Source organism: Neolamprologus brichardi, chromosome 18 (assembly GCF_056152115.1).
Source record: "Neolamprologus brichardi isolate AB-2024 chromosome 18, ASM5615211v1, whole genome shotgun sequence".
NCBI lineage: Eukaryota > Metazoa > Chordata > Actinopteri > Cichliformes > Cichlidae > Neolamprologus > Neolamprologus brichardi.
The window spans coordinates 29,094,128-29,238,306 of record NC_142121.1 but is presented as its reverse complement, the minus strand read 5'-3'; the positions used below and the strand labels follow the sequence as shown (position 1 = coordinate 29,238,306).

At 40.2% G+C, this 144,179-nt stretch overlaps 1 protein-coding gene across 1 annotated transcript; it reads right to left on the bottom strand.

Annotated features, from left to right (window-relative positions):
• Positions 1 to 67,527: 67,527 nt before the first annotated feature.
• Positions 67,528 to 130,071, bottom strand: tmtopsa (teleost multiple tissue opsin a). The gene is made up of 4 exons (XM_006786943.3): positions 129,699 to 130,071; positions 118,013 to 118,341; positions 84,659 to 84,892; positions 67,528 to 68,283 (listed from the first exon to the last, which is right to left on the bottom strand). Exons 1-4 carry the CDS (start codon positions 130,069 to 130,071, stop codon positions 68,002 to 68,004), a joined length of 1,218 nt encoding a protein of 405 aa, XP_006787006.1. The 3' UTR covers positions 67,528 to 68,001.
• Between the last annotated feature and the right edge of the window lie 14,108 nt (positions 130,072 to 144,179).

Below are 144,179 nucleotides of genomic sequence, written 5' to 3'. Positions count from 1 at the left end.
CTTCTAATTGGTTTATGAAAAGGTTTATTCCATCCCTCAGAAAGTGACTGAAATTTTGATTTATCTGGGCGTTTTCATTATGATTGGGCTTTTAAACCGATTATAGTTAAAATAGAAGGCTCCATGTAATTGTGGTGGAAGACTAGATCCCCCTGGCATGTAATCTAATAATTGTATGGCATTAAAATACGAACCAAGTGTAGGAAACGCATTTCCGTGTGTTTATGTGAGACACAACAGTGTGTGCCCACAGAGTTGGGCATTTAATTGAGGACTAGGGCTGGTTTCTATGTGGTCAAAGAGAGGTTAGAGGACTTGAGTGCGATGTGGACGGTGCAATTAATGATGGGCGAGATCTGGCATTTTCCTAACCTTTCAAGTGGCTGTTACAATAAGGTCGTTCGTATTTTGTTTTCAATACTTTCACTCTACTGTGTCGTCACTAAAAGTTCTGGAATTAGAGTGTGAGAGGTTAGGCGTGTTTCGAAGAACTACTTCTATCCCAAGTAGGGGACAATAAAGTCATGCCTGGTAAAGTAATTTCAATGAGCCCGGAGCAGACAATATTCAGCAGAATTATGTTCATGGAAATGAAATTGGCATCTTAGCCTACAGCTGGACTTTAAATGTTAATGCTCAATAAAAATAAACAGTTGGGAAATCCTCAGTCAGTGTGGTGCACCATTAGATCAGATCAATTATCCTCCTGAGCATAATGGCCAGTCAGGCTTGCTTGCATGGGAAATGTGGTTTCAAATAGTACCTGCTCTTGTGTGCAGCTTAACGAGGCTCCGAGGCTTTGCTTTCACATAGGTTTGAATAAGTGCAAGCTCACGTTTAAAGGGACGAGCAGGGACCACAAACCCAGTGTGACATCAGAACAAGTAACTAAGAGCCAGAAAGTCAGAAAACACTTACAGCAGGACTTAACCAACATGGGTGCTTTTCATTGCTTTTGACTTCAGCGCCTTTTGTATGAGGAAGATTGTAGTTGATGGATTTGTCTTTGTGTAAATTTCTTTTGCAGGTTTCGGTAAAAATCATCGTCATGGCATAAATAAATGTCAGTGAGGTGTGTGATGCACAGTCCAATCAGCAGATTTCCTACATCCGTATGTCCTTTTGATTTCCAGCATTAACCTGGATTGATTGAAACTTAAGTTTGCCATTTAGTGATTTAAGGGATTTTAGAGAAGCGGTGTCATCTTTAAACAAAATGTCTAATCAATACATGGCTTGTTTTAAGGGTCGATCAAAAGTTTTATTATAATTGTGACCTTACTTCACAGCTTCCGTTCAGCTGTGCTCTGCCTTTCACGTTCTCCTTCCAAGTTCTTTTTGATCTCCAGTTTTCACTACAGAAGCGATGGTGATTGCCCATATGGAAAAGATATATATAAATCTTATAAAGTTTGTATCTGTCTTGTGTGAAACTTGTATGAAAAGCATACAAGGGTGAAAACAGATATAAGATCCCTTGAAAAATTATATAATGAAACTTGTATGTTTTGGATACTTACTAAAACAATATATGAAAGTAATGAGAAAGTGGCCACTTTCATGAGTAAATCATATAAGTTTTTACTATTTCTTTTCCATATAGGTGGGCACATGTGACTACTCCATTGCCCCCTCTCTTTACCCTTTCTTGCCCTCTTTGGTTGTAAAAATGAAACATATTTAATGGGAAAAAAACAAGGCAGCTAGTGAGCATTAGCGAGCCAGCGGATTGTGTATTCTGCACTGATGATACACCGCAAATGATACTGTATACGATACACTTAGATTTAAATTTGTTTGAGATTTGAAAGAAAGAAACAAGGCAGAACAGAAATAAAGGGGTTCAATAAATATCTCTTAAGCTAGTTTTTTTTTTCAAATAGTACTTTCTGATCATTTGACAAAACAAAACAAAATCCTAATGCTTTTAAAATTGTTCTATCAGCAATTTTATTTGTATTAGCATCCAGTCCTGATGCCAAATTACAGGCTTGCCTCACAATCGTCTGATGAAGCCATTCTGATTCTGAGGGACACTTAGAGCAACAAAACACTTATCACAGCGTGGAGCTACTTCTGCAGAAGCGCCTGACATTCGACCTGCTAACTGGATATCAAGCATCGCTGAATGGAAATAAAACGTTGAGGCAACTTTAAATTGAAGGAATACTTGCCAGGTCTATTGTTGGAATGTATTTAAAGGAGAAAGGAGAATTGCACCTCTTCAGGTGCCATTGCTTGACTCTGTATGGACATATTATCAATACACTACAAGTAGTCTGCTGGTTTAAAAGATTTTTTGCACTGCAGAGTAAACAAACGTACTCAGTAAAGTAGCAGAGCCAGCATAAAACTTTATCAGACAGGGCTTGATTTTGGAGGCATTAAAGTAGTCACTTGCTAGAACTCTGCATCAATTTTTTGCCTTGACGGAGGAAAGTAGACATGAAGAGATACTTCAGTTTTTATTTTGTTTTTTATATGCTAAATTGTGAGTGAGTATGTCTACCATTTAAAGCTCTAATATTTTCCATCAAACAATCTATTTTCTTCTGCTTTTTCAGAGCTGGGTTGCAGGGGCAACAGCCTAAGCAGTGATGTCCAGACCTCTCAGATCTCTAGCCACCTCCTCCAGTTTATCTGGGGGATCTGGAGGGCATGCCCTGGCCAGCCGAGAGATCTCTCCAGCGTGTTCTGTGTCTGCTCCGGGACCTCCTCCAAGCTGGACATGCCCAGAACACCTCACACAGGAAGTACCAAGGAGGCATTCTAGTCAGATCACCAAATGACCTCCACTGGTTCCTTTTGATGGGGAGTAGCAGCAACTAATGACTAAACTCCTGACCCTATCTCTAAGGTCGAGGCCAGCTACCCTCTAGAGAAAGCAAATTTCTGCCATTTGTATCCGCAACCTCGTTCTTTTGGTCACTACCCATCACTAATCGTCGAGTGTTCATAGTTCACGGCAGGGAAGTAGCTCAATTGGTAAATCGACAGCTCTGTTCTCCCTGAGGTTTTGTAGATTTGGAGGTGCTGATTCTCATTACTCCTGCTTCACACTCGACTCCAAACCACTTGAGTGTGAGCTGGAAGCCACCCCCTGATGAAGCCAACAGAACCACATCATCTGCAAAAAGCAGAGATGAGACTGTGAGGCTACCAATGTAGAAGCCTTCCACCTCCTGGCTATGCCTGGAAATACTGTCCAAAAAAAGATTATAAACAGAATCAGTGACAAAGGCCGGTCTTTGTCACTCACCAGGCACACAGTCCAACTTATTGGTTTTCATTTTGGTGGATGAAGGGAGGTTGCCCAACCAGCCTACATGTGTTTTGTGGACTGGAGAAGGCATTTGACTGTGTCCCTCAGGGTGTCCTGTGGAGGGTGTTTCAGGTGGATGGAGTCTCTGACCCATTCTGTCCATGTACAACCATTGCAAGAGTTTTGTCTGCATTGCCGGGAATAAGTAGGACTCGATTGTAAAAATGCACTAAAAAAGGCTCCAGTGTGTACTACTACCTCTTCAAATGGCTTCCTAAATTTAAAAAACCTTCTAGAATAAATTTCATTAAACCAATAACTCTCGAGTTAACAATTTGCAATACTCCCTTTACCACCTGTTTTATCCCAGATCAGCCTTAGACAAGTGTGAAGCAAAAGGTACGCCCAAATGAGCAACTGCTTCACAGGTCGCCAGTTTTATTTCCCCATTAGAGCTACTAAAAGTGTCATTAATGCTAAGATGACTCAGCTAGTGGGGATAGGTTAATTGGATAATCCAAATTGCCACTGGGTGTGAATGTGCGAGTGAATGTGAGTGCGAATGGTTGTCTGTCCCTGTGTGTTGGCCCTGTGACAGACTGGCGACCTGTCCAGGGTGTACCCCGCCTCTCGCCCTATGACAGCTGGGATAGGCTCCAGCGCCTGAAAAAGGATAAGCGGAAGTGAATGGATGGATGGATGACTCAGCTACGAGCAAAGCAAATGTCTTGCACTCCTGAGGAACATCTGGGGAACTTTTATTTATGATTTTTCTACCCATATTCATTCTAATAAACAAGGCTACTGCAGTCCAGTAACAGTCCAACCTTAATCTGCTCTTTAATTACAGTTCCCTGTTCCTTTTTATACATTTTTTTTTCATTAGAACAATTAATTAAAGAAGTGATACTTAGACATGTACAGTAAACAGAATCCATTTTGCAAATAGTTTACTATAACTCAATTTATTTGAATACTTGCACAATCCAATTTAATTAATTAATCCAACTCTCAGTATGAGGTCCAAATAGATGTCTTGATGCATGTCAATTATCCAGGTAAGTAAATCCCCAAAAGTTGATTCTGTTCATCTGTGCTGGTGCAAGTAGTGCAAGCCATCACTTGGAGTGCCTTAATCATTAGTATGGTACAGTCATTAAAAGAATAATGCACCAGCTTAATAACACAAAAGGCCTAAAAAGTTTGAAAAGGGATAAATGAATTGTGAGGATTATTATCTTAGTTACTTAGTCAGTACTGCTTATTGATAATGCGACTGTTGATAGAAGCAGCAGGATGAATTCTGTAGTATACAGGGCTGTACTCTCTGCTGAGATTTAGCCAAATGCTGATCTGAGAGTGCTTCACAGTGCAAATGGATAATGACCCAAAGCATACAACAAAAGCAGCCCAAGATTTTCTTTGCTTTGAGTTTCTCAAAGCAAAGAAGCTCATTCAAAGGATTTTTAAAACAATCCTCATGTCCAAAGTCATCTTTGATTGTCCATTTGCTTTTAAGCCTTTCAAAATTGGGCACTATGTCTAAAAATGTCTGAAATTCCTGAAAAGTTAATGCAATAATTCTGTCAAACCACCTGAATTAAATCTGAAAGTTTGCGGCTTCAATTATATCTTTGATGTGATTGAAGTGCAGATTTTGTTTGATTTAAAATCCACTGAGCTGGTGCGCAGAGGCAAAACGACTAATGTGTGCGTTAAAATACTTCAGTTGCTCAGTAAAGCAAAACACAATAAGACAAAGGTATAAGCTAATCTATAATAAATACAATAAAGTAAAAATGAACATATATTTAAATAAACATCAACAAAGCAAAACAGAATTTAAAACTGTTAGGTGACAACATTAAGTGGTTTATTATATGTGTAAAGTAAAATGGACAGAGCAGTGAAATAAAGTGACTTACAGTCTGTTGTTGTGAGAGTATAAAGTTGAAATAAAATTGCAAACAGCTAAACCTCTGCTAGACAGGTGTGTTGTAATTCAAAGAGTTATTGCCTGAGGTATGAAAGATGTCCTGTCCTTGTAGCAGTGGAGATCAATAAGTCTGTTGGAGAAAGTTCCTCCCCGCATCACCAGTGTTTTTATATATTAATAAAGGTGTTCTTTATCAGGGACAAACTTCTGCAATCATGCACCAGAGTTGTCTTCTGTGATTTAAAAAAAAAAACAGAAATATGAACCTTATATTGTGAGGCCCCAATCATAAAATCCAAATGCAGAGATTCAAAACTTAAATAAGGAAGAATCGGTGCACAACTAACCACAGAACTAGTTATCAGTCAGCTGTCCAGTTACTTTTGCTGCAGTATTTTTTCGCAAAGCTCTTTCAATTACTTCTTGATTGCTTCATTTGAAATCTATTGCATTGTTGTTCAGTCTGGTAGCTGCTGGGATGAACTATTTTTGTCATTCTACACAGACTCCCATCTTAAAATGTCCAGCTTTATAGGAAATCTTTATAATTTCCATTTGAATTGTACAAAGATTTGCACCCTTAATTATGCGGGTGCGGTTGAGTCTACTCAAAGTACTTGTTTGGTCTACAGTGATGTGAAATGGAAATAAATACATATATTTTTAAGTGAGCTTTAGTATTTGAGACGACTGATCCACCACTGATAATTTAAATAAATTTTTTATACATAGATATCATAATAAAGTAATATATATAATTTAGAACTTATATTTGTAATTATATAATAATTATATGTGAAAAGTCAAAGTTCAGTGAGACTAGTATCACACACTAACATTAACAAGCTTTTTAGCTTGCTAAAGTTCAAATGACTCTTGGCTAAAGGGACTGAGCTCATGGCCTTGAGCCTCAGATGCATCAAACACAATTTTCTCAGCAAAAGTAAAATAAAAAGTAAGAAATAAAGTTTTGTCCTCTACTTCTGTCAAACAATGCTATTCACCATTTCTGTAGCTGCTACTGTCATGATTACTCTGTGACAGGAGCAGCGCGTTTGTCATGGCACAGTGGCCCGTGGAAATGGGATGGACTCAAGTGCAGTTTCAAACCCGGAGGCCAGAGGTGCGGTGTAACGAAAAGAGTCTTTATTTACAATGCTCAGAGGCTAACAGAAATTTCAGACTAGAATTAAGGAACATAAACTAGACGTCTGAGGTGAGAGAAAATACTATGACTATGACTAGATGGCAGGGATAACTGGGTGCAGGGACTGGGCAGGGGAAACTGTGGCTGGCCAGGGCACTGAAACAGAGGAGAGAGCAGTCAGGGGAATCCCACAGAGAGCTGTGAGTGAATCTGAGAATAATACACCGAGCTGTCTTACAAGCTTGCAGGTGGGGGTTGCGTGGAGGAGGGAGGCAGGAGAGGTCCAGGTGGGTGCTGCGTGCAATGCAGGGAGGCAGGCAGGAGAGACTGGCAGTTCAAAAAAAGGGAGAGATTACCGGCGGCTGCAAACTTGTATCCAGGAGAGCTTGGTAGGTGGGTTTCAGATGCTGACGAGAAAAACAGAGGAAATAAGGTTAATATACACGATGAGTCACCAAGGAACAGACGTGAGGCCGAGAACTGACTAAAGTTGGCAGATAATCTGGCGAAGACCGGTACCGGTCCGTGAGTTGTTTGGTACCGGGGCGCGAGAGTTGAGGCTCAGGTGTGAAATGTATGGTTTTCAGGGTTTTTATCGGTTTTCAGCATTATTTTGTTATCGTTTTTATCGTTAACACGGTTTTCCTGGGTCTTTTCACGTGTGTTATGAATAAATCATCTTTTTTTTGGTACCGGTTCTAGTTTTATTTTGTTGTATTTATCCACGACACCTTAAAGGCCGGTCAATGAAAATATTGTCTGACATAAACCGGTCCGTGGCACAAAAAAGGTTGGGGACCGCTGGCCTAGACTGTCTAGTTTAACAGCCGCTCACTTAAAGCCTTCTTGGTCTTCGCAGGCTTCAACTGACGCAGCCTACGTAGGCAGTGTCCTTTGAAGGAAGAATCCCCTGACTTTAGACACACCAACTATAATAAAATTTTTAATGATTTTTTTTTTGTTGTTGTTGTTTTTAAGTGAGCTTCCTCTTTGATGTTACAGTACATTACCAATGGGTCTTGCCAACCAAACTAACCACACAGCACTCTGGAAACTCTGCTGCTGTACCCTCTCATCTAAATCTGGTGAAAACAAAAACCAACCAAAGAAAAATGACAAAACATGAGGCTTCATAGTGGTAATCCACAAACCACTAAGTGGTTGACATCACAGTGGACATCTGCCTTTTATGTAGAGTCCGTGGGATGCACAGAAGCAAAGAATACAACCATGATTGGCACATGACTATAAAAAATTCAGCATATTAAAAAATGAAAGAAAGAAAAAGAAGGAGTTCTCTGCAGGTGTACTTTAACCTGAAGGAGCTGAAGTGGTGTAATGATAATGGATTATCAAGTGATGTTTGTACTCTCACCGATGTTTGAATGAACTAAATTAAGTATTGATTTCCCCGGAGCCTGGAGCCCAACAAATGTACACGTGTGAACAAGAAGACGTTGATAGCAGTAGCTTCTTTTAAGGTTAGCTTTCCTTTCCATTTCCCCTCATTTAGCTGATACTTTACTGCTGAACTGAGTTGAAACTGTGGAGGCCAGCTATTTGAAAGCCAACAAAAACATTTGTGTTGGTATGTCCCTATAATCACTTTACTGACTTGAAAAAAGAAATCATCAATCTCCTTTTGATTGCTGGAGAGTAAAAATAATCTGGCCCAACAACCAAGTCTGGTTTAATTTGGCGTTGATCTCATGTGACGAACACGTGAAATCTGATCAGGAGCTCAAGGCAAACCCCGACTAGTATGGTTTTAAATCTACAGTATGGCATCAAAGGGTACAGAGCACACAATCGGTGGGTCAATTGCAGCACTTACTCAAGATCCAATCATCTTCTGCCTCAGATGCCGGATCCTGCAGCTTCATGTGTGCATTTGATAGAAGCCCCAATAACAACAAATGGGAATTGGGAACATAAATAGATGCTTTCAATATGTGGACAGCAGGGTCCACCCTTACAATTTTTGTGTAATATAGGACCGGCCGCACTGACATACAAACTGAGTACAACCTCATAAAATCTATGGTTAAGTCCCACGACTGTACGACGCTGAAATAACGAGCACGTTAAACAGCGCTTTCATATCCGCTCCCGGGGAGACTTAGAGCTCATCTCCTCAGCCTCCGGTGCTGAATAACTAAAAAGGGCATCACAGTGAAGAAGGAATGTCTCTGTCTAACTCTCCAACATTTATTATATAGGTGTTTTTAAAAAAATCCTGTCCTTGAGTGCTCATGACAATCCCTGTTGTGCTCCTATAATTAGGGACAAATGCAATTGCATGGCAGGATGCTATAAACGAACCAAACTTCAGTGAGGAGAACAACTGAGATAATACATCCACAGTACGAGGTTAGTCATTAATTTGCTGCTGCATGTGCTGGGCTGAAGTTACATCATAAGGTTTTAAAAACTGAGCTTCAAAATGTGCTGCCGATGAATAGTGGTAATAAAAACTGAGAGCCGGACAGCAATTACAGAATTTTTTTAGGGGCTTGTTCAGATTAAATAGAACAAGATACAAAGCATTAAAACATGTTAAAAACATAAGAGCCTTAATAAAGGCAGAGTAGTTTGGAAGCATTCATGACTTAAAGACCGGATAGACTGAAGTCTGTTGATTTTGACCAACTTATGCTCACAGAAAGAAAATTTAAAGCGCAAACTCTATGCAACACATCCAATGTGCAATGCTTTTTGTGTGGTAATATATATTTAATACTATATAATAATATAATTACTAACTGCTGAATGCTTGTTTGGCATGTTAATAGGGTTAGCCATGAAATCTACAAATCTTATTGAGTCCTTTAAAGAATCCCTCAGTTTGTCAACATTAAAAATATTAAAATATAAAAAGTAAATATTAAGTGTCTGTTGTACATATTTGGGAAATTTTATTTTTTTTACTTTATTAAGAATTTAAAATTTAAAATTGGCATACTTCGACAAGAGCCTTGAGGTCTGTGGACCAAATGCTTCTAGTTGTCCCTAGGTCTAGATTAAAACACAGAGGAGATCTGGCTTTTGCTGGGACTGCTCCGAAACTGTCGAATAAACTGCCTTTACATATCAGGACCTCTTCAACACTGGATACTTTTAAAACTCATCTAAAAACCCATTTTAATTCTGTATGACTCTGTCATTATTTTATTCTTATTATTTTCTTATCTTTGATTTTACTTTCCTTTTAAATTTGATCTGATTATTCTATTGTACAGTACTTTGGTCAACAGTTGTTGTTTTTAAAAGTGTTATCTAAATAAAATTGATTTGATTTGATAAAGTAGACTAATGGGAAGGCACACAGGACATCGCCCGGGGTAGCATCAAACCCAGGCCCCTGCAGCCTTTCAGCATATGGGTTTCCCGCTCTACCAGTTGAGACATTTTGAGACTTGCTTATAGAAAACCTGACTAAGTGGTTCTGTAAAGACTAATCTATTTAAAATGTACCACAGACTAAGATAGTCCAGGGGACTAAGATGGTTTCACAACCTCAAAAAATAGGATGAGCTCTAGCTTTCCAATAAGAACAGATAAGTTAACAGACCTATAAAAATTACATGAGGTGATTCAGAGGCAAAGATGTATTTTGGACCAGGCAGCGAGGGGCTGCAGAGGTGGATGTTTTTGACTAATAGTACAGATTGATGACTGAGATTGGTAGTGATGATCTTTATCTTGACAGAATGGTGGCCGAATGTAGTTTGTAATTTTCTTAGTAAAAACATTCTGGAGCAATCCCAAGGACCGAGGTTTTATCTGGTTTGAGATTATTAAACTTTTGAAACATCAACTTAATGCGAGAAGCTAAACAGCCATAAAAGATGCTAAAAAAGATGCTAAAGGCATTGAGGCTTGCTCTTGACGAAGGCGGTCGCACTTTTCTCCTCCTCCTCCTCTCCCTTAGCTTCCCTGCTTAGCCTCTTATGTCCTTGTCTAGTCTCGTGTTTTTTTGTATTACTTTTTCCCTGGAACAGTCTCTCACAGTCTGTTCTCTAAAACCTAAAAGAGGAATTATGGATTTGATCAACTGGTCCCTAAATGCAATTGACACCCTTTTCTCAACGAGAAGTTTGGGCTTGGGTGAGCCTGAGTGCTGAAGATATCTACCTATTCGGAACCATAGTAACAGGGTTCTGGCTGATTGGAGCTGGCTTGGCCCTGACTTATCGAAGAATTAAGAAAGTGGAACTGGCTGTTCAAACCCCCACAAGGCTGCCCGCTGGGATTGAAATGATGGGAAGAGGCGTGAGTTTCTCAAAATGGGCTCATTGAGTGCAGCACGGATAAGATCTTGGAAAGGCTACGGCTGCTGTGAATACTCAGAATAAGACCTCTGAGTGCAGACTGGATTACATCTCGGAAGGGCTCGCTCGGAATAACATCTCTGAGCGCCAATTGGATGACATCTCGGGGAGGCACACTGCCGTGAGTTCTCAGAATTGGCTCTTTGAACACAAGAATGACAACATCACAGAGCGCAAGTATGGCGAAGCTCGCGGCTCTCCAACGGGAGATTGAGAGACCAGTGTTGGACTGTTAGATCAGCTTTGAAATTCATATGAGCTGTTTGCACTAAAGTAAAAAGCACTATCACTTCATGTGGATACCCTTTCGGCGCCAGCTGCGGTCGCAAGGCTGGAGCCGAACAAAAACACCCTGATAACGACTGTGTTTAGTCTGTTCCTTCCCATTCCATGCAAGGCCATCTGGGTTGGCTGGAAGACTGTTTACTTAGCCTAGCAGGGCGAAGGACACTGTCTCAGCTGAACTCTGGACACGCACACACATACATATACACTGATATGCACACACTCATCCCCCCTCCCTTTCCAAACGCCTTCGATGCTTGTTCCCTCCTGGGAACACGGCGGGTCTGAGCCTGTGCTGGAATGGTAGCGCTGGGCAGGATGGCTGCTCTGTTTGCTTCGGATTACTCCTCGCTCCCCACCCGACCCTGTGGCTTGTCACGTGTTCCATAACGTTGTGCTGTGGACATTTATGTGCTTTCTGTGCAGGGGAGGTTTTTTTGTTTCCTGTTCTCATGCTGTCCTCCCAGGAGCCCAGCATGATTAGATGTCTCTTTTTTTCCTCTTGTACTTTTCCATTGTAGTGTATATTTCAGTGTTTTTTTTTCTGCACGTGGCAAATAAAGCCTTGATTGATTGATTGATTAATGGTAATCAGAGGGGGACATAGTACAAGTTCCCCTTCTGCCAACGCACACGTCATTTATCAAAGTAAGATAGATGGAAATCTGTCCAAAATCTAATTGATCATTAATCATTAATTTGTAATAATTTCCAGTTTTCTTACTACTGTCTATATAGCTTCAACAAACATATATAGTAAATCAAACACAGTGACGATTATGTTAGATATACAGTGAAAAAACAGAAAGCTTACTAACCCTGCCAGACTAGCCTTGTCAGGTCTTTTGATACACTTTGGGCATTTTGGCAGATGTCTTCTGGAAAATCTTCAATCCTTTCCTACCAAAATAATAAATCCCATCTGCTACGCTGTAAGGTGGATTTTTTCCCCTTTATTTCAGGTGCAGCTCTGCTCTTCAACCAGAAAAAAGTCAGTCATTGGCTCAAAATGTGTCTGCGTCTGAATACAAGTTGCCACATCACATTTCTATTCTAGACTGTTTTTAGATGTAACAACACAAACATGTTTTTATTCACTGACACAACAGATGGTAAAAACCATCAACACTCTATACGATCATTGGCTGTATATACTAGCATGTACAGTATGTAAAGCTCTGAGTCAGAAAAATGAAGCCAACATGAAAGCGATTTAAAGCCACACCCTTTTAATGGCAGAGTCTCCCCTGCTGGTTTCAAAGTCAGGCTACATAGAATTTAATAAAAAATGGCATTATTTCTCACTTGATTTTGACCTCATTAAACGCCTTCCTGACAAGTTCATTAATATAGCTCTCTAGTCTCACTTCTTATTAACTAACTAGATGCTCATCAAGTAAGTTATGGTTCCCATTAGAGTAAAAAAACAGTCTAAATTATGCTTGAGAGTTGGTTTAACTTGTGTCTTGGAAGTTATTTTTGCACTGCATGAGTAGGAGCTCACTGAGAAACCAAAAGGAGGAACGGATTGACTCACTTTGCCTCCCTTACACCCCTCACTTGTCAGGTTGAGTTTCAACATCAAGACGGTGATGCTCGAGGCTTCACAGTGGGGCTTCAGTGCCGAATGGTTGTGGCTCATGATGGTGGCTACATCTGTTTTTAACATACAGTCTGTGTTGCACTCACAGCCTTTAAACAAGTCTAAATGATGCATAACATGCTGCACGCATCTGCAAAGATGCACACATACTCATGCCAAGCCACATACTTATTTTCAATTTAACGACACAATTTATAGGATTTATATCTGTAGGTTCCAGTGAGATTCATTTTTCTTCATGCTTAATCAAGTTAACTGCACTGCTGCGAAAACACTCTGAGCTCTGATTTAAATTTCCATTGTAGATATGTGTGTGTGTATGTTTGTGCGTGCTGCGTGCATATAAATGTGAGCAAGACGGTGTCAGCATATCAGTTTTTAGTTTTTGTCAGTTTGCTTATTAGTTGGGTTCTTTTTAGTCAGCACTGTTACAGCTGAAACACCTTGAGATTACAGCTGCAGACAGACAAGAATATCTCAAACCACTGTGTCGGTCTCAAGCATGATAATCTACCTGATTTGCTGAAGTTAATTAATGGAAACTGAATGGATATAAAGTTTTAAAAAAAAAGGCACCATGCAGTTTTTTTTCCCACTCCCTTTTTCTGGGTGATGCAGGGATCACTGCTCACACTGCTGAGAAGAAAAAGAAGTGCATCTTCCACCTCATTTAACGATTGGTGTAATTACACAGTGTCACCTTTGACCCATCTTTATTCCCTTTTTTAATGTATTGCCTCGAATCACAACAGCTAATAAAAGCAATACATCTTCATTCTTTATAAGCTACCTTTTCCCTCTAACAGCAAAATAAATAGGGAAGCTTTGCTGAATGAGCTTACAGGCCAAAATCTGTGTTGTTGCAAACAGACAAATAAAGGGAAGGGTTGATTTATTGACCCTGACAAATTTAACCCAGTTAGTTATGTTGGAGATTTAATTACACGTGCACACATGGCTGGCTCAACAATCAGTTGTTTCTCCTGGTAAATGTAGTCAAACAATCTGTGAAACGGAGCTGCAAACTGTGCTTTTTGACCACAATGAAGCACAAACCACGGCAATGATACCCCTGCAACTTTACACAATCGTCCGCTAAAATAGTCTTATGCTTGCGTTCTTTTCAGGGTGAATATTGGTGTGGACGAATGGTTTCTAACTAATGCCTTGTGGCTTACAACCTGGCAGTGATAAATGGTGCTGGAGGCACCAGCAGTTCCAGGATTATCATAGTACAGTTAGAAAATCGCAGGGATAAAGTGAACTGAGCTGTATTCAAGCACGTGCTCGGCTATTAAACCCCATGCAGTCCTTGAGGCTTGTCCTAAGTCCTGTGTGATGTTACGGGCAAACATGGCAGGAAGCCAGGTTATCTTCACATGACTGATTGGTAGTAGGATTCCTGCTCTGAACGCCAAAGGCAGTTTTATTATCATCAGAGATCAGTGTTATGTGTGTTATGATGCCAGAACAAAGTTTTAAGTGTCTTTTAGTGGATAAGACAAAAAGAGCACTTTACAGTTAAGATTTAGTTTAACACAGAGTAAGTCAAAGGTGACTGTGTATCCCTGGCAAGATCCCTCTTAATGTGTGTGCCAAAGAGTCCGGATGCAAATAACCTTGCACTGTCTCTTCTTTTTATTTTGGCTCATTATCCCCACCTGTCCACTTGTCTTAGGATTTGCAACCATAAGTAGTCCAATTAGAGAATGATCCTTTTTGTTGCAATTACCATAAACTTCTATATTTGATAGCTGTTCGCCGGAGAAATAGAAAAGGATATCAGCAAAGAAGCAAATGAAATGCAAGGGATATCTTTAGAGCAGTGGTTCTTAACCTGGGTTCGATCGAACCCTAGGGGTTCGGTGAGTCGGTCTCAGGGGTTCGGCAGAGCCTCCACTGTGACATGCACGGCTCATTTTGTGCACCAATAAAAAACATATCTATGTCTTGAATTTGAAAAAAATCATATTTTATTTTTCACTAAAGAGGGGTTCAGTGAATGCGCATATGAAACTGGTGGGGTTCGGTACCTCCAACAAGGTTAAGAACCACTGCTTTACAGGAATCAGTGGTGTAGTACGTGAAGACTTGAGACTTTCCCAGGAACATTTCCAGGACTGACTCTTGCACCTCCTCACAAACGGAGATAGTGGATATTTACCCACATTTTGAGCCTGTTAACTCCCTTTTCTTGGACTGTAACTCCTATCCCTCCAAGCCTCTTCACTTTGCTAGTATTACCACTTTGTATCTCTGTCATTGGACAGAAGTGAGCTTCACTGAATTGACGATTTGAGCCCTTTTTGTTTTAGACAAGGTTGTGCACCTTGAATTGATCTGCTGTTAATCTGAGGAATTTTAAAAGAGCAAGTAGAGCAAAACTAGTGAGAACAGGACTTCCAAGAAATAACCTAACCATAGCAAGAATTCATAGCGAATCCTACAGAGCTAAATCTTGTATGCTTTTTATGTGTGTAGTTGCTCAACTGCGAATAAATAATGGCGAGGGGATGAAAGTATCTTTACCTGCCTGGCTACTTTCACAGTATTTAACAAACTGTGTAGTGCATATATGATAATGATCTAATCATAAATTGTTATTTAAATGCGGGACTGAATAGTTCATCTACCACTGTATCCAGCATACAGCATGCCCACAAGATAAGCCGCACTGCATATATTCATTCATCTGACCTTATCTCGTGACAGCCAAAGGTTTCTGTACTGCTACATACAGTGTTTGCAGTGTCACTTTGCTGGTAAAACATGCGCATACTTTATAATGATCCCTGAGACTGAGCACAAAGGGCAAGAAAATTTCTTTTCTTTTTTTTTTCTAAAGGAAATAAGGGAGAGAGAATCTTACAAATTGGCATAAATTACAAAACATCAAAGTAGCCACAGATGGCACTACTGTGGTCATCAGAGAAAATGGACTCTCCAGAAACAATGATGAAATTTACAATAAAGGCGAAACAATGTGAGTCTCTGAAAACAATGGAGTCATTCTCACTGGATTTGGTTCCAAATGCTGTGACACAGGAGGCTGCTTTGTTGATTATCACCATTTCTTTGGGTTAATTATACTCTGAACACTACAGACATATGTGCAGTTTTATATTTTAAACCCCTGTATTTTCTGAACACAACATATTCAAATTTCCTTCATGTCTGCATTAAAATACTTCATTTTGTAGGTGCTTTTAATTCAGAGCCAGATGTAATTTGTTCCCAAGAACTGTTGACAGTCCTCTGAAGATTAAGCTATTTTTTATTTAGTCTGAAAATAGCTGCTGACTGCAGCAACAGCAGAAAATGTGCTACACTTTACTCGCACAAACATTTCATTTAATCAGGAATTCAAATTCATCTCAGTCCCCGATGGTGCATATGGTATGTGCTGATCTTGTACATTCAAATTAGCAGAATCATTTATTAGTGGTGTCTTGGAGTCTTTAGCAATCTCTAATATTTGCATGCAAATAGACAAATACCAGTCACTTTTATGTATATATATTTTATCGATGTCCGGTGAGTACTCTTGCGACAGCATGAACCACGTGGTTGCTTTATCCACTGCAATGGATGATTTATAACCAGGTAAAAGGTGAGATTAAGCTGTGGATCAGGTTTCATTCATATTACATTTATAAGGATGCCGATGTACATTAGCAACGAGGGCAAAACTGTATAAGCACTGCCTTATCTATAGCAAATGGACTGACAAGAACTGATGTGGTCATAACAAACCTAACAAACTCTGACTTTAGATATGTCAGAGGAAACCCGTAGAAAGAAGGATGGTGCAGATTCCAGAAGCTTAGATATCAAGCCTGATATGAAGACTTTCTCCTTCTCCTCTGCCATCGCTCTGAAACGTGCTACATTGCCTAAAGTGTTTAAAAAAAAGCCAACAAAAATCACATTTAGGACTTTTTGGTCACTGTTTCCACTTTTGTGCTCTGGCATCTCTGATGTGGTGATCCGGTTCAGTGTCCTAAATTAAAGTGAGCCAGACAGTGTGCTGAGAACCCTGGGATTCCTCTGACATGTTGTGTAAGTAGCCAACCCCTTTGATGGATGACTCTTATTTTCTTGTCAGGCTCACACCACTTTTATGTTTATCTTGATATCTTGTTGATGGGCTTTCATTCATAAAGTACAGACTGGACAGGACAGAACAGGACAGGACAGGAAGGGAAGGGAGAGCAGGGAAAAAGAGAGAGTCACTCAACGAGAGAAATTGTGCTGGTGGACACAGGAGAATCTGAAATACCTACAGTATACACTTAAAGTGCGATCTTTTGCAGCACCAGTGTGGATTACTTGGCAGAGACACATGAGTAAGGTGCCATTGTCTTCAAAAGACTCAACAACTATACCTCAGAATTTACCCAATTTGCCTACTAACCTTCATTTGACTCACACAGTTCACATTTGGCCAGTGTACGCAGTTGGAGGAGCTCTCATTTTCTTCAAATAATTCTGGGGTATTGCTTCAGCCCAGTCTGGTGGTTAGTTACTCGATGAGCAGCACTCCACCACATCACCCAGGGGAAATTTAACCACATCACACCGATTTTCAAGGCCTAACATCAGCTTACCCTAGAGATATCTTGAGCATCCTCACAATCACTTTTAAACACTTGGTGTGCACATATGAAATCGCTGGCTTACAGCACGTGTTGCACTTTAAGTCTAAAGGGGAAGAGTTTTTCTGAAATTTCAATGAAAATGAGCCTTGAATGGACCATTTAACATAATGATTGTACATCAATTTAACAACCTAACACTTAGAGGTTTTCTTCTCAACTTCGCTTTGTTTAGTAAAGTTGCAATGGCGTTAAAACTTGATGCTAAACCAAATAAATGTGAGGTACACTGAGTCCTTGGAGATGGAGATGACTGTCAGACCTTGACAGTTGAAATTGTTATGTTGTCTGTCATTCATTTGGGATCCTCATTCGGTTGTTTCGTTGTCACTCCAACATCACAGGGTCCTGCACAAATCTCATTACTGCTATCAGAACATCGAAACTGCCAAATTAGGAGGGAGTTTTTTAATCTAAAAAAACATTACTTTTTGCACCACAGTGCTCATAATCACACAGTCTACAAAAGTTTGAACATGTTAAAAATTCACTCCTGCTAGCCTGTATAGCTGGGAGACTCACATGGGGCACATTGAAAGGAAAAAATTAAAATCCAATTAAAATTCCAGAGTTTTTTTATTCTTAGTTCAAGAATATGCACGAGCCTATTATTTCTGTAACAACTCTAGAACTTGCCTCCTGAAGGAGCTCATATTTTAAAACAGAACACTGATGTCTTTGCAGTGTTTAAGGTCTGATTTGCTCTGTTGTAATAAGGCTTTAGTATTCTTTCATTACAGCACTATTCTACTACCCTATGCAGTCCTGTGAAAAGGCATCCACACCTAATGGTAACTTGTAAAACATTTTATGTTTCATTCAGAGAGAAGAGGCTTTATTCTGGTAACCCTTCCAAACAAGCCTTTTTCTTATTGTACTGCCATGATGTTTAACATTTAACATGCTCACTGAGCCCTGTAGAGTCTGACATGCAGCTCTTGGGTTTTCTGCAACTGCTCAGAGCGTTGCACAGCCCGAGCTTGTCTCTGTTTCTCTGTTACTTTATGACAAATGAAGCAGACGTAATATCTAAGTTGATTCAAAGTGTTGAATTTGTATTTTAGAATTTTTAACAGTAGGCCACAAGTATAGTGTGTGATAGAAATACATCAGTGTGAAAAGTGTTTGCTGTTTCTAAGCGAAGGTATTTATTACTAAGGGAAAAAAGGGAGTGCCCCCTAAACCTAATAACTGGTTGGGCCACCCTTAGCAGCAACAACTGCAATCAAGCATTTGTGATAACTGGCAATGAGTCTTTTCTATTTAAAGAGGAAATTTGTTTGAGAACATTAAAAAAAAAAAAAAAAACAGTAATAAAGAGCCAGATCGGACCCTCAAGATTTTACAAAATATGTTAATGAGCTAATAAGAGACTACCACTTGTCCCTTAAAACAGTTACCCTGAGCATACATCCTTGCTAAACTAATTCAATGTGATGCATTTATGTGTATGTGTAGCCCAAGTAAAGAACTGTACAGCAAAGTTGTTTTTCACATCTGCTTCAGAGGCTTGGAAAAGCGAACATCCTTCCTTTGCTCTTCATAAAGTCGTGTTGAAAAACTACATGACCGAGTAGGGTATCGTAGTTCCTGACAAAAGGCAGCTTTGCTGTGATGTACAAGGTTGCTACACACAAGAGACTGTTACGAGCTGTATTGTGAATAAAGGTGACTTTATGACTGATGCTTCTGTCAAAACAAAATGTCAAATGATGAAATCATCAACGTTTCAAACACAAAGACTTGCTCTGAAATCACTACATCACCAAAAGTCACACTTTACAGGATTAGTGGTTCTATACTGAGCTCACAGACTGCTGCTCAAATCTGGCATCACGTCAGTTTCAGTCTCACAAGATTTTTTCTTTTCTTTTCCAAAATAGTGATAAATTGTGATCTAATATGTATCTAATCTATACATATCTAATATAAGTGCACTTAAATTTATCACAGTGCGAGGTGAATATTGTATAAACGGAAGTATAGCGCAATTGATGTGTGTTATCTACTGAATTAATTTGATGTGATTATATACACATGCTGAACATTGTGTTATCGAAGCACATTGAGGCCGTTGTTGTTGATGCTATACTTAAATAATCTAATAAGCTGAATTAAATAATTTTGGTAAATTAGTTGAATGTGTCAGTTGAAGATACACTAAATGGGCAAACACTGAGCCTTCTTCACAAGCTCCTGGTGCACAGCTTTTGTGCTGATGTTAATCCCAGAAGATGTTTGGCAGTTATTGAGTTTGGTGAATGTTAGTGATGTTTACACACTATATGCCTCCACACTCAGTAACTTTATGTGGTCTGCCACTTTGCATCTGAGTTGTTGTGGTTCCTAAAACGGACTAATTGCAAATGCAGCATCTCATTGCAGTACTACGCTTGAATTCAGTGAACTCTTTAGAAGGAGCCATTCCTGCACAAATGTTGGTATATGCAGATTCCAAGGCTAGGTGCTTGATTTTACTACACCTATAACAATTGGACTCAAAACACCTGAATTTAAAGATTGAGAGGCATGGCCCAATATTTTTGTCCAGATAGTGTAAGATAAACTGAATTTTCAAAGACTTTTATCTCATTTATTCACATTCTGTCTGTACTGCCACCACTTTCACCAGCTTCAAGTTCTAAACACTAGTTGTGCATTACCTGCATTGTGTATTATCTATGACATTGGCAAGAGACCATATAAAAGAGACAATGGCACTCAAAAAAATCCTCAATCTGCAACTCCATCCATCCATCCATCGATCCGTCCTGTTTAAAGTTGCAAAGGAGTTGGAGCCTATTCCAGCAGGCAAAAGGCACCCAGTCTATTGCAGGACTAACACAGAGAGACAGACAACCATTCACACTCACATTAACACCTAGAATTGTCATTTAATCTAACTCTTGCTTGTCTTTGAGTTGTGGGAGGCAGTTGGAGCACCCACAGAAAACCAACACAGGCACAGGGAGAACATGCAAACTGCACACAGAAATCCAACTGGATTTGAATCTACGACCTTCTTGCTGTGACAGTGCGAGCCTCCGCACCACCTCACGGCCCCCAGCTGGTTTTGTACTGGACCAGCTGAGTTGGGCCAGAGTTGCAGATCAAGTTAGCATGCTGGGGTTTTACACTATGATGGTAGAAGTATACGTTTGGGGGGATTTTATTTTTTTCAGATTTGAGACTTTATTTACACTGATGCACACTATTGTTATGCCCTGGTGACCACTGAAATAAATGAAGTCTTTCCTCACTCATTTAGACTTTGTTCTACAATGACTGACTTCTGGTAAATTCTCTGAATTATGTGATCATGTTATCATCATTTGTGTAGTTATAATTTGAAATATAATGTGAAAAGCTGTGTTTGATATACCTCATTTGTTGTCAGAGGTCATTTGCGTAGAGAAACTAACCTGAATTTTTAGGCGTTAGACAAAGATAAGCAATTTTTGTTGTGTTAGTTATCAGAGATTGTTTTACTATCTACAGAGATAGAGAAGAATGTTTGTTCATTATCAGATGAAATGTCAGTGGTTATTTGTTGATGAGGTAAAGATGAAATCGCAGAAAATTAATTTACACTTTAGTATAACCTTTTAATAGATTTAGGTGGCTTCACAGCTCATTCTATCAACCACAAAGTGATTGTAAAAACAGCCCAATCAGCAGAGAGGGACAAGAAAGTTTAAGAAGTGTGTTTGGCATGTCATTGAAATACTGACGTGGTAAAACATGTCACAAAAGCGCATTTTACTGCGGCTGTGTAAGGCAGCACATGAAAAGTCTCCAATAGATAGGAGGTGTATGCATGTGAGAGAATTCGTGGCCTATCAATCTCTGTTTGTGGCAGTCAGCAGAAAGACGTGTAATTCATGTCTTGAACCTGTGAGAACAAACAGGTGTGACATCAGAAACAACAGCGCCAACCTCACCCAGGCTCAGCTTGCCCTCATCTGCCAGGCAGCCGGCATATAAATCCCATGAAACTGCCTTCTCCTGACATCTATGTGCTGATCAGCTGCAGGATCTATGAGCTTCACACATCAAGATGGGCCTTCACTAACAGCCAATTCCACCTGGCGAGGGATGCATTTCAAGGGCAGTGGGGCTCTGATGGGAGCTGGCTGTTGAATCAGACTGTCACTCAGGTTCTTCTGTAGTTTTGTAATGGCCTTAATAGCTAACTTGGCAGAGGCATCTTTTGTTTTGCTCACTTCAATATATGTTCCTTTAGCTCTTCAGTTGTTGTTCAGCCAATATTTAGTTTCTTGGTCTCCACGACCTCCTTCCTACCTATCCAAGGGGTTTCTTTTTCACAGATCTTTTTTTTTTTATCAGATAAGAAATACTAGTCAAGTGAGAGTGGAGCAGAGCTACAGCTCCTACACTATTTCCTCTTTTCTTGTAGCACTTAGTAAGTCAGCCCTCGATCGCTTGGAGTGTTTCAGAATGCTGCTGCCAGACTGCACACAAGGTCAAACAAACAGTCTCATATCACCCTCTGTTTATGTCTTTCTCTTTGGCTCCCTGTCGTGTTCAGGACTGCATGGTCAGACTTCTGAGGCTGATCTTCTTTACCATCACTTTTCAGCTCACCCACTGGGGTCAAATACATTATATTAACCATATATTCCACGTACCTACCTAAGGACCTGGGGGTATTGAGCGTTTGAGGCTGTAAGACTTTGCCGGCATTCCTAAGTTTCGGCAGGTCTATGTATTCTTTCAAAAACTCTCTGAAGATGTGTGTTTATCACATTACACAAGTGGAAATATTCACGAACTAGTTCTACTTATGTACTGCATTATGCATATTTAAGCTTTAACTTCTGTGTAGAGGTCATTTTAATCAATAGAGCACAAGGTTGTTGGTTAAAAGACAAATGTGCTCTATCTATATACTGTTCAAAAAAAGACACTGAGAAAGTCAAAGGGAAAAGATGATGCGGCAGGCTAGTCCATTTAACTAAAATGTCATTGCAGTGTCTCCTAATGGTACTCAGTAGTTTGCATGGCCTCTGCATGCTTGTAAGCATGCCTGACAGCATCAAGTCATTCTCCTAATGAGATCATGGATGGTGTCATGAGGTATCTACTCCCATATATGGACCAGGGCATCACTGAGCCCCTGGTCAATCTGAGCGTGGGATGGACGAAAACATAACGTCCCAAAGCTGTTCCGTTGGATTTAGGTCAGGCGACCTGGGGCTCAATGGTATCAATTCCTTGATCCTCCAAGATCTGCCTGCATAATCCTAACACATACTGCCGGGCATTGTCGTGCACCTGGAGGAACCCACTGCACCAGCATAGAGTCTGACAATGGGTCCAAGGATTTGGATACCTAATCTAGTCACATGTAGTCAGGGAGTCTGTAGAGGTCTGTGTGTCTATCCATGGTTATGTGAAAGACTATGCTGGGAGACACAGTAAACCTTCTGGTACTTATTGATGAGCCGTCCTGGAGGAGTTGGACTACCTGTGCAACCTCTGAAGGGTCCAGATATCATCTCATGCTACCAGTAGTGACATTGACCCTAGCCAAATGCAAAAGTAGTAAAAAAAAAAACCAGTTAGCAAATATGAGAGGGGAAAAAATGTAAGTGGGCTCCATCTGTAAAACCATTCCTGTTTGCTGGCTGTCTCACTGTGCACCTGTTATTAAATTCATTAACTGAATAACATCCCAATTTGCTACTTAACTGACCAGATTAAGTCAGCCTCTTTACTCATTCCATATTATTCACACTTTTTCTGATTTAAAAGTTATTTTAAATTTATTTTTTTAGCAGTGTATTTTCTTAAGGAGACAGCATAGTGCGGTCTTATTAGCTATTTAACAAAATGTGGCAAAAACCTGTGAGTGTCAAAATCAGAAGAAATAACCTTTGACAGAAGCATTCATTCTCTTATTTATCGTCAGTATAATAGTGTAGCCTAACAAAGAGTACAATGAGCTGGAAAGATGGATTAACTCCCTGGACAGGCAGCATGTCCATCATATTACTAACAAAGGTAGAAAGACTTTTGGGTAATTTCAAGGCTGTCTTTTTCATCATGTGAGAAAAACAAATCAGAGTTTGCAAAGGGTTTTGAAGAGGGTAACATGCAGACTTCATATAGGAATGCATAGGAGCTGCTAAGAATAGACCCCCACACTGTCAGGTGTTAATTATCGTATTTTCTGTTAGACTCTTGGCCATGCCCTGAAATCTGTTGCAGTGTATATGTACTGTAAATCTCCAGATTTTAAAGTCCATTTAGAATCCCTTTTTGTGCTTTTAATTCCAAACTGTATTGGATCTTCGACATATGAAAACACCCTGTGACCTTGAGTCTCTTGCCAATTGCGGCCTTCAGTGACGTTTTTGAGAGTAAAAGAACTCCATTAATCTCATGTGTCACCTGCCAGACTCACAGAGGGGAGTTTGTGAAGCAGTCTAGATGACTAACACACTCTCCTATTCTCTAAAGATGCACATTGACAGTGTAGCTCCAGCTCGTCCTTTCTGTCACAGAACATCAGCTTTCATATTTCGGCTCAATACTGGCAGTTATGTTCATGCTAAGCTGCTGGGTCCAACATTTACCTCTGTTGATTTTCTAATTACTCCAAATCCACCTGAACAAAGAGAAGTTTGAGACGTGTAATGTAAAAAATGTACTGATGACTAAAGCTGTGGCTGGTGTTCCCGAATCAGAGGACAGAGAAATAAAATAAAACATTCTTGACTGCTTTGTGAAAACATTCAATGACCATTTAAAATGATGATCCAGCTGAATATTTTGGGTATTCTTACACAAAGTCTTTACCTCTCTTTGAACAGAAACAACATTACCTGACAGATAAACTGGGAAACATTTTCTTCAGATTCCCAGGGCAATTTGGTCACTTCTGCTTTTGTGTACTTTAGTTCAAAGTTGTTCAGGAATTTGCACGACTAAAACAAAAGAAATGAACTGACATTTTCTGGGCCATTAGTTGAAGGGTTTCTACCTGTTGTTGAAACAGAATTTATACTATGAAACTTAGTCTTAATATTGTATTGATTTTTATTTAAATGTTCTTAATATTTGTGTATAACTGGAATAAAAGCTTTGTCCCCATTTCTGTCCAAAACATAGGTATATTCTGAATTGATTATAGTTAGCTGTGTCACCATTTTTTGTACAGTATTGGTCATTTTGTTTTGTCTATATGATGCTAGCATTTGTAAACTAGTGAATACTTTCCTTTGGGATAGGTTGGAGTAAAATCACAAGTCTACTACGGTTTTGTTTGGAGTGTTGGGAAGAAAATATTGCATTAAAGAAGAAGCTTTGCCTGTTTCATTCTATATTTCATTGCCTATCAACCTTTGAAAACTTGAAAATGAACTTGAAATGATCAGTATTCTTGGAAAATGGCTAAGTTATTAGAGTGCACATACTGGTAGTTATTTCTTTCTGAAAGGAAAGTTATTTCTGACTGAAAGGAGCCCTGGGTGAAAATTCTAATCCTTTGCATCAAATGGAGTCGTGGAGCTAAGGTGATTTGGAATATTTCCATGTTGGAAATGCTCATCCAATAACTTGTAAGCCACAAGATTGACCCCCAAAAGAATGAGGAATTACACATCACAGCAGTCCTGGAACCCCCTTGAGATGCAGCCCTGGCTGCTTGAGCGTACCTGGGGAAAAGGATATGTTTACGACCATGCCACCAACATGGATTATGGTCTCAAAATACTGTATCTTCTCATTAACACAGACTAGTAAACACACAGCAAACCTGTAGGCAGGTAGAAGTCTAGGAGGATTGGTTAGTTTCGTAACCTTAAGGCAAATTATAATTACAACACCATGTGTAGTATAACTGTATTTGATTGGTGGTAAAGACTGCATAGATAACCAATTGAGAGTAGGTAAAATTGTGGGTCATCAGGGGAAAACAACCTTTTACAATCCACTACTGGGTTAATGCACAACACCCAAACATCCTCTCTTTCTTTTACTTGCTGACATTATGTTCACAGCATCAGCTCAAGTCCCCAAATTTGCTCTCAAGGCAAAAAAGAAGCATAGACTGACAGCATTGTCCTTTAACAAAATCCACCAAAATATTGTGCAGTCTCGCCAAATAATCATCTCCCCGTACAGGTGTGATTGCGGTCTTCTGAGCTTTTGCTGCTCTAAGCTGCTGCCAATATTCTGTCTATCAAAACCAGCGCATGGGATTCTCTGCAGTTATTGCAACACACGCCCCTGTGGCTTTGAGTCAAATCTGTGATGCGCCGAAGTGACTGATACATCATTTAGAGTGGAGTGCAGAGAGATTACTTCAGAGTTTCACCTTGCGCCTCTAATTTATTTATATATATATATTTTTTGCTTTTACTTTTTACAACCATTCTCAGTTGCCTGAATCTGGCAGTGTGAACAAGCAACTGGTCACAGAGCTGTAAGAAAGTGGTAAGAAAGCTGTAAGAAAGAAGGTGGCCTGCACATACTAATAATTACCTAGATAAGGTTACACCATAATTCCAAATGTATTCACTCATCTGCCTTCACAAATATATGAATTTAAATGTCATCCCATTCTTAATAAATCCATTCTAAATACATAGGGTTTAATATATGCTATGTAGTGTAACTGAAAGTCTTCTTTACACTGTGCAAATACAAATAATACAAAAAATCAACCAAACAAAACCAAAACCAGAGAGATACCTGCAACGTGAGTAATGTCCAAAAGAACTTTTTCTTACATTCTGGTAAAACAAAGCAAAACAAACATCACACTGGTGAACTTGGCAACATAACATCATCTAGAGTTGTGGATGATCGCAGGATTGTTTCCATGGAAAGAAAACTTCCACCATGTAAAGTTACATTGTGTTTCCAGTGGCACTGGGTTGCTAGTTACAGAGAAACAACTGTATGAATTCTGACTAAATATAGTTTCATATTCAGCTCATTTGACCCACTTAGCCTACAGATCAAAACAACACACAAAGGATACTGTATACTGAAGGTAAAGAAACTCAGTTGCACAACCTAAACCTGATCCTTTACGTCACATGCAGAAGACTAAACTAAAGGCAGAAACTAAGTATTTTATTACTACGTTAAATTGTTTGTTTATACTGGAGGTTCTGAAAACTGGGAACTGTGCATAAAAATGCCATTGTTTCTGTTCTTTTCAGTCTTATTCAGGAGGAAGTCTCATTCATATTATAAATAGACATTCTACGCTGTAACTGAAATGTGTTTCGATACACACCTAAATGTGTTTTCTATCAGTTCAATAAGAAGATTAGCTCTTTTATATTGACAATAGGCCTTCATCGTAGTGATGGAATTTCTGGCTCTTTTTAGAGAACCGGCTCTTTCGGCTCAGCTCACTAAAAAGAGCCGGCTCTTTCGGCTCCGAACCGGCTCTTTAGGTTGTTGCTTTAATTAATTTATTATTAACAATAATATAAAATTATGCACAAAAAGAATTACTAATGTAAAAAAAAAAGTGGTTTTATTTATATATGTTTATATATAAATATATGAGATGAGATGAGATAGCCTTTATTTGTCAGTTGCAGGTCTTTTGCCCACAACCAAGATGACAGACCTTGCCGACCGTACATACAATACACAAACATCACATTGGGGAGACAGGTCAGGCTAGGTAGCGAGGAAAGAAACATCGAAATGTGTAACACAAAAGGATAATACAGGAATGCACAGATATCAACACACCATAGCACAATAAACACAGACAGCAACATGGGAAAGAGTTCCAGTGTGTACATCTGATCTGGGACCGCTGCAATCTTTCCACTGCGCCTCCAACTGACCCGATGTCCACATCAGAGGGGAGGTGAGCGTTGGAGGTGGCGTTGGATCCGGGGTAGGGAGGGTGATGCGTCGGTGAGTGCTTATCAGTATCAGTATATGTATGTGTGTGCGTGTCCATAGTTCATCTGAGACAGTGTCCTTCGCCCTGCCAGGCTAAGTAAACAGTCTTCCAGCCAACCCAGGTGGCCTTGCATGGAATGGGAAGGAACAGACTAAACACAGTCGTTATCAGGGTGTTTTGTTCAGCTCCGGCCTTGTAGCTGGCGCTGAGAAGGTATCCGCATGAAGTGATGTTATTTTTTTACTTTAGCGGTAGCCCCTAGAGACAAAGCATGTACAAACTCCAAAACACATTTCTAGCTTTAACTGAACGTCCAAAACAAAGACACCTAGATCACTTAAATTACACAATTGAAAGAATATGTGTATTGTTTGTATATTTATACACAATCACTCATATTGTCAGGGGTTGCTGAGTGGAGGCGAGGAAGTGATCCAAACGCAGGACTCGTGGATAGTTAGGTGAAGGTTGGTGTTTTATTATCGATGGAGTTAACAAACAGAACAGAGGAAGGAAATGGCTGGCTGGCTGGATGACTGACTGAAGGACTGACTGAAGGACTGACTGAAAGACTGAATGGCTGGCTGACTGAACGAAGGCGGAAACGAGGAGTCCAAAACAAAAACAGGTCAGGTGGGCGGCCACGTGGCCGGCGGCCGAGACGAGACAGTTCAGGTGGGCGGCCACGTGGCCGGCGGCCGAGACGCGACAGTTCAGGTGGGCGGCCACGTGGCCAGCGGCCGAGACGAGACAGTTCAGGTGGGCGGCCACGTGGCCGGCGGCCGAGGCGCGACAGTTCAGGTGGGCGGCCACGTGGCGATGACGTCCAGAACGTGGCTGGGGCAACGGCGCGGCAGCCGCAGGACCAGGCGAAGCAGAGGCTGACGCCGAGGCTGAGGCTGGCCCAGGCGAAGCGGAAGCTGAGTCTGGACCAGGCGAAGCAGAAGCTGAGTCTGAGTCTGAGGCTGGCCCAGGCGAAGCAGAAGCTGAGGCTGAGTCTGAGTCTGGACCAGGCGAAGCAGAAGCTGAGGCTGAGTCTGAGTCTGGACCAGGTGACGGCACGGGAGCCGGGGGTGACGGAGCCACAGCTTTAGGGCCAGCGGGCGCGGAAGCCCCTGGCTGGAGACAGGCAGGGCCAGCGGGCGCGGAAGCCCCTGGCTGGAGGGCGGCCGGGCCAGCGGGCGCGGAAACCCCTGGCTGAAGAGCGGGAGAGCTCACAGCTGGCTCTGGGTGCTGTGGCTGCAGGTCCGGGAACTGAACAGGGTGGTGGATGAGTGACTGAACTGACTGGACTACAGACTGGACAGACTGGACAGACTGGAGGACGGGCGACCGGGAGGCAGGAGGAGACTGGACTACAGGGGACTGGAGGGCAGGAGGAGACTGGACTACAGGGGACTGGAGGGCAGGAGGAGACTGGACTACAGGGGACTGGAGGGCAGGAGGAGACTGGACTACAGGAGACTGGACAGGAACAGACTGGAGAGCAGGAGAGTGAACTGACGGGGCTGGAAGCTGAACAGCAGGCGAGGAAACTGACTGCAGTGGGGAAGCTCAGGGATGAACAGAGGTGGGCGAGGCTAATGGCTGAGCTAATGACTGGGTTACTGAAGGGGACAAAACTGCAGCCTGGGCTAATAAAGCTGGTGCCTGAGCAGGGGACACCTCAGCTAGCCTAACCAGTGATAGTGCAAGGGCGTGAAAAGCTGGATCAGGAGATGGATGAAGAGGTGAAGTAGTAGGTGGACCGGTTAGCTCTTCCAAGCCTCCAGGGAGGTCAGGCTGGGTTGAGGCTGCCCTCAGCCTGGGCGCTGGGACAGGCACGGGAGGTGGCTGGACACCAGTCACCCCCACCCGGGAAACAAGAGCGGATGTGGAGGTAGACTGCGTTGCAGCTGCCTTCCTCCTGGGAGCTGGCACTGGTGTGGGTGTAGGCCGGGCCCTAGTCATCTGAGGAGGTGAAATGGCTGAAGAGGAAGGCCGAATCTGGGCCGCCGTGCTGGTGGGAAATGGCTGAGTAATGGGTGTGAAAATAGTGACTGGGTGTGTGATACTTGCAGGTTTATTGGGGATTGGTCTGGTCTTTCTGCCACCACTATTTACAGTCTTTGGGGGAGCAGAGCAGAAAAAATCTTCCCAGTCTACATCATCTAGGAGGGAAACTCCCCATGAATCGGAAGTGAGTCTGTTATTTGTTTTAAGTGAGGAGTCAGATGAAGGATGTGGAAAACAGTCACTGGAACCCACCACCGGGAGTTGCTGAAAATAGTCCGATTCATGATGGCGTGTGCGCCGCTTTCTCCGGGAAGAGGAAGCGGGCGGGGTAAACAACTGAGCCTCTGGCGCGGGAACCTCCGTTGAGCTGAGGTTGGAGGCATAGCCGCTGTGCCGTGGCGAAGTGGAAGAGCTGGTGAGTAAAACGGCTGGCGGGCGAGTGAGGAGCGGAGCGGCGGGCGAGCGAGGAGCTGAGCGGCGGGAGAGCGAGCGGCCGACGCTTGGCCTGTGATGCCCACTCTCCGCGGCGAATGCTCCGATGCAGGTGAGGCAGCAGGTGGAGGACCGCGGCGTCTCCGAGGCCTGCCCAGAGCCAGACGAGTCCCCTCAAAGACGTGCTCCCTCTCACAGAAGAGCCGCTGTTTCCACCTGAGCTTCTCCGCCCAAATGGAAAGCGCTGCGTCCTGCCGCTCGAGAAGGTCGGAGTCCGCTGGGTCATGCTCGTGTCTTCGTGGCACGGGTCGTGTCATTCTGTCAGGGGTTGCTGAGTGGAGACGAGGAAGTGACCCAAACGCAGGACTCGTGGATAGTTAGGTGAAGGTTGGTGTTTTATTATCGATGGAGTTAACAAACAGAACAGAGGAAGGAAATGGCTGGCTGGACGACTGACTGAAGGACTGACTGAAGGACTGACTGAAAGACTGACTGAAAGACTGAATGGCTGGCTGACTGAACGAAGGCGGAAACGACAACATAACATCAATGACACGACAAAGAACTGGTGAAACCGAGGAACTTAAATACACAGGTTGAATGATGACAATGATTGGAAACAGGTGAGTACAGGGCTGAACATAATCTGACTAATGACACAAGCTGACACGGGGAACAAACAGGAAGTGAAACAGGCAGTAGATAAATGGTGAACGTGAACTGAAAATACTGGGTCAACGACCCAGAAACCCTGACACATATATATTCAAATAATTTAGAAAAAAATGTTCATTTACCTGTTACTACCTCACACCAAATCAGGTCGTTGGTACTTGCTGGCTTGTGTAGCCACTAGGTAACAAAAGCTCAACACTGCGCTTAGCATCCTGGAGCACTTCTGTTGTGTTTTGTACCTGTTTTGAGTTTTTATGATTTTTGGAGTTTGTACTTGTTTTGCATTTCGTACGTGCTTTGTCTCAAGGGGCCACCATAAATATACTTTTATTTATTCACTCCACATAAAATGTAATAAATAAATCATATAATACAAAAACCAGCTATTCACATTTCAACTAAATTTTCAGCTTTTTCCTTTTAAACCAATTTAAAGTGAAACAACACAAAACCCTGCAAACCACAACACAATTAAATATAAATTAAAATATGAAAACTAAAAGAAGATGCATATTCTCTGTCATATGGATCTGCATGAATAAACTTTCTAAATCCTTTATCATCTGCAACTGAAAATAGTTGTGGATGATTACTATACCTTTCTAATGTGACGTTGTTGTCCCTGGCTCTCTTTCTCTCTCCCTCCTGCTCTGTTCCTGTGCTACTGCGAGCGTAACTACCGCCCCTCCCCCTCTTTCCAGCGCAAAGCACAAGGCTCGCATGCGGAGTGAAGCGGAAAAAAAGTGTGTGAGAGAGAGGGTGAGAGAAAGAAAAAAAAAAAAACCTCACGGCTCGCGATAAGGAGCCGGCTCGCGTCGTTCACTTCCGGCTCTAAGAGCCATTTCGTTCGCGACCGTCACATCACTACTTCATCGCCAAATTGCAAACACAAATTTGATAGCTCCACAAAAATTGTGAAGGTCAATTAACTTACAAAAACATATCCTCCATAGCTCAAATATCTTATGAAAGATTTCACCTGAGGAGAGTTGATGATGTAACTATAGTTAAGTAGTGTTTAAAGGGTTTTTTTTCCCAGTCTGAGCAATTACAATTAATTTTGCTAAAGAATGCATTCTGAATGACCGCTTTGAGATATTTAAGTGGTTTAAGTGTCTCCCGATCACTGCAACCTAACCTTATACACTAAAGTTGCCACTATTGATGAATCATTTAAACGTAGCAGAGGTGCAAGGGGTGAGCCCAGGATGGATATTTTTTCTTCGAGTCCCTGGGTAGATGTATGATCTATTATACTTTGAAGAGAGGTAGAAGCACACAAATTAAAAGTGAATGAGATCGGGGCTGCACAGAGTTGTAGGCTATTGAACTGAATTACTTCTCCCTTGTCACACATAGTTGTAGCCTAAAATTGGTGAAATGGCTTGAGGGAGCGACTGAAACGCTGAAGACAAGAAAGCCTTCAGGTGTTTCAGTTCATTCTCTTTAAAGTTAAAGTGAGAGAGAAATCAGAGTCAGAATAAAATGTCTCTTGCTAGACGTTGTTGAGATGGCTGGCAAACATATAAAGTGGAAAAACCAACATAGTTTAACTTCCTGAGGGGGATAAAACCCTCCTCTGCAACCGCACTGGTACTGAGTTTTCTGACAAGGGGATTAGAGTGCCAAATACTAGGAGAAATATTTGTTCATGGTTTTTGAAAATCAGTTGAAGAGTGCCAAAGGCATTATGGGAAACACATGGTGATGTAAGGGTGGGTCAAGCTTATCTTCCAGAATGTTTGTCTTTAAGGAAGTTTTCTAGCAGAACAAACCTCTGCCAAACTTCTAACATCTTTTGCCATTTGGTAATTCTGGTGACATCTCAGCCAAACTTTTCGAGCCAACTCATAGAGAAGAATTTACATTTTCTTTACAAACCCAAATAGTGGGTTGGGAAGCGTATCTGTAACCGGAAGGTCGCCGGTTCGATTCCCGGGCTCTCTGTCCTGGTCGTTGTGTCCTTGGGCAAGACACTTTACCTACCGCCTACTGGTGTTGGCCAGAGGGGCCGATGGCGCGATATGGCAGCCTCGCTTCTGTCAGTCTGCCCCAGGGCAGCTGTGGCTACAACCGTAGCTTGCCTCCACCAGTGTCTGAATGCGAGAGTGAATAAATAGTGGCATTGTAAAGCGCTTTGGGTGCCTTGAAAAGCGCTATATAAATCCAATCCATTATTATTATTATTATTATTAAATAGAAGACGCTGTGTAGCTCGATCTGATTCGCTACCACTGAAACATCAAACAAAAACAGAGTAGAGATTCGTCTTTTGCCATCGCTCCCAGGGAAGCTCAAATCAGCTGATGGGAATTATTAAGGGATTCAGAGGAGTCTGAATTGAGCATGTACGCATGTGTTTTGTGCATTTGGGTAAGAGAGGGCCTTTCTCTGGAGGATGTGTAGGAAAGCTGTCAGTGAAATGATGGATGAATTGTATGTTGATCTAGCAGAAATGGCCAGGATGTATTCATTTCAACTGACTGGTCAGTATTCTGAAGGAGAAACTGAGGTCCAGGAGTTGGGGAAGGAGGAACAGGTAGAGAAAGAGATTGTCAAAAAAAATGACAATACACACAGTTTTATTTTTTTTTAATTTCCACCCACTCAGCAAAAAAATCTATATCCCCACATGAAAACCCTGAAAGGGATGGAGACTGGCCTAATGATCAAGTGTGTTAAATACTGAGAAGGTGAGTAATGGAAATCCCTTCATAATGTGGGCCCATCTAATTAGATGAGGCCAGGGGGTAAAATGAAGACAAGCAAAAGCTAGTCTAATTGTGACCTCTATCTAAAACTGGAAGGATTCCCTTGAATCCATCATTTCTTTAAACTGACCCCTGGCAAACACCACCACCTACACCGTCAGAGTCGATGCTTTTTACTGATTTCTTTGACAAACCCAAAGGTCAATTCTGCTGAAGAGCAGAGTCACATCTTTGAGACAAATGTGGATTGAATTTTGAGGGGAGAAGCATCTTCAAAGCACAGCCAACACTCTGAGCTCTTGAAAGGTGACATTTTCAAAAATCGGTATCATTTCCTGTCAGTTATACATACATACATAACTTTCCATCAGTTGCCATGACCTTTTCCCGTCTTTTTGCTTTCCCCCCTCACATGACTGCAAGTACTGAGATTAGAATCACACTGAGAAAAAAAAATCTGATTTTGTTGTTATTTATTTAATTATTTACTTATTTATATTTCTCAGTGTAGCTGTAAATAACAGCTTCAATAAAACGGTTGCTTATATATTCAGTGATGCGAAAGAAAAGCGATGTTCGCAATCAGGAGAAGAGCATCTTTGCTGTGAGCACATTTTCACGCTGCACTGCTACAGGCAGGAGGAGGGCCCCGAGGAGAGCAAATTTAATGGTTTAAATCAAATTTACTGAATTAAATTCAAATAGGTCAGTTTAGCCTAAGAGGTAGGTAAAATGATTAAAGTGCTAATAGTAAGATTGTGTGATTGGGGTATCATAACATCTCCTGGGTGATGCAGGAGGGATATAAATCCTGGACTTAAACTTATTTTTTAAGAACTTGGTTCCGTTATGTGGTCCTCCTCGAAAATGTGATGGTATAATGATCACATCTTTAATATAACAATGCTCAGACTGAGTTTAGAAAGTGCAGCTCAGTTTAAGAACCTTCTGCCAGTTTCTTGACCTTTTTGTCTCCAAACTCGTGCCCTTCTTATACAGCTTTACTGACTCCCAGTGGTGTTTTGTTTTAAAAGCACAGGAGAGGTTAGTGTTTACAGCCTGTTGAGTGTGTGTGTGTCTCATGATAGCCACATGTGGTCCTTGAAAAACCTAAAAGAAACTACACCAAACATTTTGATTACTTTGGTAGGCTTTTACAACCACTGTATAAAAATTAACCCAAAAAGCAAGGCTTTGCAATATATTCACTTCTTCTTCCTCTTCTTCCTCTTCTTCTTCTTCTTCTTCTTATTATTATTATTATTATTATTGTTGTTTTTGAGAAAAATATACAAGGACAACACAGGAAATACAGATCTATTAGTATACACAGCATGGGTAACATCATATGTGCTGAACGATATAGGCAAGCTATGGGGCAACATGTGCCACCATATGTCATATATCAAATTTCTTTTGCAGATATAACACAGAGCAGAATCTTCCTTTGAGTTAGATGATGAAAGCTAGATGTATTGCTTCATCCATATGTCCAAACAGCAGAGACCAAAGATCATCAAGTCAGGTCAGTGAATTTGACCTAAGGGTCGAACTTTCAATGCTAAGTTGTATGTGACAGTCATGAGGCATCTCAGGTGCAAACGACCTAATCTGGCATGATGGCAAGTGTTTTCTCCATCATGACATCACTGTGACAGTAATAAAAGGACTTTCCACACACTTGGTGCTCCCTTGCAGCTCCCTCCTCCTTCTGTGTGCCGGAGCAGACCTATTTTTAGTAGTTCATTACTGCCGTACCAGCTGGTGGCATCCTCACATGCTTTTTCAATAACCTGGGTTCTTATACTCAGGCACCACCCAATAATGTCAATCCTGATGCATAGAGAAATTTCGGATTTTGCATATTCGGCAAGTGTTCTCAGCTAACGAATGTAATAAATGAGATGCTGCCTTTTTGTGCTTTTGCTGAGCTGACATCCCACTGCCTTAAGGGGAGCACTCATCGTGAACGTCTCCTCCACACTATTCTGTACATCTCCATTTATCCCTTTATCTTGGGTCCACCCCTCCACATGGTGCATGAAGAATGGGAAAGAGTGCGCTGGCTACAGAGGAGGCGAAGAGCATCCTCCCTCACTCTGTCACTAATGCTTCATTAAATACTTGGCGGGGCCATTCATCGCTGTTATCGCATGGCCACAACGTGCCCCTGTGCCTTCTACTCCTTTCGTGCACACACACACACACACACACACACACACACACACACACACACACACACACACACACACACGTGCATGCATTGTTACACACACACATACCGCCACACATGCACATATGGGCACACAATCACAAATTCACGTCTTTATTGCCTGTTCAGCACTGCTGACACCCCCTCTGCTCAATAAATCTTGCTTCCTTTAATTCCTGTCTCAACATTTCAACATCCTGTGCAATTCAAAAAGAGTGATTATTCAACCTAAAAACAGTCTCAGGCCAGTAGGTGCAGAAACATACAGATCTTTATCAAAGAAGTAGGCAGTTTCCACACATACACAAACATGCACACACACACATGCATGCTAATGCTATCATTGATTCATTGGGCCTCAGCGTTGATTAATCCCTGTGCTGGTTGCACTGGATAGGACTGTTCCATTACCTGATTTCAGTTGCTCAATACATTGATTAAAGCATTACCCTGATGAGTAGATGAATTAGACACACTTAAGGTTCTCCTCTCATCATCCATTTAAATCCCTTTCGTGCTGCCGTGGCTCAGTGCATGCTAAAACTGCAAACAGGCTTCATTATGTGTGTAAATCATGCTTTGATGTTCTCATTAAGATAACATGGAGATTTCTATCAAGTTAATTATTGTAATGGCCGCTGGTTCTGCATTACCTGTAGTTTTTGCCTTTACACAAGCAGAACCTATACAAAGCATCCTCTGTGTGGACCGCTATTAGCCAAATGAATAAGGATTTTGTATACGATTGATCTACATTCTTCAATATTCATGGTAGTTAATATTTAGTATAACAGTTTGCTGAGGTTGGGGCATCTTTTGGGCAAATTTAGTGTTTGAAATTGTCAGGATTATTATTTTTTTCTGAATCCAATGTGAATGCAAATCATTTATCTGAAGGCAGCTGATGCACAGAACATAAAACTGAATTAAATTTGGACACACCAGCTTGCGTGACGACGACAAAAAAACTTTCGAAACTCAAGCATGCCACCTTTATCATTTTATATAAGTAATTTGAATATGATTTATTATTATGCTTTAAAGGCTATGTACATACAATGTTTTCAGTGCTGAATGTAATTCATATACATTACAAATAACCAATATCTATGTTACGGTTACGAGTTTTCATGCAGTCTTGATAATTCTGGATTTATCATCAGTGATGTCTGGAATCAATGGGTGGTTTAGGTCTTAACATCAGACACCTTAAAGGAAAGGTTGATCACCACCCATGATTCGTTGATCAGGTAGGGCTACTTCCTTAGTAACTCAGTGTATTAGTTTATGTGATCAACACAATATCTGGCATAATTAGCATCCATGGCCTTTTCTTTGTAAGATTTTTCTTACTGCAAAATCTTCCTAGTACAGGTCACCTGAAATTCTGCAGTCATTAAAAAGTATGAGCACGTCAATAAAGGCAGATGTTGTGTCGGTTTACTGGTTTGGAGCATTCAAGTGTGTATTAACATAATGTCATTGTCATGGATGTTCCAGTTGACCTGAAGGTCAAACTGTGCAATGCTCAAAGAAACTGCAAAAACCCCAAGAGCTCCAACTCAGACCCAACAGACCTTAGTTAAGATGTTAACTGTTAAAGTTTGTGACAGTAATCTACTTTTAGCTGCATCCTTGTCACAAGGGATCGCCACAGCAGGCAGCACCACATGTTTCATTTAGTAGTTTTACACCAGGTGCTCTTCCTGACAAAGCCTCAAGGGTTAGTTGAGTTCCCATCTGGAATTGAACCAGTGACCTCTCACTTGCCAAGTAAAGGGTTAAACATTACACTTACAGTAGAGGCACATTAAATACCAGTACAATACCAGTACACTGGTACCAGTGCACTGTTATTTTGACGCCACAGGGCTTTGGCACCTTGCTGTCACTGAGTCAACCATGAACTTCTCTGTATAGTATTCTAGATTCAAATGTGAGGCCATCTGTCTGACAGTCTGACAACAGGATGATGCTCCCAAGCACTGCAGCAAATCTACAACAAATTATATGACTTCAAGTCTTTGGAGACAATATATGAAAACAAAGATTTATTCCGTGCTTTTTCTTATTCTTTTTCACATGTGATTTGAAGAGGAAAGGTAAAGTGAACAACTCGGCAGATGCTCTTTTGTTATCATTACCTTGCATGATTACCATGCACTGCATATCTCTTTGTTTTTACCCCATATGTTTGAATCTTTCTTAGAATTGCGAGAGACTCAAATAGAGATGGAAAGACTTGAGTTCTGTGTAATGAACATCATTTCCTAGTTTTTTTTCTGTGCATGTAATGAATGCTCAGTAGTCTTACTTCACTAGCTATGCATGATCTGAAGACATTATGATGATAAAAAGACAAAATTGTTTTGATGCACTTGTAGATTTTTGCTAGAACACTAAGAAGTTTTGTGAATTTATTTTAAAAATTCTTTCCTTTTGTTTTGATTTTTGAGAAAGAGATGAGAGATTTCTGATTTAGTTTTTTCCTTTAGTGTTTGTGGTCTTTTCCTTTTCTTTAGACCCCACATTACAATGTTGATGATTCAATGATTGTAATCAACAGTCATCTTTAAAGTTGCCAAATCTCATTTGCTTTCCTACGACATTTCTAGGCGCTCATCATCTAGTCTGTGTGAGTGCAAGAGGAGAAAGTTGAATGTGGGGACATACAGTCACAGCACATTAATTCAGCTTAGGTTCAGCTTAAGGTTTAGTTACAATAGAAGCACCACTAATCATATTAACTTTGAGAAATTCATCAGTTATGGGGTGTAGTCAGTGTTTGGACACAGCATTGCCTCAGTTCTCGGAGCGCGGACAGTCTTCCTTGGACCTGTCGATGGAGTGGTGTATAGTGTTAGTATCTTTGCTTGTTCTGTCGTGGTGGCTCTTTATTACTGAAAGCAATTAAGGTTCCCTTTTATGCAGGCTGGGAGAGTACCAGTGACATATCAGGCATAAGGTACTCCAAACAAGTCCAGGCACATCTCCACCACACTCCCTGGCTGGGTCACAGTGACCTCTCTTTGCTGCTATGTGCCTCTTCCTGACAGCTCCATATTTCAGCTCTGCAGGCATCCACCATCCACTCTGCAGGGTTACAGAACAGAGGTATGGCAGGCACACAGCTTTTATTTACTTCCAATTTCTCATCCCATTCATAACACTCTCAGTGCCAGTCATTCAGCCTCCTGCAGGAAACAAGGGAGTACTCCATAAAACTAGATAGATAGCCAGGTAACAGGCAAGACGATTAACCTGCTGCATATCCTCTAGAACAAAACATGCTTCCATCATGAGAATGATTCATTATAACAAATAATATTTCAAATCATAGCTTTTTATTAACATGTGTTTAGATAACATAGGGAATCAGCCTGGTTGTGGCAGGACAACTATGGGTCCTTGCGAGGGAGAATGACTTACAGCTTTGTGGAAGGAGAAAGCTAGTGCTTATCATTATTTATTGATCAGTATGTAAATGGCTTATTGATCTCTGGCCATGTTTTATGATCATATTTTCAGCATTTTCTTCAGACTGCCACATATTTAGTTAGCATTCATACTTCCAATGTCTAATTAGAAAGACAGTGGACAGCAGTTTCAATGTCATTATGTCATTACTGTGAGCATGAGTCTAATTAATCTGAAGCCTTTGCACTTAAAGACCTTTACCAAGGATTCAGTTGTATGAGCAACGTGTTAGATGAAAGAAATACAGGAAATAGTGTGAATGAGCTTTAGAGCTCAGATGTGAGTTTATATTTTACACTTTTGGTTCCCTCACATTAAAGTCAGTGGTTCTTTTAGTTTTTTTGCTAGATGCTTGAAATAAATGTGCGGTCAGCTTTAGATGTTTTCATGTTTCATGATTCTACAGTATAAAAGCAACATGTACCTTATAGTTCTTATAATTTCAACATCATCACTTTGCATACAGGGCATTAATGGTGCTGCCGAAATGATGAGAAGACGGTAGTTAGTAGAATTTAACTTCTAGCAGTTGATTTTATGCTTTAAAATTTATGAAACTGTTTAAAAAACATTCAAGTTTTGCAAGCTTTTATTTCCCACAGAGTTTACTTTTTACATTCAAAAGCCTTTTGGAAAATCCTGTTGGCTTTTTTTGTTGAAGAATCAGGTGCAACACAAAAGAGAAAAAAAGTCTTCCCTTTCCCAGCCATCCACTTCTGAGTTACCACCAACTAATCAGATTATGGTTTTGTTTGTCAGATCACTGGACAGAAATGTTCTTGTTTTCTCAAAAATAGTTCTCGCAAAGAATTGTTAGAATCTGCAACATTACATAACACTGCAAACAAAAAGTCTGCAACTTTACTGCGTAGACAGTTTAAACCAGGAAATGACCGTTATGACATTAGACCTTTATACAACATTAAAATCAACCAAGGTGCACAGATCAGAAATGGACATGTTTGGTCTTATCCCAGCTTCCCGACTAAAATGCATCTATGTCTTAAAATCCGTGTTATTACATAAATGAGCAGTTTCCATATTTTCCCAAATAACTAGCGTGTAACATCTGCTGATTGACTGCATGCTGTAATTAGTGAACATTGGAAAATTATAGCCACGCAACTTACCAGTGGGGGGCAGGCTTAAGGTGTAATAGCTAAACTAGGCTAGTTTTTGTGTCATTGTTTAGCCACTTGGCTCAGTGTGTTACACCCCTGAAACAGGGAGAAAAGAATCACAAGAGTGATCTCATTTATTGCAATGAGGAGAGCGCGCGAAAGCCCTCTAGTGGAGAATAGAGACACTACTAATTGATGGGAGAAAAGGCTTACTCGTCAATTAGTGATGTACAGATCGCAGTTATTCTCTTGAATAAAATGACAACCATTAATGCAACATGAAAAATAATAACTTTTTGACCATTTTCTTATCGTATTTACGTATTGTCTTTGTGCTTATGTCAACTAAAATGAATTAGTTTTAACTGTATACCTTTTTATTTTCAGTTGTGAACCTTTTTTTTTTACTGTAATCTCTTGTTGTATGGAATCAACTTATGAATAACAGCTGCAGGGAGTCTTTTGGTGGTGGTATAACAGTAGTCTTCCAACCTATCACATATGTTCAGTCTGACGCTATCAACATGGCTCTACACTTCTGCCTGCAGCATCTGGACTCCCCAGGAACCTACGCCAGGATCCTGTTTGTGGACTTCAGCTCTGCCTTCATCACCATCCTCCCAGACCATCTCCAAGCCAAGCTTTCCCAGATGAATGTGCCTGATCCCATCTGCTGGTGGATCACTGACTTCCTGACGGACAGGAAGCAGAATGTGAGGCTGGGAAAGAATGTCTCAGACTCCCGGACCATCAGCACCGGCTCCCCTCAGGGCTGTGTTCTTTCTCCTCTGCTCTTCTCCCTGTACACTAACTGCTGCACCTCCACCCAGCAGTCTGTCAAGCTAATCAAGTTTGCAGATGACACCATCTTTATTGGACTCATCTTGGACGGGGATGAGTCTGCCTACAGGAGGGAGGTTGAACGTCTGGTGTCCTGGTGCAGACACAACAACCTGGTGCTGAATGCCCAGAAGAAGTGGGAGCCCACCATCACCTCCGTCATAAAGAAAGCCCAGCAGAGGATGTACTTCCTGAGGCAGCTGAAGAAATTCAACCTGCCAACACGGACGATGATGCAATTCTACACTGCAATCATCGAGTCCATCCTCACCTTCTCCATCACCGTGTGGTACGCTGGAGCCACTATCAGGGACAAACAGAGACTGCAGCGTTTTGCACTCTGCTGAGAAGGTGATTGGCTGCAGACTCCCATCTCTGCAGGACCTGTACACCTCCAGGACACTGGGGCGTGCAGCTCGGATCACAGCTGACCCTTCTCACCCTGGACACAGTCTGTTTGACCTGCTGCCCTCAGGCAGGAGGCTCCAGTCTATTCGCACCAGAACCTCTCACCATAAGAACAGTTTCTTCCCCTCTGCTGTTGGACTCATGAACAATAACCATATGACTGTTCCCACCACTAACACATAACCCTACGCTGTGTTCACTGCATCATTCCATGTTTGCACTGATCACCACCTGCACTCATGTATATATCTATCTACTTAGCACTTTTAATTTTAATTTTTATGTTTATTTAAGCGTTATATGACAGTATGTTTTGCACTAAGTACCGCAGCAATTTCCTAATTTTGTAAACCTGCTCAACATTTGGCAATAAAACCCTTTCTGATTCTGATTCTGATTAATAAGCTGTTTGTCTATTAACTTTCTGAAAAATCACTTGATTGAACCCTTGAGCACGAACTTAGAAACATCCTTTGGTTTGTGTTTGTGTATGATAGCTATACAATTAAGGGCTGTATCAATGTGCTGTGAAGAACTTTGAATGCTTGGTGAGAGTGGAAGATAGTCCATTTAAACTCTCCAAAAGCCACTTTGGTGGGTTATACAATTACAGTCGTACCTTAGCTCAGCCCTATGTGTTTTCTTCTAATCAGCTGCTACAAGGATTTGAGTTTTTCCTCTATATATTTTACATGCAAAATTTGTAATAGAGCTATCAGCTGTAGGGCATTTAATTAGCTGGCTAATTGGAGTCAATGACTGATAGTGATTCACTTATGTTATCTTGATTTTATACAGATACAGTACAGCGATGACAGGAAACAAAAGAAAGAGACGAGAGAACAGTTCTAGACTCAAACCATGGGGCCATCTAGCAATTTTATTCTGCTGAGCCTAGTTACTTGTGGGTTAACTGTTCAAAACGTACAACAGTTGATTGTTTTGAGCTAATCCTGGAACCGAATATGCAAACATTGTTTGATATATTTTAATTGTGCCCCATTGACGACTGTTGATTTTACTTTCAAATAGATTGCTTTATTATTATTATTATTATTATTATTACGTTTGAACTGAAATAGACACTGTATGCAGGTGTTGTAATGCACCTAATGACCTGCATGAAGCATCAAATAAATCTCACCTGAGTGCTTGTTCACTTCCCTTCACTCCTTCCCTTTTTCAGAGCCGCCCTTACTCTAAATCCCTCAGCTGAAGGCTGTGGGTACATGGGAAATTAATTAAATGTCTGAAAATGACAAGCTCTCCTTCTCCCACTTATGACAGCTCAAGACATTCTTTCTCAGGGCCCTAGAGACGACAAATTGATTTCCCTGCTGTCTCATTCTCTCAGTCTTCTTTGGATTCTTTTTCTCTGTGAATTGGGAAAATAAAGTGGAGAAATGAATGGGACAGCACGAGAGGCCATAGAAATACCAGCAGTGATGGTTGTGCACGTGTGCGAAATCACGTGGGTGGTTTGCTGATCTGTCTAGCAGAGGCATGATTGTGCATCCGTGTGTCTATAAACATCCCCTGTCAGTTGTGAAGGCTGTTCATTAACTTTCTGCTCAGTTCCCTTGGCAGTCCCCTCCTCTTCCTGCTCTGCATTTTGTTAGATGTGTACAGTTCAGAGAGGAAGGTCACTCAGTGAAAAAGCATCCTACAGGGACATCATTAGCATACCAACAGGCAGTTTTTACTAGTTTTTCCTTTTCTGATACTATGCCTGAATTAAAGACTATACATTTTATATAAAATATAAAACACTAATATCTATGCAATTAATTATATTGAACTAAATAAACGGATTTAACACAGATATTGATTTAGCCAATCATATGGTGGTAACTCAATGCATTTAGACATGCAGGCATGGTCAACACGACTCAACGATTTTCAAATCGAGAATGGGGACGAAAGGTGATTTCAGTGACTTTGAAGATGGTATGGTGGTTGGTGCCAGGTGGGCTGATCTAGCAGAAACTGCTGATCTACTGGGATTTTCATACATAACCAGAATGAGAAAATAGTGCCAGTGGTTGAGGGAGACTGGTCAGATTGCTTTGAGCTGATAGTAACACAAATAACCACTAGTTACAATAAAGGTATACAGAAGAGCATCTCTGACCGCAAAACACACTCACCCTTGAAGCAAATGAATGCATCAGGTTGGTGGTGGTGGTGTAATGCAGTGGAGGATATTTTATTGGCACACTTTGGGCCTCTTAGTACCGACTGAGCATAGTTTCTGGCTATGTTCCTCTCTTCATAGCTACAGTGTAGACGTCTTCTGATGGTTGCTTCCAGCATTAAAATGCACCATAAAACAAAGCTCAAATCATCTCAAGCTGTCTTTTTGAACATAACACTCAAATGTCCTCCACAGTCACCAGATCTCAGATTCACATCGTGGATATGCAGCCAGCAAATCCTGGGTCCACAAATATGCAAACATCCGTAATTTTGGTTAATCCCAGACGTTCAAAGTTGTTTCACTCATTTGTGTGGCTTTGTGGTACCAAGTCAACATTGCATGGCATATATGTGAGTTGCAAGCAGTTAGCAAGTTGTATCAAATGAAGGACTTCATTGTTTGTGTTTTTGAGGGAATGTGGAAATTCTACCTCATCTATTCTTTTTCAACAACAGTCAATTAAACGCTCAAAGCAAATGGCAGAAAAATGGTTAAGACACACATTGTAAAACATTTATTAATCTCACCACAGCCATATTTTTAAATCGAAAAAAACAAAACAAATCAAAATCAATGGTTACTGTGTTTGACACTGGAATGTCAGTAAATCAGTCTGTATTGATCTATAGCTGGAATGAGGGATTCAAACAGTGCTTGTTCTCCACAGCTGCTTTATGTTGCATAAAAAGTGTGTGCTTGAGCTCATTAAATCCCAATAGCCATTGGAAAGCAGCAAGGTACATATAATATATTAATCAGTCTGCAGCCTGTGGGTTCTGCAGTGCGGTGTCAGAGTGCAGCACAGTGCAATCATGCAAACATGTCTACCAAATCATGTGCAAACGAACACAGTTGAATATATCAGACTATTAGGTCATGACTCAGGTCAGGTCAGTTACTGGATCCTTGCCAACTGTTCATTTTTACTGCATTAGGGTGCCATTGCTGCTGAGTCACATTTTATGGCACAATGTGGTGTTTAGAAGCCCACTGCTTCTCTTACTCACTTACTTAGACTTAGGTCCTCCTGTGCCGTTTGGCGCATTGGACGGCAAATGTCCGCCAGCATACTTGATCAGCTGTGGCTGCTTCGGCCTTATGCAGTGTTTAAGGTACATAAATCATCGATGAAAGTCCTTCGCCATGTTGTACGGGGGCGGCCTGGTTTGCGTCTTAGGTTCCACATGATGGTAATCTTGGGCAGTCAGTGTGGGGTAGAACGTGACCTCCAAAGCGCACACACCGCTCAATCACAATGACATGGAGGGGACGTGTGGCAGTCTGACGGTGTACTGCTTCTCTTTGCATGAGTTTATAGGTTAATATGTTTGATTCTGGAGATGGGAAAAAAATGACAACTCCAGCCTCATCCAGCTGACTAATCTTTTTTTTCTCCTGTCTCTGGGCTATGTTGAGCGCCTATGATCACCACGCAGAATATTTTGCAGATCTGTTGCAATTAGGGACAGTTTTAACCATCTGTCACTGCAGCCTGATGGCTGCTTTGCAGTTATTAAGCAGCAGAAACAACTCAGCGCTTTAGAAGCGAGTAATCATCCTTCCGATATCTACTGCAGACAGTGACTTTCTGTCTGCTGGCATGACACTCGCTGTTGACAGTGCGACAAATGCCAGATTAAGAGAAACCTTGAGAAATTGGCAGGAGAATTCAAGTACTCTCTCTCTCTCACACACACACACACAGACAGAGGGCTGAGCTCAGATGCATGAAGGGTTAATATTGCTGAAGCGCTTATCTAAACAATGTTTAAATAAAGTTAATTTAAATAACAAACATCGCCCCTCAGCTAATCGGTTAATTTACCGAAAGAAAATACACCAGCCACACTTCTGTAATTTATCAAAATAAATAGTTGGCTCTTCCTTCTGTGCTCCACAGATGTTAATCTTTTTCTTCATTTTCCTGTTGCCAAAACATGAATATGAATATTTTTTTAGTCTGGGACTGCAAGTCAAGGCACCTTTTTTCCTATTAAATGTTTCATCGTTACTTACAGCATGAATAAGCTTCGGGTTTGAATGACGCTGCTAGCAACATAAAAATTTGTGAATACTTAATTTGAAATTCATTTAATTCCTAATAATCTGTCATTTTGATCTTTTCACACTAAAATAAATGATGAACAACTTGCTGCAGCCCCACATAAACACGCACGTCCCAATTCAAAGGTAAAAAGCCCATTAAAATAACTGTTTGTTTTCCTAATTGACTCACAGTGACCTCAAAAGCACCTTGGAATAATTGTACATACACGTGTCCGCCCTTCATTCCTCGTCAGGATGGATGGATCTTTGACCTGGTCTCCTGAGAGTCTCACTTCCCTTCTGTCTTCTGCGAGGCATTGGGAGATGGAGGCAAACGTTGTCTGTCTTTCTATTGCTCTTTGCTGTCATGTGTAATGTACCGTGACATGACAGTGGAAGAGCCATGAATATAAATGGTGGCTCACAAATGACAGAAAGGAAAAACAATCAGCAGATTCTGAGTGTATGATCTTAATTGAATGATTGTTTCCACCCTCATTTGTTCTCTATATTGGTTAATATTTAATTAAATCTTTATTTGCACAAGAGCTGTTAATGTTTCTGATAGCATATGATGTTTAAGGAAAATTTCCTTAATTTTCTTTAGTTTTATTTGGTTCTGTCACATAATAACAGCACTGTCAATGTAATTCATGCATTTTAAACATTAGTACTCTACCTCACATACAGTAATACAGTAGGAGAAATTAGTAGAGAATATCCTCCAGTGGTTATGGGTTAGGTTCTATTTTGTACCTGGTCTGAAACGCAGTCTCTTTTTACTGCTATTATTCAGTAATCTAAATGACTTGCTGGTAAACTTTTTAGATTTAATACACAATCCTTGTATTACTTAAGAAACAATGCTGTGCCAAAAGAAAGAATACAACTATAATAATCAGCAGAGGCATCACCATTATCATCATCAAAAGACTGACAACACTTGCTGGTAATGAAATTTCTTGGGTCTTTTCAAGAGTACTCATCTCTATTAGCAATTTTCCACTAGTATCTAATCAGCTCTGTTCAACTCGACTCCAGTCGAGGGTTTTCCTTGTGGTAGTTATTTTTCCCATTTCTCAGTACCTAGTACCAAGTACTTTTTTAGTACCCGGTACCAGGTACTGGTAGAAACCCAATAATGAGTGAAATGGCTACACAAAAAACAACACAATGGTTCCCTAGTCTGACAAAAAGCCATACAGCAGCAGGTATACCATTGGTTCAGCGTCCTCCACGGTTGATGTTACGGGACTTTCTGCAGCATTACAATGAGCCCATGCACATTAGGTGTAATGGAAAATCACTGAAAATGAGTCGAGTTGAGTCGAGCTGAGTAGGTACAAGTGGAAAAAGGCTACAGAGGAGCTGAAGTTCAATGGTCCCCCGAATGCCCTGATGTATTCTGTCAAAAGCCAGAACTTTCATGCTGGAGACAAGAATCTGACCAATACTGGATGATAATGACACCACGAAAAAAGATTGACATTGATATATCTGCTGTTGTTCTTGATTTCAAACTACCGTCTCTTCACCTATGATGCATAATCTGGGGCATGTACAGAAAAGCACAACTGCACAACAAACTGTGATAACACTATGGGATCTGTTATTAGTGTAATGGGCCAATATTGTCCTCTGCTGGAAATTTGTACACCTATTTTAGTTAAGAAGTAGGGGTGTGTGGATGAATCCAGATATTGATAGTATTAATACCATTGATACTAATGTGATGGACTTTATACTCTGGTTTCACTTTCTATAATTTATATTCAGCACATTAGAGACCATTACAGGTCTGTGACTCAGATCATGTGACTCAGTGATGCAGAGCAGAGACAAGCTGCAGTGAGTGAGAAAGTGTTATGATATATGTGGTTGTAAATGACAACACTGCAGACAGTGATGTGTGTTGAAAGGTAATCCACTTCAGTGACAAGACCACCAAATTTATAAAAAGCCTTGAACAAAACTTTTCTCTCAGAATGGAAGCAAAAGAAACAAAAGCGACAAGTATGCTGTTACTGATTGCCTTTAGACTATATTCACACATTCAAATAATATAGTCACCCCTGTGAAACATGTTAAAGGATTTATTTTATTGGAACTGAAAAAAAATGTGCCCCAAACATGAACTACATAAACATTTTAATATAATAATCCTTTTGTGTTGTCAAGACTATTTTATTTTTTATATCAGATTCAAAGAAAGTTCCCAAATACTTTTCAGCCAAGTGCATTTCAGGTCTCCATAAATATCACGTCCGAAAAACATGAAAAAATGTGAAAGGTATGTTTGATTAATGAAGGAAAGCAAAAATCACAATGATTTAGTGGCCATTAAAATATATTTAGAACAAGCATACGGATGATGCATTCACCTCATAAATCCTGACACACTGCTTTGCACAACATAATCTGCTTTTGTAACTTAAAAGTATCACTATGGTAACTTGATATCACGATGCTGGCTCTGTATTTGCTAGGTTTTGTCGCAATGCCAGATTTTGCAGTACTGAACACCTCTTGTCAGAAGGATAATGAGGGGTGGAGAGAGAAAGGTACCTCTGCTGATAGATGCCACAATCACCGAGCAAAAATTTAAAAAACAAATGGCCGTGAAAAAAAGTACAGACAACTGAAAATTCTACTTAATTACATCAGCAAAGTGTTTACTTGATACTTCTGTATATATTTTATTCTCTTTAGGTTTGCTCTATAAAACCTTATTTCTTCGTGTTATCATATTATTGCTGCATAACCTGTTGATATATCCGTGTTACTACCCTTACTAACTCTTCTTGTTCTGTGTCAAAGATCAGAGAAGCTTTGAAGATTGTAGACATGTTCTCAGCTCTTGCATTATTAGTATTTGTACAGTCTGACTTTTTATTATTAACTATGTATTTTTCTTATCCTCTATTTTTATTCTTCACTTTCACTATTACTGCTGACATTGCATATGAATGTGCTGCCCATTAAGCCGCTGGAGGTTGGATACTCTTCACTCCTGTATTTATTTTAACAAAATATGGCACACACCCACACGCACACACACACACAGCCATGTGTGTCTTAGTGGGGACATGTAATTGACATAATGCGTTCCCTAGCCGCTTACCCTAACCATCAAAAATGAATGCCTAACTCTAACCCTTAGCCTAAACATAACCATAACACTAACACTAAAGCTACATTTTGAATCGCAAAAATGCCTTCAAACTGGGTATTTTGTCCCCATCAGGGTTGTGGGTCCCCACAAGTATAGTAACATTCCAATTTTTGGTTCCCACAAAAATATGTAAACATGGTACACACACACACTCACAATCACACACAAAATGACATGCAAAATGTAATTTGTGAGTTTCCTCTTTCATGTATGCATTATAGGCATATGGTTAGATGTTTTTCATTATGTGGCTCTATCATACCTGCTGCGTGGAAGGACAGCAAGAACAAAGTGTGCGTGGGATGTGACAAAAAATGTAGAGAAGTGAGACTGAGATGAGGAAAAATATAAAATATAAATATAAAAAAAGACATTTCAAGGTTTATGCAAGAAAAGAAAAGATTGGCTCAATATGCCTGCCTTTTCAATTAAGTCTAGCTGTCACCCAAGCTAGTGATTAATGAAATATTTGTTTTCCCTAGGAAATTCACCTCTTTATGTTCAGAGATTACCCTCCCAATACTTCCAGAGCATTTGAGCTTCTTGTATTCCAATGTACCTTTCCCAGAGAATTCACTAATTTGGGGTGGCCCAGTTCACTGCTGACTGGGGATACTGGAATAAAGTTGTGGCAGCTAATGAGAAATTGATGGAAATTGGCAGAAAGAGTGGGGTGATAAAAATTTACTGAAGTATGCACTGAGGAATAGATGGATACTTGATGAACTGTAAGTAAACAAGGTTGAAGGCCATGGCTTAAAAAAGAGAAGCTGTTAAGAATGCTGCCATTGGCAAACCAGGGGGATTTTTGGAGCAGTGAACTGGGACACTATAATTTCTCTTATAATTTCTATTATTATTTATATTATTTCTTCACTACACTTCAGTAGGGAGTATTTAATTTGTGGTTTGAAAAGGACAGTAAGTTTGGTTTTTTAAAAATAACAAATAACTACGTTTACTGTGTGCACTGCAACTTTAAGGTTCAGAATCAAGTTTCATTTTTTATTTACACACTAAATATTGTCCCAATATTGAGTTTGCTGTGAATCTAGCATTTCAATTGTTCTTTAATAACAAATAACTGTTTTTTATCTTGTGTACACGTCCCAGTGTCTAAGTACATTTTTCCTCTGCATTATCTCAAGGCAAAACAATACTTGCCTGTACTTGTTTGTGGTGCTGTACATTGTGGCTGTTTTGCTGGTAACATTTAGCTCAGTGTGGCGATTTTCTTTCAGTTTTGGAAGCAAGTTCTGCTTTTTTGGACATTTTGAAATTTAAAGGGTGGTCCTCAATCCTCCAACTAGCTTAATTTACTGGTTCCCTAATCACACAGTTCTCAGCTTTTTGTGGAAAAGTGATTATTCACTGATCCATTAGCTCTTTCACATGGTAAACCTGAATATGTGATTGGAACAGCAAATGCTGTGATGTTCTCTGTGCACCTGCATTGAAGAGTCATTAAAAAACCTTGAATAATGATGAATGATTTCATTAACCGTTTAACTGCGATCTACAACATTTTTCATCAGTGTAATGAGATTTTAATGAAAAACAAATAACAGTTTGAGCAGTACTGATTACAGCTTGTATAGTATACAGCAAGTTTACTCTGCAGTCTGATTCACTCGTCCTTTGTCACTCATTTTTACTTCAAGCCTTGCTTTGGCATAGGAATGTTGTTCCATTCTTGTCTGTTACAGGATTTTAGAAGTTCAACAGTCCTGGATCTTTGTTTTTCATTTTATGATGGGACAAATGTTTTCCTTTGGTGAAAAGGTCTGCACTGCAGGTACGCCAGTTCTACTTTCCTACTCTGAAGCCATGCTGTAGTAACAGCTGCAGTATGCGATCTGACCACAGAACACTTTTTCACTTGATCTCAGTTCATTTAAAATAAGCCCATGCAGCGATGTCCATGACAGAATCATACCTGCTTTAATGCCTCTTTGTGCAAGAAACTATTATCACACAGTAAGATTCTACAAATCATTGCACATTGCCTCTGCATGAGGCAGAACAAGAGTCAAGGTAAGAAACACCGCAGACCAATCAACAGAATATATGTGGGACTAACGGCATGGCTACCCACATTCTGACTTTGCAGGAGACCTGATGCAACCACTAACCACAGTTATTATAGCTGAATGATTAGAAGATTACATAAATTAACTATCTTGAGCTGCATTTTCCATCAAAAGTAATTGCCAGTGTAGAACAGTTCCAGATTACATATATATCGCCTAACTGAAAATATTAAATAGGGTACCTGCAGTTGCCCATCTGTTTATTGTTGGGAGATCCTGTCAATGGTTCCATCTGATCTTCTGCAAAGTTTACAGAATGTGTGAAGCCGTGCAGTTAGTCCCACATACATTCTCCCGATTGGTCTGCAGTGTTTCTTACTTTGACACTTGTTCCGCCTTGTGCAGAGGCAACATGTATTGATTTGTAGAATGTGACTGTGTGTGTCAGTAGTTTCTCACGCAGAGAGGCAGGGGAGTTTGCACTCAGACCAGCTTCACGGATTTTATTGTGGAGGAGTGCACTCTGAGAACAATTTGGATTGCAGACACTGAGTGGCTGCTGGAGGCAATCTCCTCGTGGCATCGGCATCGTCATCAGTGTCATCCAAACAAAATACATACTATATTAGCTATTTGTATGCTTGTGTTTGGTGCTTTTGTATTCATGCAGTATTAGATCTTATGTCACACTCAAACTGATAAATCAATATTTTTGTCTGTCAGACATGCTTGCCATCTTTCACAAAGTCATTGGGAAGGAGAAGTCATGTAAATGTAAGCAGATAACATCAATCAAGGTGGTGTGTACAGCATCAGTGTTATAGACTTCAACTATGACTTACATTAATTTACTACAGTTTTGTTATGAAAACTGTAAACACCTATATCACTGGCTACTTACTGCACTGTGAACTGTCCTAGTGTGTGGTGAGCTCATTGATCCAATTGTACATCTTGATAAATTGATGTTTTTTGTAAGGTATCCAAGATCTTGTTGTTTTTATTCATGATTGCTATTTGATTGACTGTCGTGTGTGATAGGCGGGTGGAAAGGCCCTGCAAGTGTTAGAGAAAGAAAATTAATATATATAACAAAAAATAAAAGCAATTTTAATTGGCCTTGCTTGAAGTGCAAGTGTTCTCCTTCACAATCTTACCTTCCGGCAAGAACTCACAGTTTAAACAGGGTACGGCTAGGCTCAGATTTCGTCACAGGTTGATATTATGACACTGAAGACATCGAGGTCTTCATACCTCTATCAGACTTCAGAAGCAGTGCGTTCAATGCTTCTGATCTCACCAGCTGACACCGAAGGCACTTTGCTCATCCTGCCTGTATATACTGTGCACAAGCTGATTTAAGTTTTTCAAGGTTGTGTTCTAGCTTTCATCCTGTTTCCTTTAGTTCTGTATAGCTGACTTAAAGCTTATGTCCAGTATGTACACTGGACATGTGGAGAGAGGAGAGTTTGCAATCCCAGTAACATGTTTTAAAAAAACACATCATTACTATTTGAGCTTGAGTGAGCGTAGGGTTAAGGTGTGGCAACACAAGCCAGTTAAGAAAGACAGAGCAACCCTTTATTTTAGTAGCTCACTTAATGCAAAGAGGAAAACTTAGTAGTAGTGCTCTATGATATTGCAAATTATGGTAATGATTGAATACCAAGTAAATACAGGGTCAGTATTGCTGATACCAGTACTGATCCTGATACATGTAACTTATAAAGGCAGCTCATGTAGTGGAGAGCAGTGACACCTAATTTATGAGATGACTCATCAAAATGTGCAAATTTTAATCACGGCTATTTTTGGGTCACATACTGAATTTACAGGACAGAAAGTAAGTATTGGTCCTATTGTGCTACTATTGTTTCAGTACCAGTGTGGAGAAGTTGATTAATGCTACTTAAAAATACAAAAAATGTTGGAGCTTAATGACCAACAGTGCATGATATAAATGAAATGTTCAGAGGTTCTGGCAGGATTTGTCGTACCACGGGACAAGGACTAACATATATTGACTGGTTAATCTTCTGGCTGTCACGATCCTGGGCCATTTCGACCCAAAGTTTTGAGTTTTAGTTTGTTTTTATGTTTAAGTCCTTTAGGTTTTCTAAGTTCATTTCTATCATGCCTAGGTTGTCATTAAAGTTCTTTGTTTATTAGTTTCCCCTTGTGTTTTCAACCCCTATGCTAAGTCTCCCCTCTCCTTTATGTGTTTCATGTCTGCACGTCATTTGTTGTCAAGTTCATGTTGCCATGTCTGTCTCATTATGTTTCCTGTTTTATTTTGAAGAGGTCATGTGTTCCTGTGTTTAGTTTTACTCTTCCACTGTGACGTGTCAGCTGTTTCATTTGTGTCAGCTGTTTCCCCATGTGTTTCCACTTCCCCTGATCACCTCCTGTGTGCTTTTAGTCTGTGTGTGTTCATTCATTCCTTGTCTGTTATCCCACCTTGTCTCCAAGATTATGCATTCATGCCAGTCTTTATGTCTTTGTCCATGTTCCAGGCTTTTGTTATGTTTAGCTCACCCAGTTTAGGTTATGATTTAGTTTTGTATTTGCTTTTGTTTGTTATTGCTGAGATCAGCCTTCAATAAACGGCTCGTTTTCAGTTAATATAAAGTCTTGTTATTTTGCGTGTCCGCACTTGGGTCCACCTTCTTCACTCCATATAATCTGCCTCAGCCAGACTGTGACACTGGCACATAGGCAGCACTTTAGAAATCACTGCATCCTTTTGGCAAAGAGGAGAGGGACCATTAAGCGTACTATCAAATTGCAGTTGAAGTACATGCTTTGCAGCAGCATGCAGCTGATGTGCATCTGTTTTGCAGGAGGCCTTGTTGTTTCAACAAGACAATGCCACAACTCCCTTTGTATGTATTACATAACAGGTGTTAGGCGTTACTGTAGTCACATTACATTTTTCAGTAGTGCAGTAATGCATCTATTTAATGTACTAAATTTAGTAATTACATTACAATTATGTTGATGGTAAAAAACACACACACACACATGCTTTCTTCTTGTGCCAGTCAGCTGATTTCAGTTAGTGTGCGGGAGGTGGGAGATGGTGGAGTTTCTACAAATTTTCAGAAGCCAAGGTATGGAAATAACTTTTTATTGCACAAAAGAGCAATGATAAAGCGTAGACTATAGGTTTATATTGTTAACTGGTCATTATGTAAAGTGTTTCAGGTCATTTTATAGAGTAATGAGAAGGTAATGTAATGACTGTAACAAATTACTTCCTCTAGTGGGTAATTAAAAAACATACTGCAGTACTTTTAAGAAAACTATGATTACTTTTTTTGAGTAACGACCTTAACAGTGTAACAGCATGGCTTCATAAAGATTGTTTGTAGCTGATCGAGGGTAACTAATGTTTGACAAATCATGAAAAAGCAAAATATTTTATTTTTACTTACATTTAATTTTTGGGAGATGGGATTACACGTAATAAAAGCAAAAGAACACAAAAATGCTCAGATTGGTGGAGTCTGATTTTTAGATGTGTACTCATAAAATTCTTAAAGTCATGTCTAAAAATCTGTGGTCAAGGGAAAAAAAACCCACATTTTCTTACTTGATGAATACATTTTGTGCTGCTCTAGTTTTTTCTGTCTTCACACTAAGATTTGTGGTTATCCATCTGCAATTTCTGGGTTTTCTCTCCCCTCATGTTCTTGTCAATTTCTATAACACAGTATGCAAATTTTCAGCAGGGTTATGTGTAATAACCTTACATTGTTGTCACTTTTCCTCAGTTAATTGGTATTAGTCACTGAGTAATTAAATTCAATAGCATGCGTGGTCTCCACTTGGATGGATGATTACAAAGACAGTGCAACCCTAACATAAATCACTGTGACATGCATAGAAAGGCCGCACACACACATTTTTCACTGTTTTCAAGTGCCTGAGCAATTGTTTCTCTAGACAAGTTTACCGTTGTGTGAGAGGAAATGAAAACAATGGCAAGCTCATATGCACAAAAATGTGATAGAAAGCAAATGATCCCTTTAATCAAAGATTTTGAATTCAGACAAGCACATGCATTAGTCCAGTCAGTGTGAAACCTCCCCATCTGTTTACATTACAGAAAACAAAACAACAATATGCATATGTTTCTTTATATACTGAGTATTTCTTTCACATCAGAGACCTCAGAGTGGATCTATTTGTAGATGGTCCTCATTGACTTCACAGAAAAGATGACCTGATACTGTCCACTTGGCTTCCTTACTGACTCCCAAGACTCCAATTAAAACCTTATGATTGGGCTTAAGTGTGTCAAACTAGCAGCATACAGCAGCTCTTTAATGTCACATGACTTGTTAAAAGCTATGTGCAGGATGGGAGGCATGCAGTGGGCTCTATGTCATGCTTTTATGCTGAAACAATAATGTTTCCCATCAGTTATTACAATTATTATTATTGCAAACTCATTCTTCTTCTTCTTAAACGCTTCATAAATCTTTCATCCTGTAGGCTCCACCTACTCCTTGCTGCTGTGGCAGAATCCATCCGTCAGTTCAGTTGCTCTAAAAGATTAAACTTCTAAGAGAAAATAAACTTTAACACAAATAAACTTTCCTTTTTGTGTATTTCCTATGCAAAGATAAACTATTTGAAGCCTGTACAACTAGAAAACATCTGTATATTATTTTTGATTGTATTAAAAGTCTTAAAGGTTTGGACTTTAAGCAGGATGAGTGACTGAAATGTCATTTTGCATGTTTGGAGTGGAAAGTCATCTAATATTGCAATAAAAGGCATGACTAGCCATCTACATAATTTTCTGTGGTTCTTATACCACCACAGGGGATCAGAGATTTAATATCTAATGTTGTGAGTTCAGCTTTTTCTTGGTTGAGTGCCCATTGTTCAGCAGACGGTTTGTATTTCACCCTTCAGTTAATTACTTTCTCCGGGCAGAAGAGTCAACACAGTGCACCCAAAACGTGAATTTTATTCTGAAAACCCCCAAAACATACATGAAATCAAGGCATCAAATAAATGTAGGCTGTGTTTTTTGACTTAGTCTCATAAAGCAGTTGTCTCTTTTCATAAATTACCCACTATAATTTAGTGAGTCTTTAATAAAGCAGAACTCAACAAAGCGAAAAGAGGATGTTTGCTCATGACCTTGAAGCACAACTGAATGGGAGGCTTAAATGTTCTCTGAATAAAGCTTTTGGCAAGAAGTGACAGTTTGAGCCATCATGGGAAAGTGAATAGGCCCTTATCAATAGCAGCAAGAACCAAGAACTGCTTCAGGTTACACCCACCAGCTATAAAAGGACATGAAAGAAAAATTATCTCTCAAGTTTGCAGGAGATGTAGTGGTAAAATGTCTCAGTGATGAATAAGAGAGCAACAGACTTTTACCAAGCTTTGCCTTGAGAGCACTTTACAAAGTGGGCGAACAAGATCTGTGGCTAGCAACAGGGTATTAACTATGTGAATAATTATAAAAAATAATCACTGGCATCCTCAGTTTTTTGTTATGTGCTTAAAATTTGTATAGGCATGTTTGTCATGCCCGCCATTGCAGTGATGCCAACATTTAATAATAATCAGTGTATCTGATGCTCCCAAGATCCCCCAAACAGTCTGTGATCTGCCATGAAGTGTATCAATCCAGCGCCTACCACTGTTTCCTTTTGCACTCGATTGCCAGACGGGCTTCCGTTGTGAGCCACCTTGGCAGAGAAATTCCCCATCGGTTAATATTTTATTGTATTAATGAACCTCATTTTGACCAAACTGTCAAACAAGTTTTAAAGCTGAATACACTAATTAACCTTGACAAAGTCGGGTCGAAAATTCTCACCAAGCAGAGTGGTGCATTCAGAGTCGAGCATACCACCAGATTTTAAAACGTGTTTGTAATTTAGCTGATATTTAAATAATTTGCATCTTCAGTTAAAAGTGCAGCAAAATGAGAGTCCAAAGATTGTCTTTGTGACATCACTGCAAAGGTTTCTATACTACAAACCCTGTAACTAAAAGAACAGGCGCCAGGGAACAAAACCTACCTACATTCAGTAAGTATACAGAACCACCAGATGCAATAAATCTTTGCATCCAGAGGTCATGGATCAACAGAAGAAGAACAGCAAACCAATAAGGAACTGTCGTGGGGGTTGTGACAGAAATTAATTGGGAACCTTTTAGAAAGACCAAGGCTGGTTCAGTGAGACTCTCAGAAAGAGGAAAAGTTGGGAAGAAGTGGTGCTTGTATGATTATTTATAGAAACCTGTTGTTTTCCTATCATCTTCGAGCCTCAGTCACTGGCTTGTTGAACACTCGACCTGTATAGTCTCCAAATGCAGCGTGTACTGAGTATAACCTTGCATTATACAAAGTTGCTATTCCAAGGATGATGCACTCAGTAGCACAAGCAATTTGAAGGAGGCAGCCACTGTATATGCAACACATACTGCATTACATTTTTTTCAAGAGAGCTAACGCTTTGCTATTGGGGCCACTGCAGCAAGGAAACAATACAGTACAGAACAATGGGATACAATGCAGTACAAACTATTTCATTAATCTCAAGGGCAATTTGTTTGTAGCAGCTTGTTATAGACCAAATGCTGCAGTATGTTGCAAGATACAGTTACATGTAAATAACAAAGCTAAATGGGGAAAAAAATTAAATATGAAATCATCTCTGTAACAATATGTGTGTAACTTGGCAGATGCAATGAAACGTATTAACAAATCAAATAAAAGAAAATCAAGGTGATAATATCTAAAGCTAAATGGCAATCAAGCTGTAAAAGGAATTAATTATTTAAATAATCATTTACAAGCAGGTAAAACATAACAAAACCCTCACAGCCACAGCAACAATTTGCAAGGACATTCTTTGATACTGTCTAAATGTTATTGGGTTGAGCTCTAAGCCTGTCCTGTGGGTGGTCAAACATATAATTTGGGAAGCCTGTGAGAAACGTCATGGTGGGTGGTTTCATGTGACAGTGGACTTTATTAATCAATTATCCATAGAACCCCCTGGGCCGTCTGCACTCATTTACAGTGTGTTTTATCATCAGAGAGCTGGCTGGGCCCACCGGTTACCGGGCAGCCTGCCAGATACTACAACTGCCTTAGTCTGGCTAGTTTGGCAGGACTCAAAGACAAACACTCCATATGTTTCAGGAACCATTAGTATCAGCTCTTCCCAAGTACATCCAGACAGTTTACAATGTAACAGGCCACTATATGCACATCACACCACAAACATAACTAAGTTTCTTACCGAAGTACCATCGGGAATCCCATCGGTGTGTCTGCAGGGAAAATAGGTCATGTGTGCGAAGGAAAAAGGAAAAAGAGGTAGCACACTTTTTTGAGACCTTTTGTTTTTCCCTAACATCATCTCATTGACTGGATTACTTCATATCACGACAGTCAGGGCATGTACAATACTGGGGTTTGTGCAATATAATTAATGTGTTTCCGTTATTGTTATCTATACTGTCCTCTGTGTCCACTCTCCTTGTCATTGTTTGTTCTAGTATAATGTGATCACTGTTTTTGTCCTTGTCACATGACCTGTAAATAGTGTCTCTGTATGTTTTTACTAACTGCAGATGGAAATTAGCCCAAGGCTATAATCTGGCATATTTACCTTTGTTAAAATGTTCATTAATATGTATTGCCCCTCTTTCTAAAAATAAATAAATAAATAAATAGTAAATATTAGAAGTGAGGAAAAGTGAAGCCCAAATGTAAGTGAAGGATTTTTTGGGGAAAAGAGAGAATATTTTATTGCATAAAAAGTGCTGATAGCATCTTGTAAACATCAGGAACAACTGGAAAAGCTGCAGTGTGGACTCCAGCTTGTTGGTCTGGTAACTCAAACACTCGTCCACACTGTTCTTATTTATAAAGTGCTTTACAAACCCAAACATTAACAGCAGGATTTTCCCGTTTGAGTGCAGCTAGCCAAACAGCGATCAGCTACTTACTGCTAAAGAGACAGACAGTAAAAGTGGACAGTATAGCCTCGGTTTCTTAACATAAAACTCATTGTTGCATCCAGGGGCACAACAAATGTGACCAACTGATCAACTGATTTTTAGTTTTATTGTGGTTATTTTCCTCTGAGTTATCGATTCTGTCATTAGTTAGCTAACATAAACTAATGTAAGTCTATTAGCTGCAATCAACCGACCAACTACATGACATCAGGACATCAAAGCAGGGCTCCATGGTGTATCTTAGCCTTTGTGTGTAGCATTTCATGTCCTCTCTAATAATTTATTTAGCAAGAACAAAGATAAAATGCATCATGGATGTGCAGTCGACAGAGTCCTTTGGTGCAATCTGAACTGATTGTACAAGGCAGAATGGATCCATACTTTAACGTTTTGGATGCCAAATTCTGACTGAATCTGTTGCAGCAGAAACTGAGGGCATTTGACCAGACAGCATTTTTCCAATCTTCTGGTAGTTAGCCAGTGTTCTGTTTTTAGCTGACAGGAAATAGACAAAGACATCCCAAGGCACCTCATGTGGTCTTCTCCATGCCATGTTCAAAGTTACTTAAATCACCTTCCTTCCTCATTCTGATGCTTAATTTGAACTTCACAGCTGTATTTCCTCCTAGTAACTGTAGCCCTAACTGGGTCTTTCTTATACTCAAAGCTATATTGAACATTGGAGTTTTCTCAGGAAAACATAAGGCTTCTGAATATTGACATGCTCTGTTTTTAATCAGACTGCAATAGTGATGTTAGCAACAGAGTCACAAAGTCCACTGCAAGTGAGAAAGAGAATAATAACAGACTAAAAGGACGAACTCCTGAGTATCTGCTGTTAGAGCTGCTACTGGCACAGGGTGGACTGGAAATAAGGAGTAACACGTTTTTACTCTCAGTTGCTTGAATAAAAACACAATAAAACATTTTAACTTACAGATTAATACATGTTGACATATTTATGCTCTATACCCAAGGGCGTAGATTTGGTTTTGACATTGGTGGGGACGGATGATTCAACCACCGAACCCTGCTTCTTATTTTTTTCCTTTTTGCCTTATAAAATATACTTGCCTACATATGCTATTCTACATGCTTTTAAACCATTTAAAATTACAATTCATAGTTTTATATGTGAATTATATAATGTTAAATTACTATTAAACAAATGACTAAGTATTTTAGACTTTAGTTTACTTCAGCCATATTCCATATAAAAAGTGAGACATGTCAATTCAGAATCTTTGTAAAATTACATCAGCAGCCAAACAGTTGTCATGACAATAAATACTAGTTAATCAATAGCACCAAATCATGAGTAAGCCACCTGTGACTCGCCTCTTCACCTCTGTCCGAGCTACATGGCAGAGCTGCCTCTGTCACCTGATAAATAACCGTGAGACATTCCAAATACATGCAGTCACACATGTGCTTCAAATACAGTCATTGAACCACCAGGTCATCGTCCAATTTCACCTGTGATCTTGTATCACCATTGCTCTCTGAGCTTTGTGTTGGTTCTTCTGTCACCTGACAAATAGGACATACATGACAATAAGAATAAAATGTGGAGCTGCTTCAGTGTTTCTGTCAGTTTGTGCAGATCTTGACTCATCAGTAATGTTTGTAGGGTGAGTGCATTTTTAAAACAATTTGTGCAAACCGCACTACAAGGTGGAATATTTGCAAAATCATGACTACCTCATGACATTTTGTCTCAAAAATTAACCCTATGAATATGTCAGTGCCATTAGGATGAAATTATTGTGTCACCAACATTTTAACATTAGACATATAATTTTAACAGCCTCTGTAAACTAATATCCTGGCTCACTCAAAGCTGCCGTTTTCTCTGACAGTTTCAATCAAAATTAGAAATGCTACTCTGAGACTGAGATAACTAATAGCCCTGCCTGTTGTACAATTTTAGACTGATGTGGGCCAAAGCCTAGCACAGCCTGTAACGTTATTATGACGGACACATTTTATGGGTTTACTTGGCTTTAAGTGACTTGCAGGTTTCTTTGAAAAATACTTTCTTATATCCAGGTTCTTCCTTTGTGCTCCCATCCTCGCAGCGCAGGCTTGCCGCTGCTAAAACTAAACAGAACTCCCTGAAAGGCACAGCCAATCACATTGGCCATATTTGTCACATGAGGTAGGACTCCAGTAGAGAACGTAATTTATCTCTTTCTGCACCGCTGGGTGAATGAGACGTTGAAAGATCGTTTTTTTCTTTCTTCGGGTTTGTTTTTCTTTACTCGAAGAAATCTAATTATTGGTGGGGACAATTCAAATATCACTAGATATTGGTGGGGACATGTCCCTTCCGTCTATGCCAAATCTACGCCTTTGTCTATGCCAGATGGGAACCCTATTAAGTGAATGCATCAAAATCAACCAGCATCCTATTACTATCTCATTCATTCTTACTTTAATAGGCAAATAAGACATACTTTATTTTTGAAGATAAAGCCATATGGTTTTATTACATTAAGGGACAAATCTGTGTTTGAGCAGTGCTAAACTTTTTTTCAATCCTGTTTTCTCTTTGCACTATAACTTAAGGAGCCATTGGCAAAACACTTGGCTGAGATGCGTGGAGAGGTACTAAAAAAGTAATAAAGAGAAAGATTGAATGCATGGATTTAGGTGGGTGAATGGATACCACCACAGTTCAGTAATAATGTGGTAATTATGGGGTGGTAACAAGAAGATAATATTGTGGAAATAGGAAGGTATTACCACCTAATTAGCAAAGTAATATCCAAGTGACTGTCTTTTATGAACAGTTTGTTTAACTGGATAATTAGGCTTGAAGTGGTAATGTGGTAACAAACATGCCCATGAGGCAAAACCAATTAGTAATTGTATAATAATATTCGGTACTAATATGATAACCTGCTGGAAGTAAAATGGCAATATTTTGCATTAGAATTTTACTGATTTGTGGTAGTGACCACAACAGAGTCATTTTCACCCTTTGGCATTTTAACAATCATATAACTGTTCAATTAACACCCATCATCTCATATTTCAAGACTTACCCTAAAATACAGTTACGAAGGCACTGAACGGCAATATTTTTGCCCGTGTTACAGCAAAATGCCTGAGTAATGAAATCCACTGGCTCTGATTGGCTGAGCCTACAATGCCCACAATGCCTTCCGAATCATGTGACAACCCCTTGCGCTTCGCTGTTCCACTTTAAGATGTATTGTTGTTCTAGTTAGCAATTAGCCTATAGCCTGTCGTTCAGCATCGCCTCAGTCAAAACGCGCGATGGCTGCTTCATCTTACGAAAATTTTCGATTTACGAAAGACCCTCGGGAACGAATTAATTTCGTAAGTCGGGGTTCCACTGTAGGTATATTCATCATACTGGGAATTATGGGGTACGTGGGATAAAAAGAGGGCACTATTTCTCAGTGAGTGCTCAGTTTTTAATAACGTCTTTATTTTTGTCTTACTCAATTTATTAGTGAATTCAGAAATATATTTTAACTTCACAATGTGAAATGCAATAATTTTAATCACTTGTAAGTAACAAAACCTCCTAAAACATCATCTTAGACAGTTATTTTGTCAAATCTGACTTACAGTCAGAAAAATTTGATGAGACGCACATATTTGTTTTACATTATTACTCACAGCTTCTGGAACAATGTAATATTACTCAGTTATAATCACTGTTGATATAAAATCAAAGAACAAAGGATACTACCTACCCTATGTTCAGTCTAGCCTTGAGACTATTCAGTTAAATAATCAGACATTATGCCCTGAGACTCAGGTTTAATGAAGTCCATCATCATAATGTCAGAGACAGATTGTCTCCCAACTCTACCCAGATTTGAGATATTAAAGGTCCTTGGAAGTAGTTCCCAGGACCTCAAGTAATTAAAAAAACATCTTCTGCTATCTGACACACATAGTCTGAAATTCAGTATTAATAACAGCGTGCAAAAAGCAAGGCTTTTTAAGATGTACTTCTTCGGTCTTTGTGCTTTTGATACTGAGAGCTAGGAAGAGATAAGAAGAGAAGAATCAAACTTGGGCTGTAGTGTAACCACTTGTGTTCATGCACTATGAACACAAGACGCATTGGAAAATACTTTCTACACACTGATCAACATTTGCAGCTTGGAAAGAATAGATAATAATAATTTATTGTAAAAAAAATCGATCTTTCTATGCTCGTCATTTTATAGTTTAAACACAGAAAAACACTCGGAATCGAGATGTTCCAAAAGTGTTGAAGTCTCTTGAATCACTGTTTAAACACTTTTTAAAGCAGCCGAAGGTTTAATCAGCTATAATTAACATCTCATGTTAGCTTTTTTCTTTTACAATAAATGTCTATACATTGGTGGTGCTCTAAGAGCTTCACCAGAAAATGAATGTAGCTTAAATCTCCTGTAGGCTCAGGGTTATGCAGGCAATACGCTTTTTAGACTGAGAGCTCACAGTCAACATTTTCATTTGAATATGGGTTTTAAACTAGTAACAAAAAATGACACCAGCCCTCAAACTACATTAAATAGCTCTATATGCACCCATAACATCCCCCGAACAGCTAATGACAAATCATTGCTTAACATATACATACATGAGAAATTACTAATGTCCGTCTTCTTTAACCCATAAGAGCCCAGACCCATTTTTACTGTCAGGAAAACTATGGGTGAGTCAGTTTTGAAACTTTAACAGAAACTTTCCTCAGTGTGTAAAGGGGCAGTGACACCTGCGTTACTGTTGGAGCCTGTGGATTATTTTTGCTGGTGACTGTACAGGGTTTTGTTTCCTCCCCAGGATTTTGCCTCTCTGTTTCTTTGGGTCGCCTTGTCTGGTTCGTTTCCTTCTGGAGGTTTTGGCAAACAGTACCAAATCGAGTGCGCTACCAGTGTGTGTTTCTTCACCTGCACGTCCTGGCTCCACGTTCCCATTCACATTCTGTTGTAAATACACTGTCCCTGAAAATTTGCCCTTCACTGTAAATAAATTTCCTTCATTGCAACTCTGTGCCTCCCTGCGTTCTGCTGTCCATCCGCATTTCCCATAACACATCGAAGTCAAACATCTAAATTTTTTGACCGTTCTGCTTTAGAAAGATTTTTCTAAAAAAACCCAACAAAAAACCAAAATCACACTGCAGGTATATTTAGATGTAAAAAATTTATTGAACAATGCACTTCCAAAATTATTGACATTGTTTTGTTTTGTTTTTACTCAAAACAGCTTTTGTGGTAAAAGTGATTTACAAAAATTGCCAATACAAACTTATACCATTCAGCCACAACAGTGTGTAATTTTGTGCTCCCCTCTTGCTAAAACAGCTCTGAGCAGTCGATGAATGAACGCCACGAGACCCCCTGGGTTGTCAGGCATGAAGACATTCACAGTTGTTTTGGTTTTTTGTTCCAAAAACTGGCACATCCCAAATCACAAATCAAGGGAATTTAATGACCACATCAAAACCATCAATTTTTTCTTATATTAGTCAACTTTCCCAAACATTGCAGTTGATATTGCAGCATAGTTTGCTGAAAGAGCCCATTGTCATTTCAGAATACCCTGCCATGAAATATACATGGTGTGCAACAATATTTATGTGATAGATCATAATGTGTCACATGAACTCCAAAACCAACCCATATGGAAAAGATTTATATTAATCTTATAAAGTTTGTATCTGTCTTGTGTGAAACTTGTATGAAAAGCATACAAGAGTGAAAACACATATAAGATCCCTTGAAAAATTATATGAATGAAACTTGTATGTTTTGGATAGTCTGTGTTCTCTCTGTCCAGTAGAAGAATAAAAGAATCGGGGTTCAATATTTACTAAAACAATATATGAAAGTAATGAGAAAGTGGCCGCTTTCATGAGTAAATCATATAAGCTTTACAGTGGGGCAAAAAAGTATTTAGTCAGCCACCGATTGTGCAAGTTCCCCCACTTAAAATGATGACAGAGGTCAGTAATTTGCACCAGAGGTACACTTCAACTGTGAGAGACAGAATGTGAAAAAAAAATCCATGAATTCACATGGTAGGATTTGCAAAGAATTTATTCGTAAATCAGGGTGGAAAATAAGTATTTGGTCAATAACAAAAATACAACTCAATACTTTGTAACATAACCTTTGTTGGCAATAACAGAGGTCAAACGTTTACTATAGGTCTTTACCAGGTTTGCACACACAGTAGCTGGTATTTTGGCCCATTCCTCCATGCAGATCTTCTCAAGAGCAGTGATGTTTTGGGGCTGTCGCCGAGCAACACGGACTTTCAACTCCCGCCACAGATTTTCTATGGGGTTGAGGTCTGGAGACTGGCTAGGCCACTCCAGGACTTTCAAATGCTTCTTACGGAGCCACTCCTTTGTTGCCCGGGCGGTGTGTTTTGGATCATTGTCATGTTGGAAGACCCAGCCTCGTTTCATCTTCAAAGTTCTCACTGATGGAAGGAGGTTTTGGCTCAAAATCTCACGATACTTGGCCCCATTCATTCTGTCCTTAACACGGATCAGTCGTCCTGTCCCCTTGGCAGAAAAACAGCCCCATAGCATGATGTTTCCACCCCCATGCTTCACAGTAGGTATGGTGTTCTTGGGATGCAACTCAGTATTCTTCTTCCTCCAAACACGACGAGTTGAGTTTATACCAAAAAGTTCTACTTTGGTTTTATCTGACCACATGACATTCTCCCAATCCTCTGCTGTATCAGCCACAATTCTTTTCCTGGTGTCCTTCGAAAGCTCTTTGGTCTTGGCCATGGCGGAGTTTGGAGTCTGACTGGTTGAGGCTGTGGACAGGTGTCTTTTATACAGATGATGAGGTCAAACAGGTGCCATTCATACAGGTAACGAGTGGGGGACAGAAAAGCTTCTTACAGAAGACGTTACAGGTTTGTGAGAGCCAGGGATTTTCCTTGTTTGAGGTGACCAAATACTTATTTTCCACCCTGATTTACGAATAAATTCTTTACAAATCCTACCATGTGAATTCATGGATTTTTTTTTCACATTCTGTCTCTCACAGTTGAAGTGTACCTCTGGTGCAAATTACTGACCTCTGTCATCATTTTAAGTGGGGGAACTTGCACAATCGGTGGCTGACTAAATACTTTTTTGCCCCACTGTATATGATTCATTATATAATGTAGGCCACATCTTATGCAAGTCTTTTATAAGTTTTTTCCATTTCTTTTCCATATGGGAAAGCTTTCCCAGCAGAACATTTCCCATAGTATTACACTACCTTGGTCTGCCTAACTACTTCCAGTAGTGCATCCTGCTGCCATCTCTTCCTCTTGTAAATAATGCACACACACTCAGCTGTCAACATAATAGAAAAGAAAATGAGTTCTTCAGCCTTCAACCCTCCTTCAAGGAATCATCGTGCATCAGTGAGTCTTGGGTGCTCATGACCCTGTTGCTGGTTTACTTATTTTCCTTCTTTAGCTCGCTTTTGGGAAAAATTCACAACAATCACTATTTTGGAAATGCTAGTAGTCTAGTTGTCCAACCATCAGAAGCTGACCAAGAAAAATGGGCACACTTACCATTTTCTCTTGTTTGTAAGTTATTTCCAGGTTGGACTTAAAAAAAAATGTTGATTGTTGCTGCCCAATAATTTCGACACACTAACAGATTGGTAATGATATAATCAATGTTTTTCACCTCACCTGCCATTGCTGTCATTGTTGTAGCCAACAGGTGTATGCTGTATGTAGTAGCAAAAGTGGCTCCACACCATATACAGTTTAAACATTTACTGACAACACAGCTTTGATGCATTCAGAAACTCTACTGTAATCTTTGCATTTCAAGAAGGGAGAAATTTTACATTTCTTAGCAAAAAAAAACAAACAAAAAAAACAAAAACCAAGATGCTGACAAATACATGGAAAACATGATATGATAAAGCAAATTCTTTCCATTTAACTTATATGAGTTGCTGTGGAGCAGCAAAGCGCAGTGGAGCGCTTTGGAGACACTTTGGAGCACATTGTCAGATGTGATACTGATTATTGAACTGCAAAACTCTGCAGAATGACTCTTGAGAAAATAAATATATCAGCTACTGTGAAGATTATGAGCTGATTTGTGCCCAAACTTTGCAGACAGCATGCTTATGAACAATAAACAAAACTCAAAAATCTTCTAACATTTTAGGATGTTACCTCTTTCCTCTAAATACACATTTTAAACTCTAACAAAACACAGCATGAATATAAAATTCGAGGTATACAAGTGCTAAATATTTAACATCGCTAGATGCTGCATTTCATTAAACTCCTTTACATTAGACTGCACATTCACAGCCATTACTGAATGTACAGTGATTTTCAACTTGTATTTCTTTCCAAAGTCTATCTCCCTGAAAAAAATCCAAACACCCCCAGCATACTAGCAATGTTAAATGTACAATTAACTTTTTATTAAGACATTTAATTGTGAATGCTACTCCTTCTCTTTATCCAAATTAACACCTTGACTTATTTGCACTCGTTTGATTTTTTTCTTGCAACTGTTATGGCCGCTACTATTGCTGGTTTGAAGATATGGGGTGGCTGTAGCTCAGGAGGTAGAGCAGGTCACCTACTGATCGGAAGGTTAGTGGTTCGATCCCAGGCTCCTCCAGTCTGCATGTCAAGTATCCTTGGGCAAGATTCTAACCCCAAGTTGCTCTCCGATGCATCCATCGGAGTATGAATGTGTGTGAACGAAGTTAGATAGCACTAAGTATAGATAAAGTGCTTGTGAGAATGGGTGTGAATGTGGCATGTGGTATAGAGTGCTTTGAGTACTCCGAAAGAGTAGAAAAGCGCTATATAAGAATCAGTCCACTTAGCTCTATAGTTTTCTATAGAGTTTGCCACTCTATGGTGGTAAAGTTATTACCACTTCCATTTAAGTTTGCACCTCTGTTGCATTACACTTCCTTGTGTTCCTGTGTAATTTTACAACTTTGTTTTATTTGTGCAAGTGCTGCAAAAGCAATCCCCTTGCACAGATTATTAAAGTTATCTCATTCTGAAGGACTTCAAAAAACTTGCAGTCATAAGTGGCTGGTGTTCTTCAATTTCACTTCACTTTGTAACTGCAGTCAGTAACAATCAGTACAGACCAATCATAACCCCTCCCCCGCACTCTGGAACATGCTATTGTTATGACATTTTAAGAGAATGAGATATTGCACAAAATGATCCTTAGAATTCCTCTTTTATTACAGTTTGACTCCAAAACTCTGATAAGAGCATCCTTTAAATGTGCTTTCTAAGAAAGGATCATAGTGTTTCTTTTCTCAGTAAAAAATACAAACTCCCAGCTTCTGTAGATTTACTGTCATCTCTGATAGTTGCTCACATTTTCCAGAGACAGCCCTTACTTACTGATCTATCATCTGTACTAGGCAGGCCAGAGTTAATGCTGGAGTCACGTTGAATCCACCTGGACTGGCAGACCGCCGCTTTTTAAGTCTCAGTAAAATCACCTCTTTCGTTTTCACTGATCTCCTGGATGGGGACCTTAGGGTTTTATGATTGTATAACCAATTGTCAGCCATCACGGTGAGCCACTAGTGAGACTACAACAGGTTTATTGTCTGAAGAAGGGGCTTTTGTGATATCAATAGTAGGTTCACATGAGAGCTCCAGTTGGGGGACTGTAGCAGCTGGTTGACCCAATGAGGCTACCATAAATAGGAATTCGTTAGTACGGCGGGGACCAGTTCCTGCTACTCCCCTCATGGCCTTGGTGGGGACCTTGGAGGAACTCTTTATGCTGGAGCCTCGTCGAGGAGCTTCACACTGCAGCAGGGCTTGGAAGCACCTGTAAAACTGAGGCAAGCATACAGCACAAACATATGGTCAAGCTTCTTTTAAACTACACAGTTATATGCAAGAGACCACAGAGGACAAAACTTTATGAACTAAACACTTAGTTCTAATGTTTCTAGGCTGCATTTTATACCTTTTTCAAATATTGCTTTAAGGACAATACCAGCTTGATGCATTTTTAGCAAAGTTGCTGCTTCTTCAAGAGGGAAGTTTATAGTGACTCATAATCTTTATTTTCTTAGTCTCACTCTTCTCTCTCTTAATTATGAGTGTGAGCCATCACTGTATTTTCAATGTAATAACTGATTTAGGTTATTTGTGCAAAGGATCATCGGCGTAACTTTGTGCTGAACATTGGAGGGGGGGGGGGTCAAGATCTCTGTCTAAATAAGTAAATAAATCTGGGTAAATTCCCAGATGATTAAACATGCAACTATTTTACTGGTAATAACCAGTGATGGGAATAACGGCATTACTAACGGCGTTACTTTTTTCAGTAATGAGTGATCTAACTAATTACTATTCCTATCGTTACAACACCGTTACAGTTACTAACAAGAAAATGTGGTCGCGTTACTATTTTTCAGCAAACAGACGGTTGAAGCTGTCTTCAGCTTACCGTACCTTCAGTTGCACAGAAGTAGCTGTCTATGTGAGTAATCTGGGCGCTACAGCTATAAGCAGCTGCGCGCGGTCTCGCAGACAGCAATCACTTTCTGCCTGACGATCACTTTTTGGCACAACACCTGGAGCTAAGGGGGCAAAACAAACGCATGAGTGCTGCTGTTTGACTGAGAAAAATAAAGTAGTCGTGGTAAGCCAATCACATGTCAAGATGACAAAGAAACAAGGTGATATATACCAGTTTTTAAATTGTGCTGATAGGCCACGTAAAGCCAGAGTCATGATAAACAATATATACGCGGCGTTTTTTCCTGAATAGTTTCGTCACGTTTGCTGAGGACTAAGGACAGCGCTAGCAAGCACTCTGAGCAAGACATGAAAAAACAAAAAACACCCCTTTCGTGTTGGTGGAAAAATGATACACCTCCTGCTGTCGGGGGTAGGGGGGGAATTTGACAAGATCTCCAACAAAGCCTCCACCTTGTTTTACAGATGGCTGTAGACTGTCACTGCTGGATCTCTCTCCTGACCTCTACATATGGCTGTTTATTTACATTAACAATTTCAAATTTGGATTCATCACTCCATAAGACCTGTTGCCACTGATTCTCACACAAGTTATTGTGTGATTTGGCATACCTCATCCTTACTTAGGAATGGCTTGACAGCTACCCTTCCACCTTCTTTTTTTAGGGCTACCGTTTCTTCTTTCACCCCACTTGTTCAATCTCCTCTAATATATAACACTATATTAGATTTATTATATTCTGGCTTTGAGAATTACCTTGTTAGTGCAAAAATACTATTTTATTCCTGTGAAACTCTATCATCTTTAGCATTTTTCATAGATTAAAACTAAATTACTTCTCTAGAAAGCCAGGAGAACTATTACTTGAGCTCCTGGCTTCCAGTCTGGTTGATTGGAAGCAAATTATGAAGAAATAAAAGGGGTGTGTTGTATTTTAAAAGAAATGTTTAAATTTAAATGGGAGTTCAGTGCTTACTGTTCACACACACAAAAAAGGGGTGAGAAAATGGGCTTATTTTGTATATGTATTCTCATACGTGGTTATTCCAAATGTTCCCAATTAGGTTCTCAATGTGTGTTGTGCAGTGCCACAAATAATTTAGCACTTTTAACAACATGAAAGTTGTGCCAGTTAAAACAGAAAGTGCACTCCATGCTGAAGCCAAACCTGTTAAATGCCAAATCCAAAAAGTTTAATCATTTCATTAAAAGTTTGTACAGCAGGGGAAGCAAAAGGTGCTAAAAGAAAAAACAAAATGAAAAGGAAAACCTTTTTTTTTTCAGCACAAGGCTTCATTCAAGTATACTTTCAAAACCATGGATTTCTTCCTGGAGGCAATGCCCTCTTTTTCAGATTTACACACACACACACACACACACACACACTCTGCTTTTACCACTTACATTTGTGTTTGTGGTCTAGCCTCCGTTCACCAGCCAGCTTCCCCAGCCTTTGGGGTTTACCCTAAAAACTGTGGCACAGGTCATTGTCTTGCATTTCTGAAAGCGTTGGCTGTTTGATGTAATGAGGAAAATGTGAATGTGTAGCAAATAGAATGAATTTGATTTTTTTGTTTTTGTTTTAGGGAAAATAAAATTCTATCATGCTGCTCTGAATAACTGACTTTTTGCATTAACCTTATTCGATGTAGGAATAATGTCCCATTAGTTTTGGAGCAGCACTGGCATCCACAATCATTATCTCCATTGTTCTTAATGCTGCAGAGTCAGCTTTGGATAAACATAACAACCCTCTGGAGAAATTGAGGACCTGTGGTGTCGCTCGGTCTCTGTATAACAAAATGGGCTGTAAAGGAAGAGGACGCTGACTCTGTAACTCTGAACATGAACTGTGTTAAATTAATGAAGCAGGAAACAAAGATAGGGTTCATGCTGTGTTCACTGGGCTATTGGTGAGCTACTGCACTTTAGTTCCAGAAAAAGGCTGACTCTAGGCTGAGACCTGCCCTGCAGATCTACAAACAGAGGTGATCCCCTACTGTGTGCTGCTACAGAAAAACAAGGACTTTAGGCATAGCAGAACACATCCGAGCCCTTCTTGTACCAGGAAAATTACAGTCCCACTGCTGGAAAAATGGTGACTGGTCTTTAGCATTAGGAAGGGGTACAATTATGTACACATCAAATAGGTGCAAGGCTATTAAAGAAACAAAACAATCATTGGGGAAACGCTGCACAAACTCCCAACAAACTCTGACATGGTGACGACAGGGTTGTGTCCACCTGGTGGACCCTAATAACATACATTTATCACTTTTTTGGACCTGCTTTAATCAGCAGTTTCTTCAATTTTGTGACAGAGATGTGTTCGATGTGAGCTGTGACAAAATGAAAATGTCTCTGAAGTGGTGGGAGGCACAGATCTCAGCACCTTTGCCTCTTAATTTTGCAGCTCCTGCAGTACACTGTTATTACCAGCTCCATTACTGCAACTTCACCGAAAGGCAGTTTAGATGTTCAGCACTTTGTTTGTGAAGGCTACAAGCATCGTTGTTCTTATTCCACGAACCTAATATCCTTTGGAATTAAATCCATATTTGATGATGTATATCATATATTCACTGCCAAACACTCTGCCCCAGAGTAGGAGACAGCAGGAGACAGTGCATTTATAGCTTTAGTTTGAGAGGTAATGGAGTGTTACCTTTCTATATGAGTGTGAAAGATCCAGACTTGCACTATTGCAAACTGGAATTAACATGCTCATCAGCTGTTTTCTATGGTGGATGTTTTAGACATGTACTTCTATTCTTTCTTCTGCATAATGCCAGGAGGAGCCAGTCAGAAGACTTAAAGACTTAATTTAGAGAGGGGAAGACCTTAAAGAAGAACTAAAACAGATGGGACTAAAACTGATTCAGACTGTGGATGAATTGTAGGACTGCACCAAGGCCTAATATGAGATAAATAAGGTTTATTTTGAACTCAAAATCATTCATATAACAAAGTCCCTTTAAAGGTTGTAACATGGGACATAAAAAATTAATAAGTTATTGAAAAAATTGATTATCCTAAGATTCCACAGATACATAAAACATTAGTGAAATATTTTTGCAGAGCGTTGTTCAGTCTAATTAATTAACAGATAGTCCTTGATTATGACATTTTGAAGGACCTCTCAGTTCTACATTAATTTCCAAGTAACTACGCAGAGTGGGAAATAATAACAAAAGTACTGTTTAACATAATCATGGATTTTGCACTGTTAGGTTCTGCACTACAGTGTCACTGCTGTTCACAGGTAAATGGGATGATTGCAGGGCTTCACCTGAGCTCACGCTTCAGAATTACGTACATTCCAGTGCTTCTCAGCATATTAGCTTAATGGACAATGACAGACACGCACTGTGCAAAAAGCTGGATGCATGATTGAAGTTGCAGAAGAGCTTTACAATATAAAAAGCAATCATAACTGCATTTCTTTGTAATCAAAATAAAGACATAAAGCTTTTATTAAATCAGCTGGTCTGTAAACATCACTTGGTGGATCCAATCAAATAAGCAGGAAATAAATCAGCTATAACTTAAATGGATAAAAGCATTTTAATCTTACAGTTAATCATGGCCTCTTCATCAACAGTAACATTATGCAGTAAATTGTATTATCTGCAAGATCAATACAAAAATAACAAACAGCAAACTGCCTTAAAGTAAACAGAACTCTTTTAACTGATAACATTATCTCTCTGAACCATTACTGGTCTACACTTCCACAAATACTGTATTCTCACCAGCACCAAGAGTCAGAATACATCACAGTTTGTGAAAAGAAAGGACAGGCTGTCTCCAAGGTGAGGGAAAGCATTGAAATGTATACACCTTCTGTCAGGATATAATAAATAGTGAATGGACTCTGGATACATTTTTTAAATCCAAGAAACAGAACTGGAAGTCTCGAGATTGTGATTTCATGCAGATTTAGCTGTTTTATATCAACCTTGTAACAAAAAAATAAATAAGTAAAAATAAAAAGTTCCTGTGTTATCCAGCGTAAACCTGGGTATTTCTTGCACATAGATGGATAGAAAGATTCTGAATAATTAAAGGCCTCAGCAGCAAGTTAAAAATGTAACAATGCATTCAAGGTATACGGGTTTATTTTCAATTACACGCATTTCTATCCACATCTGTAACATATTCTCAACATTAAACTCCAATTTAGTCCTCCTCCTGAGTTCGTGTTAATGTGGACTCTGAAGATGCCACTCTTGAGTAAACGTAGTATACTTAGTATACTTTCTGAGTTTCATGTATACTTATAGTCTACTACATTTTCTCATGGGTGCAAAATACAGTGAAACATTTTCTCAGCATGTGCTTAGATTTAAGGCATCACAACACAAATCGCACATGTGGCATGTGGAAAGAGACAAAAAGGTCGAGTGTACAGAGATAATTAGTTCAAAAGTCATTTATTGATTGAATTAGATTCACAACAGTAGCATGTTACGTGACCCAGGCATGTGTTTGTGTAATTGAAAGCATGTGTACAGAATATCACAGATTGTATCTTGACCATTTTTTAACCACTGATCATTAGAGACCAAAAAAAAAGGCTTCTATTAAGTATTATTTGTGGAGCCAAAGCGCAATGGCTTATTCCACTAAACCTCTATTGCTGCTTAAAATGAAGAAAAAATAAACCACAATGGGAATTCTGGAATTCTGCACTTGGTTCAGTCTGTTTACTTATTTGTTTTGAAATTGATTTTAAATATTCTGCCCTTTGGTTGTTGGTACTTTCAAACAAGGGTGGACAATATATCAATATCATGTGACTTTCTCTTGTGAGACAGTCATTCTTATATGGATGCTCCAAAAAGATTCCCCTCACTAATCTGATTACTTTATGTCTCCTTATATATTTGCGTTTTCAAATGAGAGGACAGTGAATCAATGTTTACAACTATTTTACAGAAAAGGAATGGGGAAAGACACGGGGGAAACAGTGAAAGAATGAGCGAAAGCTTACTCAAGGGCAGCTGAACTGCCACAATAGTGTAACTGAATCATACACAGACACAACTACCAATCAAAGTTTGGACACACCTTCTCATTTAATCGTTTTCCTTTATTTTCATGACTATTTTTACATTGTAGATTCTCACCGAAGGCATCAAAATTATGAATGAACACATATGTCGTAAACAAAAAATGTGTGAAATAAATCCAAATATGTTTTATATTTTAGATTCTTCAAAATACCCACCCTTGGTTTTGATTACTGCGTTGCACACTCTTGGCATTCTCTCGATGACCTTCATGAGGTTGTCACTTGAGACGGTTTTCCAACAGTCTTGAAGGAGTTCCCAGAGATGCTGAGCACTTGTTGGCCCTTTTGCATTCACTCTGCGGTCCAGCTCATCCCAAACCATCTTGATTGGGTTTAGGTCAGGTGACTGTGAGCCAGTTTCGTCGTAGTGCTTTATGGTTTTTGCAACTGCACATTACTATTGACTGACTGACCTTCAGTTCTTAAAGTAATGATGTACTGTCATTTCTCTTTACCTAGCTGGTCGGTTCTTGCCATAATATGAATTCTAACAGTTGTCAAATAGTGCTGTCAGCTGTGTACCAAACTGACTTCTGCACAACACAACTGATGGTCTCAACCCCATTAAGAAGGTAAGAAATTCCACAAATGAACCCTGATAAGGCACACCTGTGAAGTGAAAACCATCTCAGGTGTCATGAAGCCCATTGATAGAAGGCCAAGGGTTTGTCAACAAAGCAAAGGGTGGCTACTTTGAGGAATCTAAAATATAAAACACATTTAGAATTATTTATCATTTTTTTCTTTGCTACATAATTCCACATAATTTGCTTCATCTATTTGATGCCTTCAGTTTGTATCTACAATGTAGAAAGTAGTAAAAATAAAGAAAAACCATTAAATGTGCAGTGGTGTGTCCAAACTAGACTGTATATATGTAGGTATGTGTGTGTGTATGTGTGTGGTATATATATAACCACACATATAAAATTAAAAAGTAGCTATTTTGTGCGAATAATAGAATAATATTAATATAAGAGAACAGAAATTTCATTTCAAATTAAATTCTAATTCTGAATGAATGGACTCAACTTGAACATCTGCTTTGCAGAATACAAGCAGAGGAAAGCAAAGTAAATGTAAAAAATATATGTTTCCTGTTGCTTACATTGTAGATGTAGATGAGTGACTGTCTCCACTCACAGTCACGGGTTAAAGTGAGATTCAGCAGGTGTTGGAACCCTGAGACTGGTTGTAGTGGTGCAGTGTTGGGAGAAGAGTCACTCTGAAATATGTCACAATAATTTCTGTTGCTCTAGTTTTAGTTAAATGGTGGCCATGTTAACCCTTTAAAGCTGGTTGGAGCGGGCACGCTCCGTTTTGCGTAACTATTTTTAAATCCCAGTAGAACTGCAACCACGGAAGCTCTGCAATGATTTTTTTTGCATATGAAACTGAAGGAGTTGTACTTACATCTTATGCCATCAGCTTGCCCTAGATCACAGTTTCCTTCCACGTATAGCTTTGCAAAAACTGCATAAAAAGCACTTGCAGCAACAAAAACATAATATTCCAGAAACACGCTTTGCCGATCCGATCAGCTGTTCGTACCACTTTCTACGTCCATCATCGAACTATCGCATGTCCGCCATGACATGCCTGAAACCGGAAGCAGAAATGTAGTTTTTTGTTGTTGTTTTTTTTTACCTTCAGGGCCTTATGAGCCTATACTGGTGTTTTTAAAAGTTATGTTTGACTTTATGACTTTCTGTATCATTTCTGGGATGCTTAGAACTCAAAATGCACTGCTGGAAATAGTTTATTTTGATGCATATGCTGTTTTTTTGGGTTTTTTTGCAAATTTGCATCATAATATTTATTTTCGTCTTTCCTGCAGTATATAAAAATTGGTGTATCTCAAAAATAAAATTATGAAGACACTCAAAATAAATTTCCTGTTGTGGGAAACTATTTTGTGCAACTTTTTTGTATTTACAGTTTTGAGGGATAAGCTTCTTAAATTTCTCTAACTAGAAATATATGTTAAAAAAACAAAAAAGATTTTCAATTTTTTTGTAATTTATTGCACTTTTTTGCAATTTATGTAATTACTATGCACTTAATGCATACATATTATTAAAATGTGGGCTATAATGGTTGTATTGATGTATAGCAACTTGAAATGCTCCCAAAAATGGCACTACAGCATGTAAAAATATAATATAAGCTCTGGCGGACTTGGTAGGTCTTAAAGGGTTAACGTCCATGATAACTGTTAAAAACCTCAGCGTTGAAACTGGAGCTGACCTCTCTTCAGTGATGTTAACATTCACTCATGTCGATGTATTCAGCTGCTGAGTGCCGGCCTGTCAACAGAGGTGCTGTGTAAAGTTATGTGTAAGGCTGCAGTCACACTAGAGAAAAGAGTTGGGGGAGACTGCTGTGCTACCAAAAGTCGGCACTTACATGCCATCAGTTTGCAATAACATCACAATTAACTGTGATTCATCTCAAATCTGCAAATCCGTACCTTAGAGCGGGACTCGCCACCTGTGTGCAGAATTCACACATCAAGCATGATACCCTCAGCCATAGGCTGGTCCACATCTGAATGATTTAATAGCAAACAGAAAGTAGTTCATTTCATTAATAACCTGCATTCTTTTAAGAGCATTGCAAATTTGCAGCTCAAAAATGAGAATGCCAGTAACGCACTAACAAAATAACACAGTGAAAGTGCAGGTTTAATGCTGTGTTTCTCTCTGACAAGAGCATGCCGGTTTAGATAAAGATTCTGAAGGATGCTGAAGAAGAATCAATATGTTTATGATACAAGGGTGAACTTTTCTCTTAAGATTTACTGAGGAGTGTGTGTGGTTCTTACAACTGAGCAAAGAATGAAGGAGTGGATTTATCCAGAGTTGCTGTATTAAAAACTATTATTTCATGCAACCCTGATAGCTTCATTTTGTAGCAGCTGACATGTGTGATGTGCAGAAGAAAACAAAACATATACTGTCAGACATTTGCAGCTCAGGTTTGTGTGGTTCAGTATTTGATGGAGCAGATGTTTTGCACCAATGTTGGCAGTCTGTCTGAATGTACTCAGTCTGTAAACCTTCGCCAATCTGACTGAGATTGAAATTGGACAGAGACAAGCTGCTTCCCACCAATCGCATTGTGACAAAAGTGGTCACCCAGGCTGAGGGTGCTGCATGCTCGTTGGTTGCCGTGACTACTTGCAATCTACCCCAGAGAGCAAAAAACTGAATGACTCACCAACTAATGGCTTTTCTTCACCAGATGGAAATTGCCATCCTATTTATACTCTAGTGTGACTGAAGCCCAAGTTGGATGAGGCACTGTTATATTAATAGGCTACCACTACATGTGAATATCTAATCTGACAGTATTTTTTAATATTGTTACTTTGTGGAACTATCATGATAGCATTATACTGTGTGTTACTCAATGATTTCCACCACTATTTCCAACCAAATGTCTCCTTTAGTTTGGAGAAACATCTCTAACATCTCTAACTGCAGCACGTAGACGGCTGTTTTTCTTAAATATCACAGTGTTGACGTTTTGTGGGTTTCTTTTGGTTTGGAGACCAGATTCTATTCCTAAATTTGGTTTATAGTGTTTTGTGTTTCCATGTGTTCGTGATTTTTATTGTTATATTTTATTAATATTCAGACCCCTGTTACTGGTTTCCTATTTTATTATTTTTGTCTTTTATCTTTGGTTAGTTATTGATGAACATAGGTTTACAAGTTCTGCTTTGTATTTCCTTCCTTTTCTCAGGCTCGTCTTTGTGTTAGTCTCCATGATTGTCTTTCTGTGTCAAGTTCATATATTTGAGTCCTTGTCTCCACTTTAGCGTTTCCTGTTTTATTTTGCTAATCCCTGTCCCGTGTGTTTAGTGTTCAGTTTTAATTTTCCCAGTCTTGATTTCCCCCAGTGAGTTTTCCTGATTTGTCTAATCTCCCTGATTACTGGGTGTACTAGTTCTTGTCTCACTGTAGCCTTTGGTTATGTCATGCTATTCAGTGGGAGTTCAGAATTCAGGGTCATGTAGCCTTCAAATAGTTCCAGCAAGCGCTTAGTGGGCAGTTGGAATGTGTGTTCTTCTATATCTCTATGGCACATCTAGTACATTTTGCTAACTTTGAGAACTATTGTGAGGCTCCACCATTCCTGTAAAAAATGGTCCAATGAAGTGAACGGAGATGATGCAACTCTTTCATTTATTAGTTCTGGTATCCCTTATATCCCTGTGAGCCTTACTATAATTGCATTCTTTGATGTGTTATGATTTACCTCCAGTGAAAGGTCGTTTTAAGTTTGAAGCCTGCCTACGAGTCTGCACTGGGGCCCTTTATGGTGTTCCCTAGAGACAAAGCACGTACAAACTCCAAAATATGTACAAACTCCAAAACATAACGGAAGTGCTCCAGGATGCTAGGGGCAGTGTTGGGCTTCTCTCTGAGCAAAGCACACTGACTGTTAGCTAACGTAGGATTTGACTCCACCATAAACTAAGCGTTCATAGTAATTAAAAACAAATCAAACAAACAACAGTTTACACATTACCTTTCTTATAAAGCGTGGTTGTTCTATCCTTGCAGGTGTTTTCTGCCGGTATCCAACTCCATGTTTGCAACAAACTTGCCGTTTATTTTGCAAGTTGAGCTCACCACTGCCCCTAGCGTCCTGGAGCACTTCCGTTGTGTTTTGGAGTTTGTACGTCTCTAGGGGCTACCGTAGGCCCTGGCTCTTCCTTAAATACAACATTAAATAAGTAGTTTGTGTACTCAACCTGCTTCAGTTTAATCAACAATGTCCTGATTTAGAGCCCCTTACAGGTTGGCAAAGTTGCGAAGTGTTGTCTTTTTAAGACTTTTTATTCTTCGACTTAAAAACATATCTCAAACTTTTTTACCACACTGTGACCTCATCTCATGAGAGGCTGTAATCATTTGACTCGTCATTGAACTTCTCACGCACACAAAATGCCCCAGGACATAACCAAAAAGATCTTTCACGCACTGTGTCTATAAGCAACATGTTTGTCCCTATTGTCAGTATTTCAGTAACCTTTAGGTCATCGGAGAGTGAAAGCTAGCCAGGAGATGTAAAGAAACCAGATGATCAGCACCTCTCTGCAATGTTGATGCACACTCCCCACTTCCCTCAGCTGTCCAAACACCACACTGATGGGGACTAGAAGGACGGGAGAGAGAAAGATGGAGACAACAAACAAATGCTAGAGTATGAAGTAAATTAGGACACAGAGGCATCAAGGTTGAGGTCAGGAGAAAGGTGAAGATAATGACAGTTAACTAGATAAAGCATGACAGGGAGATTGAAGGAACAAGATGCATTGACAGAATATTTCAGAGAGAAAGGGCTGCAGAGAATTTATGAGTCCTCTCAGACTGGTTAGAGCAGGTGTGGATGATGATGAACCCTATGAACTGAGCGGATATTATATGGGAAGAGGAGCTCAACTTTCTCTTAAAAACATCAGACTTTGTCTTGGGTTTAATGTTATTCAGTTTTGCTGTGACTGAACATGAAAGTAGTTTATTCCTAAAGGACAGATCTTTATTGTCTGTGTTTGTAAAGGTCGAGCACATTCAAAAAATATGTGGCATTTGTATTGAATGACATCCTTATTGGAGGACTAGATGGAAAATGGATAGACCCAAATAGATAGATTTTAACTGAATTCTCTGTATGACATACATCAAAACATTTGCAGTGCTCTCTCCACAGTTTGAGAAGAGTTAAACTGCAGTCAGTCATTCTTCTACATTACAGAATTGAGTCTTGTAGTTTAAGGGATTTGTATGAGGTGAGTGAATGTCAGGAAGCTTCTTCGATAGCCATCAGCAGATACCTTCTACTTCATTTGACATTTGCTGACTTAATCCAGGAAACTCCCCAGTGCTATGAATGATAATGCAGACCAGGGTTGGAGCTGGAAAAATGATGATTCATTCACATAAGAACTTGTGAATAGAATGATATTTGGGGAATTTTTTTTTGGCACATCACCAATTCAGCAGAGGCTGATCTTGGTTTATATTGTAAATCAGGTATATCCTCACTCTGAGGTGAAAAGGTGGAAACATTTTAGATTTCTTGCAAATTCAATTTTTTATGATGTAGAACATCACTGAATGAATTCTTCCCAGGAGATCAGCAAAATATTCATAACCAGGAAACAAACCTCTACAGTTGTTTTGAATTTTGAGCCTAGTTGGTCCTTGTTGCCTTTCTTGATTGTTTTAAAATTAACATCAAGAAGTTTGACTTGGTACTTATGGGGCTGGGCTGAGGCAATAACACCATTACACATATAATTTACCCAAACATACATGCATGTTCTGCCTGTGTTTGTGTGGGTTCTCTCTGGGTACTCTGGCTTCCTCCCACAGTCCAAAGACATGCTGTTAGTGGGGTTAGGTTAATTGGAAACTCTAAATTTCCCATAGTGAGTGATTGTGAGTGCAAATGGTTGTCTGTGTCTATGATTAGCCCTGCGACAGACTGCTGACCTGGCCAGGGTGTGCCCTGCCTCTCGCCCTCAGACAGCTGGGATAGGCTCCAGCGCCCCCCGTGACCCTGAAAAGGATAAGCGGAAGCGAATGGGTGGATGGATGCATGCAATCCCTGTCTACAATGACAAGGTTAGGTCTTTACACAACTTATTGTTGGATTAAGACGATGAGGTAAGGACTTCAAACACTGCAATGATCTATTACTTGTTTCAGTCACCATCTTTTCAGTTTTTCAAGTTTAACGTTGAAAATATATGTATTTTGTCTTTGCATTAAAGCGCTGTAACATGTACAAGATGCTACACAAGAGACAGTTCCTGCATATCTTTATTTTGTTTTAGTATATTTTTCCAAGTACACAGTCTGGTGTCATTAGTTCACTTTTTAAAAATGTCTAGTTTTTATTTTTATGTCAGTCAAATAAAATCATACTCAGGTTTTAGTTTTGAAAACGTGACAATTGTGACAATATACAGATATTTTTGGATTGGTCTATATATAAAGCAGTGTATTCACGAGTATTGACAAGTTTATTTTCAAGTAGTGATTCAAAAATAAACAGATGATTAAACTTACCCATAATCCCTGTTTTTTAAACCACCCCGGGGGTGTCGGCTGTGAGCAGGGCTGATCGTTGACGGGACAAACCAGCTGATCCTTGTATCTGTACAGCATTTTTAGTCTTCAACTCGCCTCAACTCACAGTTTCCATAGTAATGGGCTGGGAGGAATTGAAGACTGAAAATGACATACAGGACATTTGGTTTCATTCTCTCCCACTGGCTCCCTCCCAGGGGAAGTTGAAGTTGATGACGTGTCGGCTAAAATGTCCCTGTAAGGTCAGTTAGCTGTGGCGGTGGCCTCAGCGTCTGATGTAACATATAAGGAGAAGCATGCAGTATCTCCAGATGACAGCAGCATATTGAGTTTGTATGCTTTTTCAGTAGATTTCCAACTCCACAGTAAAATAAGTCTTGGCAGTAACACAGTAACTTTCCAGTCAGGAAAGTTTAAACCTGAGAAAAAGTATTGCACTTTGAAAGGCTTAGAAATGGTGATAAGATTTACTCTCCAATATACTGCACTGCATATAATTCTTTGTACAGTACATCTCAGGATCTACTGCACATAGATATCCTGAGAGGGCTAACGCCTTACATAGCATTATGCTTTTCATTGAGCTTTACTTAATAGACCAGAATGAGATGATAAAGATTAGAAAGAAAAAGACGTTTTATCAGTCTGCTTCAGTGAGACAGTCTCGCTTATCTCCTATTTACGCTCACGATGATGAACTATGTTTCAGAAACCAACAAAACATCTTAAATCTTGAGTTTAAATGTATTGTTTGCACAGAGAGCTTGAGTTGAGAGAGTACCCTGATAAGGAAGGTGGAGAATAAAGTAAACTTGAAATTTAGAGTTAACTTTGGGAGCACAGTCAAAATATAACTAATGTGAGGTGAATAAAAAAACGAGGCATTCTGGCGTATCTATTCATGTGGATGTTACTTTGACATGACTGCTCACCTAACGGGGGAAATTAGGGAGAGACCACAAATGCAAAAATGCACCAGTGATTGTGGAAAGTATTGTTCCATAGCTGGTAGTTTGTTGCAGTTTGCCTCTGTACACCACCACAGTGGATTGTCAAACAATCCAAATGTTCTTGGTAAGAAGACTGCCAGGTTCAACTCTAAAACTACAAAAATGTTAGTCTTTTAAAAATATAGTTAGTAATTAATTATTTGATTTAAAACCCCCTGCAGAGGCAAAACTACAAAAAGTGTATCTCTGTCCAACTATATATGGAACTAACCGGGGCGACCGTGGCTCAGGGGGTTGGGAAGCGTATCTGTAACCGGAAGGTCGCCGGTTCGATCCCCAGGCTCTCTGTCCTGGTCGTTGTGTCCTTGGGCAAGACACTTTACCCTACCGCCTACTGGTGTTGGCCAGAGGGGCCGATGGCGCGATATGGCAGCCTTCTGTCAGCGCCCCAGGGCAGCTGTGGCTACAACTGTAGCTGCCTCCACCAGTGTGTGAATGTGAGAGTGAATGAATAATGGCATTGTAAAGCGCTTTGGGTGCCTTGAAAAGTGCTATATAAATCCAATCCATTAATGTACACATTAAAACAGCTCTGTCAGAATCAGCTAATTTCAGTAATAACTCATGTAATCTACCAAGAGAAACACAAATTAATCTGTCAGTGTCCAATTTATTAAAATGAGGTAAAACTAAATTGTTATTTAGATTAACCGACACTATGAACAAGTGAGCCATCGCAAGGCTTTGGAACGTCTCCATGCCTCAACCATTTGTACAACCAATGAATTAAACATTTAAAACTTGAGTGTGACTTAAGCACAAACAATAGAAAACACCAGCAAACAAGGCCAAGCCAAGCACCCAGAAATGATCAGCTGACAAAAACATCCCCACCAGTCACATTCGTCGGGGTAAACTGTGTCAGTATTGGTTCCTACTGGTCAAAAAGTTTCACTTAAGGAAGAAGAATCTAAGATCCAGTTCAACTATTGCACTGGGCTCTGAGCTCGGTCATGCCCGGGATGACACTGCTCAATAAAAAAGTAGTACTGCATCACTCAACAATAACATAGGCGTTTACTGTTGGTCTGTGGGTTTAATTAAATAGCACAAAACAACAACAGCTGCATGACAAATGTGAAACTACTTTTAAGGTTTACTTGATTATTTATTTGGATGCAAACTTCTTTGTGTGCCATAGTATTTAATCATTGAATATGTACAGCTAGTTTATAATCAGAAGAGATTCTCTGAACGTTGGGCCACTGACACACGGAAAACAAACATTTCTGATCTTTGGTTCTCTTCTCAGTCCTCAGTGTCTTCCATCTTTCATCCTTTCCCCCTATGTCTTTGGCCCTCCAGTCAAAAAAGTACGAGCGGAGCCCACGCTGACGCCGGCAAAAGTTTCTGTTTTCCTGTCAGTTCCTGACAGATGAATAGTTAGTTTTGCCCCTGCTTCCACTTAAATTTGGCAAATGTATTGTATGTGACCACAACTGCAACGGTCCTGAATGCTTCTCAGCCAGTTTTTCTACTCTCAGTAATCGGATCCTAAATAAAACAAAATAAAATAAAAACAAACACATTTACGTTAGAATATGTTTCACAATTTTCTTTTGTTCTTTGGAGTGATGCCATTAGAACTAAGTGATTTTCTATAATTTCACACACCACTGATCGCTGACAGTTTATTTATTGTTTTGGTCGAAACAAAACTTTTCATATTGCATCAAAAAGTTGAAAAAAATCACACCAGAACAATCACACTGAAGCAGACCAGCTCAGACCAGCTTAAACAGTCAAAATAACATTGACTGTTTAAAAATGTTATTTTGTTGGGTAGTCTCCATGCATTAAGTACTTGTTGCTTTGCAAAAAGTAAGCCGGGATAGAAGAGGTTACAGCCGATTGGAACTTTAGCGCAGCACAAATAGAAAACACAGTAAAATTGAAATGAGCTATGAGGGTCATATGACACACTGTAGGATCCCGAGGTGAGCTTTATTAATTCTTCTCACAGGCAGCTTAACAGTAATTAAAGTAGAAAAGCAAATAAGACCAGGACAGCAAGCTCCAAATAAGTGCTCCCAGTTAAGATAATAACACCCAAAGCGTCTCATCATATTGCCTGACGTGAGCGTGGGCCAAGATTAAATGAGATCTTTTACAATTTTAATGACGAACACCTGATAAAACGGGTACTTGCACGACACTGCAAATACCCCCCTCTGACGTGACAAACAGACACGTAAGCACTCGGTTTTCATTAGCTCATCACAATGTATTTAGATGTTATTTATTTAGACGAACAAGCCGAGTTGGCGGAGTTCGTCAAATATGTTAAAAAAAAAGGTGGATTCAAAGACCTTATTATTCACCATGCACACACAAGTACATAATTTAGTTTATTCAGTGTCAAGAAGCCACTGACTTACCTGACAGGAATAGAAAACAAGGAGTAATTTCTATTATTTTAATCCACCTTGAAATAATCATTCGCCTCAGTGGGCAGGAAGACCTCCGGCTGCCACTTTTTGACAGCGAAAGAGAAAAAGGTACTGACCCCAGCCTCAGCCCTCCCTCCTCTTACCTGTTTATTCATGAAGACGTAGATGACTGGGTTGATGACCGTGCTCGTTTTGGCAAGGACTGAGGGGATGATGCTCGCCTCCGGTGTGACCAGGCCCGGTGGGCCGAAGGTGGCCAGTAGGGCCATGATGCCATAAGGCAGCCAGCATATTAGGTAGCACATCACCATAATCACCACCATGAATAGCACGCGCTGCTCACGTTTCCTGCTCACCGACGCATTAATCCCGCTCACCTGGAGACAATGGGAGAAAAGACGAGGAAAAGAAACAAGACCTTAATAAGCCGGCGATTTCCTGTGATGAGACATTGTGGTCAGACATTTTTTTCCTTTTGCTGTTGGAAGAGGAGGATTCTGGGGGATAAAATGCTCACTATATAGTCAATACATCTACTTCTGGGTTTCATTTTTGTAACATAAGCCTACATTCCCATCTGTAATAACATTACACTTGATTGACATTTTGGGAAAATTAACTTACCAGTGTCTTTACGTAGAGTTAAATTAGAAGGTCAGTAGTATTCTTAGGCCTCTTTGTTAATATAATTATAGCCAGCAGTCACTGAGATAAGTTTAAACTGAACTTATGGAGCAGAGAGTCTCTTTGCTGGGAGCTGCACAGTTGTCTGCCTAATAATAAACCAAGTGCTTCATTCTTATAAGTGAGCATAAGAAGTTCTGTGAGGCATATTCTGTTTTTCCTTTGGACAGCCTTGGTTTGTATCCTGGGGATAGTCTGAGTTTCTGCAAAAGGTCAATCAGCATATGTCCCAAAAATGTCAAATTGTAATATGTAAACACTACTAAAACTGACAGATAACTTTGAGTTAATTAGTCATTTCTGTGCAAAGATAAATGAAAGTGTCGACTACATTTACGACTACATCTTTATGACCTGATGAAAGTCTTTGATAGAAATCTTGCATATTTCTCAGATTTCAGAAAGTTCATTGGTGAGACATTAACTGTAAATTGTAAAAATAAATAAATGAAATACAAAGAAGAATCAAGTTTGAATAAATTTAAGTTTTTTGTTTGTTAAAATATCAAAGTATTGGGTTGAATCTAGCAAGTATAATGCATCGTCCCGCACGGACATGCACGCGCTTGACAAGCATCTTCGCGCTCCCCAAACCCAAACTGTCGAGATTTGTTTTGCTACCTGATGGCCACATGTCTGCTGCTGTCACTCAGTTTCACACATACACACGCTAGTAAAAAGAAAAAGATGATGTAAACATTCAAAACTTCCTGACCCCAGTGATCAGTCATCATCGCCACTGTGACATCTGATCACACTCTAATATCCTTTAACCCTCACTCCAGATTTGCAGCTATATTATTTTACTATGAATTTCATTGCTGCTGATTCTCAGTGTTTTATTCTTGGTGTACGGCCTGAACATGTTAATGTATGCTGTGAGGGTTCAAACAATATGGCGAAGCATGATTAGCATTACTCAGGCAGGCTGTCAACTCACAGTCTCGTGGACTCCCTGGCCCGCCACTCATATGCCATTTGTATTCATATATACACATCAGTATAGAAGTACAGTATGCTTTCACCAGACAGTTGTGCTTATACATCTAATCAAGCCAAGACAGTGACTGACAGTCTCGTTACCTTTACCCCCACGAGACGGCTGCGAATGTGCAAAGGGGAACTGTGTTCACACAAGCCTGTTTGGACCGTCTTTATCGAAAACACAATTTCCCTGAAAGAAAGGCTTTGTAATTCGCGAAACAATGGGTCGATAGTTTTAAGAAGGGAAAACAAGCTTTGCATTTTTATTGCAGCAGACAGACGTCAATGCTGCTGTTCAATATGGCACCAGTCGCTAGCCGATTTGAACAGTTGTGGTCTGCAAGATGATGGAAAACACTGCATGGCTGATTTTCTTTTACACAAACAGGACGCTATATATTAAAAATAGAGTTGAACATTAGCTTTTAATTTGGGGTATTTCTAATTATTTTGTTACTTACAAAACTGCCATACTGCCACACCTGTACTTTTAATTACTTTTATCAGTGCTTAGTATAGTATTTTCAAAGCCTGATCAAGTGAAAACTAACAAAAACATGGCATATAGAGAAAAAGAGCATTAGTACTTTGTGCTATTAGATTTTCAATATCGTATCTTCAATGCAATTTTGATTAATGATTTAGCGTCTAAATCAAACTTTTGAGTGTTTTCTTTTCTTCTCGCTGTGAAGTGGTTTCACATCAGATTTGGTATGCTTGTCTATCTTTCCTTTTACTAACAAGTCATGGATCGCTGCTTTGGTATTTTGACTCTAGTGTTGAAAGGAGATAAAAAAAATTAAAAAACAGTCTCACAGGAATCCAAACTTTCCCACTTAGCTCTAAAACGCCGTTCGCTTGCTTATACACCTGCACTGTTTCATTCCCACTTCTGACGGTCTGTGGCTGCTCATTTTTCTCTCCCTTTGTTCTTGCATACAAGCACACCCAGACATGTACGCCTGAAGCCTGTATACGCTCACAGACTGGTTGGGAATTGGAGCTGATGCTTTGCAGTTGATATCATTAAATAACATTGTCTGTATTCGTGTTGCTTTTTGAGTGTAATAACGCCCATTATACTTAAGCCACAAGAAGCTATCATGGTTTTGTTCTGAAGTTTTCCTTTGTGTCACGGACCCGGCTCTGGGGACTCGGGGTCCGTGGGCAGTGGGGACTAGGACTGTTGTTGTTGTTCTTGTTGTTATTATTATTATTGTTATTATCGTTATCATTATTATTATTATTTGGTGTGTTGTCTGCACTGCCCCTGTGCACATCTGTATGTAGGCAGGTGGCTGTGTTGCCTTTCTTCTGTGGCCAAGTTACAGGCACCTTCAGCCCTGGGGGCGTGGCCTGACTTGAGGGCTGGCCACACCCGAAGTCCTTGCCGCACACCTGCTCCTCATCTGGGCTCGTCGGTGGAGCTATTTAGAAGAGTGATGGAGCTTCCACCGACGCTGGATTATTGTGTTTGATTACACGTCAGTCTTTGAGCATAGTCAAGTGTAACGGCTGCCTCTATTGTTTTCCCCTCAGGAGGAGTGTGGGACGAGAAGGAGCAGTGAGCACGGGGAGTGCAGGGACACTGGGGCAGAGAGCACTACACGGGGACTTTTAGGAAGAAGACACTACACGGGAGTCTGGGAAACTGGGGATTTATTGTTGTTTACTTCACCACCTTGTAAATAAACACTGTTGCACTGAAGAGTCCGGCGTTTGGGTCCTATTTCCCCATCTCCCCACGGTCTGCCAGCCAGACCGTGACACTTTGCAAACAAAGTACTCTCTATTTACTTTATATTTATAATTTATTTATGCCTTAAACCTGCTTGTTATATGGTAAACTTGCTCATTTTATTAGGTACACCTGTTCACACTTGTTTTATGCCACTGTGTAAAACTGGCTTACATTCGAGTCAAACTGTTGCCTGTGTAGTTTTGATTTGGAAAGGTTATAGGTCATATTTTGCCACATTGCTTACTTGAACACACAGATTTTTGCATTTTTCATCTTGTGTATTTTAGAGGTCCCTGGACATTTTTTCAGCTTTACTTGTAGTTTCACTCTGTTCCCACTTTGTCAGCGCTGCAGTATAGGTGGCTAATAGATTCAGTCTTGGCTCTGATTAAATAAATGAAGTGCCAGAGATCACAGGCAAATTGAGGAAATGAAGAGTAAGTGTAGAATGATTGCAATCAAAGGCTGAGTGGCTTTTGAAAGAGGCTGACTGACAAATTGACTGCCCCAACAGAGAACTGTTTCATATGCTAAACAGCGATCCCCAAAGCAGTGGAATTAATATTTATATTTTGAGTCCATGTGACGGCCCAAATTGTTACAGCCTTTTGTCAAAATGTTGATAAGTACGAGCTTTATAACGAGCCTCAAAATAATCGATGATTCTGACAAAGGACAACATGATGTTGATATAAGAAGGCAGTCAGTGAAACAAGAACATTTGCTTCTCTCCTTTTCGCTCAGCATCATGACAGTTGGAAATAGAGCTGTAGATTAATGGCAACGGTCCAGTATGGTATTGACATTTAACAGCATGTAGTTAGACAGGTGGGAGAGAAACGAGAATATCTTTACAGCCTTTGTCAACTTAATTAAATATCCCATGGCTAATTTTCCTCTGCGACGGCAGAAGGAGCGCTGTCTCCTTTTGCGTCCCTGGCGGCTGTCGCTTATTCACACAAATCATCTGGCCAGTGAGCCGTGATGTTAATGCTAGATTTCTAAGCAACCTAAAAGGAACTGCAGGGTGCATGAAACGACTTTTTGCTTTCATCATCTGTAAATCATCTTTGTAAAAAGAAAGAAAAAAAAAACTTTAGCACAAATGAACTTATCAACTTAAAACTCAAATATAACAAACACAGCACATCTCAGGACGTCTCAGGATACAATTATGAAGCCAAAGTGTAACATTTGAGTGGATACTATTTAAAGCATCTATAAAGTCAACGAGTACTGTTATTTGCATTCAGTGTGAACAGTGAATCAGATGTGATTGACCAATACCTATAACCAATGAGAGCAGTAGTTAATCAGACCTCACACAGAGGTTACAGATCGAAAAACACTCGTGAATTATTATACTCAGGTTTCACATATCAGGATATAATAAACAATGCTGATCCGATCCTCAGCAGGATTTAAAATTAGACAGATATAACTCAGAGTGATCATCAACACGGGATATTTGCATTTATTTAACAAAAACGAACGAAATGTCGACGCAATGTCTGAAATGTTTCTACAAGAATTAAGAGGGTAGGTAGCAGCCAGGTGCTGAAAATCAAATGCTCTTGATGAATTGATCATCAGCAAGTGTGAGCACCTCCGTGAAAGCAGAGGTTTTGTCAGTTTACTGGTCTGGGTGATTCAGGTGTGTGTTGACACAATGCCAAGAAGGAAATACATCAACAATGATCTCTGAGAAGAGATTGCTCTTGTCAGTAAATCCGGGAAAGGCCATTTCCAAACAATTTGAAGAAACTCTGCAGTGGGAAAGATTATTCACAAGTGGGCAATATTCAGGACAGCTGTCAGTCTTCCAAGGAGATCAGAGCTGTGAAACTGCAAGAGCTACGTTTCAGAATCTACAGGCCTCAGTTTGGATGTTAGGTGGTAAATTTCATGACAGTACAATTAGATAAAGACTGTTTAAGTATGAAGTATGGCTTGTTTGGAAAGGCTGCGAGGAGGAAGTCTTTTCTGTCTTAAAAAGTTCAGAAGGGAAATTGTGTCTGAACAAAGACTTCTGGAACAATAGATCTCTTCTTTACAAAGCTGCAAATAAACATTCCCTGCACAAACGAGTGATTCATCAATATTTTCATGTTTGAATTTGTTCATACTTTGTGAACAAATTTCGAACATCTCAAACTATGTGTGTGGACAAATTATGAAGGTCTGTCTGCCTTAGGAAACTGAACTCTTCTCTCTTAGGAAATTGGGTCATACAACAGGACAATGATCCCAAGCACAGCAGCAAATTTACAACAAACTTAAAAAGAAAAGAAAAGACTCAAGATAATCTTTCTAATATAATGACAAGAAAAACTGGCCATCAGATTAGACAACACTCATACTGGCTATGTTGGTAAGCAACACATGGTAATTTGTTGGGTCAGTTGAGGAACCTTCTTAAGCTCATCAATATAAATGATAATATGATAATACAGAAATATTAACACTATATGCAAAAAATAAGATGTGGCCTTTTGTGTAGTCATCCCAATCTGAAGCCCTTTGTTTAGTCAACAATGCTGTTTACACAGTCATTTCATTCAATTCAGAGCTTTTCACTCATCTGCCAAATTTTGATTCACTTCTTGCATGTGCTCTCTATTGATGCTGTATGATTGAATATCTTCTAAAGTAAATCTGTGTTTTGATTAGCACTGAGGCTTTGAAGCCCAGTGTATTATGTGCCAAAAATCAGGGATGTCCTCGTTGAATTCTTTCTGTTGAATTCTCAGAGAGCGAAAGTTTTTTGATCAGAGAAGACAAACATGCTAAATTATTAGAAGTGTTGGCATCGCTGTAGCTGGGCTCAGCAGCAGAAGAAGCTGTTGTGTGCGTGCAAACTGCTGAATATAAAAAGGCCAAAATCAACAAACTCAGAAATTCACGCCTAGAAGATGGATTCAGACAGACTGTTAAGAGTAAGAAAACAACAGCGCACTGCCAGTTAAGCTGCCGACAATGAAAAAGCAGTGCGATCTGTAGTATGTTAGGAAAAAGTGTCTGTATTGTACCATGTTTGGATAACATTTACAAACAAACACAAATCCCATTCCTAACAGTGGCATTATACACAAAATCTTTACTTTTAACCAAGACGTTACTGTGCTTTCATGCAAAAAATTTTTTAAAAAAAAAGAAAGAAAAATAAGCTATTTTTTATCTTCCATTGCTTACTACTTGAGTTTACTATTTGCAGTTACTTATATTAGAATACATATATGTAAATATGGCAGTATGCACAATAGAGAATACCTGTTTTGTGGAGTTAACTTTATTATACCTGCCTCTACATATGTATCCATATGTGTGCATTCTGCTGAACAGACAAAACAGATTTTGTCAATTAAGTAACTAAGTTGACATTAGAACCTGTTTTCAGTCTCAGCTATGTTCTGTTTTTCTGTGCCGGAAGATATTCGCTCTTTTGGGTCACACTGACATCAGTAGGCAAAGAGATCTATTCTAATATCAATGTGCCACATGCAAAAAGATGAAGACGGTGTGCGAAGTGAGGGAGACACGCTGAATACATTGTTACTTGTGATATATGACAGTTAATGCTTTACTGTCATTTGGCCATCCACACATGTTCACAAAAAGATCTTCAAATGAGTGAATGGTAGAAACTGTTCCTTCTCATGTCATTATAAACCACTGGGCTATAACACAAAAATAAGTGAGCACTTACTGAACACGATGTACTTTCATCGAAAAATAACCTTCTTTCTTCTGCTCAGTGTAGAGCGATCATCCCAAAGCAAGAGGAGTGATGACCAGGTTGTGTCACAGCAGCACGAATCATAAGCCTTTTGTAAGGTTCAGGCATATTTCTATTGTTTAGCAGTGATCGTCATAATGACAATCAGTTCAAAGGGACAACAACAATAAATCACCAAGCTAATGAAGGAAAATGGAAATCAATACCAAGTACAAATATGCCGATGTGTCAGCATAGTGAAAGTTAACCAGGTAGCCAGGATGTGAACTGCTTTTAAGAGTGTAACTCAAGATCAAAAAGACAGAAAATTTTAGTCCTCCTTACGAACACCTTAAATGGGTGACCTGAGGTCAAAAGCTCGAGCTCCCTGTAGTGTAGATTAGGGTTAGCTCAAATAAGAAATGATCAAGTGTTTGCCTGAGTCCTCACTGAGATCTTACAGGTCTTTTTAATGTCCAGGTATGACACATATTTAAGTTTCCTAACCAAATGATTAAAACTTCTGCAAGAGGGAGTCGAAAATGAATCTTCCACAGAAAGAAATGTGACAATTTAGAGGTATCATCAATACGGGATTCAAAACTCAAAACAAAAAATTGTAGATCTAAAATATAAGAGGTAAAAAAAATTTTTTAAACCCCATTAAAAGTGATTTGGTGGCGACTTTCTGAAATGATTGATCAGATCTTTTGTTTCTGACACAACAACCAAATCAAATCTTCTGCAAACTCTCTAATGGCTCTGTCATTGTGGCTGCTGCAACACTGATTTGTGCTCATGTAATAACCAGGGGAGACACAGCAACCTTGAGGGCAACCAGTGGGTAAGTAGAGAACACCATTAAGTCGCACACTCTCTAACCTGCTGGTTAAAAAGTGGTTAAAAAGTCAGTTATCCACCCAATTAAGGTAAGATCAAAACCAAGTTCAAAGCAATAATTGAGGCTCTCTGTGAGCAGCAATGACTGGGGTGGTATTGAGCGCTGAAGAAAAATCAATAAGTAAGAATCTGGAATAAGGTTTGTGGCCCTCAAGATGCAAACTGTAACAGTTCTAGCTGTTTCAGCAAAAGCATTAAAGTGATGGTTTTATAGCCAAAGAAATCAAGGCTGGAGTTGGTGCAGTGGTTAGCAAGATGTTTCTGGGTTTGAATCTGCTTGTCAGCAGCGAATTATTTGTGTGGACTTTCCATGTTCTCCTTGTGCTTGTGTGGGTTTTCTCAGCGCTCCAGTTAGTCTTCCAGTCCAAAGACGTGAATGTCATGTTAGCATGTGATTCTAGGTTTTCAGCTATTTATTAAGAAGTGACGTTTATGTATATATATACATGTATATATTATGCTATTCTTAGTTAGTGTATTGTCTGTCTTTGTTCATGTTTGTTTATAATGGAGCACCGTAATGAAAAATAATTTCCCCTAGGGATCAATAAAGTATTCTGATTCTGATAGGTCTGCTGTAGATATGCATGTGGGTGTGAATGGTTGTCTGTCTCTATGTGAGCCCGGCGATGGTATGTATTAACCCTATGCCCAGCTCTCACCCAAAAATGCCAGCTGGGATAGGCTCCAGCAACCCCAGCTGGATAAGTGGATGAGATGAATGGATGAATTGATGGATGGATGTCAAAGCTAAGGGCCTAAACTTGTTGAACAACTTAGGGGATTACTTTTGACATTCAGGACAATAATGGAATGTTTCCAGAGCTCGAGGACCCTCTGCAGCTTAAGGGATTGTGCAAAAATATACTTTAAGATATCACACAGCTGCTCTCCATAGTTTTTCAGTTCCTGGCCACAGATGCTGGTATGACCTAGACTCTTGTAGGGGCTTTTATATCACTCATGACTACAATTGAATATTGGTTACCAAATCTGTCTATCCATTTTCTACCACTTATCCAATTCGGAGTAAGGGGGTGGTTGAATCCTATCCCAGCTGCCAATACAGTACAAGGTACCCCGTGGTGAGGTATAACCTGACAGGCTGCTAGTCTATCACAAGGCTAACACAGAGAAGCAGAAAAGCAGATAGAAAGAAATCCAGAGTACCCAGAGAGAGAGTCTACACAGGTACAGGGAGAATATGCAAAATGACTGAAAGGCCTCAGTCAGCTGATGGTTTTGAACCCAGTGAGGTTACAGTGTTGTGTTACCCACGATGCCATCATGGCAACCTTGATTTTTTTCAATAATATTTTTTCAGGCACGTTTATATTAACATAACTTTAATGTGTTTGGTAAGTTGTTGTTTACTTCTTTAAAAAAGGTGTGCTATCACAACTTTCAATTCAGTTCAATTCAGTTTTATTTATACAGCCCCAAATCCCAACAAAAGTCTCCAAAAGCGCTTCATATTGTACGGTAGACCCCACAATAATACATACAGAGAAAAATCCAACAATCATATGACCCCCTATGAGTAAGCACTTTTGCATCAGTGGGAAGACTCGTGTGGAAAATGTTGTATCATTCGTTATCAGCAGAGTTCTGCTGAAACACTGACAAGAAGAGCACTTGAAACATTGCTGAAGGGCAGAAGACATGTCCTCACTTCAGGACATCGACCTTCTTTTTCCGTCTTCGTCTCCCTCCTCTCAGCTGAGATCCATACACAGGAAAAAGGTGTCACATATGTGTACGCAGCCATCGCCTAGACCCAGTACTTTTTACAGTGCAATTAAAATCAGCCAATTTAAAATTTGGAGCATTATAAGCGATAGACCGGAGTTTCTGTGTCACTTTAAAAATAATATCAGAGGCAGATTAAGCCTTGAGGTGAATGTCGTCAAAGGTATCAAATATTTGGGACAACTCTGAAATCAAGCTGTCCTGATAAAGCTGGAGGGGATGAACATCTACTGGTCTAATATTCTACTATTTCAAGGTGAAAGTAGTAGAACATACAGAGCTTGGAAAACTTGGGGAGGATTTTCACTTCAAACCAATATTTCAGCAGCGTGGCTCCAGTAGGTGTTGCAGTGGTCAAGGTGGGGGATGATTAAAGTTTCAGTAAAGAGCGGGGCAGAGCTGGGATGAGGAGAGATGGAGGAGATTTGATGGATTTTGGGGAGAGACATCCCCATGCTCCAGTTGCCGCTGCTATGTGGGCTTTGTATGACAGTTCCTTGTCTAGAAGCAAGTCAGGACTCCTGCAGGGCTCAGACAGGAGTCATTATAGTACTGTCAGTGGTGATGGAAGAGTCTGGAGGGGAAAAGCTCGGTACACTCCATCCTATCCATTTTTTAGTGCTAGTTTTCAAGGAGAATATTTCACAACCTGTTGTTTGCTTATTTCGGTAGTCTATACACTGCACGCACAACTTGATGTGGAGATATTAAAAGCTTTGGATGCTTTACAAGCAGAAATTCATCCTCTGTTCTTGGTTCATTCCGCACAGCCCAAGTAGCACACATTTATTTTCATTCCCAAATAATTGTATGGTTTTTTTTTAATCAAGGCAAATTCGTTTATTTTCCAGGACATGTTGACTCAATTGGATATTTCTGTTGCCGTGCAGACTGGGCCACAAATTAGCACTTAACACGAGGAAAGGTTAGGTCACCAGATTAAATATTTTAATTTAAAAGAAAAACATCTTATTTTATCTATCTTATCTATAGATAAAATAAAAAGTCTGCACAATGTCGTTCTTTCATGTTTCCGAGTCAGACTTTACACTTATCTTTGAGACTTGATTGGTTTAGCCATTAGTTAAACTCCTTTCACTCATTATATATCAGCTGCTGTCACTGATTCCACCTCACACACATCTCATCTTATTTTACACTTCAAACATTTAAACACTGGAGCTTCTTTCTGTGCTGTGCACACATCTGAAGCGTTCAGAACTCCCACTTTGTTTTCTAACTGTCAGCTCTGCTATATTGCGCACATTTTCTTCAGAGTGAAATAAAGCAAAAAGCTACATTCAGAAGTTTGACAACAAAGTCCCGCATTGTGCCAAATTAACTTGCAAATCTGTATATCTGTCACGATATCCTGTCATGGTTTAGAAATGAATTTTTCAGGTTTCAGCACCAGATAATCCCCATTTGGAGGCATGTGGCAAAAGGAAAACAAACAGCAGGTTATTTCAAAGCAGGCATGAAAAACTCTGAAAATTATGGGCTTGCATGTAATAAGGAGGGTGCAACTTCAAGCACGGTAGCCATTTGTGTATTTCTGTGCCTTATACTGATGGGATTAGCTGCTTTTTTTACAGCACTGTAATCAAATACACAAATGAGCCAAGATGACTCAGAGATTACAGTTACTTTCTTAATTAACCAGTTATGTGTCAGGATATAGATTATTATGTAGCTGTAAGAGTTTGTTTTATTGCTAAAACACTGGGAGCTTGGTGGTCATGTATAGGTTAAGTCTGATGCCAGGTGAGACGGTATGTCTGGTGTGCCCCTGGCGTTAGGGTAAGTCACCTCCAGCACGTCCCAAACAAACATAAAATTGGTCTGCAGGTGGACGGAGGAGAGAATCTGATAATCATCTTGGCGCAGTGCTCAAGGAAGGCAGAAATAAATCAACACAAGAACAGAGTCATTGCATTTAACGTTTCTTATCAGCTCTCCGCTTTAATTTTGTTTCTGTTCAGATATTCCTCGTCTCTCTCTTTCTCTCCATTCACTGTTATTTACAATTGTGTCCTAACTAACAGAGTTACCAATACAGAATAAAATCTTGTTCATAATGACTTCTGGTGACCGAGAATTTCCCCACGGTTATACCAGATGCTTCCAACTCCTCTGTCGTCCTACACATGCAAATGTACTTGCATACCCTAAATGTTCTTAATTAATCCACATAATCAGTTAATTTGGAGTCTTCTTGCTGGCTAACTTGATCACACGGATGGAGGTGGTTGGCAGACTGGCTTCTGAAGCCATGGGAGGCCCTAGACAGCCACTATACCACCTGTGCCTTCCGCAGCTGCTGCTGCTTTCCTTCACACCCGCCAGCACAGCAGAAGCAGCAGCAGACACTAGCTATTAGCTTGGGAGATTGGAAGCGGTGCAGCGATGGAAAGCAAGCAGTGTGAGCAAGACATCGGGGTGAAAACAGGCAGAGGAAGATGGAGGCGAAGAGGATAGAGCGAGATAACTTGGAGAGAGGTTGTTTGAGAGGTAAACGTATGGTGGTGGTGGCCGGGGGTGGATGTGTTCTCCTCCTGTGAGTCCAATTTTAAAGCCAAATTAGCAGCGACTAAAGTGCTGCCGTTGATGAGGCTTCCCCCTCCGCTGCCCTCGTCTTTCTGTCCTCATTATGGGCTGGCATTGTGGGAGTTATAAACAGCAGATAATGTTGGTAAAGCTTTGCCAGATCTACAAAGCCAGAGAAAAATTAGTGGCCGCGCCATGTTTGACTCGCTGATTACGCAAACATGTGCTCAACCTTTAGAGACGTGGCTGTCACGCAGGCGCAAATAACCCTCCCTGACCCTTCTCTGAGTGCGCACACCCTCAGAGACCCTCTGGGAAACCGAGACCTAAGCCAGATTGCTCAAAATAATTAGTGTCTAACATGCCTGAATGCACCCCAGAACGCACTGTCAACACTCGAAGAAAACTCAGGAGAGAGTTGAGCTGGAACAGCTTTGCAAAGCTACACCTCCTCAGCCACGAAGGAAAGATTAGAAGCAATTTTCTGAAGTGCTTTACTCCACATCTCCCACTGTCTTTCAAAGAAACCATTTTTTACACTCTCAAGTCTGTAAAATAACCACTCTAAAAAAAAATGAAATGGTGCAAGTCAAAAACTTATGTCGCGACTTTTGAGTGTCAGTGCAGTGCGTGCTTGTTGCAGGGGTTCCTCTTCTTTTCATTTAATGAGTTGCAATTTGAACCCCTAATGCCACAGCTCAACTCACCCTCACAAACGCAGCGGTTCCTCGTAGCTTTCGATCGTATCATTTATTAAACGCAAGCGTATCACGTGTCACTACCAAAACTCAACTTCTGGATGATGACTATTCTTCACATCCCATGCAAGGCCACCTGGGTTGGCTAGCAGACTGTTTACTTAGCCTGATAGGGCGAAGGACACTGTCTCAGCTGAACTCTGGACATGCACACACATACACTTACACTGATAAGCACGCACTCATCCCCCTCCCTTTCCAAACGCCTTCGATGCTTGTTTCCTGTGGGGGAAGATGGCGGGTCTGTGTGCCGCGCTGGAATGGTAGCGCTGCGCAGGATGACTGATGTTTCCTTCGGATTACTCCTCACCCCCTACCCAACCCTGTGGCTTGTCACGTGCTCCAATGTTGTAATGTGGACATTTATGTGCTCTCTGTGCAGAGGAGTTTTTTTGTTTCCTGTTCTCATGCTGTCCTCCCATAGGTGCCCAGCATGAGTAGAGGTCTCTTTTTTTCCTCTTGTACTTTCCCATTGTTGTGTACTTTTTCAGTGTTTTCTCTGTAACGCTGCCGATCTCCGACTTGTATTCCCATGTGATGTGTTTGTGGGGGGGGGGGGTCCTATTCCTCTGCGGGGCAACCTGCATATGGCCAATAAAGCATTCATTCATTCATTCATTCATCAGGGCCAACTGGGATTGCAAATGTAATAAAAGCGGCTCACCGGGTTCAGGCACCATCGTTATATTGAAAATCTACACATTAAACAGTTAAATCTTGTCGGTACTTGTTAGGAAAATTCCCTCGTATGACTTGTGTTCAGCCCCCGTTGGCGGGATTCTGACAGTTAAAACTGCACCAGGATATCAAAGCAAAGTCAAAATGCTGGCACCAGAACATGAACACTTCAGAAAGATACATCCTCACCAATCTAATCACACTTTTTCGCCCTTCCATCATATCCCCAATGTGCCAGAGGGGGGAGGGAAAGAGCAGTGACTGAAACAAGACGTGCAACTAATGCTGAGAGTCACATGAAAACACATCAGTGATCGTACGAGGCATTTCTCTTCTTAAAGCAAGTGCTTGATGTTGGCGAGAGAGGGGAAATGGTTCTTGCAGCCAATCAGCTGTGCAGAACTCCAGTCTTATGCTGACAATTTCTTTTTTTTCTGTGCATGTGTGTGTGTGTGTGTGTGTCTTCTACACTCACTCAGATGTACATACATAACGTACAAAAATATACACTCAGAATCATCCGTGTATATACTCTGCAAATATAACCTCAAGAACTTCACAAAAATGTTCCAGCATTTGAAAACAAAAATATAAAGCAGATCTATCTGGAATATAGTTTTATATTTAAACACAGACCTGGTCGCAGAAACCAGACTGTACGCACACACAAACACAGATATACACACGTAGATAAAACCCAGGAGGGGGAAAGACATAGGCGCAGCACTTTCAAATGGCTTGTTTTGCCTCAGCATTTCAGCTCCTGAGTCGACCCAGGTGTTCTGCCAACACAGTTGTTGGCTGCTAAACATGATTGATCGCAGGATTTGTGTCTGCTGTATTAGTCCTGTACACCACCAGTCTCCTGGTCTGCCAAACACTACACCCGCCTGTCGCCCCATCAAAGGGTCTCTCTCAGCAAGAATCCCTAACGCTCCACTGAGTCACTTTACAAACACTCGCTGCTGCCTTTTCTCATCCCTCCACCCCCCCCCCCCCCCCCCCCCCCCCCCGACTCAGCCGTCACATCGAGGTGTCTGTACGGTCGTGCAAAAAAGAATGATTGCAGCTTGAATTGAATCGGGGGGAGTCGAGTAAATCTGTCGAGCGTAGGGGAACGAGCATCGCCAGCCGCTTTGTCGGACAAACAACTTTTTAAGCGTAGAAATCGGAATCGCATTGAAGATGACATTCTGTCTGGCTGCTGCAGAAATTCAGGAAATTCAGATGTGGTAAATGGATGGGAGCTGCATGCGTGCGTATGCTGAAGTGGAGGCCATTCATTTTCATTCAGAGTAATAACACTCTGAGAACCAAAAGGAGAGCGGAGCACTGTACCAGAGATGTAGAATTGAGTTGTTGAATTGTATACCTAAAGGGCTTTTCTCACTGTTAGATTGCTTTTGGTAATTTCTGGAGATCCTGCCTCATGTTCTGTTTCCTGCAGCTCTAAATGGACTTTAAATTGAGGAGGGGGGGGGGGGGGAATTGAGTGACTGATGCTTCCTTGATGTCAAAAGTCTTTATAGAGCTCACTAGCTACAGAAAACGAAATGATTCATATCTGCTGGGAGTGAGGAAGGTTTCAAAGACACATTTATAGCAGTTCATGCACATGCCTTCCACGCCAAACACAAATTACATTTTTGACATTAAAAATGCCTTAAATCCAGCTCCTGAAATCTTTAGCTTAGAACTCGTTGTAAATTGAAGAAAAGAAAAAATAAACTGGATTTAAGGTGGAAATCTACAGGGAAATTGTCACTTTAATGAACTAAATTGGACGCTTGAAGGCTTTTATTTGTGACAGGCATTGTGAAAGACCGAGTGTTTTATTGCAACTCATTTGATGGGTCTGTCTGTGTGTCGATAGCTTGCTGGCTCAATCAAATTGACTCCCAAGTGTAGCGGTAACTGACAAAAAGACAGGTTTAAAACTGCTTCACTCAGAACTTTGCAACCGCATTTGGAAGGATGGCAAACAATCGCTGTTGGCGATGGCTAAACCGTGGCATGAAATAAATGAATAACAATGAAAGGCAACAATCTACCATGTGATAGATATGGCTGCCTTCACTAGTGCGGGCCTGAAATAGTTTGTTACATCTATATCCAGGCACATTTTCACAGTGTCACATATTATAGATGCACATCAGCACCTTGCCATAACAGGAAGTTTGAAGTTTCAAAGAGACATCTTTAAAGAAGTCCAGTTCACTTCAGCGGTCGTACCCTTTATTTATGAAATAAACATAATGTGTTTTCTGCATCAAGGCAATAATATTCAAACAGTAAAAGGTTACTTATCCAATTTTTTTTGGACTCTTTCAATGAGTTTTTGAACCAATAAGGGATGCTGATGGGGATTTACTGCAATTTTGCTTTGTACTAGAGACAAATCCAAAATTGAAGCAGATGTCTTGACCTGTAGTCCAAAAAATGAATATTATCATCACAATTTATATAGTTCAATTGCACAGCGTCTTTAATTAAAGATCAGAATTAGCATCATAGGATGAAGCCAGATGATCTGGGGTTCCTCCAGCAGGAAAATTGTAAGTAATTTGACTAAAAACCTTAATTTTTTTTACATAGTTTGTGACCATCACCATCACAGTAGTTCTAAAGTTAAGTTTTTCACAGCAAATGAAGACTGTACAGTTTTTCTATTATGTGTTACACAGAAAATTGACAGATTTGGTTTGTTTCACGAGATACATAAAAAGAAACCGTTTTGTTATTCCAATTGGAAATTTTAATTGTGGTCTAGGGAGTAGTTTGATTATCTGAATGAGTATATAAGGCATTAATAAAAAAAATTACAATAGTTTCCCCTCAAACCTGAAGCAGTCTGCTATGCTAAAGGGTTTGACTACATACTTAATCACTGCAGTTTAGAACTAGGCCAAATATGATGCTGTATAAACTTACGATTTCTTCTTTCTTTTTTTTCCAGGTCATTTGCCACAGGCCCTTTACAAAAGGCTCAGACCTAAGTTTTAAAAAGACAGGAAAAAGCCTTTAAACGAATAGTGTTCCCCATGGAAAGCAATTTTATGTGTTACTCCCTCAGACATGCTCACTAACGTGTACACAAATACAGTCATAGTCAAAGAGAATGGCTGTGTTATGTCCTTGTGTTTCGTCAGTTACCAGCAGGGAGCTAACAGCTCATCTCTCAGTGTGTCCTGAAACTGCCTAAAACCAGCACGTGCACACACGTGCACACACACACACACCAACACCTTGCCAGAAAGATTTCTCTCTGTATGATTTTAAACACATTTAGTATGAAAATTATAGATTGCCCCAGTAAGGCTCCAATTTAATACATCAGGGGGACATAAAACTGAAAGCAGAAAATTAATGAGCTACATGAATATTCAATTTGTTATAGTGGAGGGAAAAGCAATTAGACAGTGCAACGCTACAGAGCTTAGGGCTAGAAAGGTTTTCTGTGTTTTTAGGCTCCATTGGTATGTTTGATGCCCTGTTTATTGCAAACCCCACATATTGCAGCAATCCTTCTTGTCACATGTATCATGGGTCAGAGGTGTATCATGTGGTCAAACTTGCAATGAGTGCAAAAAATGTGGACAGCCTTTCATAAGTTGAGTCATTTATATTATAAAAGTCGTAATGAGCTGACGAAGGGCTCATAATAAATGCATCAGGTGCAACGCTGTCACACTCACTTACAGACTGTATGCTCTCACCACAGCATCTATAGGGTCCATAACATGCAGGTGTGCACCCCGAAGACAAACATCAATGCACACATAACAACCTGTCCAATTGTACCTGTCAATAGAAAGTTGGTAGAGAGAAGGAACAAGTTTTTAAAAAGATGTAGCCAAATGCTGAAGCACAGTACCAGCTGGGTAGCAGGTCAGGAAAGAAATGCACTTATTCTCTTTTGTATGGTTGCAGCTTAGGATCAGTTTAAGTGTGCATGAAATTTTCAGTTACTCGATGGTTGAATATAAAGATAATAATTTGGAAGTTTCATGCCACTCTGCATGTCAAAGCTTCTACGTTTCTCTTCAAAAGATTAAGACTAACTGTTGATCAGTTGTCTTTACATCAGTGTGTGCTCACATTGTTGTGTTCCTGAAAGCTCAGGTTCCTAAATAGACTTGTCTAACAGTCCAAACCTTTCTACGTACATAATCTGGTTCACTTTTTCTTTCTTTAAAGTTCTCCACCTCCCTTCACTCGTGTTTTGAGTTTTGAGTGATATTTGTTTTCCGAAATGAGAAAAAACACACAGTATAGTTAGTCTTTGTATCATAGCGGGTAATTTGAGTTTGGTGCATTATGTCTTTGTTGTAACAATGCTTCTTGGTATTACATTTTATGCTTTTGGAAAGCCTCTTTATTTCCACTTAGATGGTTCACATTTGTAAGGAAAATGCGTTTGTGGGTTGAGTAGGAGAGTTGAGTATGTGGGTTGCTCCCATGAAAACCTTGTCAGATCTTCTCTGCCTATGCCATACAGCTTGTTCAGCTACTGACTCTTGTTTTTTGCTGCTGGTACTCGGGTATGTGAGCATGGACACTGCTACAGCAGTTAGTTAGCGTCTGCTCCAAGCCTGCTATGTTTAACTGATCTGGACACGGCCTGAGCCGTAAGGCAACTTCTAACATGGTAACAGTAAAATCAAGTTACAGCGTTATTTGTAGAGAGCCTCCACAGTGACTGCTCACAAAATAATTTTCCTTACAAATGTGGCACCATTTACAATATCATTTTCTATTTAGTTATATCAGTTCATCCAGTAAAATCATTAAAGTGAATTCTTTTAACCATGTATAGAAAAACTGATATGCTGACAGTCCTAAGAAGTGCTTCTTTAAGCAGATTGTTTTCAAGATTTTAAGTTTAATTTGAGCCAAAAAGAAGACGGACTGCAGGGAGCCAATCAGAAAACACATAAAAGCCAGTAATGATGCAGGTAAACATTATATAATCCCACAATAAGCCTAAAAGGATTGTTGTTAGAGCTTCCTTTCAACAAAGCATGGTTTCTTTCCGCTGTTAAGCTCTGGAGTATGAATCTTTAAAGGCAACTCGGTTCACTAAAACTTAATTGTTCTATTGCCAGTGAAGAGCGTTAGGGCATTAAAAGAAAAAAGAAAAACATTACAAATGGAGACTGAAGTGTTGTATAGAAGAAGAGGACATCTACAAAAAGCTGGAAAAGCAGAAGGAGAATTATCGAGCATCCAATTACAGACCTGGATTTTAAAAAAAACACCAAAAAATGAATAATTGCCAAGTTAGGAATATCAATCTATGACAGAATTCAGCATTCCCTTAAGCATACCAACCTTATGAAGGAAGGCCAGGGAATAAGAGAGTACACAGATGTAGGTCAGGAAGGACCCAATCAAAGCAATAATACGTCTGGCCGCTGTTCCATTTTCACTGCAGAATTCTCAAGAGGTCTGTCCTTAGGAAGAGACAGCAGAGCCAGGCAAGCACACACTGTGACAATAGCAGGCAGGCAGCCTCAGCTCGATAAATATTTCAAAAAAGCACCGCTATAATTCCCAAGAGCCCATTTGAGTTGGTCGGCTGCATTGTTGAGTTAATAAGCGTGAGTGTGGGTGTGTGTTTTAGCCAAAAATGAAATGATGATACATCGTACAGACAGATGGCTGCAGAGGCTGGAAATACCACAGAAGAGGCTGCCTGACATTCAAATAGTTCAATTAGGACACAGCTTCCTAGGTCAAGACAGGCAGAGAGCCTGGAACTTTATTAGACCACCTGTCACAAAAACAAGGAAACACAAATATGTTAGAAGTCTGTCAAAACTTTGTAAATATAAAGATTGCATTGCTATTTATAAGGGATACTACTGAATTGGAGCCGGCACAGTCATGCTTAAAGTCAGAAATTAAACCAGCAAATTTCATACTTAATTAATTTTAACCTTTTATTATTTGTATTTTTTCTGTTTCAAAATATTAGTAAATAACTGAAATCTGGCATTTCCACCCAAAAAAGTAAAAATATGTAAAACTGTAAATTTGAAAAATTATGAATATAATAACAACAATAATAATATTTTTGCATCCAAGCTATGATTTTAATTAGATAGCTTTTTAATACTGGCTGATTAACAATTTAAAAAAAACATGTTTTGGTAATTACTAATGGTTTTAATTTAGGGAGGCTGTTGTGTAAACCTCATAGTTTTTTAGATTGTACATCAATTTTTTTGTTCTAGAAAAATACACAAAAAGAGATGTTGTTGTTTTTTATTTGTTGATTTTTTTCTGCTTTTTGCTTCTCTGCTTGTTTTATTTTGTTTTTTAATATTCACTCATTCAGGAATTACAGAATTACATGTGACTGTCAGTCTGCCAAAGACACATCAGGGTGTGACTTTCTGTTCTGACAAAACAAAAAGCTGACTGTGATTTCAGAAAGACCAACAGTGTGGTTCACTTTGGTTTGCCTTGGAAGCTACACAATATATACTAAGTATTAAGTTTTGATCTAATCAAATTAAATCATTTTCAGGGATAAAAGGGCAACAACCCATGCCTCCACATGTTGCCAATAAACATTAATTATATTTCCCACAGAACCATCCAATTACATTTACCAGTAAAGACTGGGAGTCTAGAAAGTAAAGCACTGTAGTTAATTCGATAACGGAAGAGCCTTGAGATTTACAGTGTTTCAGTTTTACTTTGTTGCCTGCGTTCTGATTTCCTCTTTGGGATGCCAACTTGAAAGCTTTCAGCACAAGGAGAATCGGGGCTGATATTTACAGATTTTCCTGTCCCAGTTTGGTTTGGAGACAAACGTAATGGGAATTATCAGGATGCAAGTTTACACTATTTGGTATTTTGGTGACAGTCATCCAAACCTTGTCTCCTAACAGAGGGCCATGGCGCAAGTGTCAATAATTAATGCAGTAAGAATGAATAATTGAATAATTTTCTCCCCATGTGGTGCAACTGGTTTGAGTTATTGGGTCAGTAATACACACAGGAAATGCTTTCAGTTCAAATAATGTGGACATTGGAGATTTGTGGGTCAATGAAGTAACTTTTTCCATGTTGAAACTTTCACCGTGTGGCCAATTTGTCTGCTGATTGCCACTGATGGATCACAGGTGGACGATGCCGGTGTGAAAACGAGCCCACATAGGTGGATATCCGAGAACCAGAGCCAGCATGGAAAAACGCACAAAAACAGCAGATGCTCACTCAGATCATGGCACAGTTTACACTAACTGAATTTACATAATATTAGAATCCAAGTTAAAGCTACATCTCACATTAGTTTCTTAAACAAAGGATGAATTAACGTTTAAAACAATTATATTGCTAAATTAAATAAAAGCCTTAAGGACACTGGGAATGGCATTATGATTACAGTATTCTTAAATATTGCCACTTACTAAGATTCTTTCATTATGTAGATTTCACAGGGCGTCATTAAAAAGTAATGAGGGAGGTCGACATGGGATATGAAATAAAGACTTGTGGTTTATTACTGATGCAATTTAGTTGTAACCTTGCCCACAGCTCTGACACTAACTCCGCCCACTGCACCACATTTTGAAATTGAATTGTCTGAGGGGCTAACAGAGGCCGAGTATAGGCTGGGACAGCGACACAGAATGGCACCTTTGTCGCAAAGGGTTCATTGGGATGGAAGGACTAAGACCCTCAATAATCCCCCGACGGTTTAGAACCACTGTCCTGTTCCTGTTTCCACTGTTGGCTCCACCTCCAGTAATGAGTGAAGCCAGAGTTCTCCGAGCTTCTGCAAGTGCACGTGAGGGTGGAAGCAGACTCTAAGCTTCCTTCTCTCACCCCAACCGGTCGCAGCAGATGGCCGCCCCTCCCTGAGCCTGGTTCTGCCGGAGGTTTCTTCCTGTTAAATGGGAGTTTTTCCTTCCCACTGTCGCCAAAGTGCTTGCTCATAGGGGGTCATATGATTGTTGGGCTTTTCTCTGTATCTATGAAGTGCCTTGAGGCAACTTTTGTTGTGATTTGGCGCTATATACAGTGGGGCAAAAAAGTATTTAGTCAGCCACCGATTGTGCAAGTTCCCCCACTTAAAATGATGACAGAGGTCAGTAATTTGCACCAGAGGTACACTTCAACTGTGAGAGACAGAATGTGAAAAAAAAATCCATGAATTCACATGGTAGGATTTGTAAAGAATTTATTCGTAAATCAGGGTGGAAAATAAGTATTTGGTCAATAACAAAAATACAACTCAATACTTTGTAACATAACCTTTGTTGGCAATAACAGAGGTCAAACGTTTACTATAGGTCTTTACCAGGTTTGCACACACAGTAGCTGGTATTTTGGCCCATTCCTCCATGCAGATCTTCTCAAGAGCAGTGATGTTTTGGGGCTGTCGCCGAGCAACACGGACTTTCAACTCCCGCCACAGATTTTCTATGGGGTTGCGGTCTGGAGACTGGCTAGGCCACTCCAGGACTTTCACATGCTTCTTACGGAGCCACTCCTTTGTTGCCCGGGCGGTGTGTTTTGGATCATTGTCATGTTGGAAGACCCAGCCTCGTTTCATCTTCAAAGTTCTCACTGATGGAAGGAGGTTTTGGCTCAAAATCTCACGATACTTGGCCCCATTCATTCTGTCCTTAACACGGATCAGTCGTCCTGTCCCCTTGGCAGAAAAACAGCCCCGTAGCATGATGTTTCCACCCCCATGCTTCACAGTAGGTATGGTGTTCTTGGGATGCAACTCAGTATTCTTCTTCCTCCAAACACGACGAGTTGAGTTTATACCAAAAAGTTCTACTTTGGTTTCATCTGACCACATGACATTCTCCCAATCCTCTGCTGTATCATCCATGTGCTCTCTGGCAAACTTCAGACGGGCCTGGACATGCACTGGCTTCAGCAGCGGAACACGTCTGGCACTGCGGGATTTGATTCCCTGCCGTTGTAGTGTGTTACTGATGGTGACCTTTGTTACTTTGGTCCCAGCTCTCTGCAGGTCATTCACCAGGTCCCCCCGTGTGGTTTTGGGATCTTTGCTCACCGTTCTCATGATCATTTTGACCCCACGGGATGAGATCTTGCGTGGAGCCCCAGAGCGAGGGAGATTATCAGTGGTCTTGTATGTCTTCCATTTTCTGATGATTGCTCCCACAGTTGATTTTTTCACACCAAGCTGCTTGCCTATTGTAGATTCACTCTTCCCAGTCTGGTGCAGGTCTACAATTCTTTTCCTGGTGTCCTTCGAAAGCTCTTTGGTCTTGGCCATGGCGGCGTTTGGAGTCTGACTGGTTGAGGCTGTGGACAGGTGTCTTTTATACAGATGATGAGGTCAAACAGGTGCCATTCATACAGGTAACGAGTGGGGGACAGAAAAGCTTCTTACAGAAGACGTTACAGGTCTGTGAGAGCCAGGGATTTTCCTTGTTTGAGGTGACCAAATACTTATTTTCCACCCTGATTTACGAATAAATTCTTTACAAATCCTACCATGTGAATTCATGGATTTTTTTTTCACATTCTGTCTCTCACAGTTGAAGTGTACCTCTGGTGCAAATTACTGACCTCTGTCATCATTTTAAGTGGGGGAACTTGCACAATCGGTGGCTGACTAAATACTTTTTTGCCCCACTGTAAATAAAATTGAATTGAATTGAATTGAATTGAATTGAATTGTAGTTTAACATTGGCTGATGTGTTGTTTCTACAGTCATTAAAACCACAAGCCTGAACCCTTAAGATTTTCAGCACTGGGTTATCAAGTTTCTATGTCTTAAATGTTATGTGTGTTTAACCAACACTGTTCTAAAACTTTATACTTGGTCTGTATTTACTCAGATAAATGAACAAACAAGCAAATGAACAGCTTCAGATGTTCTCCATAGGAAATGCAGATGAGGTTTGAGGAAGAGTAATGAGACAGATTTTCATTGATAGGGAGGTGCTTTAAAATGCACTTTGTGACCACTATTAATGTGTTTAATACTGGTCAAGAACTGACACCAATTAGCCGACACATGTAAACCAAATAATGGGTATGTAAATGCTATTGATCATCTGATAATAACACAATATATTACAGGAAAGCTTGTGTCACACCCGAGAGCCATTACATGGCACTCATGGGTACTGCACCAACCACCTAAACATTGTTTGAGACCAAGTCCAGTATTACTGGTGATGATTTTCCATGACGGGCTCCTCCAGCAGCAAAACAAACTCCATCAAACTGCAAAAAGAACCTGAAGATAGCAGTGACTTAGCTTCCCAATTCCCCAGATCCTGTTTGCAGATGTATCACAAGCCAAATCCATAAAGGTCCTAATTCACAGCATCATCATCATTTTACCGAGACTAAAACTGTGGAAGGATGTAAGGAGAGGAAGTCTTTACACAGCCTTTAAAAAAAAATCACAAATTAATTTTAAAGAAAGTGACCACTGTCATCATCAAGTGCTGCAAAGACAGAGCATCCAGCTACAATACATGGGGGGGAAATTGAGTGGAGACTTTGGAAATCAATCTCAAAATGTTATCACCTTGGTAACCCAGAAAGTTAAGGATAAGCTTGCAGGACAACATACATGGGTAACACTATAGCACTATAGGGTTGAGCGGGTAACCAACCTCCTGTAAGAGTGTTTCCCAGAAGACATTTAGTGTATTTGATTTGTTAAGAAAAATCAAACCAAACCTTAAATTCTGAGAGACTGAAAAGTTGATTACATTTACCTGGATCATCGCTAGACTTTCAGAGTTTGAGAGTCAATATGTCAGATGTGAAATATTATACAGCATCTTGGTCTGGCAACAATAAATGTGTTTGTGAATGATGCTTTGAATGACAGTCGCGTTTGTTTGATCTTCTCACCTATGAGCGTGACTGTTCCTCTCTGAATGCCCCTCAGAACTGCTGCACCATCAGATGGAAAAGTCAGCAATCCATTTGTGTTATTTGTGTTAAAATCTGAAGATCTCACAATGATAGGAATTACTGGAGATAACATTCAGCCATAGTAGGAAAAGTTCTTTCTTCGTGAGTCTCTTTCTGCTCTGAGTCCTGTTCATTACACTTTCATTTAATTAATCGTAGTTTTCACTTTGAAACAGTGCTTAGTGGCTTAATTAAAAGTTGCAATAGAATGGATCCAAATCATCGCCCCATATGTAATGACGTTCTGCGTATTTTTAATTGTTGACAGGACAAACTTTACAGCAGCGGTCCCCAACCTTTTTTGCGCCACGGACCGGTTTATGCCCGACAATATTTTCATGGACCGGCCTTTAAGGTGTCGCGGATAAATACAACAAAACAAAACTAGTACCGGTACCGAAAAAAAGAAAATTTATTCATAGCACACGTGAAAAGACCAAGGAAAACCGAGTAAACGATAAAAACGATAACAAAATAACGCTGAAAACCGATAAAAACCCTGAAAACTATACATTTCACACCTGAGCCTCAACTCTCGTGGCCCGGTACCAAACGACTCACGGACCGGTACCGGTCCGAGGCCCCGGGGTTGGGGACCACTGCTTTACAGCATCAATTTATTCTTGTTTGTTTGCATTCATGTAACTTTTTTGTCAATAAATTAAATTTTATGCAGTATTTGCATCAGCTGGGAACACAACAAAGCAAAATAAAACATCAGGCGTATGCACATCATTCAGAACACGGGCTTCCCACCTTCTGTTTTACAAGTTTTGCTTTCAGGCGTTAACATCTGGCCCATTGTTACACAAACAACACTTTTTGGGGTGCTTTATGTCGAGGTGGTGTGAACTGAATGGAAACAATGATGGCGAGTGAGACAACCAAGGTGAAGAAGATGGATGATAATGGCACAGAATAAGGGAAAGAATATAGGAGCAGGGCACATGGAGACGGAGAAAGAGTGTGAAAGAGCTAGCAAGAAAATAGAGACTGAAGTAGGTACTGCAAAAAGATGAAATGAGCCACTCTTATATATGATATGTGTGTGCACAAAGATTGGAAATGTAAGTTGCTGAAATGCACAGAGTGTGAATGTGTGGAAAATAAGAATAAGAAAGAAGAGCGCACAACTAAGATAACAGTCCAGACATGCCAGCAGAGCAGACACCGGGTTTAAGTTGGATGCCTAGAGAGCAGAGGGGTTGCCAGTAAAGCATGCAATAAAAACAAGGGACCAGCGAGACTGAGACAAGGCACTTGTAGCACACACATAAACAGCATAAGTTTAATCCAATCGGACATCCAGGACTATTGTATGTTTTAATTGTGCATTCTAGTGTCAAGTATTCTGCCAAACAAAGTTCATATCAAGCAGAAGCAAATTTCCTTCTGAGTGTTGCCAAGAAATATTTTCACAGCTGTGTCTCCTCCTCCTGATGTTTGAGTGTATTGTGTTTATACACGTGGTGATTTTTTAGTGTGAAGAACATCAGGAGTCCTAATATGAACCAAAGAAGTAAACACGGATACGAGTTTTGTGCCCAAAGCACACTTGGACATGAGCGGCATGTTCTTTATGAAATGTGAGCAGAGACGAGGAGCAGGCATTAAACTGTCCCTGAAGTTTTGTTATGAATCGTGTTTTGTCTGTTCATTCCAACAGATTTCTGTTTTCCTTTGACTTTTTGATGCTGTTACCCTGGGGAGAGTTACCTTCAATGGCACTAAAATGGGGAGGTTGTGTTTGCAAATAACACAACACTCAGCTGTTCACCGTTGAGTCTTTCCTGTCAAATACTGTGGAATTAGATTCTCAAGTTAAGCTTTTCACAACATACAGCAGCAATATCGTGAATCTGTGTTGTCTGTGTCTGTGAGAAACTAAGTACACCCTTACTACTGCTTCCACGGGATTTAAGGTTTTAGGGTAATTAAGTGCTGTTAATCAAATGCACTTAATTAACTGATGATCAGCAAATGTGACTGCATAAAATAGCAAAGGTTTTAGCAGTTTGCTGGTTTGGAGCATTCAGGTGTTTTAATACGATGCCGCAATCTTCCCAGGAGTGGAAGTCCAAGCAAATTCACCCCAAGGTCAGAAAATGCAATCCTCAGGCAAACTACAAAAAAAAGCACAAACACCTTATACCAAGTGTCAGGCATGGTGGTGCAGGGTTAATGATTTGGGCTTGTTTTGCAGCCACAGAGCAGCTTGCAGTCATTGAGTTAACAAAGGATTCCTCTGTATACCAAAGTACAACAGAGTCAAATGTGAGGGTGTCTGCCTGGCAGATAAAGATTGGTCCAAACTGGGTCATGCAACAGGACAATGATCCCAAGCACAGCAGCAAATTTACAAAAGAATGACTGAACAAGAAAACATGGGACCTTAAGAGAGCTGTTATTAAATGTCAATAGTCTGAAGCAATGTTGTTAAGAGAGTCATATGGAAAGCAAGTTATTGCTGCTAAATATGGTTCAAAAAGCTGTTTAACCACAGGGTGTACATAGGTTATCACAAGACTTTCACAGTCTTATTTTCCCTCCCAAAGAGAGTGACCAAAAGGAGTTGAGATCCTCCTTTAGGTTTGGTAGAAAGAAAAGACAGAGAGATGGAGTGAAAATATGAGGAACAATGGAGATAAAGTGAAGCCCAATCAGGCCCAGAAGGTTAAGCCCAGCAGAGCACAGGTCTGCAGGAGAGTGGGGACAAATCATGGCCTCGTAAGATAACAGTGCCTAGTGTGATTACAAGACAATATAGCTTGTCTGAAACCCTCTGCTTCTCTTTTGCTTCACTTCACAATAATAGGGTGCAGCTAGTTTTGTCCGACAAAATATAAATTCTACATTTCCCTCTGTTGATCAACTTTATTATTTACAATATGAAAAATGCTGTTTGCATTGTAGCTTTTTATGCATTATACTAGTACAACATACACTCCACATCACACACATGGTATTGAGGGATGATCCCTCAATACCAGTGCTGTGTGTGATGTGGAGAGTAATTTCTCAATTGAAGCTTCACCAACTAATTTGCATAGACGTTCCCCTGTAGCGCACTGCCTGGCCGTTTTTGTGAAATAGTGGGTCACAAAATTACCAATTGGGTTAAGGTACGGGGAAAAAACTCTCCTCGTGGCCATTGAATTAACACACGATCAGCACAAGGTCACTACATGATGTAGGCCAGTACAAAAATAGGACCCCAGTAGTGAAAGTCTGAGAGCCGCCCCACCATAATCACCACCAGCCCTGCTTGTTATTCCGTCATCTCTGCCTCCTGCACTTCCTCTTGAAATCTTCATTTCCTTGCCGATCTCCAAAGTGACCTCAGTGCCATACAGCCCAGAAAAAGCTTGAGAAGTATTGTTCCACAGGGACACATAATGAATTCAGACCAAAGGTAAAGATGTTCACACAAGGGAGACGACAACTGGTTATCTAACCAAAAACCGCTTAGTGTGCATGTGTGTGTGTGTGTGTGTGTGTGTGTGTGTGTGTGTGCGTGTGTGTGTTCTATTAAAAACCTAACTATTTGTCATAGATAAAGTTCATTCACGTGTCTCTGTTGAAACTGCTGTTCTTGCTTTCTGGCGTTGTTCATCTGTCGTGGAAGGCAAAAAGTCAGGGAGTCTTTGGACTGGGAAATATAATGGCTGATGGGAGCCAAGGGTGGACCGTTTGGTAACACAATAAAAAAGGGAAGCATTGCTTGGTTACAACTCTGTGATATGCAGCCCTTTACTTAAGAGGATACAAGGGCAAGTGATTACAAGATTATAATCGGTTAATCCAATATAATCAGTTATGCCATAATCCTTGTAACCATGGACAATGCACCTTCAGTCTTGGTGCCTTTGAAACATTGTAGTCAGGTCTGTGAGTCAGCTGCTGTGTTCAAAATTACCTCAGTGTGTCTCCATGGAGATGAAACAGCAGTAAAACAGGTTGTGACTGAATGTGATCAATCAGCCAATTACGTGCAATCTCTTTGCGATAATACAAAATTAACTGTGATAAATCCGCCATTTGTTGCAAATATGTTACCATTTAAATACACAGAAATTCACGTTAAGTAGAAATTCATATAAACTACTTAGAATCATACTCCAGGCAGAACCTCGTAGATTTGAAGCTAAAATTTAAAAATCAATGTTCTATCACTCAAGTACCCGAGAAAGGACAGACAGCATCTGTTTCCTGCAGTGATAAAGACCGCCGTTTCACATTATAAGAAGAGAGCAGGAGAAATAAAAAAAGATGGCAACACTGCCAGCTATGATCAAACAAGTAGAGACAGGCTGTACCCATTTGGCTGCCTGCCCGTTTTCATTTTCTTTTTTCTTAGAAACTTGAGAGGATTTGATGGAAACCTTGAAGTTTAGTTTCCTTTTTATTGGGGCATGTTGTGTTCATTTCCAATAGAGAAGCTTTGCCTGGTTCACATTTCAAACAATCCTTATTTCTTTCATAGTGAATCTTATGAGTAAATTTGATTAGGACATCTTGTATTAGTCTTCACTGATCCAACCCCTGCATTCCTGGTTGCTCGGGGTGCTGCAGGCTCTTTACATCACTTCCTCATTTCCACGCTGTCAAGCTAAATTCTGTTATTATCACTCTGGTCCAATCGTTTTCTTCCCTGCCTTCTGCAAGCCAATCAGCCCACTAAAATGCTCCTTTCTTCTGAGTGACTGCCCCTCAGTGTGGATGCTATGAACATAAATTCTAAACCTTGTAAAAAACTGAAATTCTCATTCTTAATGGGAAATCTCAGATCCGTCTTTACATATTTGAACCCATTTACAGTTTGGTTTATAAAAGTAAACACTATTAAAACCTGCAGCCTCAAAGACCGATCTGTGTGATCTATATTGCAATACATAAAATTAGTCTTTCAGTCATAAATCTCCCTGTCTGCAGGCGGTGATTTACACCAACCTGGACGAAAGCCAAAGCTGAATCAATGTTTTCCGCGTTGACTGCTCCAGCTCCACATTATCAGATTGAGGAGGTTCAGGTCTTTTAGCTTTTGCTGAACAAGTGGCTTAGCTGCTTTTATCTGTCACAGTTGTCCCAAGTGACCGTGACGGGAGAAGCTTTGTTTACATTACACCGTCAGTGGGAGAAGAAGTCAGAGCAGCCATTAAAACAAGCAAAGATAAAGAAAGCACATGTGATCCTACACAAAGACAAGGGTGACGAAAAGAAACAAAGAAGCTCCAGCTGGCACGTGGATATATGAGCAAGAAAGAAAAGTAGGAGAAATGGGATAAAGACAAACTGAGAAAGCGACCTTTATATTGTTACTTTCTCTTCTTCATTTATACAAAGAACTGTGTGCACTTGAAAAGGAAAGAAGCACGCTTTTTTATTCTGCAAAGTCATAAAAATAGAGGAGGAAAACTACCACGTTGTTGCCATTAGATTCATTGTTATGCATCTTAGGTGACCACTGTGTCTCTGTCTCACACTGGAATTTATCAAGATACACACACACACACAAGTGCTCAGGGACCTGTTCTTGCTGTTCTGTCTTGCTCTCTCTGTTTCTGTGTGTGTGTGTGTGTGTGTGTGTGTGTGTGTGTGTGTGTGTGTGTGTGTGTGTGTGTGTGTGTGTGTGTGTGTGTGTGTGTGTGTGTGTGTGCGTGCACGCGTGCAGACACACTTGTTTGGCTTCCCTGGAGTGAGAGGAGGAAGCGCTGCCTTCCACACTGTCTCTGCACATACTGTTTGATTCAGTCAGCGTGGGACAGAATGTGGAAAAGCAAACGTCGGTTGGCTCACATCACAGTTCTCAGCCGTGGGGAGAAAAAGGAGCAAATCCCAGAAAACACAGAAAGTTTGGATCATCTGTTGTCCTTCTCACCCCCACAGCAGGAAACTGCTGTTAAATATTTATTACTGTGATCAGGACCAAATTTTCATACAGTATTTTAGATGTCCTTGTTGTGTTGAAACTCTGTCAGTGCGCCCCAGGGCAGCTGTGGCTACAATGTAGCTTGCCGTCACCAGTGTGTGAATGTGTGTGTGAATGGGTGAATGACTGAATGTAGTGTAAAGCGCTTTGGGGTCCTTAGGGACTGAGTAAAGCGCTATACAAATGCAGGCCATTTTGAAACTTGCCCAACAGAGCAGGGCTTGTAGGCTAATTCAGTATGTTGCCATCCCAGGGTGCTGCGGGCTTCTTCAAATTATGGGTGGGATGGACTTTGGAATGTGAGCCTTGATGCACCAATGATAGCAAAATGATTCAAAGAGGAGCAAAGTCCACGTTAAGAGGTTGGTGTCACAAGTAGGTGGTGCCAGAGATCATATTTTACTTAGATGAGTATTATGTTTTGATCTTTGTTTTGTTCAGCTTTCATTCTGATTTGTTTCATTTTGTAAAATTTCCTTTTATTTAGTGATCTAATCGACTGGCATTGATCAGTGGATATTGAAAAAAATATGTGATGGAAATAACCACTGTGATGTCACCAACTGATGAACAAACTCATTTTGTGAAGCATTTTTAAATTTCATTCTTGGTGTTATAACCGAATATGATAAGAAAGAATAAGGAAACAGAAACTTTACAATGAACTTAGTGCTAAGTGCAAGAGGGGGCAAGAGTTGCCCCCTGGTGGCCATTCTTGGTTTCATTGTCATTGTTATCTTCATCCATCCATCCATTCTCTTCTCTCTTCCCCTCTCTTCTCTTCTGCTTATCCTTGTCAGGGTCGCGAGGGAGGGGGGGAGTCTATCCCAGCTACCATAGGGCAAGAGGCAGGGTACACCCTGGACAGGTCACCAGTCTGTTGCAGGGCTAACACATAGAGACAGGCAACCATTCACACTCACATTCACACGTATTATCATTCTTTTTATTATTATTATTGTTGTTATTATTATTATTACTAGTAGTAGTAGTAGTAGTGGTGATGTTCCTTGCAAAAAAACACCCTATGGGCTGTTTTTGTCAGACCTGTGGTTCTTCACTTATGTATTAAAAGAAAGAAACGTATGTTAATTTATCATATTCTTTTTTCTTTATGTATAAATACATCTATTTATTAATCATTTGTTTGGTTTAATGCAGAATGAATAATAGGAATAGACACGTGTATATACACTATAACTATTAGAGTAAGATGAGGATGATGATGATGATTATTATTATTATTATTACCATTTCTAATTGCTACCAGGTAACCCAATGCAGAGCAGTTAAGCCAATGCTATCTTTTATATACAGTCTATTCACTTAACAAGTGTGTGTCAGTGTGACACCAGCAGGTCCACTACAAGCATCTTTTTGTGATGTGTCACTGTGTAAATGTGGTGACCAAAGACATGTCCAGTGTAATTCACAGCAAAGTGATATTGACTATCCATAGAACAGAGGGCAGTGTGAAGAAGTGGCCTGTTGCATACAAGGACATGTTTCTTCCTGAAAAACACTTAGTCCACAATCACCACTTGTGATTTCATTAAGAAACTGTCAGTGTCAGGGACACTAATCAATACAAGTATGAGTGTATGTAGTCCTAGAAAGAGCAGGATTACCTGTCGCGTGTCAGACAACATTTCAACTTGTCTCCATAGAATAACGGAGACTGAGGCCCAGAGACTTTCTTCAGCACGGACAAAACGAAGCAAAAACAAACAGGAACAAGCGGATCGTGCCATCATTCACAGACATTGTTCACCTAAAGTCATTTTATAGTAATAACTAATCTGTTATGCTCGGGCTACCGCAGCCTTGTACGCTTTATTTTCAGTTGTTAAGCACTTATGTAAATTCACGTTATGTAAATTTGGCTCTTTATTGCGACCAGCAACTGACAACATTACTCAGGATGCTAATTCAAACTACCTGGAAAGACAAGCAAAAATAATGTGATACACAAACCCTGTGTAGAGACCATTACTTTAAAAGTCTCTGTGCTTTTAGGCTGATGCAGATAACGGTGGAAACTAAAAGATGTGTGTGTGTGTGCGTGTGTACGTTTGGTGTGTGTGCAGCTGTCCTGTGGCCCAAAGACAGGCACGCACTTACCGATGGTCATTTCAATGTAACGTTTCACCAGTTTGAGGTTCCAAACCACAATTAGCTCTGCTATAGAAAAGAGTATATAAACCAGCTGTAGGTTTTGGTTCACTGGTTCACATCACTGGAGAAAGGTTATTCAAACTGTAAACTATTGCTTTAACTGCCAGAAAACAGAAATGGTTGAATCACTGTTCTGTATGGTTTTCAAAGATTTTTTTCTTTCTTTTTCATTCACTGTTAAAGTAGCTCTGATGTGCTTTATGCAGCTCTGGAAATGATTCTGAATCAGTGACCTGTGATTTTGCTGTTCTAAGTAAAGCTGGGAAGACTTTGAATCTCTATATTTGCTTTGTGCTTTTTCACATTGCCCGTTTGATTTACTATAATATTGGGTGTCTTGAGGTGTAGACAGGATTTCATTTCACTCTTTACACTGAGAGCATCTGCTGAGTCACATATGAGTAATGTTACCACTCTATAAGCTGCAAGCACAACACTGACATATGTTAGAAAAACATTCGCCCAAATGTCCAGCTGATATACACCCACCAGCCACTTTATTAGGTCCGGCTGTTCAACTGCTTGCTTATTTAAGTCAGCCAATCATATCGTGATTACCCACATGGTATGTTTGTAGGTGCCAGCGAGGCTAGTCTGAGTATTTCAGCTGATCTGAAGGGATTTTTCCACACAAAAAGGACAAGTCCTGTGCAAGTCCTGCAAGGTGACTGAAAGTCTCCTCCATCCCCATATTGACTCACCTGTCTGATGGCAGACAGTAGCTTTCCGTAGCAGAACACAATCACCAGGAAGGGCACGATGAGGCAGAATATAAACAGACATATGATGTAAGAGATGTTATTCGCTGTCTTGGCTGTCCAATCGACAGAGCAGGTGGTCCCAGGTCCCTCTGGGCCGTAGTGGCTCCAGCCAAAGAGCGGCGGCAGGGTCCAGATAAGTGAGTACGCCCAGGACATGATGATGCCAAGGGAGATTTTACGGTAGTTGGAGAAGTCCGCCTCAGTGGGAGCCATCATAGTGCTGTAGCGCTCATAGGAGAGGACAGCCAGAGAGATGAGGGACACAATGCCTAGAGCACAGAAATACAAAGGTAGGCATTATACAGACACATATGGTATTTCCCCCTTACTATTCAGACCATTAAAGTCATTTTAGTTAGTTTGATGTTAATTAAACAAAGATAACCAGAGTAAATATATAATGCAGTTTTTAAATTAGGATTTCGTTTAGTAAGGGAAAAAGTTTCCAAACCTACCTGACCCTGTGTGAAACGTAATCTAGTAAATGCTTGTGCCACCCATGGCAGCAAGAACTGCAATCAAGAGTTTGTGATAACTGGGAGTGAGTCTTCCACATCGCTGTGTAAGAATTTTGATCCACTGTTCTTCAGTTCAGCCACACTGGAGACTTTTTTTAACAGCGTGTTTAAGGTCATCCATAAGCATCTGAATCTGACTTGAGTTGGGATTTTGACAAGGCCACTTCACAACCTTCATTTTGCTTTTGTTCTTTGTTTTTCTCTTTTTTTGAGAGATTCAAAGGTGGACTTGCTGCTGTGTTTCGGATCATTACTCTGCTGCTCTGGAAATGAACCGATGGCTGGATATTCTCTATGGTAAATGGTCTGTATTTGTATAGCACTTTACTAGTCCCTAAGGACCTTTACACATCCAGTCATCCACCCATTCACACACACCATGGGGCGCACTGACAGAAGCGAGGCTGCCGGACACTGGCGCCACCGGGCCCTCTGACCACCACCAGTAGGCAACGGGTGAAGTGTCTTGCCCAAGGACACAACGACCGAGACTGTCCAAGCTGGGGCTCGAACCAGCAACCTTCCGATTACAAGGCGAACTCCCAACTCTTGAGCCACGATCGCCCCAATCTTTGCAGTGAGCAGAATTCATGGTCCCATCATTTAAAGCAAGTCACCCAGAAGCAGCCCCAGACCATCACACTAGCATCACCATATTTGACTTTTCAGATGGTGTTTCTTTAATGAAATGCTGTGTTAGTTTTACACCAGATGGTGAAAGTTCAACATTTTTCTCCTCAGTCCACAGAATATTTTCAAGAAAGTTTTGGGGATCATCAAGACGTTTGTGCAAATGTGAGACGAGCCTTTGTGTCCTTTTTGGTCAACAGTGGTTTTCTCCTTTAAACTCTCCATGGATGCCATTTTTGCCCAGTCTCTTTCTTTTTGTTGAATCATGAACTCTGGCCTTAACTGAGAGAAGTGAGCCCTACAGAAGTTTAGATGTTGTTTTGGATTCTTTTGTGGCCTCGTGGATGAGTCATCGATGCACTCTTGGAGTAATTTTGGTAGGCTGGGAAGGTTGGGGAAGGTTCACTGCTATCCTGAGTTTTCTCCATTTGTGGACCGTGGTCCACTGGAGTCCCAAACTTTAGAAATGGTTTTGTAAACCTTTAAATACTAATAAACGGCAATGACTTCTTTCCTTTTCCTTCATTAGCTCTTGTGTATTTAAACCTTCAGTTTGCTTCTGTTTGTTGTGTTGTACTGTGTAGTCTGCTTGTTTGTTTCCTGCTCATTCCTGCAGGGTATTCCCTGTATTCCGAGTGTACGTACTCAGCTTCTATTTGTCAAATATTAAATTATATTTCGTGATCTGAAACGTAAGTGTGACGCACACGCACAGACATACAGCAAGACTACAGACTGCTTGTTCAGTGTGCTCCTGTTGTAAGCTTGAATATAATATTTCACCTTTAATGGGATCATAAAATACAGACTGAAGTGTACCGCCTGTCCAAATGTTTTTCTTCTCTAGTGAGAAAAACATGCACAGTCACTGTGATATAAAGCCTCCCAAAGACGTCCTGACCTCACAAGTGCAGCTAAAGTGAGCTTTAAAGTTTATCACAGCGTAGAAAACTATAGCAAAAGAAATCATCTTATATTTATAGTCTGGAGCCTGCAGCAAACCCACACTGCACATTCTAAACAGCGGCACTACCCACAGTGTCTCAATGCAGCAAAGCACAAGACAGAAATCTCAGAAACCATTTTCATATATATGTATGTGACTGTTCAATACACAACATAATTTTAGTCTTGTTATCCTGTTCACTGGGCCATCCTTAATGACCACTTTTAATTATTATTGTTATTTTAGCTGTATTTAAAAAAAATAAACTGTGCATGAGGTTAGGTAGAGAAAACTAAGTCAGCAGAATGGAAACAAAGTTTAGTTCTGTAGTTGAAAACTTTGAGTATTTTTGTCTTGTTTGTCCAAATACATTGACTTGACTACACAGTCTTTGTGGTACAGTGTGTTGTGCTTGTCTGTTTACCCCCAGATATTAAACTCAATGTGGTTTGTCCTGCACAGACTGTTAGCTCAGGGCTTTTATTAGCTCTGTTACAGCAATATTCTAAAGTCAACAGTTTTACAACAGTCCACTTATGTTTCTGTTTGATCTGGGCTGGCTCATAAGAACCAAACCTAAAAAAAAAAATTCCAGTTGTTTTTTTAATTTAAGCCAAATCTGTTACTCTCTCTCCCTCTTTTTTTTCTGTGAGTTTGATATGAAAGCCTGGTAACACCGTCCTCCCACAGCAGGTGGACGGGCTACTGTCATTTTTCAGCTGAGATCTAAAGCGGTCGTGTTTATAGCTGGGTATGATCTGTAAAATCTGCTGTAGTCCAGTAGCAACGCTTTCAAAAAAAAACTCCTTTTCTACTCCTTTATGTGTTTAAATCGGTCTTTCCTCAGACATCCTCAGATGTTTGACCTTTCCTGTGCAGAATGATTCAGTGACATGAGAAGGAAGCATTTTCTGAATTACCTGCAAAGTTCCCAAATCTTAAGCATTACACATCATAGTGATATCTGATGAGTGTTTTTGTAATAATCACGTGCAAAACATTTTTAAAGACAGTGAGAAAAATAATTGTCTCACTGCTGATAAGAAAATAAACATCTCGTTATTTAAGGCAATGAAAAAATGATGAAACTTCGTCTTTTAGTGACCATGAAATGTGCAAAGAAGATACTTCAGTTAAGCAGAATCTGATAATACAAAAGTTTTTTGAACTCATGTGGTTCATTTTATTGTTGTTTGCACATCAAATTGTGTTATAGTGTTTTCTCTGCTGCTGTGGACCACGGACCCCCAAGTCATCAGCTTAGGAGAAACAATATAATAGATGTAATTTTTGTGATTATAGTGATTATAGTGATTGTAAAGGCTTCCATATTTTCAGCAGAGGAGTTTATTTCAAATAAACAAACTCTCACTGAGCAAGATTGCAGCTTCTTTTTAATTCTGCCAGCTGGTGGCCATGCTGCTAAAAAAAAAAGCGTATTCTCAGGTGTGAGATATGCACTGGAGAAAAGAGGAAAGTAGAATGAGAGAGAAGCAGGTGCAACAGTGAAGCTGCAAGGAGCAAAGGCAGCAAAATACATGGAATCAACCACCTAAGACAACAGACATTGCACAAGAGGGGTGAATAAGAGTGCGCAGGCAGGGCGGAGTGAGTGGGCGAGAGTGTCAGGAAAGTTTACAAGATGGTAGTGAGACCTGCTGTGATATGAGATTTGAAAATGGTGCCACCGACAAAAGACGGGGGGTGGCAGAGTCGATCATATTAAGATTTTCATTATGAGTGACCATGATGGACATGATTGGAAATGAGTGCATCAGAGGAACAGCTCAGGTTGATCTGTGTGGAAAAAGGCAACGTTAAGCTGGTTTGGACATGTGCAGAGGAGGGGGAGTGGATAAATTGGCAAAAGGATGTTGAAAATGGAGCTACCAAGCAGCAGGAAAAGAGAAAGACCGCAGAGAAGATTCCTAGATGTAGTGAAGGAGGACGTGCAGAAGGTTGGTGTGACAGACGAATGCTAGGGAGAGGATGAGATGGAGGCAGATGATCCACTGTGGCAACCCCACATAAAGGGAACAGATGACAGAAGAACAGCCACAACGAAACAGCATTACAGTTTTGGATGGTTAATGGTTGGATAACCATCGCTAGAGTTTCATATAATGAGTGCAGCATATGTGCAGGCTTCAGATGTCTTTAAGCACTCTGCTTTAAATGGTTTTATTCGGTTCTTTTCTCTGTATGATGCCAAAGAGAGGGGGTGTGCTGAATACAGTCATCTCAGGAACAGCAGCCCAACCCATCTGCTGTTCAAACCTTCTATTAGTGAAGGATAGCCAATTAGAAAAAAGTTGGCTTAAAGGGAGAGAAACGAAAAAATAAACTAGATGAGCTGACGTGCTTCACAAAGACCCAGTATGAGATTAATAATTTTAAACTGTGAAGTTTAAAATACAATAGAGTCTGACAGTAATAATATGAAAATGTAAATCAGCAGAATGGGTCACCTTTAAGAAATGTCTTTAGTTTTGAATGTACCTGAGACTGCGGCAGCACTAAAAGCTGAGCTGGCAGCCTGATGTAGCAGTATAAGGCAAGGCAAGTTTCGTTATATAGCACAACAGCAAGGTGATTCAAAGTACTTTACGGAGACATTAAAAAACAGAAACAAATAAAAAGCATGATTTAAAATGAAAAAAAAGAGTAAGTTTTAAAATTTAAGCTTAAAAGTAAAAGAGTGTGGATTTGGTGTTTTATTCAAATGCAGCTGAGAACAGGTGAGTCTTCAACCTGGATTTAAATAAACTGAGTGTTTCAGCTGATCTGAGGCTTTCCGGGAGTTTGTTCCACATATATGGAGCATAAAAGCTGAATGCAGCTTCTCCGTGTCTGGTTCTGACTCTGGGAACTGGTAAAAAAATGGATCCAGATGACCTTTGTCATGTATTTTGGTCCTAAACCATTCAGAGCTTTATAGACCAGCATCAGAAGTTTAAAGTCTCCTCTGACGGACAGGCAGCCAGTGTAAAGACCTCAGAGCTGGACTGATGTGGTCCACTTTTTTGGTCTTAGTGAGGACTCGAGCAGCAGAGTTCTGAATGAGCTGTAGTTGTCTGACTGATTTTTTAGGTAGACCTGTAAAGATGCTGTTACAGTAATCAAGCCTACTAAAGATGAATGCATGGACTAGTTTTTCCAGGTCCTGTTGAGACATCAGATCTTTTATCCTTGATATATTCTTGAGGTGATAGTAAGCTGATTTTGTTATTGTCTTAATGTGTTTTTCTAAGTTTAGGTCTGCATCCATCACTACACCCAAATTTCTCACCAGCTTTGTGGTTTTTAGGTGTATAGATTGAAGTTCTTTGGTGACCTGTAATCGTTTTTCTTTGGCTCCAAAGACTATTACTTCAGTTTTGTTTTTGTTTAGCTGGAGAAAATTGTGGCACAACCAGTCATTAATTTCCTCAACGCATTTACCAAGAGCCTGTACAGGGCCTTGGTCTCCTGGTGACATTGTGATATATTTGTGTGTCATCTGCATAGCTGTGATAGTTTATTTTGTTGTTCTTTATAATCTGTGCCAGTGGAAGCATGTAAATGTTAAACAGAAGGGGTCCCAAGATGGAACCTTGGGGAACTCCACATGTGATACTTGTCTGCTCAGATGTGAAGTTACCTATTGATACAAAGTATTTCCTGTTTTCTAAGTATGTTTTGAACCAGTTTAGTACAGTTCCTGAAAGACCTGCCCAGTTCTCCAGTCGTTTGAGTAATATGTTGTAGTCAACTGTATCAAATGCTGCACTGAGATCCAGTAAAACTAAGACTGACATTTTTCCACTGTCTGTATTCAGACACCCTGCGACAGACTGGCGACCTGTCCAGGGTGTACCCCGCCTCTCGCCCTATGACAGCTGGGATAGGCTCCAGCGCCCCCCGCGACCCTGAAAAGGATAAGCGGAAGCGAATGGATGGATGGATGTATTCAGACATATGTCATTAAACACTTTGGTCAGAGCGGTTTCAGTGCTGTGGTTCTGTCTAAAACCTGACTGGAAGGCATCATAGCAGTTATTCTGTGTTAAGAAGTAATTGAGCTATTGAGAAACTGCTTTTTCAATGATCTTACTTAAAAATGGGAGATTTGAGATCGGCCTGTAGTTGTTCATTTGTGTCTTGTCAAGATTGTCCTTTTTCAGTATAGGTTTAATTACAGCAGTTTTTAGTGATTCTGGAAACACACCTGACATTAAAGAAAAGTTGACGATCTGTAACAGGTCTGACTCCAAGGTCTTTGAGACCTTTTTGAAAAAACTTGTTGGCAGGACATCTAAACAGCAAGAGGAGGAGTTCAGTTGACCTAAGATGTCCTCCAGGTCTTTGCTGTTAATAGGGTGAAACTGTTTCATGGTGTTTAAACTGTTTTTCGGTGGACACAGTACATATCCTGAATCTGCTGTTGATGTACCAATTGTTTGTCTAATCTTTTGGATTTTGTCTGTGAAGAATTTGGCAAAGTCATTGCAGGCCATGGTCGAATGAAGTTCAGCCGCCACTGACACAGGAGGGTTTGTTAGCCTGTCAACTGTAGCAAATAAGACCTGAGCATTATGACTGTTTTTGGTGATGATGTCAGAGAAGTAGGACCTCCTTGCACTCCTCAGTTGTAAATTATTGTTGTGAAGTTTCTCTTTATAGATGTCATAATGAACCTGGAGGTTTGTTTTTTTCCATCTGCGCTCAGCTTTCCGACACTCTCTTTATTCATTTTTCACCAGTGTGGAGTTCCTCCATGGAGACTTTTTCCTTCCAGAGATAACCTTCACCTTAAAGGGAGCAATAGTGTCCATTACATTTAACATTTTAGCATTGAAGCTATTCACAAGCTCATTGACTGAAGTATAACTGTAACCTGATCCAGAGTACAGTACTGATGCATCCCTAATAGCATGAGGAAAATAATACACTGCTAGATTAGCTGAAGAGAAGAGCATTTCATCTTAAACAACATACTTTATTGGCTGTGGTCATGAGTCTCAGGTCAGGTTGGTGAGCATGTGCATATTGTATATCTTCCAGACAACAGCTGAATATAAATTCCTCCAATATTACTTAAGCAGTTTTTAAGAACTGTCACAATAAATCAAACTTCACATTTACTAAAAAATAATTAGCAAATCTCTTCCACGGTTCAAAATTAACCCAAAATTGAATACTGGCATCATGTTGCTGAAGTCTTCTGGTCTCAGGCTCATGGAAACTGTTGTCGTTGATTTAATTCATTGCTTTTAATGGGAAAACTAGATTATAGCAGCAGCTCCCCTGCATCTTTCACCTACCCAATGAGTACAACACTGTCTCTGCTTTGCAAGGTTCTTTATATGAATAAATCCATTATTAGAGGCCATGTAATATCATCATGAAAGACACCCACACATCTTTGGATATAACTTTGATAGCATCTGAAATCAAACATCACCCCGCATCAATCTTTTACTGCTCTGGCAGGATCAAATGTATCAGCTGAATGTAATATTCCAAAATGAAACATCTTATGATGTGATAACATCTGAAATATATATATTTATATGTATATATAAATATTTATATGTATAAAGGAACAGTCTTTGTTCTCCTGCCTGTGTGACGTTCACCCGCCACTTCTGTCTTGCTTTTCTGTTAGAAAGCATCTGCTTCTGCATCACTCCTTTGATACCGCATATCCAGGAAAAGACGGTTTGAATGAAAAACACAGGATTGAGTAAAGCTGTGTTTATTCAGAAGATCCCGCGAAACCAGCGCGATGCGCACCGAGTCTACTAAAAGACATCAAACGTGCGGACCTCTTATTCGATTTTCCCCGCTTTGGATAAGAAGTCAGAGCATACGGACATGATCATTCACACTAATGAATGCTGAACACCAGACACACATCACCTCCTAAACATATTTTTGGGTCTCTGCTATGCAAGACCTTTAATTCAGTATTTATTACCGTGGCTCATTAGTCGGCTTGCTTGCTCTGACCTTTACGGCAGAGCAGCATTGTTCTGCTTTCTTTCTCCCTACTGAGAATTCTGCATAGCGTCCTAACAAATTAACATCACTCAGGCCAAGAGTTGTGCGCGCCAACATGATGCACATATTCGTGCATTTTCCTTTCCCCCCACGTGCACGCTCATCGGTTTGCCCGCCTATTTCGGGGATGCTGCTGTGCGCAGGTCAGCGAGTGAGTGTATGCGGGAAAGCAATCTGACTCCAATATGTGATGAGTGGCCCCCAGCAGTCCAAGGTTAATCCAGCGACTGTGTGCAGAGCCTGCTTGAAGAAGGAGGCATGCAGGAAGACATAGACGAGCTGTCAGAGACAGAAAAAAAAGATCCTGTCCTGTTCATCTTCAGTATAATGGAAGACACTAAAAGTTCAGCGAGACAGAGAAGAAAATGCAAAGAGGCGGGTAGAAGAGGTGAAGCAGCTAAATGGATGCCAGGAGGCTGATGGCAGTGGGTGAGGAGGTCCAGATAAAGACACACACACACCACATGCGCATGCATGCGTCGCCACAAATTGTGTTCAGTGGGTGCTCTTGGCACAAAAGTCAGTGCAATATATCTTCAATTGTTCAGTCATTCAAACATCTAAGACTGTGAGCAGAAAGAAGAAATCGATGTGAAGAGAGAGCAGGAATATGACGTGCTAACGCCACGCTAACAATGTGTTCTGTCACTGACAGTGATGCCCTCTAATTTGAAGGAACATTGATCACTCAGAAAAGCTTCGCGGAGATTCAACGAATACAGAGACTGTCGCTTTGTCAAAGCGGCACCCGGCATAATTCACCCAAACAATCAATTTCACTTTTCCTTTCTCTGGCCCTCCCTCACTCTTTCATTCTGGTGTTATGAGGCCATTGAGGAATTACTCATCCATAACCAGTGGAGGCTCTAATGATGTCTGTGAGATCTCCCTCTCTCTCTCTCTCTCTCTCTCTCTCTCTCTCTCTCTCTCTCTCTCTCTCTCTCTCTCTCTCTCCCTCACACACACACACACACTCTCTGTCTCCCTGCAATATTTAAGTTTGTAGAAGCCCAGTTTTTTTTGTCAGATGTTAAATAAATTGGCTCCTTGTGGAGGTCAGTGTTACATATTTTCAGATGGTGCTTAATCTTGGTCTAACACTCGAGTTAGCGAGACGGTGGATGCGATCAAAGCTCGCTCAGATACTGTAAAATGATTGGAAGGTTGCCTTTTTTGCACCATGATAAGACAGAAATTAAGTTTTGGAAATTGCCAACTTATCCCAGAGGAAGCGAGTGTACCAGTCGAGAGCCTGTTTTGAATTTAAAAGGCTGACAGATTCACGAGGCTTTTGTGGAAAGTAAAATGCAATTTAGTTAGTGTGCACTGCGTGTAAATGTTAGCCAGAGATCAAGGTGTGAAAGAGCAGATAAAAACAGGGGATTAAAACCCCTGCTGGACTTGTTTGCTGCGTGTCTAGCTTCTTCCTTTGTCGCCTGGATAGGAAGGTTTCGGTGCTCACATAATGCACAAAGTGACCACAAAGAAGCGTGACGATCTCAGAGCCACAGGATGACCATAAAGTAAGGATGGGAAATTATGTAACACAAATGTTTCTCAAGTAGAAATCAGACTTTTGTCTGGGAGGGATTTTTGCTTCACAGAAACTGGACTCTCACATAGGTGGCTAACAAGCTGTAATCCTATTCGAGATAAGATCAAACGCCCGAAATCTTTAGTTGCAGCAGGTATCAGAGGACCTAATGTTTGGCTCCAGTGGCCATTTCTCAGCTTAAAGCAGGCCTTTAAACATCAGAAGATTAGATGTGTTGAAGTGAGTGAGAGAGAAGTTTTAGAACAGATTTATCAGCCCTTGCAAACTTCATCAGTGAAAGGCTGCGACCGCTGACCGCAGACATGCAGCATGAACACTCGCTCCGTTCGCAGCTGCACAAAGAATTTGTGGTCTCTGTAACTGAAAAGCTCAAAATTTTCATCAAATGTTTTTTAAGTCTTCCCAAAGGTCATTTGTGTGTTTTGATTCAACTAAAAAGTGAACTTTAGGAATTCTTCTTTTTCAACTTTTTACCTGCCAAGCAACTAAAATATGAACTGATTTAAAAGCAAGAGGGAACTGGTATAATATACAGCAGTGATAAAGATTCAAGATGGGACATCGGTGTCTTTCAGTGTCTGCGACTCTGCTCATTAAACACTTTAAATCAGGCACTGGGCCAAGGACTCCTGCTGACAGAAGAACATTTTCATATTTTATACAGAAATAAGGCTTGCATTAAAAAGAACTTCATCCAAGTGACCCGGATGTGTGCACTGACGGTTTTAATTAATACAAGTCTTAGAGAACAATTAAGTTTGTGTTTAATGCTAATTGAAACTCCTTGTTTGCTGCTGGTATATAGCGCACCTGGTCTGATCGCTCTACTTTAATTCCGCAATCCAGTCTGGCCCAGTATCAAGCAGACAGCGTCGCCACAGCCCGCTACAGACCTGCAGGAGCAGCTAAATGAACAGTGCACTGAGGTTTGATTCGCCTCAGGTACAGCCTCTCAACTAAACGGTAATAAGCATTTAGCGGCCATTTAATAGCAGGTTGCACACAAAAATCACCAGCTGACAGTACTGTGACATGCTTGCAGAGTTCATAATGGAATTTGAACAAACGATTTCTAAATGACTAAATTACTTTCGTGAAACCGTGGAGCTGTCTTATGACAAGGAGAATGTCATAACGATGCACACAGCTGCAGAAGGGACCGGTACGGCACGGTCTGTCACGGAGCTCCATCCAGACCACAGCCACAGATATAATGAGCAGTACCGCGCACAGCTCGTCACCTGGACCAAACCTGCGCATCTTTATGTGAAAGCTTCATCGGGATTATGAGAGGAGATGTGCAACTCGAATCACGGTTTGGACTCATGAACCACTTGTCTCGTGCAGAATGAGTTTTTTATTTGTTTGTTTGTTTGTTTTTTAAAACAATAAAACGTAATAAGATAACCTCCACTTTAAGCGAGACCTTAATGAAAGACCTTAATGGCGCAGGAGACTGCAGGATGATCCCACCCAAAATGCACGAAAAGAACGAGAGAAAGCTTGTAATAAACAAAATGCCTTGTTCCAGCAGCGACGAGTCATGCAGAACGAACAAACAGCTGTACTAACAGGTTCTTATTGTCTCCAGAGTGGCACACGAGCATTGCTCATTATCTCAAGATTTAATTCATTAGGAGTCCGAAGATTTTTAAGCTTTTCTGTGAAAGTTTGATATGGCTTCACACATGACTCAGTGCACGAGAGACAGTTGGACATTTTTACGTTTTCTTTTTCAAAATCATCATTTCGTCTGTACGAATAAAGCACACCACGATCCAGTCTACAAAGCGCAGTGCTTTGGAGAGGATCCACGCATTCCGCGCAGCAACACTCACGACCTCGTGTGAAATAAAGAATATAGAGCCTGTATACAGTACAGAAACCTATAGCACACAAATAGCACCACCTAACTGATCCCGCATTTGTACTCACCACAGAGCGAGTTGGCGAAGCCGTACCACACGCAGCCCCGTTCCCCTATGAGCCACCTTCCTTGCGTGCTGGCCGCGAAGCTGAACGGAGTCCCCAGTACGCACACCAGCAGGTCGCTGATGGAAATGTTCATCAGGAGCAGGTTGATGGGCGACCGCAGCATCTTGTAGCGGCAGAAAAGAACAAGCACCAGCAGGTTGTTAATAAGTCCGAAAGTGCCGATAAAGCCCAGGCACACAGCCACTACCAGGTTCCCAGTCGGGGTGAGAGTGGTCCGGTATGATCCGCCCCCCAGGTGCCCTTCCCCGGCTCCGGCACACAGAGCGCTGTTGAAATCCGCGCAGCCGCTCAGGCTCACGTTGGAAACGATCATGGCAGTCCTGGTGTCACTGCGGTGCCACACCGAGTGACCACGGTAGCTAATATATCATCGGTATTTCTTTTTTTCCTCCTTTTTTAGGCTACGAAAAAAGAATCGTAGCCGACAACACTTGTTGCTTTAAAAAGAAACGTCAAGTAGAGCCAAGCGGACAAGTGGGGTGATAAATAGTTGTTGTTTTTGCTCTTTTTTTGGTGGGGATGTCAAAACTTTGTCTTTGTTTGGGGGAGGGGAGTGTTCGTAAATAGGAATATATCTTAAAAAAGAAATGAAAGAAAGAAAAGGAATAAAGTTTGTAGGCTTTGCTCCACCGTGTGGATGTCTACAGTGTGCACTCGCACTCTTTCCGGAGACGCTCCTGTCTCTCACGCAAACACCTTCTCTCTCTGTCCGTGTTTAAATCACCGTGGCCCGCTCTCCGGTAGCTGACGTTCGGTGACTGGGAGGGTGTGTGGATGGAAGGAGCGGCGTTGGGCATCCAGCAGCATCGACCAATCGGGCGATAATGGCGCTCCTGGAAGAGAAACGCCAACCCGCTCTTGCTCAGAGCGCGACTCGACGAAAAGTCCCGCTCAATAAAGTTTATGGAGCTGCTCTTCCCCACCACCACCCCCGCCCCACCTCTGCTCTGACGTCCTCAGTGCAGGTATCGATGCTCGGCGCTGTCCGAGGTGCTGAACCAATTCCACTAATCAACGGTGCGTCCAAGTCTGCATGCATGTAAATGAAGTCAATACCGTAGCAGTAGAAAGGTAGAAGCCCTCAGCTCTTTAATATATCACCACCAGTTATAGCATTTCACTGTCTTTATTTAGAAAGCATCTCTCGCAGTGGGAGATGTTGTGCGGTCTTTCTAAATCAGGCACAAAAGCAATGAGCCGCCCTGAATGAAGTAATCACTTCGGCGTTAATGGGGAGATTTCCAGCCGACTTTGGGGCTGTTTTAGATGATAACGAGGTCACCGTGCAGCACTGGGTTTGAGCGCAAGGTTGAAACTCTGCGTGTGAAGTCACAAGCATCCAGATGCACAGATGTCTGGGCCTCACCCGCCTCCAATCTGCCAGCTCTGTAAAACTCCATAAATTGCATTTTCAGCCAGGAATAACGAGGAGCAGTGAAATGCTAAAACATGATGAGTGTCAGGCATCGTCTCTCCTGGCGTCCATATATTCCGCTGCAGGCAGAGAGGAGTCGTAGCATTTGTGTGCAGGTAGCACACCCTGCACTGCTGAACCTTGACTCACTTCTGAGTCAAACAAGCGCAACCTTTCCTCCACATGCTAAACTAACCTCTCAACTCTTATCTCTAAACACGCGCGTGGCGTGTCTGACAGATAATGCAGTTGTTGTTTTTTTCGTTTGTGCGAGGAACAGCATGTCGCCTTTCACTTTGATTTAAACTGAGTTTTATGTTGAAGCGACAGTAAGCAGATAAAAAAAAACCTGAGTGAACAAATAGATCAGTTTGCAGCAATAACACAACTTTGAGTCTCTTCTGGTTGTTGCTGCTTTATGTGTCATGTCAGCAGACACAGACAATACAGTACACACACACAAAATAATAATAATAAACCACCAGTTCAACGATTGTCAGCAATTAGCTGATGATTAAAAGCAAATCCTGGTAGCCAAACAAATATCGACTGCATGCGAGTGGGAGGGCAACAATTTGATGCTAAAGCAGAGTGATAAAAATATCCCTCTTTTGCGTCTCTTGACTTTGCATACAATGGAAAGTTCCAGAATTAGATGGGGAAACTTAGTCTTCCCTTCCCAGTCTGTTCTAACACTTTCCACCAAATAGGCCCCTTGTCACAGTGGAGCGAGGTAATTACCTGTGAAAACTGTACAGCGACATTTACTCTGACAACATCTCTCCCATATGCAGGCCTAATTGAGTTAAATCAAGACACTTGGGTTTCTGCTGTGAATACCACCCTCATTTAATCATTGCAGTGGGATTGGGCGGTTGGTATTTAGGTGTGTTTCTAGGTCAATTTGACGACTGTGCTCTGAGGAGATGTCCAGGACGATGAAGTGCAAATGGGGTCAGAAGGTTGTCTCAGAGATTCTGTTTCATGTGTAAATCAGAGGAAAAGTGCCAGCAGAGTGGTGCTTTATGGATAATATCACATTTAGTTGATTTGTTATGGACTGTTACCTGTTTGGTCACATTAAATCTGTCTTGCTGTTGCCCCAAAGAGACACCCAGTTCTGTCACTGTAGCCCAATTTCAGACGGGTAAATTGTTACATTTATTAACAGAAAGTATTTTATTAGGTGAAAAGGACATGTTCACTTTCTCCGTGGTATGTTCAGACCCAAATTCACAATCTCGCCCTGTCCCACATTATGCTTTCAATTGCTAGGGTTTACATTTATTTATGAAAAGCACTCGCACATCTGGGCAGCCAGCTGTGTCATTTCCACTTTAATATAACAGTATATACTAAAATGAGTAATATTTCTGGAGTTATTACCCCATTTATTGAGATGATATTCTCTCATGTGCTTATCAGCAGGCCAAAGCTGCAATTACACCAATATCTGAGCTTTAAGTTGAGTTAGAAAACAGTCATGAGTTCAGCAGCCAAGCCAAGCTTTGTACAGCTCTGCTAGATATATCATAACTTCTCTTCCCCCAAGTTTGCCTTTTCTTGTTGTCTATATAACTGTGAGGGGCTGAGTTGGTTAGACATGCGGACACAGGAGGTTTTAATTAAATGACAAATCTACAAAATGAATAACAATCCAGGGCTCTTACAAATGTAACAATACAAGTTTAAACTGAACTGACCAAGCAGGTTTCCCAGCTTCCTTCATCCTCCCCATGCTTCCTCCTTCCTCCTACATCATTATTATCCCCTTACCTCTGATGTTGACCTTGTGAGAATGGCCTCTGCTGCTCTGCAACTTAATGTACCACGGGCTTTAGGGTAAGCTCAGAAGAGGCGTGATGCTGTGGATCATATCAATTTATTGTCCACAAATGTAATACACAGGCCCTCCACAGCCCCTACTTTATCTGGACACATGTGTCACTTGAGACCCATGCTTTAAGTGCTTGACACACAGCTTGTCATGGCGCGATACAGCAGAGGAGAATATATGATGGTGGTGGTGGGAGGTGGGGGGGATTGTCTGAGAATAGATTGTGAGAGGCACTCAGGATGTGGCTCAGCATTTTGTGGCAGACTGGCAGGTGTCAAATCAAGTGCATGTCATTGCAGCTGTCCATAACTATGTGCTGAGGTCATTTAAAATTCTACAAACAATGATCATGGTGTCTTTGAAGCACACTGTTAAACATACACATATGGTTGCAGTGGTGGATACTTTTATTAATATTATTAATCATCTCATGTTCATGCAATCTCTATGAGCCGAAAGTTCAGTCGTCAGACTTTTCCAAATACCCGGAGTATTTTTTCCTGCTCTCGGCTCTGAAACATGTCAGTGAAAATAGAAAGCCTGCTTCTCTCCTAACAAGGAAGGTGTGGACGGGTTCTTTTGTTCCAAATTTCAATCAGTTTGGCTCAGATAATATTCATACCAAGCTTCAAAAAGGTTATCAGTTTGATTTTGAATTTCTTTTGTCAAGTCATTCGCCTGTTACACCCAATCCAAACTGATTGTGACTGTCATGTCTCAGCGATTATTTCATGTACTGATATCATATGAAATGAAATACTCTTCACTGCTGAGCTGCTGGCACCCATACCTTTGTTTGCAGTTTTTGTTTGGTAACTATGATCAGTTACTTGTGAAACACATTCCTGCACATGGCAGAGTGCTGTAATTCACTGTGGAAATCAATAAGAATGTTTTATTTCACCTCCTGATGTAAAGAGAAAAAATATCAGCCTTCGGAGCAAAGATACCTTTATTATTTAGACACTGGCTCACCGGGGAGATTAAACGTGCCTTTAAACGCATTTAAAGCACCAGCAAAATTAAATGGTAAATGGACTGGTTCTTATTTAGCACCTTTCTGCTCTATCTGTGCATTCAAAGCACTTTAAATAACTTGCCTCATTCACCCAGTCACATAAGCACTTTTTTCTACTCTCTTTCTACTAACATTCACACACATTCTTACTTGGGCTTAGACTCTTGTCCAAGGATATTTGGCATGCAAACTGGAGCACACAGGAATTGAACTGCCAACCTTCTGATTAGTGAGGTAAGAATGGGTTCAGACTATAAAAACACTTTTATTCTGTTTTTATTTGGCAGGGTAATCACTCACAGAATTAAATGGATGCTCATTTATTCATTTCAGTCATAAGAAGGAAAATGTAGTACTGGAGTAATTATGATGGTGCAAATATTTTGAAGTGACACAGTCCTGATGGCTGTCATCTCTCTTTACAAAGAACATTTGGCATAAAGAAACCTTGAAAGTGGCTGTTAAAAGACACTTCAGCATATTTATTGTTACAGAAGGTGCAGAATATATACAGAGGGGCCTCAGGGATAATAACTCTAAGGGAAAAAAAATAGTAATAATAGTTTCCCCCAGATTATAAGTCCAAACAATCTTAAGTTTCACCTTAAGAGTGAAGATCTTATGTCTAACCAAACAGCTTAAACAAAACTGAAACTGAATAGATAAACAAATAAAGAGCTTTTATCCAAACTCACAATTAAACTTCAAGGACACCAAGATTGCAAACCTTTGCCAACTCAGCTCACTTAGTAGTATTGTATTTCGTATATATTTATTTTCTTTACTTTGTTCTTTTAAACATACTTTAAGAAGTTTGTAGTGCAGTAAAAGGTCAGATAAGGGCAGCATGGTTTTGTGCATGTCTTTACTCTGATCACACAAACATTACGTTGGCGTAGATAATGAATAACAGGTTCTGATTTATAAATAACTGTACATAAATAAAATGGGCTTAGTATATATAATCAGGGATGGGACTCGAAAACCTGTATTCCTTGCAATTCCTTGGACTTGGTCCTCTGCTTGCCTGTCCATCCTGTTTATCGGGTGAACTACAATCAGCTGATTTCTGTTTGAGAGCCAGAGGCGGAAAACAGTGGCACAGTCTGCAGCGAGGACATGTACATTGTATTTTTATTGCACGATAGTACACTGCAAACAGCATTCAGAACAGAAACAACTGCATTATGCTGTTAACACAAATTTGGCAGTTTGCAAGTATGCTAACACTAAGCTAGCTAAGACCAGGAGTGATGTTAAAGCTGAGTAATTGTCCAACCCTACCTGTTCATGTTTCTACAGCAGAATCACAGTGGCGATCAGTTTCTTTGTGTCATTGTGCTGATTTTCTACTTTGCTTTGTGTTCATGCCTAAATACTAAGAGAAAGATCATATGTGTGTTCTCTTTACGATAGGGATTTGTGTTGGTGTGTGGGACTGTAGGTTTATATTGTTAAACGGTAATTATGAGACAATGTGTCATTTTATGGAGAGGGTGAAAATAATATAATGAGTAGTACAATGTAGAATACTCCTGGGAGTAATTAATTCATGTACTTCACTTTACTTACTTTTAAGAAAAGTAACAAGTGCAACACTGATCACAGCAAAGAGGGGAAACACATCCAACATGTACAAACATTTGACCACACAGCAATGCAACTAACTTGTATGAATGTAATGTCTTTGATATGCTTCTTGGAGATGGTGGTGACTCGATAAGGAATCAAATCGATAAGGGATGTCAATAATGGAATCGAAATCGCAAAATTCTTATCAATTCCCATCCCTATGTATAATATTATACTGTAGCATATTTCTAACTAACTAGGAAGCTCATTTTCTTTCTCCTGGCAATAGTTTCTTTAAAGATGTAACGCATTTTGGGGTCAAAAAGGTGAAAAGGTAAAATTTGATGCGATATTTAGATGTCTTTATATGACATTTTCTATATGTTAACAATACACACCACACTTGTGGATGTAAGCCAATTTTTTAATGGATTGTAAACATGACTCTACTCCACATCCCTGCAATTTTTTTTTATCAGAATTCATTCAAACCCTTTCGAGCTATCTTGTATACAAACAGAATGATGACACTCACGCAAGCAAATGCTACCAAAAGGCGGTGAAGGCCAGATTGAGAACAAACTGTAAAAAGAAAAGAAAACTGAAATAAGGACCAAGAAAACACTCTCTCAGACAACAGAGAGACAGGAAGGAGGCATATGAACCAAACACACAACAAGATTAGAACTATAAACCATGAATCAACACAAACACTATAACATATGGGTCTTCAAGGACATTTTAAAAGATATGTATTGTGCCTAACTCTTTCTGAATTGCTACAAGAACTCCAGGATCAGTAGTGACTATGCTTCTATGCAAATGCGTTTCAGGAGACAGCACATCAGGCTTTCTGTTGGTCTACTGATTGTTAAAGACATGTTTTTCACGTTTTATACATCTGTGTCAGCTACACCTTGTTTTTTTAGACCAAGCAGAGCCAGATGAAGATGATGCATTTTCCTGTACAGCCTGACAGCGCTGTGCTAAAAGCACTAAGCATGAAAAGTGCCTGTTTCGCCGATAATTATAGCAAAACCTCTTATAATGCTGAGAAAATATGTTTTCGAGTTTTCAAGATTCAGAACTGTAAATACTTGTATAACTACCAGTTAGGTGAGGACAGCATTTTTCATTTAGGAGGCGATTACTTCCAAAACCAGACTGCAAAACCACCTTTTTGTAACAACACTTTAACATTAGGGGTTTTCACAGGAACACTGTCAAAGTGGTAGATGCATCACCTCATTTAACATGCTAAATAGAGAAATAACAGTTCTAGTCAAAATCCTTCTTATAACATGAAGACCCCTGAATAGGGTATTGTGAGGTAATTGCAGTGCCATTTATAGCCAAAGAACAAAGGCCCCACTATTCATAAAAGCCAGGAACATGCTCTTACTATAATAACAGCCTGCTGTTTTTGAACAAAAGATGGAACTGGAAAGCACTCGTTTTTAGCGTAGACCCTTCGTTCACCACAGTCACTCACCTGTTGTTTGAAGACCGATTGTCAGTTCTGTGCTTCTGCATTCAAGTAAGATTTTACTTAACAATCGCTGGAGCAACAAGTCAGAGTGGTGACATTTTTGGGGTTTTTTTTAAGGTTTATTTGCTGCTCCAGAGAAGGATTTCCTCCAACTCGGTGATGATTTGGCTCATCAGCTGAAAAAGAGTCAAAATGTGATTCCCTTTCTCAGTCGGCAGCACAGTCAGAATTTTAAACCTGCAAATGAAATTAAAAACAAATAAAAATAGAAACCATCCCCTTTCATTTCTTGTAGTGGATATGCTTTGCTAGTATTTTAACCATTACTGTCTGAAATATATACTTTATATTAAGCTTTTAGTTGAATCAATTATCAGCATTAAGAAACAAAATGTCTAATTTAAACCACGTCTCATATGGAGATGTGAAGTTTGAAAGCTGAGGCTCAAACTTTCTGCTTGAATTTAAGAGACAGAAAATTATTTATTGGTTCAAATGTATTTGGATAGTTGATTTAAAAAAAAACATACAGCAAGAGTGGGTTAACATGTCATAAATTAAACCGGTAAAAGGTTGGGAAATGACTCAAAGTGTGGCATTTTGTCACGGCTGGGGCGGCAGTCGTGTGGAGGTGAGGAAGGAGGATCCAAAAGCAGACAGTGGCGGAGGTGCAAGTGGGTTTTATTTGGTTTTAAGTGGGGTGGCTGTAGCTCAGGAGGTAGAGCAGGTCACCTATTGATCGGAAGGTTAGTGGTTCGATCCCAGGCTCCTCCAGTCTGCATGTCAAGTATCCTTGGGCAAGATACTAACCCCAAGTTGCTCTCCGATGCATCCATCGGAGTATGAATGTGTGTGAATGTAGTTAAAATAGCACTAAGTATAGATAAAGTGCTTGTGAGAATGGGTGTGATTGGGTGAATGTGGCATGTTGTATAGAGCACTTTGAGTGCTCCGAGAGAGTAGAAAAGCGCTATATAAGAATCAGTCCATTTACCATTTACCATTTATTTACAGTGCACAATAACCAAGGTGTGGGCAGAACTGAACATAAACCTAAACTGGAAAAGCTAATACAAAAGGAGGACATGGAGCGAGGAGCAGAGAGACGGAATAACATTAAATACACGGCAGATACACAGAGAAACACAGACGACGCCACGAGAAGCACAGGCAGACACAAACTATAAATACACACCAGGTAATCAGGAAATGGCACACAGGAGGGGACACAGCTGGAACTAATGGGCATAACGAGGCACAGACCCTACAAAGTAAAACAGGAAACACACAGGCTGTTTTACAACACAAAACTCGGGGACCCGCACAGAGGGAGACACAGGTAGGGAAAATAAACACGACAACCAAACCCAAAGAACTAATACAAAATCAGAATAAACTAGAAAATAATGACTCAAAAAACTCAAAGCGCTGGGTCACCGACCCAGGACCATGACACATTTGCCCATGAAAGCTGCTGTTGTCTGAATTAAAACATGCAGTAAGAAGGCCGTTCAAAAAAAGGGAAACAAAAAGAGTTTCTAAGTGAATACTTAGAAATACACTGGTAACATAAAACGCTCAGGACATCCACGAAAGACATCATATGTGGACGATAGCATGAGGCCTTCATTGATAAAGAAATACTCTTTCACAACATCCAGCCAAATAAAGAACACGCATCAGGAGGGAGCTGTAATGCTAGTCTAATGTAATGGCAAGACTTTACAGGAAAAATACAAAGGAATTACCACACAGTACAAAGTGTGGGATCAACAGGTCAGATTATACTTCAAAAAACATTTTTTTAAATCAGCTGACCTCTTCTGTAGCCTTTTTCTGGACAATCTGTAACAGAAAGAGTGGAAAAGGTACAAAAAGCCTCGGAAATGCTCATGATTTAAAGGAAATCACAACTTATAAAGTACGGTGTAAGCAGTGAATGCATGAACATGCATGTATTCTAATGAAAGTGGGTCAATTATACAGGGCAAAATCACAACAATAGTGCTTCAAGGGGCTTTATATCATAAGGTAGACCCTACAACAATAAAACAGAGAAAACCCCAACAATATTATGACATCCTATGGGCAAGCACTTTGGAGACAGTGGGAAAGAAAAATTCCCTTTCAACAGGAAGAAGCCTCCAGCAGAACCAAGCTCAGGGATGGACAGGCGCTCAAAACACACTGTAACACAGGAGTTACTGAAGTTAAACAAATGAAATATTTAGCAAAGACAGAGTGAATCACCTGATCTCAAATCAGTCTAGCAAGCATTTCAGTGAAGACAAAAAGCTGGAAGAATACTGACAATAATACATTTTAAATTTCCAAGTGCATGTGAACCCATGAAAAGAGAGAGAGAGTATAAAAATGTCTTTAATACCTTAACAGCTAATGCTCAACCCTTCAGGTTTAAGCCTTGAATATGTACTTGTGTTTGGTGCACAGTTATACTTGAGCATACTTGCCTCCTCCCAGTTCACTGCCTGCAGGTTTTTGTCTGTGGACAAAAGGACTGTTTCCGTGCATCTTCACGTCGAGGATTGACTCCGGGCTGTCTTTTGCACTTAGAAGCAGGATGACAGTTCAAGACACCCAGCCTTCTCTGAGTCACTGGCCAGGGTGCTGAAAGGTGCCCCACCTGGGTACTCTGCCTTTAACTGCTTCACATGGTAGTTTCTATACAAAAACCAGGACAGCAGAATGTAAAACTACCTGTTTCTATTTAATTTATTGTTTACATTAAGAAGAGATTACATAACATTGTGTTTGGGACATATAGTAGATTTAATTATTACCTTATAATATGTTAATAGTATTGAATGAGAAAACATTAACCTATATTAGCTTATTATGATAAGGTAATGACCACTAATGTCACTATATTAAAATGCACCACCATCTGCACCTTCATGTAATCAGGTGAATCATTACTTACCCCATTCATCTATCCGGTTTGGTCTTGGTTGGGCTGGAGCTTAACCCAGCTCTCATGGTACCATAAGGAAGGATACACCCCTGAATGGTCACCTGTCACAGATGGGGGGAAAATGTTACATGCAAAATGGAAACTATCGATATGCTTTAAATTATTTTGCATAAGAAAGCATGTGAATTTTAAATATGAGCTATAAAAGCAACAGCAATGATCATGTGACCCATGTTCTTTAGAAAACGTAACAAGCCGATAACCCTAAACAGGATAAAGACCCATTATTTCTCCAATATCTCTCCTGGCAACTGAATAATGATGGAGGAATGTAATAAATTATATCTGTCATCATGTGTTAGTAGGTCATTACATTATGAGTCCGTCTGATTTAACACCAGCCACTGAAATAACACAGATGTATGAAGTGACAGCTCCTGTTAATGTAATCTAGTGGTTCAGATTTGATTTCATATAGAAACATCAGACGAAAACTGCAATTGATTGCAGAGGAGAAAAAAGCAGTGAACCATAATAATTCTAATTGTGTGTAAGATGGACAGATGAAGAGAGGAAAAGTTGGAGAACATATAATAATGTGCAGAAATATATTTGTGCACTTCGCAAAGTTAAATAAAGAAGAAAAACACAAGCTTTCAAAACATGCAGGTAATGGCACCTGTCCCCTGTGGCTCTCTTATAGAAACCAGATGGATAAATGTGTGGTTAAGTGAAATGTAGACTTCACAAACATTTCACTTTACTTTTTCACAGTTAAGCTTATGAAGCTCGCTAATTGCAGCAGAAATCCAGGGCATAAAAGTCTGAAAGGTGATTTATCACCGTTCATGCTGTATAACCCTGCATGAATATTGCTTTGACATTTGCTTTATTGCTTAAGGACAAAAGGTTTTCCAAGCCTGGTTGTTCCTCAGTCACTATGTCCATTGTTGTACAGTAAAAGCCCATTTCTCTCTCTGTATATGTAGACTACAAGAATGCATTCCCAAAGGCTAGATATGTGACCTCTGCAAGTGCACTATGAGTGTACATATTTATAAGTCATTCCTTGAGATTCTAATGTGTCACTTCACAGTCTGTCTTCCAAACTGAAAAGAAATTTGGCTGAATATTAATTTTACCTTTAGACTTGAATCTTTTGCTACCTGTCACCTCAAAGCAAGAAGGTTCTGCATGCCTGCACAGATCTCAGTGTATGTGGCTGTAAGGCAAATGTGAAACAGACAAAGATTTGAGTGCTCAGTAAGAAAAAAGGAAATTATATTTCTATTATTGACATAATTTTGAGTACAATTATCTTTTTTTTAATGATTTTTTTTTTATTTATGTGGATGTGGAGTCTCTTTCTCTTGACTATACTTTGTTTAAAGATATGACTCATTTTGGGATCAACTTGAGAGGAAGGCAAATATGAAATACAAAAAGGAGGTCAGAGGTCAAATGTGACACGATATTCGGAAGCAAACTATAATGGGATATTTATAAACACGTTAGCACAATGAAGCTGGAGGATGAATGCTAACCTTTTTCCACTCAATAAAAGTTAACGTGAGGGTTTTAGCAAGAAATGCAAACGGACCAAACTTCAGTCAGGAGAACAACTGAGATAATCCATCATCAATATGAGGTTAGTCATTAATATACTGCTGCACGGGCTGGGCTGTAGTTACATCATAAAGTTTTAAAGACGGAGCTTTAAAATGAATAGTGGTAATATAAAGCATTAAAAAATGTTAAAAACACAACAGCCTTGATAAACGCAGAGTAGCTTGAACCCAGACGCAGGGTTCACACGTCATAACTTAAAGACTGGATAGCATTAATATCACTTCAATTTGCTAAACTTGAAGGAGAGGTCAGAGGTCAAATGTGACATTATACATGTGACGTGATATTTGAAACTATACAGTACTTTCCATACAATACACATCAGTTGTTATGAGACTTTTTGCTTATTTTCAACCAATAAATCATGAAGTTGACCTTGAGGACCTCGGTGGATGTACAGTGGGGCAAAAAAGTATTTAGTCAGCCACCTATTGTGCAAGTTCCCCCACTTAAAATTATGACAGAGGTCAGTAATTTGCACCAGAGGTACACTTCAACTGTGAGAGACAGAATGTGAAAAAAAAATCCATGAATTCACATGGTAGGATTTGTAAAGAATTTATTCGTAAATCAGGGTGGAAAATAAGTATTTGGTCAATAACAAAAATACAACTCAATACTTTGTAACATAACCTTTGTTGGCAATAACAGAGGTCAAACGTTTACTATAGGTCTTTACCAGGTTTGCACACACAGTAGCTGGTATTTTGGCCCATTCCTCCATGCAGATCTTCTCAAGAGCAGTGATGTTTTGGGGCTGTCGCCGAGCAACACGGACTTTCAACTCCCGCCACAGATTTTCTATGGGGTTGAGGTCTGGAGACTGGCTAGGCCACTCCAGGACTTTCAAATGCTTCTTACGGAGCCACTCCTTTGTTGCCCGGGCGGTGTGTTTTGGATCATTGTCATGTTGGAAGACCCAGCCTCGTTTCATCTTCAAAGTTCTCACTGATGGAAGGAGGTTTTGGCTCAAAATCTCACGATACTTGGCCCCATTCATTCTGTCCTTAACACGGATCAGTCGTCCTGTCCCCTTGGCAGAAAACAGCCCCATAGCATGATGTTTCCACCCCCATGCTTCACAGTAGGTATGGTGTTCTTGGGATGCAACTCAGTATTCTTCTTCCTCCAAACACGACGAGTTGAGTTTATACCAAAAAGTTCTACTTTGGTTTCATCTGACCACATGACATTCTCCCAATCCTCTGCTGTATCATCCATGTGCTCTCTGGCAAACTTCAGACGGGCCTGGACATGCACTGGCTTCAGCAGCGGAACACGTCTGGCACTGCAGGATTTGATTCCCTGCCGTTGTAGTGTGTTACTGATGGTGACCTTTGTTACTTTGGTCCCAGCTCTCTGCAGGTCATTCACCAGGTCCCCCCGTGTGGTTCTGGGATCTTTGCTCACCGTTCTCATGATCATTTTGACCCCACGGGATGAGATCTTGCGTGGAGCCCCAGATCGAGGGAGATTATCAGTGGTCTTGTATGTCTTCCATTTTCTGATGATTGCTCCCACAGTTGATTTTTTCACACCAAGCTGCTTGCCTATTGTAGATTCACTCTTCCCAGTCTGGTGCAGGTCTACAATTCTTTTCCTGGTGTCCTTCGAAAGCTCTTTGGTCTTGGCCATGGCGGAGTTTGGAGTCTGACTGGTTGAGGCTGTGGACAGGTGTCTTTTATACAGATGATGAGGTCAAACAGGTGCCATTCATACAGGTAACGAGTGGGGGACAGAAAAGCTTCTTACAGAAGACGTTACAGGTCTGTGAGAGCCAGGGATTTTCCTTGTTTGAGGTGACCAAATACTTATTTTCCACCCTGATTTACGAATAAATTCTTTACAAATCCTACCATGTGAATTCATGGATTTTTTTTTCACATTCTGTCTCTCACAGTTGAAGTGTACCTCTGGTGCAAATTACTGACCTCTGTCATCATTTTAAGTGGGGGAACTTGCACAATCGGTGGCTGACTAAATACTTTTTTGCCCCACTGTAAGTCAAATTTTAATGGATTGTTAATGGATTCCTTCAAACTTTTCAATCTATTTTGTTTACAGACAGAACGATACACGCTCACATAAACACTACTACATGACTTCCTTGGCGGAGGTAATAATGTTATACTTACACTATATAAAGTTATACCATTACATTAAAGTACAAATTTGTCTCCAGAGGTTCCCGACTGGCCTCTATAAATATGGACATCCTTGTGCCTCTGCAGATACAATAACATGCTAGATTTTCTCAGAATCTAGCCAAATTTAAAATCAGCAGAGAGCTGACACAGATGAGTTACAGCCAGAGAAATATGATCAGTAATATGATCTTTTTCCCCCATAGGTAAGCAGGAGCCGAGAAAGCTTCATTCCTCTGCTATGTCAGCACTGCGCGCATCCCAACAGCATGAAACAATCGCATTTCCCATTTAAATGAAAAGCTGCTGTTATGGAAGCCATGAATCGATAAAATTGCTACACAACCCTCGATACCTCATCAGAGATGTGTGTTTTTGTGTGTTTT

Coding starts and splice junctions, on each gene's coding strand:
- tmtopsa (XM_006786943.3), bottom strand. CDS start 130,071: ATGATCGTTTCCAACGTGAGCCTGAGCGGCTGCGCGGATTTCAACAGC. Junction 118,342..129,698: donor CTTCGCCAACTCGCTCTGTG/GTGAGTACAAAT, acceptor TCTGTGCTCTAG/GCATTGTGTCCCTCATCTCT. Junction 84,893..118,012: donor TACTGTCTGCCATCAGACAG/GTGAGTCAATAT, acceptor CATTGTCTCCAG/GTGAGCGGGATTAATGCGTC.